Source organism: Eutrigla gurnardus (assembly GCF_963514095.1).
Source record: "Eutrigla gurnardus genome assembly, chromosome: 10".
Lineage (NCBI taxonomy): Eukaryota > Metazoa > Chordata > Actinopteri > Perciformes > Triglidae > Eutrigla > Eutrigla gurnardus.
Window position 1 is genome coordinate 14,026,615 of NC_139924.1, and position 144,179 is coordinate 14,170,793.

The window sequence follows — 144,179 nt, forward strand, 5'->3', positions numbered from 1 at the left end:
ACTGACGGGTCTGGTGCTAAATGATGTGTTTACGTGACACTCGGTAAATCTGAGAACATGTTCACTGGTGTTACCCGTGAATTAATCCGACCTCACAAACGCACCAAATAGGTAGATTTATCAGAAACGAGCGATTCAGAATGCGGCGCGTGGGCGTGTCCTAGGTCACATGACTCGCTCGGGTCGACGTAAATATCGTCGCCGGTGAGAATGAGTCGTGCTGATCTCGTTTACAACCGAGTCACAAACACAGTCGCCGCAAACAAACACCGAGAATAAATGTCGGAACACGCTGAACATTTTCCACGAAGAAGAAAATGTTTTTACGGTCCGGTCACGTGCTCCACAGCAGCTCGACGACTTCCGGTCGTATCGAGTGGAGAACAGCCCCCTGCAGGATTCAACCCTGAACTGATCGTTCATCCGGGAAACTACGGACCGGACAAGATATTCAGAAGATTACAAAACTCACGTGTAGAGAAAATCCTGCAAACTGAAAGTAAAGAGTTGTTCTTGTCTTCTTCACTGATCGTTTAGTTTTTTTCAATTGTTTACATGCAATTTTTAAAACCGGGGTTTTTTTTTTCAAAATATAATCACAATTATCCAAACACCAAACTCAATTTGCACAATTCCTAGATTGTTTGCAAAATGACACACTTCAGTCAAAACATACACACTTCAGTCAAAACATATACACATATGTGTGAAAATGCTATTAGTTTTCATTTAACCAACACAGTCCTCAATGATCAGACACTATTGCAGCCAGTTTCACACTGCTGTGATAAATAAAAAACAACTAATTTTAGGAAATAGCATGTGCTAGATTTTTGGCCAGACATTGTTATGTAAGGGATAATTTAGATGTCAAAAAAATAGTGAAAACCCACAACATTCTTCATGATTAGTTTGAGATATAGGGAGAATGTTCACAAATAGGCCTACTATAAACGTACCAAGCACTGCACAACACTGATGCTGCAGACTGAATATTTCAAGTATTTATTTTATCTACCTCTTCCTCTATCTCCTTCTTCTCCTCTTCCTCTACCTAGGCCTCCTCCTCTACCTCCTTCTCCTCTTCCTCTACCGCCTTCATCTCCTCTTTGAGCTCCCCCTCTCATTCTCACTCTTCTTCTTCTAGCTCCTTCCATTTTTGTTGAAGACAGGTGAACTCACCGGCTGCCTTTTATAGCACACCTGAGTGCTGCATTTTCAAATAAGCACATGTGTGCTTCCACACTTGGTGGATGTGATTATCCAATTTGTTCATTAGTGTGGTCATTGGCAATCCGGGGCTTTGTAATGACAAGGAAGTAACCTCACAATCCTTATCTGTGTCTAAGGTGTGAAAATGTGTGTAGCGTTTTACAAATCCCTGTGTGTAATGTTTTGCAAAAAGGGTGAAGCAGACATTGTGTGTAATGTTGTGCAAATCTGTGGAGGTGTTTTGCTCCTTGGAGTAGAATTTCGCAAATTGTGTGGACATTTTTATTTTAGTGTGTAAACAATCGTAAAACGCCTTTTAACGAAAACCCGCTTGGATCTCACCTTCATTAGAAGGAGATCCGCATCCAATGAAGAGCAGAATAATATATGTGATGCTACTTAGTGGTCTGTGTTCTTACAGCCACATCATAGACATGTATGATGTTAACACGTTACACTTTCCTACTACAGGATATTCAATATAGTGCAATGTAATAATAATACAGGTGATACTCGAAAAATTAGAATATTGTGCAAAAGTTAATTTATTTCAGTAAGTCAACTTAAAAGGTCAAACTAATACATTATGTAGACTCATTACATGCAAAGTGAGATATTCCAAGCCTTTATTTGTTATAATTTTGAAGATTATGTCTTACAGTTTATGAAAACCCCAAATTCAAAATCTCAGAAAATTAGAACAATTGTGAAAAGGTTCCATATTGTAGGTTCAAAGTGTCACATTCTAATCAGCTAATTAATCCAAAACACCTGAAAAGAGTTCCTGAGCCTTTAAATGGTCTCTCAGTCTGCTTCAGTAGAATACACAATCATGGGGAAGACTGCTGACTTGACAGTTGTGCAGAAAACCATCATTGACACTCTCTACTAGGAGGGAAAGCATCAGGAGGTAATTGCAAAAGAAGTTGGATGTTTGCAAAGTGCTATATCAAAGCACATTAATAAAAAGTTAAGTGGAAGGGCAAAATGTGAAAGAAAAAGGTGCACAAGCAGCAGGTGGTCCAAAGTCCTCTTTTTGGATGAGAGCAACTTTTGCATCTCATTTGGAAGAATGGAGAGGCACAGAATGCAAGATGCTTGAGGTCCAGTGTGAAGTTTCCACAGTCTGTGTTGATTTGGGGAGCCATGTCATCTGCTGGTGTTGGTCCACTGTGCTTTATTAAGACCAGAGTCAACGCAGCCGTCTACCAGGACATTTAAGAGCACTTCATGCTTTCTTCAGCGGACAATCTTTTTGGGGATGCTGACTTCATTTTCCAGCAGGACTTGGCACCTGCCCACACTGCAAAAACTACCAAAACCAGGTTAAATGACCATGGGATTACTGTCCTTGATTGGCCAGCAAACCCGCCTGACCTGAACCCCATAGAGAACCTATGGGGCATTGCCAAGAGAAAGATGAGAGACATGAGACGGAACAATGCCAAAGAGTTGAAGGCCGCTATTGAAGCATCCTGGTCATCCATAACACCTCAGCAGTGCCACAGGCTGATAGCATCCATGCCTCACCGCGTTAAGGCAGTAATTCATGCAAAAGGGGCCCAAACCAAGTACTGAGTACATATGCATGATTATACAATTCATAGGGCTAACATTTCTTCATTTAAAATCCTTTTTTTTATTGATTTCATGTAATATTCTAATTTTCTGAGATTTTGAATTTGGGGTTTTCATAAACTGTAAACCATAATCTTCAAAATTATAACAAATAAAGGCCTGGAATGAGTCTACATAATGTATTAGTTTGACCTTTTAAGTTAAACAACTGAAACAAATTAACTTTTACACGATATCATTTTTTTAGTTTCACCTGTAATGATGATCATGATGATAATAATAATGATATTATTCCACATCATGCCGTGTTGTTGCTCTTCTATTTCCCTATGTTTTCTTACAATCGCTAGAAAAAACAACTACTCCTATTATCAAAGAATGTTCAGCACTTATTATGTTTATTTGGTTAGTCTTCAACAAAAGATCAGGGGAGAGCGCGAACGCAGTCCCCCACTACCACAAATTATGCAGTCGAGATTCCCACATTTGGGGAATTCGCAGAGTTACAGCTCAGCCGGAGTGCAATGGCTAAGCCTCGCCCTGGGTGAACCACCTTCTTGATCATGGTATCTCCCCTGCCAGGTAAGTATGAGTTGTACACGTCCGAGACCGCGCAGTGATTCACCGACAGACCCCGCTGACTGACGGTGCCGACAATAGACACGCTACAAGATCGACCATACGCGGGACCACCGGGGCTCCGAGGAGACACACGAGTATAACACAGAACTAACACGTCTGTAATAAACCCGACACCAAGTTCAAACAACACGAAGAGTATTCACTTAAATCAAAAGTAGTTTGATCCAAATTTGAATTTCAGAGGAAAAATATAAAATAACTTGGGTTTTCTCATATTACAACAACTTCCGGTTTCTTTGTTTACTGCTGACGCTTAGGACACACTGCCACCTAGGGGTCTGGAAGGTCAACAACGCTGTTGATTATATATAGGAAATCATTTTGAGAGGGATGAGTTGATATTCTTGTTCAGCTAATTTTTTGTTCTATTGTTTCAGTATTCATCATGTTTGAATATCTTGTACATTTTATATATATAGTGAGAAAGAAGACATTTTCGTGTCCATTTGAAAATGAGATGACAGGTTTGACATGAAAGGAAAGATGTTCAAAAAATAGAAATGTCCCATTTTTGTCATTTTATTTTCAATTAAAAGTTTCACAAATCAGAGACTGTGTTTTTATTAATCTTCAGGGTCTGTACATTAATCCAGTCCAGATTTGAGAGGTCTAAGCACAGTGTTTTTTTTTATTTATCTGGACCTGGTCTAATGAAGTCTTGGTATAAAACAAAAACGGCGAAATCTCACCTTTAGCATTTTCACAGATAAAATAAAAGTTTCACTGATACAATAGTAGGTGTCAGGCAAAGCTGATGTCTTACCTTAAATGTCTAAAAGTTTTCACATCAAGAAGTGTCACAAAAAACAGTCAGTCAGTGGACAAACAGTCCACTGCACAATAAATTAATTTCCCCGTAACTTTCCCCTTAAGTGCCGAATCGGAGGCTGGCGAATCGGAAGCCAAGACACATTTAAGTCCAGAAAAACACGTATACTAGCTACAGGTTAGTTTAGCAATTAGCTTGATTATGGTTGTACTAGAGATATTACTGTTGCACTTTCTTCCAACACATTTACTTATTGTAAGTTGCTTGGGATAAAAGTGTCTGCTAAATGCCCTAAATGTAAATGTGTGTGTCTGTCTGTGTGACATTTGTTGACTGTGATGCTCTTCCGTAACTTATATTTGTTAACTGTGAACAATAACGTGAAGCACGTTTGGACACTACTTTGTTATTTTTGAACACCAGTAGGGGGCGCACCGGTCCTGGAGGTACTGCAAAACCAGGTCGATGCACCGAGCTATTCCATCTCCCTATTCCAAAAATCAATTCAATATATGGTCCCCGGGTAGGGGACGTGTCAGATATTAAACTAGTAAGAACTGAGTTTTCTTTCGAGATTTATTTATTGACACATTTTTCTTTCACACATTATTTCTCACGTCTTCAAGACATGTCATTTGTTTTTTTTAAAAAAAAGGATCAGACATGTTAAAAGAAGGTGTTATAATTATAAAAGTCTGTGTGTGAATTAGTGTAAATGAGAGATCCGCATCCGATGTAGACCAGAATAATATATGTGATGGTACTTACTGGTCTGATATTACAGCCACATCATAGATGTATGATTTAAACACCTCACATCGTCCTGCTGCAGGATATACTAGATGTACAATATGGTGCAATAATAATAACTGTAGTCATAATAATAACCGTCATAATAACACAGATTATTCCATGTTAGACCGTGTTGATGCTGTTGCATTTCCATCAGAATTTCTACGTTCCGCCTATAGGAATACCACACGAGTTATATGCATAGACATAACACCTGTTAATTATCATTCAACATTTGATCAGGGGAGAGCGCGAACGCAGTCCCCCACTACCACAAATTATGCAGTCGAGATTCCCACATTTGGGGAATTCGCAGAGTTACAGCTCAGCCGGAGTGCAATGGATAAGCCTCGCCCTGGGTGAACCACCTTTTTGATCATGGTATCTCCCCTGCCAGGTAAGTATGAGTTGTACACGTCCGAGACCGCGCACTGATTCACCGACAGACCCCGCTGACTGACGGTGCCGACAATAGAGACGCTACAAGATCGACCATACGCGGGACCACCGGGGCTCCGAGGAGACACACGAGTATAACACAGAACTAACACGTCTGTAATAAAACCCGACACCAAATTCAAACGACACGAAGAGTATTCACTTAAATCAAAAGTAGTTTGATCCCAATTTGAATTTAAGAGGAAAAATATAAAATAACTTCGGTTTTCTCATATTACAACAACTTCCGGTTTCTTTATGTACTGCTGACGCTTAGGACACACTGCCACCTAGTGGTCTGGAAGGTCAACAACGCTGGTTGATTATATATATATATATATTATATATTCCACTTTAAGTGGAAGCCAACTTCAGTCTCATAGCAGCAGTACCAAGACACATTTAAGTCCAGAAAAACACGTATACTAGCTACAGGTTAGTTTAGCAATTAGCTTGATTATGGTTGTACTAGAGATATTACTGTTGCACTTTCTTCCAACACATTTACTTATTGTAAGTTGCTTGGGATAAAAGTGTCTGCTAAATGCCCTAAATGTAAATGTGTGTGTCTGTCTGTGTGACATTTGTTGACTGTGATGCTCTTCCGTAACTTATATTTGTTAATTGTGAACAATAACGTGAAGCACGTTTGGACACTACTTTGTTATTTTTGAACACCAGTAGGGGGCGCACCGGTCCTGGAGGTACTGCAATACCAGGTCGATGCACCGAGCTATTCCATCTCCCTATTCCAAAAATCAATTCAATATATGGTCCCCGGGTAGGGGACGTGTCAGATATTAAACTAGTAAGAACTGAGTTTTCTTTCGAGATTTATTTATTGACACATTTTTCTTTCACACATTATTTCTCACGTCTTTAAGCCATGTCATTTGTTTTTTTTTTAAAAAGGATCAGACATGTTAAAAGAAGGTGTTATAATTATAAAAGTCTGTGTGTGAATTAGTGTAAATGAGAGATCCGCATCCGATGTAGACCAGAATAATATATGTGATGGTACTTACTGGTCTGATATTACAGCCACATCATAGATGTATGATTTAAACACCTCACATCGTCCTGCTGCAGGATATACTAGATGTACGATATGGTGCAATAATAATAACTGTAGTCATAATAATAACCATCATAATAACACAGCGTATTCCATGTTAGACCGAGTTGATGCTGTTGCATTTCCGATCAGAATTTCTACTGTAACATTAACGTTCCGCCTATAGGAATACCATACGAGTTAGATACATAGACAGACCACCTGATAATTATCTTTAAACATGAAATCAGGGGAGAGCGCGAACGCAGTCCCCCACTACCACAAATTATGCAGTCGAGATTCCCACATTTGGGGAATTCGCAGAGTTACAGCTCAGCCGGAGTGCAAAGGCTAAGCCTCGCCCTGGGTGAACCACCTTCTTGATCATGGTATCTCCCCTGCCAGGTAAGTATGCGTTGTACACGTCCGAGACCGCGGACTGATTCACCGACAGACCCCGCTGACTGACGGTGCCGACAATAGACTCATCGCCAAAACCACACACTAGAAGGGCTCTGAGGAGCTACAGCACCTTCATACAAAACAACATTTTTCAAAATGAGCCTGAAAAAGATGATTAACATTTAACTTTAGTAATAACTGTTTTATTTCCCGTCATGCAATGCGGTGGATCCGTATCAAAGGTCAACCCCAGATCGCTAGTTGTACCTATTTAACTCCAGCAAATGAGCCACAGCTCATCACTGAATTAAACAATACATCCTACTGTAGCTTGAGTTGTTTGATCAGCATTTGAAATTCAGGGGACATATTAAAATCACACGTTTTCTCACATTACAACAACTTCCGGTTTCTTTGTTTCCTGCTAGTGGGGATCTGGGCTACTGCCATCTAGTGGTCTGATACGTGAACAACGCTGGTTGTTTACAGTTTTTCTCAATTGCTAAAACACTTAACCCTATTGTCTGAACCAAATGCTCCGTTGCCTGAACCCACTGATTGAATCAGTCACTCTTTTGGCAAAACCATAAGCACTTTTCACCTGTTTAGACACAACTTGCCAACACATTTTCATTGTGATGCACCTGTGTTGCATAATGGTGAGCACAGGTGGCAAAAGTCAAACACAAGTAAAGCACAGGGCCCTGTACTACGAAGCGAGTTCAACGTACCCAGGGTATCTTTCAGAGTTACAGTTTTTCCTGATTGTTTACACACATTTTCTGAATGCATGCCTCATACTCTCAGAACTCTACACACAAATCAAAAAACACACACACAATGGGCAAAACCCCTCAATTCTCCTGCAAAATGAAACTTTACATTCAAAACAATGTTATTTCTTCTCAAAATGGTATTTTGTTTTCAAATGACACACACAAACCATCATATGAATAGACATTTATAAGAACCAGTTGAACACTGATGAGCTCAATGTAAAACACGATGAACACTTCTTCTCCATTTACCATAATGACTTTTTTTGTGCAGTGTTAGACTCACTACAGACAGTACATACATAAATGTGTTGTAAAATATTTTAGAATATTGTTATTATATATTTTATTTTTCCCACAAGAATACTGCAATGTATACAGTGTTCATCCCAACCAACACAAAGTTGCATATACAGTGGTCTACATACAAAACCAGAAGAATTTACTGTATACAGTTACAAAAAAACAACAACTATCCCACATCCTCTCTTCTGTTTCGGTCTGGCCACAGCACCTCATCCACATCACAGGCAATGCAAGCGATGGCCGAGCAGCGGGAGAAATATCGCCTAGCATGGCAAATCCATGCTAGGCTCCTCCTCGTACTCTCACTCCTCTGGCTCTGCCTCTGTTGCCAATGTTGGCATCCATTGCTCCAAAACAGAAGAGCTCACCTGTTGCCCTTTTATGCTAATGCTCTGATTGCAAATTGTAAAACTGTGTTGCAGGTGTTTGGCCATGTGGTGAGTCAGTGTGCATGGTGGGGAAATTAACTTTAAAATTTTGAATGGTAATGTGTTCCTTGTGAAAACAAGAGATTTTCTTCAAGAAAATTGTGCCAAATGCAGAGAATTGTGTGTAGTGTTTTGAAAAAAGTGTGTTTTAAAACTGCAATTTGAGTGTAAAGCAGGAATTGTGCTTGCAGTTTAGCAGAGTTAGTTCAGGGTGTTGGTGCATGAGTTACATGTTGTGGTCATTGTGTCTCAAGTACCAGTATTTGTGTGTAAACAATTAAGAAAAACTGTAAGATTTCCTGGCAGATTTCCTGACAGACAAAAGTCACATGTCAGTAGAATGACAGTTTATCTTTTTCCATTATATTGGTGATCAAATAGAAAGAGAAAATTATGTCAATAACAGGGTTTAAAGTTTGTCTCATCTTCTCCATGTGACTATCCTGGATTCTCTCATTAAATCCTACAACATTTAAAGAAGGGCTCAAGAAAAACATTTGCTTATGTTTTGTTCATGTGTACTTTTTGGATTTATAGGCTGAGGCTCATTATAGCTGCACATTGTTGCATATCATTAACTGCAGTTTTAAACAAAACATGTGGTATTAGGAAAGGCTGCACATGGAAACAACAATAGAAGATTTGTGAGTTAACTAGGCAGCTAATGTGGAGTGGTCACTTATAGATCAGCTTGCTGCAGAATGAGGTTCATATGGCTGGTTTGTGGAAACTTCTAAACGTGTTTTGAAATGTTCAGTTGTGAGAAGGATACAGGCAGGATCATCCACAAAAGACTTTCTGATTTTATCGGTCAATCTCTCCACCCAAATTCTGAAGCAAGCAGGCAGCAAACAGTGGCAGAGAATCCAACCATCAACTTCTGTTTTAGAAGCAGAAATCTGTTGGGTGCTAAAAAAATGACCCTTTCCAATTTTTCTTTTACTTCTTATTCAGATCCAGCTTCACTGTTTAGTCAGATGTTTCCCAATGTTACTTTGGGATTATTGATACAGCGACGTCACGGGCAGCAAAAGCAGTGCGGGGGAGACTCTCCGACAGCGAGCGGTGTGATCGGCTGCTGCCACGGCGATGGAGAGCTAAAAGGGGTTTCCGTGGCTATCGCCATCTCGTGGTGCATCCACAAATTCATGACCTTCCTGACCCGATGGAGAGATGGAAATATGGGAATGGAGATTAAAGCACGATCATCATCGACAATCCATCTCAGCTTCTAGGCTTTCACCAAACAAATGTTTTAGTCCCTTACTTTGAATAGTGTGTATGTTTTTTTTTATGGTCCGAGAAGCAGATTTTTTCTTTTTGTCTAACTGTCAAAATAAAAAGGGGAGAAAGTGGCCTAAAACGGACACTAAATGACAATTTCAACTTTAAATCCAAGTTACAGTATGACATTGTTGAAATTGGAGTCATGTTCTCTTCAAAACGAAAAGGAGGTGTTTATTTTGCACTGTCTTCATGGGAGAATGTACTTTTTCTGAGATTTCCAATTACATTTCAAGACAAAGGGGAATACCACTCAATATGTCACAGCACGGTCTTGGGTGTTAAGCTCTCTGGTACAGTTTATTTAAGAACAGTTCTCTGTCTTTTAATTATCCATATAAGTTGTTTTAATGCTACATTTATGTATTTTTCCAACAAAAATGGTACACGCTCATTGCTCAATGTTTAACATATTTTTCCAAAATGTCTGTAATAGCACATCACTGGGAGTTTGGGGGCTTTAGTATGAACAATTTTTCCTAGACTGTCTTTTTTTCCAATGTTTGGATGTCTCAACCTGGACTCAAACATGCCTGTTTGGGAATCTCAGGTAAAAATCATCTCATGCATCACTTGATTGTCTGTAGGGATGGGAATCGAGAACCGGTTCCTATAGAGAACCGGTTCCGTGTGTTTCAATTCCATGGAATCGTTTGGCAGTTTATCTAACGATTCTCTTATCAATTCCAACCAGTACGAATGACGTCACGTAACTTACGCATGTTACGCACGCTCGATTCAGCAAGTACGACTGCAGTTACGCTGGTTTCGCACGTGCGTTGCAGTCGGGCCTCTTTTGACCTCATTGTGAGTTAAGGTTGTGAGTTCTTATTAAACAAACTTGATGCCAATCAAAATGTTTGTTCTTTTTCCCCAAATTAGAATCGATAAGAGAATCGATAAAGAATCGAATCGATAAGCAATATCGATAATGCAATCGGAATCGTAAAAATCTTATCAATTCCCATCCCTAATTGTCTGTGTTTAAATCTAGCATTTAGAGCCTCTTGCACTACCGGTATATATGTATTGTAACATATCGTCACACTGTGGAAAGATGTCCTCCTTACATTATTGTATGTTTAAGAACTTTTATGCCATTTTTTCATAGCGGTGTATCATTTCTTAACACGTTGATTTTTGAAAATTATGCTGGTCATGCTGGTGGTTGAGAGGTGATGGCCGTTTACTAGTTCACTTGTAGGATTGTCTGTTGTTTTAGAAATACATATTACTGGTGAGTAGGATGAGGTCTGATTACTGTATGTGGGGTAAAGACTGATAGTTTTATAATGCAGCAGCAAGAGGAAGCAGATTGATTGGCTATCAATCCTAAACTTCACACAGTATACACTGATCAGTAAATGCTTCTTTCTCTCCCACTTTCAGAGTTGTCAGCATTTTAAAACTGAAAGTCGAGGCCAGAACTTCATTTATGATTAACAAACCAACAAAGTAGAATAGCACCGATATCCATGTTAATACAGGAAATGCAATTCGAAGTAAACGTAGAGAAAAACAACGTCCTTTTGCTCAAATAACACGAAACGGGCAACACAATGTTCTGGACATGCAGTTGAGATAAGTTTATATTGAACACCAGTAGGGGGTGCACCGTTCCTGGAGATACTGCAATACCAGGTCGATGCGTGGAGTGGACGGAGCAAGCCCCTATTCCATCTCCCTATTCCAAAAATCAATTTAATATATGGTCCCCGGGTAGGGGACGTATCAGATATTAAACTGATAAGAACAGATACTACACTTGATCTTAGCCAAAAGGCCGAGAAGCGATACCCACAAATGGTCGGAGGTAGAGACCTGATCTGCCGCACAGTCCCTCTCACTGACGGTTCTGGTGCTAAATGATGTGTTTACGTGACACTCGGTAAACCTGAGAACATGTTCACTGGTGTTACCCGTGAATTAATCCGACCTCACAAACGCACTAAATAGGTAGATTTATCAGAAACGAGCGATTCGCAATGCGGCGCGTGGGCGCGTCATTGGTCACGTGACTCGCTCGGGTCGACGTAAATATCGTCGCTGGTGAGAATGAGTCGTGCTGATCTCGTTTACTACCAAGTCACAAACACAGTCGCCGCAAACAAGCACCGAGAATAAATGTCGGAACACGTTGAACATTTTTCACGAAGAAGAAAGTGTTTTTACGGTCCGGTCACGTGCCCCACAGCAGCTCAACGACTTCCGGTCGTATCGAGTGGAGAACAGCCCCCTGCAGGATTCAACCCTGAACTGATCGTTCATCCGGGAAACTACGGACCGGACAAGATATTCAGAAGATTACAAAACACACGTGTAGAGAAAATCCTGCAAACTGAAAGTAAAGAGTTGTTCTTGTCTTCTTTACTGGTCGTTTACTCCCGTCTTCTTAATGAAAACCCGCTTGGATCTCACCTTCATTAGAAGGAGATCCGCATCCAATGAAGAGCAGAATAATATATGTGATGCTACTTAGTGGTCTGTGTTCTTACAGCCACATCATAGACATGTATGATGTTAACACGTCACACTGTCCTACTACAGGATATTCAATATAGTGCAATGTAATAATAATACAGGTGATACTTGAAAAATTAGAATATTGTGCAAAAGTTCATTTATTTCAGTAATTCAACTTAAAAGGTCAAACTAATACATTATGTAGACTCATTACATGCAAAGTGAGATATTCCAAGCCTTTATTTGTTATAATTTGAAGATTATGGCTTACAGTTTATGAAAACCCCAAATTCAAAATCTCAGAAAATTCAAATATTACATGGGATTTTAAATAAAGAAATGTTGGCCCTATGAAAAGTATAATCATGCATATGTACTCAGTACTTGGTTTGGGCCCCTTTTGCATGAATTACTGCCTTAATGTGGAAGAATGGAGAGGCACAGATGCTTGAAGTCCAGTGTGAAGTTTCCACAGTCTGTGTGGATTTGGGGAGCCATGTCATCTGCTGGTGTTGGTCCACTGTGCTTTAATAAGACCAGGGTCAACGCAGCCGTCCAACAGGAAATTTTAGAGCACTTCATGCTTTCTTCAGCGGACAATCTTTTTGGGGATGCTGACTTCATTTTCCAGCAGGACTTGGCACCTGCCCACACTGCCAAAACTACCAAAACCTGGTTCAATGACCATGGGATTACTGTCCTTGATGGACCAGCAAACTTGCCTGGCCTGAACCCCATAGAGAACCTATGGGGCATTGCCAAGAGAAAGATGAGAGACATGAGACCGAACAATGCCAAAGAGTTGAAGGCCGCTATTGAAGCATCCTGGTCATCCATAACACCTCAGCAGTGCCACAGGCTGATAGCATCCATGCCACACCGCATTAAGCGAGCGAGCAGGACATAACGTGTACCATTTCTACAAAACAGAGGAAGAGGGAGAAGAGGCCAAATACATCAGCAGATTCCTAATGACATTAGGGCTGCAGCTGTGGACCATGTTGTCAATCACTGCCTCACAATGGCTGAGGCTGGTCGGAGGGTGCAACCAAATGTTGGAAGAACCACTGTGAATTGAAGCTCTACCAAAAGAGTGTTTCTTATGTTTGTTCTAAATAAGTGACTGTAGTGTATTTTTCTTTTACCCAATGCTGTAGAATTGCAAAGAGCATATACAGTACACTCACTTACTCCCCTAACTACAGCAATGTGTAACTTTAGTGTAGTTTTCAAATGGCTGTACCAGTAGTGTATAGTGCTGTCTTGAGCATTTTCAGGTAGTGTCACTGAGTTCTGACCTTTTTTTGCATTGTAAAACACAGAAAATAAACTGTCATAATGAAAACATGACAAAGCCATTTGACTATCTTGTTCATAAACGATGGTGTAAGACTGCTCATTTGATGACACTGGCAGTTTCATTGACATGAATACTTGCTTTTGAGGAATGGACTATCCATTTTGAGCAGGTGACGTGCTTTTGCAGGTTATCCACTAGGTTTTGCAGTTTGCACTAATTATTTTGAGAAATGCACTCACTGCTGTGCAAATGTTAATAGTGATGTGAGAAAAGCACCAAAGCGACTGAGGAAAACTGTAAATTACTGAAACAAATTAAGTTTTGCACGATATTCTAATTTTTGGAGTTTCACCTGTAACGATGACAATAATAATAATATTCCACGTCATGCCGTATTGTTGGTCTTCTATTTCCCTATATTTTCCTACAATCGATGAAAGACTACTCCTTTTTAAAAAAGCATACGGTATTGATTGTTCAGCACGTATTGGGTATGCATGGTTATCATTTAACAATTAATCAGGGGAGAGCGCGAACGCAGTCCCCCACTACCAGAAATTATGCAGTCGAGATTCCCACATTTGGGGAATTCGCAGAGTTACAGCTCAGCCGGAGTGCAATGGCTAAGCCTCGCCCTGGGTGAACCACCTTCTTGATCATGGTATCTCCCCTGCCAGGTAAGTATGAGTTGTACACGTCCGAGACCGCGGAGTGATTCACCGACAGACCCCGCTGACTGACGGTGCCGACAATAGAGACGCTACAAGATCGACCATACGCGGGACCACCGGGGCTCCGAGGAGACACACGAGTATAACACCGAACTAACACGTCTGTAATAAACCCGACACCAAGTTCAAACGACTCGAAGAGTATTCACTTAAATCAAAAGTAGTTTGATCCAAATTTGAATTTCAGAGGAAAAATATAAAATAACTTGGGTTTTCTCATATTACAACAACTTCCGGTTTCTTTGTTTACTGCTTACGCTAAGGACACACTGCCACCTAGTGGTCTGGAAGGTGAACAACGCTGGTTGATTATATATATATCACTTTAAGTGGAAGCCAACTTCAGTCTCATAGCAGCAGTACCAAGACACATTTAAGTCCAGAAAAACACGTAACTTATATTTGTTAACTGTGAACAATAACGTGAAGCACGCTTGGACACTACTTTGTTATTTTTGAACACCAGTAGGGGGCGCACCGGTCCTGGAGGTACTGCAATACCAGGTCGATGCACCGAGCTATTCCATCTACCTATTCCAAAAATCAATTCAATATATGGTCCCCGGGTAGGGGACGTGTCAGATATTAAACTAGTAAGAACTGAGTTTTCTTTCGAGATTTATTTATCGACACATTTTTCTTTCACACATTATTTCTCACGTCTTAAAAACATGTCTTCACTTATTTTCATATGTAAAACAGGATATAAAATCAAGCTTAACACATTAAAAGCTATGCAGTGTATATAAACACAAATATATTTGTTTTTTTTTAAAAAGAAGCATCAGACATGTCAAAAGAAGGTGTTATAATTATAAAAGCCTGTGTGTGAATTAGTGTAAATGAGAGATCCGCATCCGATGTAGACCAGAATAATATATGTGATGGTACTTACTGGTCTGATATTACAGCCACATCATAGATGTATGATTTAAACACCTCACATCGTCCTGCTGCAGGATATACTAGATGTACAATATGGTGCAATAATAATAACTGTAGTCATAATAATAAGCATCATAATAACACAGTATATTCCATGTTAGACCGTGTTGATGCTGTTGCATTTCCGATCAGAATTTCAACTACAGCATCAACGTTGCGCCTATATGAATACCACACGAGTTAGATGCATAGACAGATCACCTCTTAATTATCATTTAACATGAAATCAGGGGAGAGCGCGAACGCAGTCCCCCACTACCAGAAATTATGCAGTCGAGATTCCCACATTTGGGGAATTCGCAGAGTTACAGCTCAGCCGGAGTGCAATGGCTAAGCCTCGCCCTGGGTGAACCACCTTCTTGATCATGGTATCTCCCCTGCCAGGTAAGTATGAGTTGTACACGTCCGAGACCGCGGGCTGATTCACCGACAGACCCCGCTTACTGACGGTGCCGACAATAGACTCATCACCAAAACCACACACTAGAAGGGCTCTGAGGAGCTACAGCACCTTCATACAAAACAACATTTTTCAAAATGAGCCTGAAAAAGATGATTAACATTTAACTTTAGTAATAACTGTTTCATTTCCCATCATGCAATGCGGTGGATCCATATCAAAAGTCAACCCCAGATCGCTAGTTGTACCTATTTAACTCCAGCAAATGAGTCACAGCTCATCACTGAGTTAAACAATATATCCTACTGTAGCTTAAGTTGTTTGATCAGCATTTTAAATTCAGGGGACATATTAAAATCACACGTTTTCTCACATTACAACAACTTCCGGTTTCCTTGTTTCCTGCTAGTGGGGATCTGGCTTACTGCCACCTAGTGGTCTGATACGTGAACAACGCTGGTTGTTTAAGATGTATCTGTGGGCTTTACAGTTTGTCAGAAATTATGCAGAATGGAATATTTAAAATACAATATTTCCACTTTTGGGGAATGAGTTAGTTGAGTGTGATGCTGAAGAGTTCTCCTTTAACGACAGGAGGAATAGCGCAGCGTCGTCATCATCTCCTCTTATAGGAGATGATCTGCTGCCAGTTCAAGAATAGCTCCCAGTCCGCTCGTTTTCTGCGTTTGCAGCCGACTAATATTCATCTGCTGTAAGTTACACACTTCTGCGGCTTCAGCAAGTCATCAGTTAATATTAAGCCTTACTAATATTCGATGCTTGCAGAGCGACAGAGGTTTAGTAGTTATTGATCCAGCTGAATCAGAATCCATTTATGGACAAACGATTACATAAACGCACACGTTGTGTGGGCCATCAGCATGTTTATTATGCTGTTTCTACATGTTTCATAGCACCAATGAACGAGAGGGAGAGAGCACTGAAGCATAATTTCCAAGCTATGTTTTAGGTTTCAAACATCAGGCCCACTTAAATGAGCTTCCGTCTATTTGGAAAAATGACTTCAAGGCCCCATAAGGGCATCCTGGGGATTGTGGTCCCAGACATGACAGGTGTTTCATGATGACCCTGCAAAAGGTCACGAGCTGAAACACGTTTGTATTAATAAAGTTAGTGTTCTGCAGATTTTGACCTTTTCAGACTGAGAGACTGACAAGTCCGAGACCGCTGAGTGAAAATAAATATAATATAAATGCCTTTACCTTTTTACTAAACCCACCTCACGCCGTTTTAAATGCAATGAACCAGTAAGATTTCAGTTACTGCAGGAGGGCCTTTACAGGTGTTTTTAAGCTGTGTTGGAACACTGTAACCATTGCTAGACATAATTAACCTACACATACATCTGTACATAAGATTCCTGAGTACAGCAGGGCATGAGGGAACATCAACTTGCACAAAGAGATGGCTAGCACTACTCCACTGGGCACTTTGAGTAGCAGCCTGAATCCATCATTATATGCCACATGGCGTTTATGAATGCTTTTACTCTTGTATCTCCCCCACAGATGGGCAGTGTACATCGGGGTACAAAAAGCTTTAAAAAGGGCTACTTTCACATAGGATGAACACATGCCAAATCTTCTTATAAGCATATTGGCTTGTGCATACACAAGATACTGTCTATAAATGTCATGGTCATCAGACAGATCATCGGTTATGTAATGTCCTAAATATTTAGTCTCATTGCGTATGTTGAGGACCGTGCTATGTTCCATTTCCCCCTTACAACTACTGCTTTCAAAATAATGTCGGATTCATAGCAACATCACACGAGAGATTTCATCGTTTCTCTTCATTGTGTTTCTCTTCTATTATCATTTAACATGTAATCAGGGGAGAGCGCGAACGCAGTCCCCCACTACCACAAATTATGCAGTCGAGATTCCCACATTTGGGGAATTCGCAGAGTTACAGCTCAGCCGGAGTGCAATGACTAAGCCTCGCCCTGGGTGAACCACCTTCTTGATCATGGTATCTCCCCTGCCAGGTAAGTATGAGTTGTACACGTCCGAGACCGCGGACTGATTCACCGACAGACCCCGCTGTCTGACGGTGCCGACAATAGACACGCTACAAGATCGACCATTCGCGGGACCACCGGGGCTCCGAGGAGACACACGAGTATAACACAGAACTAACACGTCTGTAATAAACCCGACACCAAGTTCAAACGACTCGAAGAGTATTCACTTAAATCAAAAGTAGTTTGATCCAAATTTGAATTTCAGAGGGAAAATATAAAATAACTTGGGTTTTACCATTATACAACAACTTCCGGTTTCTTTGTGTACTGCTGACGCTTAGGACACACTGCCACCTAGTGGTTTGGAAGGTCAACAACGCTGTTGATATATATCACATATGTAGTAGTGAGAAAGAAGACATTTTCATGTCCATTTGAAAATGAGATGGAGAGATGGGGTTTGACATGAAAGGAAAGATGTTCAAAAAATGGAAATGTCCCATTTTTGTCCTTTTATTTTAAATAAAGGTTTCACAAATCAGAGACTGTGTTTTTATGAATCTTCAGGGTCTGTACATTAATCCAGTCCTGTTTTAGAGGTCTAGGTACAGTGGTTTTGGATCTGGACCTGGTCTACATGCTGGAAAAACAGTATAATGTGCCTTTATTACATTTTCACAAATAGAATAACGGTTTCACAAATCAGAGACTGTGTTTTTATGAATCTTCAGGGTCTGTACATTAATCCAGTCCAGATTTGAGAGGTCTAAGCACAGTGGTTTTTTTTTATCTGGACCTGGTCTAATGAGGTCTTGGTATAAAACAAAAACGGCGAAATGTCACCTTTAGCATTTTCACAAATACAATAAAAGTTTCACTGATACAATAGTAGGTGTCAGGCAAAGCTGATGTCTTACCTTAAATGTCTAAAAGTTTTCACATCAAGAAGTGTCACAAAAAACAGTCAGTCAGTGGACAAACAGTCGCACTGCACAATAAGTTAATTTCCCCTTAACTTTCCCCTTAAGTGCCGAATTGGAGGCTGGCGAATCGGAAGCCAAGACACATTTAAGTCCAGAAAAACACGTATACTAGTTACAGGTTAGTTTAGCAATTAGCTTGATTATGGTTGTACTAGAGATATTACTGTTGCACTTTCTTCCAACACATTTACTTATTGTAAGTTGCTTGGGATAAAAGTGTCTGCTAAATGCCCTAAATGTAAATGTGTGTATCTGTCTGTGTGACATTTGTTGACTGTGATGCTCTTCCGTAACTTATATTTGTTAACTGTGAACAATAACGTGAAGCACGTTTGGACACTACTTTGTTATTTTTGAACACCAGTAGGGGGCGCACCGGTCCTGGAGGTACTGTAAAACCAGGTCGATGCACCGAGCTATTCCATCTCCCTATTCCAAAAATCAATTCAATATATGGTCCCCGGGCGTGTCAGATATTAAACTAGTAAGAACTGAGTTTTCTTTCGAGATTTATTTATTGACACATTTTTCTTTCACACATTATTTCTCACGTCTTTAAGACATGTCATTTGTTTTTTAAAAAAAGGATCAGACATGTTAAAAGAAGGTGTTATAATTATAAAAGCCTGTGTGTGAATTAGTGTAAATGAGAGATCCGCATCCGATGTAGACCAGAATAATATATGTGATGGTACTTAGTGGTCTGATATTACATCCACATCATAGATGTATGATTTAAACGCCTCACATCGTCCTGCTGCAGGATATACTAGATGTACAATATGGTGCAATAGTAATAACTGTAGTCATAATAATAACCGTCATAATAACACAGATTATTCCATGTTAGACCGTGTTGATGCTGTTGCATTTCCGATCAGAATTTCTACTGTAACATTAACGTTCCGCCTATAGGAATACCACACGAGTTAAATGCATAGACGGATCACCTGTTAATTATCTTTAAACATGAAATCAGGGGAGAGCGCGAACGCAGTCCCCCACTACCACAAATTATGCAGTCGAGATTCCCACATTTGGGGAATTCGCAGAGTTACAGCTCAGCCGGAGTGCAATGGCTAAGCCTCGCCCTGGGTGAACCACCTTCTTGATCATGGTATCTCCCCTGCCAGGTAAGTATGAGTTGTACACGTCCGAGACCGCGGACTGATTCACCGACAGACCCCGCTGACTGACGGTGCCGACAATAGACTCATCGCCAAAACCACACACTAGAAGGGCTCTGAGGAGCTACAGCACCTTCATACAAAACAACATTTTTCAAAATGAGCCCGAAAAAGATGATTAACATTTAACTTTAGTAATAACTGTTTCATTTCCCGTCATGCAATGCGGTGGATCCATATCAAAAGTCAACCCCAGATCGCTAGTTGTACCTATTTAACTCCAGCAAATGAGTCACAGCTCATCACTGAGTTAAACAATACATCCTACTGTAGCTTGAGTTGTTTGATCAGCATTTTAAATTCAGGGGAAATATTAAAATCACACGTTTTCTCACATTACAACCACTTCCGGTTTCTTTGTTTCCTGCTAGTGGGGATCTGGCCTACTGCCATCTAGTGGTCTGATATGTGAACAACGCTGGTTGTTTAACATGTATCTGTGGTTACAGTTTGTCAGAAATTATGCAGAATGGAATATTTAAAATAAAATGTTTTCACTTTTGGGGAATGAGTTAGTTGAGTGACCAGAAGAAGTCAGACCCGCTAGTCTGATGGTGGGAGTGTGATGCAGAAGAGTTTTCCTTTAACTACAGGAGGAATAGCGCTGCGTCATTATCTCCTCTTATAGTTTAAGGAGAAGGAGTAAACAACTCTCTCGTTGTTTTTAAGACGCCGAGGTTTGTTTCTGCGACGACATATCTGGACTGAGAGTCTCGCGTTGTTTGGAGGGAACCAGTCTGCTGCCAGTTCAAGAATAGCTCCCAGTCTGCTCCAGACCCGCATAACTGGCGGTGGATCGTTTTCTGCGTTTGCAGCTGACTAATATTCATCTGCTGTAAGTTACACACTTCTTAGGCTTCAGCAAGTAGTCAGTAAATATTAAGCCTTACTAATCCTCGATGCTTGCAGAGCGACAGAGGCTTATTTATACGCTGCAAGTTATTGATCCAGCTGAATCAGAATCCATTTATGGACAAACGATTACATAAACGCACACAACATCACACCATCAGGTAAACCCAACTTAAAAGGGTTACTTTAAATTAATTTATGGTAAGAACTGTGATCTGTTGATATTGTGTTGTGTGGGCCATCAGCATGTTTATTATGCTGTTAATTTCCAAGCTATGTTTTAGGTTTCAAACATCAGGCCCACTTAAATGGCCTTCCGTTTATTTGGAAAAATGACTTCAAGGCCCCATAAGGTCATCCTGGGGATTGTGGTCCCAGACATGACAGGTGTTTCATGATGACCCTGCAAAAGGTCACGAGCTGAAACACGTTTGTATTAATAAAGTTAGTGTTCTGCAGGTTTTGACCTATTCAGACTGAGAGACTGACAAGATGTGGCTCCGGAGATAGAGCAGGTTGTTCATTAACCATAAGCATAAGTGGGTAATTGAGTTGGGAAATATAAATGCCTTTACCTTTTTACCAGACCGATCTCACGCCGTTTTAAATGCAGTTAACCAGTAAGATTGCACGAGGGCCTTTACAGGTGTTTTCATGCTTTGTTGGAACACTGTTACCATGAGGAAGGACCTGTACACACACACAGTCATCATTTACCTCGGTGTCTTCCAGTAGGCAGCCTCACATGACATGTCCTCTCCAGAGATCGCCTCTCTCTCCTGGGGCTTCATGAAGGTGAAGGGATGCTCCTCCGGCTACAAGGACTGTAAGGTCTGGCCTGGAGGCAGCCGGGCCTGGGACTGGAGAGAGACCGGGACCGACGTGAGTCGAGTCATAACACCCGCTAAATACATACTGGACTCAATGTTGATTGCGATGGAGTATAAACAGACAGATGCTTCAGGAACGTCTTCTTGCCTTTGCCACCGCAGCATCGCCCGGGAGTACAACCTGCTGACCTGGAAGAGGTGCTGAATAAGGGAATAGACTTGCTGGTCATCGGCAGAGGCATGAATGAAGCTCTGCAGGTAAAAAAAAGCTATTAAAACCATTAATCAGTTTTAGGATTCAGGCTGCCAATTATGGGTACTGGAGTCACAGAAGTCATTACCGATGTTCCTTCTAATATGGAAAACCTTGTAGATGAAAATGGAGGCTGCAGAGCCCAACACACAATCACTGTATTAACATGAGTAAAAATATGCATGTGTGTCTTGTCATTGTGGTCTGTCAAACACATGGGACATGAATAAAAATGTGTCTTTGTGTGACTCTGTTTGTGCTACCAAAGGTTCCCTCCAACACGCTGGACTTTGTGAAGCAGAAAGGTGTCGACGTCAGAGTCTTGCAGACGGAGAAGGCTGTTGCTGAGTACAACAAACTGGCTGGGCAGGGTGCCAACGTGGGGGGAGTCTTCCATTCCACCTGTTGATGATTCAACCTTTGCCTTCCTGCGCCCACTGAGATGACCTGCACAACTTTCTGGCCTTGTATTAAAAAGCTGCCTAGCTTTTCAATTCTCAGCATAACTATATATAAAAAATGTTCGTGTCCAATTTGTTGTTATTCAAACGTTACTTTCTGATCAACATGAAGATGCGATACAAGTACATGTTACTTTAGAGGCTAATTTTGTGGAAATTAAAAGTACAATGTCCACTTTTCAGACTTATAAGACAGGTCATATGGGTGGTGTTGTTGCGAAAAGCATATGAATGTGTATATCATTACATCAATTTCTGTTTGTTTGCTACACAAAATAAAGATACTAAATTAATCACTTTCATCACATGGATTTGTTTTTATCGGACACAATTGTGAAATACAAAAATATTACCTATACAAATGACACACCACGAATAAAACGCGTACTTCCTACTACATAGATCATTTTTATGCTAGCTAAAACAGCTTTGAATGTAATGCCAAGCAGCTAGCATCCTTCTTCAAAATCAAGCAAGGGAAACTTTTGCATGTGAAAACTGAAAAGGGTTAATGTCTTTTGTTTGAGTCTGGTTAGCGTCGGGCAGGTTTGGGCATAATGTAGACTTTGACGGGCTTGCTAAACGGAATGGTTCCCTCCACGGCGGCCTCTGGCGACGGGAGGCTGTCAATGCTGTCGCTCCATCCCAGCTTGGAAGCTGAGGATGGCGAGGAGAGGGAGGTTGACGAAGAGCTGTAGGCCAGCAGGAGGCGCACCTCGATCTGAGAGGGCTCTGAGGGAGAGGAAGACAAAACAGTCAATAAAGGAATCAAAGTAAAACTGAATGCACTGATAGAAGAGAAAGTATAACATTTGGGGGGGGGCATCTCTCCCTGACAGATTTGTTAAATCTAGATACACAAGTTAACAATGGCGTTAACTTTAAACATGTATGTGATTGGGGGATGGACAAAGACACAGAAGCTGCAGGAACAGAGAGAATGAGTTGGATATATTGGAGCTCATGCAATCAAACATTTTCATATACACTCCTAACTTAAGATAACTGTATAAATGACCAGCATAAACAGAATGAAAGCCACCTGTGCATAAATGAGCATGCTTTCACGATAATTGTTAACGCGTCCTGATCCATACGCCCTACATTGGAGTCCTACGTTCGGAGTCCATAAAGGAAATTTGTATCATTTGTACGTTTGATGTGTATCGCTTAATCTCTCCCCTATTAAAACAAGACGTAGAACATGGATGGGAACATTTCAAACTGTCACTGAAACAGAAACAGCAGATGCGATGATCCTGACCTGTCCACGCGGTGTGTGAGAGGTAAACCTGTGTGATGAGTCTGTGCCTGTCAGGTCCAGGCTTTCTGAAGTCTCCAGGTTTCGGATGGATCACATGACTCTGGCCGTCTGGATACAGAACCTGCAGAGACGGGAGGCGTGTATGACGCACAGTTGAAGATAATTAGGCCAGTTTTCATATCCACAGCGAATGAGTGAGCAGCTAAAAAGGACATGTGGCTGTTAAGTAAAGGGCAGTCTCGTCATTAACTTTGCTGGACCACAGTTCAGGGTTTCCCACACACAGCTTTAACAAAGCTTAAATCTCTCCGGGGCCAAAGTAACAGTAAGCAGAATAACAAACATCCACACAAAAGGTCAAGTGCGAACCTGAGGTTAGTTATTTAGCTGTACACCAAACTGACCTGTACTTTCACAGTGTTCTGGGGATCATGGACGTGCTCCAGCGTTGCATCAATGCCTAGCGCCACCACCAGGCCGGTGGTGAATCTCAGCGGGTTGTCAGACTCCCCTGTGGGCTCTATAATGGTGGCTGTAGCCCGGTGGATCTGTAACCCAGCAAGGAAATGTTGATGACAACGACAAAGAAACTCACTGCTGTTGACTAGAAAGAGATAATTCAACAGATTCATGTGTAGAAATTCCTTCAGTGTACCTGTTCAGGCAGTCTGAGCTGCAGCAGGCCGCTCTGTCTCAGCGTTGTCTGGAGGATCTTCACCATCTCCACTGGTTTACAGGACGACAGCCGGGGCATCAGCTCCAAAAGTTTATCCACAAAACTGTCCTGCAGGTGGGGGAGCTCTGCTAGAAACAGCCTGGGGGATGCAGAGAATATGAATAAAGACACAGTGAGAGTGTTTTAGGAGTGAGAAAAACTCCTAAAACACGATATCTGCTCAAACTCTTTAATGTTTTTAAACCAAGCCTTAGAACTCTTCGCCACTGCCATTCATTGAATTACATTAGAGAATTAAAGAACTGGCTGTTTTGAGCTCAAGCAGTTTGAAACACAGACGGACACAAACATTGTGTTATATTCATTTGATTGATATACTCTGCTTGCATTAAAACATTATAATCATGCATTAAAGGGACACAAGTATTAGTTTATTACAATAGAAGTGTTTGCTTGCATTAAAAAGGTACACTCCTTTGTGAGTGAAGAACTACTGAGCGTGGGAAACAACAATGGGGGGACGGCAACAGTGGGAAACAATCTCAGTTCCCAGCAATATGTCATAAGGGCATGATGACCACAGGTCACTAGAGATACCAGTATTGGAAATTCCTCCGATACTGCTGAAGATGCTGGCATTGGTATTGGCGAGTACTGGAGCCCAGGCTCCGATCCGATACCACGTAATTGATTTGAAATAGGAATTTATTTACTGGTTAGCTCCGTCAGCTTTGACACAGTTCTTCTACGCCGCTCTTAAAACAGTTGCGCTGCTGTTTTAGAGGGGCGAAGAAGAATTGGTCACCTGACACCTGTTAAAAGGAGCTGATGTTAGCGCATCATGTTGACGGTTTTGCAGTACTTCACAGTGGATGTTCCCACCAGTAAGACGGCGACATGCAACATTATGCAAAGACTCAATTTCTCAATTGTTCAGACTTTGTGAACTGACACACTTTGTGAACTGAGCTCTGTAAGTTGTGCGATTTTGCGGTTTCTTAATTAAAGCTGATTTAGCCGTTCCTATCACTTCATTTTGAACATACACGACAACATATAGATCTTACCTCTGAAACGACTCAATGTCCTGCAAAAACTTCTCACAGCTGCTGATGAGAGGATCCAACCTGAGGAGAAAAAAATAAACACGTGGATACAAATGTGGTCCAGATGAAGTCTTAAATAAATACAGTGAATGTGTGTGTGTACTGACCCTTGCCTGGTGCGAGCTGTCAGGACAAGCTGCAGAGCTTTGGCCTGGAGGCGCACGTGATGTATCGTAGCTACCTGTCTGCTTTCCAAACCGCTGTACAGAAACTCTAGCTTGTAGGTTTCCTCTAAGATCTACAAACACAACCACAGACAAATTATCTCACAGGTGTGGTAACACAGGCGCGTGTGTGTGTGTGTGTGTGTGTGTGTGTGTGTGTGCTGACCTGTTGAGCTGCTGCTGTGGCCGTGACGTTTTGTTTGAGGCAGAGAGGGACAGCCATGTTCCACAACTTCTCCTTCAGAGCCTGAGGAAACGAGGTAAAGGTAAGTTTACTTTGAAACCACCAATCTGTTTCCTTAAAAGTGCTCATGTTATTTTTAACATAAGCCTTTTCAAACAAATATTAGTCAAAGTGTAATAGATGGAATCACACAAACACACACATGTGTACCTTCATGAGCAGCAGTTGGCAGCGCAGGTATGTAGCACAGAAATCAGCAGCTCCAGCGAGCTCCGTCTGCAGCTCGCCGAGCCGCTGCAGGTCTCTGACAGACGGACAGGAGGGGGAAAATACCATTTAAACAACAAGGGGAAATACCACCAAACATTATAGCACGTAATGTTATTGTGTTATTCACAATGTGTTGGATGAACAAACAAACAAAATACAAATCTGGAGCTGCTACAGAAAAAACATACAAAGAAGATGAATGAATTTCAGTAGGGCTTTCTCTGTGCTTGCCTATGTCACATTATATGTGTGTGCTTACCGTACGGTGAGGTTCAGCAGGTCCTGGGCTCCTGGAGCTTCCAGGTTCTGAATAGTGCTGACCCTGTTCAGACTCTGTTGTAGGAAGAGCTGAGCTGATTCTACAGAACCCGAACCACAACGCGAGTCCACCAAGTCCAGACCGTTGCCTGGCAACTAAAAGACAGGACAACAGTTACAGCAGACACCGAGAATGTTACGTTGATTGACGGTCATGAAAATGGTGTGTGTGTGTGTGTGTGTGTGTGTGTGACCAAGAATACAAAATATACTATTCAGACAAAAGAGTCCCGTTTCCTCTGCAGAAACTGGGATGTGTCTCGTCACAAGCTGTGAATGGCTCAACTAATCTATTATCAAATGAGTTGCTGTTTGTTATATATGACCGTCGGTTTAAAGTGTCACCTTGTATTTTAGAAAACTGTGATTAGTATTCTTTACTATTTTCAGATTTTATGGAACAAACGAATAATCAATTCATCAGCAAAAATAATAAACAGCAGAAGAATTGTTAACTGTAGCCAGAAAATGCATTAAATGACCAGATTTAGCCCGTGATGTTGGAACCTTCTGTTGCTGTTATGCTGAAACAGAATGTGATGGATCCATGTTGACATGGACGCTGCAGCAGGAGGATTCTGAAAGCTAGTATTTTCAGTTCTCACTCTTAGTGGCGGGACAAGGTGTGACAGACTGTCTCTCAGGTAGGCGTAGTGTCTGAAGGTGTGGTCGGAGAACAACGGTGGCATGGTGGGACACGACTTTGCAGCGTTGAACACCAACACCAGCACTGCAATGTCTGAGATCAAGAACCAGAGTCAAGAAGAAAAAGTTCACAGGCCTCAAAGGGAATGATCCATTTTCTACAGAAAACATTATTTAGTTTTGTTTTCTGCACATTAAGATTTCCTGGCAGATTTCCTGACAGACAAAAGTCACATGTCACTAGAATGACAGTTTATCTTTTTCCATTCTCTTGGTGATAAAATAGAGAGATAAAATTATCTCAATAACAGGGTTTAAAGTTTGTCTCATCTTCTCCATGTGACTATCCTGAATTCCTTTTCCCCACTCTGACATCTTTCTCTCACTAAATCCTACAAAATTTAAAGAAGGGGTCAAGAAAAACATTTGCTTAATGGCAATATTTTTTTTCTCCCAAAATAGAGCCCCTCATTAACTGCAGTTTTAAACAAAACATGTGGTATTAGGAAAGGCTGCACATGGAAACAACAATAGAAGATTTGTGAGTTAACTAGGCAGCTAATGTGGAGTGGTCACTTATAGATCAGCTTGCTGCAGAACGAGGTTGATCTGGCTGGTTTGTGGAAACTTCTAAACGTGTTTTGAAATGTTCAGGTGTGAGAAGGATACAGGCTGGATCATCCATGTCGGGCTCTGGTGTGTCGAAGTATGGGTGTGTGCTGAGCAGTTCAGGAACCAACGGCAACACCAGCGTTGGGTGACGGGAACCAAGGAACTTCAGACACCTGAGGAAAAATAAAAAATAAAACATTTAAAAACACAATCCGCCATCAGGTCATCATTCGATTTTCACTAACCAATCACGAGAGACCAATATATCTGCCCTGAATCTATCTTTCTATCTATCTAGTAATTTTAGGTCAACAGGTGATGTGTTGCCATGACAACATAATTTCTGCTGGTGTGAGAGTGAAGCGGAACGTGATAAAAGATAAAGTCAAAAAACAGAGCAAGCTATGTTGTGTTGTTGGGATAATTATCTCATATACACTGCTCAAAAAATGAAGGAAACATTTAAATCACAAATCAGATCTTGATGAACGAATTATTCATAAAAAAACATCACTGTTCAACCCATTCATGGCTGGTTTCAAAGTCACACTGAAAGACGCCTCTGTGATGTCACACCTCGGAGCCACAGCCGCAGTGGATCCTGGTGTATTTAGGCTTCTTCAAATGATATAACCTCATATAAAGTTTGTTGTTGTGAAATGACTGAAAATTTAAATTTGTGCTGCTAATGCCCACCCCTAATCAACTTGTTTTTGTGATTTATTTACAGTGCCATATCTTCCCATAAAGTGAAGCCAAAGATTCACACCCCTAATAAGAATAATACACTTACTTCCACACAGAGTTGCGGTCGGAGGGATACTTGCTGAGGTTCTTCAGCAGCTCCAGCAGAGCCAGCTGGATGCACTCTTTAGTGGAGACGTTGGTGTAACAAATTAATTCATGGAGAGCTTCTCTGATGTCACGAGACGAGTCCTGTAGACCAACAGTGACATCATCAATGTGTGTACAACAGGCTTGAATAACGAGTGCTGTGTAAGAGACAACACCTAGTTCAACACGTAGAGATGGATTGTTTGACCGGTGTGTGGGTTTACCTCCAACACAGCCAGCACAGTGTCCAGCTGGTCCTCTCGGAGTGTTATATTGGTAGAGATTTCTCTCAGCACGTGGATGGACTGCAGCCTCACTTCCTCAATCTCGTCATTGAACATGTCAACCAGGAAGTCCAGGCACTTTTCGGCGAAGCTGGGCGATGACCGAGCCAGCTGGCACAATGCCTCCACCGCTGCAATACGGACCTCTGAAGTAATATTAAAGGGCATAGAAAAGCATTAAATATGTAAAGCAGCACAGTAAAAACAACTAAACTAATAATGAGTAGAAGGCTGATACTAAAACGTGGAACGAATCATGACAACATACCATGTGATTAAAAACACGTTTTGGATGTAACAGATTCACTGGGAATATTCACTCGATACGACAACAAAAATAAGTAATATGGTCTCAGATAAATCCATCTTGTGCTACTTATCTGACTATAAAACAACCCATCACTACTATATATCAAAACACATCATCAGCACATCCTTGGGGCAGAGTGGGCTAAACATGTATCCCATGGGCTTTGTTTAAATCTGGGTTGAAATTCTTTGCTGACAAACACAGACAGGCACCATGTTTCCCGTACCGAACATCTCATCCTCCAGGCCGTGAACGAAGGCTCCGCACGCCCCCGAGGCGATGAGGTAGACAGTGTTTCTGTCCAGCTTCTCCTTGGGGGCGTCGTCGGCCCACTTCCTGCCAGAGGAGAACTCTCCAGAAGTAAAGAGCTCCTTGGCCCGTTCATGGGCTGTACGCTTCCTCTGGACACAGAAAAAGGAAAGTGAGTGGAGGTGTGCGGATTAACATTATTCAAATTTCTTATTTTGCTCACAGATTATCAATTAATCATATCTTGTGAACAAACCGCCATTACTCACCCTAAGATCTGACATGAGCTTCTTATCCAAAGTTTGCTCCAGAAAGTGAGGACTGACCTGCAGCATTGAACCCTGATACACAAGAAAAGATTTAACAAGTTTCACTTCTGAATGTTGCATTTATGTCTCAATCAAAAATCCATTTCCAGCATAAAAGAACATAACATGACTGGCTTGATCAGTTAAAGTGATGTTTTTCCCCATTCAGTAATACGTTTAATGATATGAAGCAAGAAGAATGTCGTCAGTTCTCTCATGTGCTGCAGCAGCGATGGATTAAAGCATTCATTTAGCTGTTGAAGCCTTCATTAATGTGAGAGTGAGGGATCCTCGACCCTCCGCTCACAATGAATGCCCGAAGACATTTCATCGTTTGTTAGAGATTCTGCTGTCTGTTTTATAATGTCCAGCAGTGCACAAGCATACAATAGCAACATGCTAAGTAAGGACTGGATATGCATTGGGTTGACAAGGAAGTAAAATACAATGAACACACCACGATGGGAAAAACATCTTATAACTGATCTGACATCGCATCAATAAATGGTTCATTTGTAGTTTGTTAAACAAATGTATTTTTCTAAGAACAAAATTGATTGAACATTAATTTCACACTTGAAATGTTACGGTGTCCGACCTAGTCAGATTCCTGTCAAATATCAGAACGTAACATTATTTTTTTTATGCCATCAAGCTATGGATGTGCTCACAGTTGGAGTCAGACGACCTCGATACCATAGCACCATTCCCTGATCACGACTGCCCTGACTACTGACTACAAATCATTTCACCAGGGCAAGATTTTCACACCCATCTCCGAGATGATATTCCTTCACAACAGTACAGGACGTGGAGACACATCATCCATCTACATACAGTATACAGTATATGGCCTGATCCCTCACCAGTGTTTTGGCAGCCTGCACCCGGACCATCCAGGAGCCATCGCTGACCATGTGACTTATCTTCCCAAATGCATCATCAACAAGTCTGATCTCCTCATTGGACGATGGGATGGGAACGATGCTGATTGGACAGAGAGAACAGGGAACTACGAGTCAGACAAGGCCGCTACACACTGGTGCAACCAATGAGTCAGAAATTTAAAAACGTAAATACAGAAAAAAAGTTTTTAATCGTTGTTGTTGTTGTTGTTGTTGGCTTCAGTGCTCAAATAACTATCTAACCAAATCAAGAGATCAGCAATCAACAATACCATCAAGACAATAAACTGCAGCATCATGGTAAATAGAATGTAATGTTACTCAAAGAAGCTTACAATTTCCTTTTTTTTCTTTCACTATACTTTTTTGAGTTTTTGCTTTTAAAGTCAAGAGCACTTGAGCAAAGACACTTATATATAAGTGGTCCCTAACACTGTAAAGCTTGTAATATCATTGATCCAGAGTGGAGCTACTTCTACAGCTGTCCTGACAGTCGGGCCCTCGGAATATCATTGTCTTCTCACCTTTCTGGGTACAGCTGGCTAAGCACCCAAACCATCTGCACCGCTGCAGAGCGGACCTGCTCATAATCATCTGACAGCAACCTGCAGGCCTGCAAACAAACATACACGTGTTACACATTTACAGCCACAACATCATCAAAAGTACTCTCAACCCCTTAACACCACTCACACATTCTCCCACAAAGATATCTGTCTAGCAATAGTACAACACCCACCACAAAACTCTACACAAAATATCTGCTTAGAGGGAGGTCTGTCTACTCCAAGGTTTCCATTGTGTTGTTAAGTTTCAGTAAAGATGAAGAGTGACGTTACCTGATCGTATATAAACTCATGAATCTTCATTCCTCTCTCATGCAGCTGCAACTGGAAATCAAAGAGACTGAATGAGCTGACATATAAAAATGATAACCATTGAAATTAGTGTGGTTCTGGTTACGTTATAGTAAGTGCCGGTGTTGGCAGTGTCTTACCATGGCTTTAATGGCTGCAGTCCGGACTCTCGGGTCCTGGTCTCCAAAGTAGTCGCTGATGATACTCTGGACATCCCTCACGCCTCCTGGAGCACCAAGTACAGCAAAATGACAAGACACAACAGAACCATTATAATACATCAAGTCACTCAGAGCACAATCATGACACAATCAAGAGGGGACACCAAAAAATTGTGTGTGAGTGGTAATCTGAGTTTGGACTGAAATGGCAAAAAGTCTTGTAAATTTCCATAAATCTTACATTTCCAATCAACTCTACTACAAAAATAAACATTAAGAGTGAAAGAAAAAATGAACACATGTTCTGGAAGTTTTTACTGTCTGATATTCCATGCATACCGGCCACTTTAATTCTTTCCACCATGTGTATGTTAGTAGATCAAAGTGATTATAAAGCCCCGATTTTTACAATCATTACACCAGCATACATCGTTTCTCTACAAGGAAAAGTGTTTGCCTCAAGGTGATTTGTAAGATTTCCCCTCTGGGAATCAAAGGCTTTTCTTATCTCATCCTCTCTAATGGAGATGGCCCCGAAAGCAAAAATCCCATGATTGAACACTGGTTATGTACATATTCTCACAATAGAAATTGGTGGGAGTAACCGATCATTAAAGGCAAAGTCAATAAATACAATGAAAACCCAAACTGTTACATGTTCTTATATACTCCAATTTAAGCTAGGACTGGGTCACTCAGTTGTTACAGATTTAATTATGACAATAATTGATGAGCGAGCGAGCAAGCACACACGCACGCACTCACTATTTGTGAATAAGGTTTATTGCACCTTGAACTAAGGAAAGTTACAGTTCAGTCATCCAAATATTCCGAGCGATGGCACAAACCTAATGATGTGCCCAGGCCCTCGTTGTCTTTGGTCAGTGGAGTGTCCACCATGCCAAGACACCCGAGGAGCTTCAGACATTTGTTCCTCACCCCGAAATACGTATCAGAGAGGTGCTGAGAGGGGAAAGAGAAAAAACACAGAAGAGATTTGTTGATTTGTGCAGAAGGTCTCCTTGAGTCTGTAAATCCATACAGAACACTGAATGGTGAGAACTGTGTACTAAATATGTCACCTTGCAGGCCATCTCTATGAGCCTCTGTCTGACTGTAGGATTCTCTGGTAGTTGTGTACCAATGACCAGCAGAGTGTCCAGAAGCTGGGCAAGAACCTGATGGGACTCTGCAGACACAGAGAGAAACAGAGAGGGAGAGCATTTTTTTTCTATTTAAATTAAAATTAAAATTATGGAAAAATATGTTTAATATCTTTAATTAGAAATCTAAAAAGGACAACGTTTTAAATCTTTTCAGGCACACTTTTCATAAATCCTGCCATAAATCCTGCCTAGAATCACTGAGGATCTAATGTATGTGGATGCATCTTACTCTCATTGTTGAGTGTGTTAATAGTGTCGTCAACGATGCAGTCAGGGCTGAAGCCCTGTGTTTTGGACAGCAGACCCAGCAGCGAGGCGATCTTCAACCTGACAGAGTTATCCGTCTCCTGGGAGAAGAAACCAGCAGAAGTAGCATCAGATGGGTTTTGTCTGTGCAACTCATCTTCAACTGAACCAAGTGAACATAAGATGCAGTGAATTATGCGTACAGCTACAGACTGTTTTGTTGGAGAGTAGAAGAGCTATTGTATTACTACTTTGCAGAGGTTATCTTTATATTTATAAAGCTTTCAATAAGTGATGGATTATTCATGCATGCCTGGTTTTGACCCAGAGCCCTTTACCTTGTAGTAGTGCTCCAACAGGATCCTGATCACACCCTCCACGCTCTCCACCTCCACAGGCTTGCGTGCAAAATGCAGCAGGTACTGCAGGGCATCGGTGGAGTTGGTGGCCTTACAGAGGTCGATGTGCAGAGCTGCCGACTTACTGGGTTTTGATAGACGCAGCTTCTTAGCCGGGGCTTCTTCATGGGGAATCTAGCAGCATAAAACAAAATTATTTCTAATCTCTCCTCATGGTGTGTAATCTGTTCAGTCTTCAACAGTGATACTCTAGTCTTAGCTTGTTTTTAATGCAAGAGTACGTTCACAGTGTTGTATTAATACGGTACTTACTTACTAGGTTACCTAGTCTAGGTACATTCACTTCATTTTCCACCACTGAATCAGAAAACAACACCCGGCTCTCACTTTTATAGGCTTATAAGTGTGAAATGCGTCTGTCATTAGAGACTGACTAACTTGCATTGAAGTTATAAGCCACATACATTGTTTTTTTGACTAGTGTAATATATAAGTGACTAGTGTTCAACGTGAAAGTGAGCAAACAACTGATTAATGTTCAAACTTGAGGTTATTAGCTCACTGGAGTTGAGGCTAATTTAGTCACATGAGCGACGTTCACCTAATGTTATCCCAACTGAGACGTAGAACTGTCAACACATAATTATTAATCTCACATATAATATAATAACATATATTCAGTGTGTGTAATTATCACAGACGACCTGCGTTGCGTTGTTGCTATGAGCGGCAGGCGGTTGTTGGGTTAACGTTAGTTAGCCATTTAGCATTAGCTAACAGAGTAGTTAGCTTTCAAGCTAACAACCGTCAACATTCACGAAGGTGAATGCTGACGGTTGTTATGAGTTCACAGTGAGCTACGATAAACGGATTCATGCGCTCACCTGTACTGTTTTGGAAAATTCCTCATAAACTCGCTTTTTCAGGTGTGCTGCCATGTTTAGGTAACGATGGTTAGCCAAGTTGTGTATTCAGGAACATGCATTTGTCCCTTTACACTTTCCGTAGCTATGGTAAGTAAAGCTAAACGCGTTTGATAAATTACGCATGCTGAAACCAAGCAGAAGCAGCTGTAATATAATAGGTGTGATCTATCGTTGACTATAAAGCGGTATTTAGGAAAGGTTACATGTATCCTCTTTCTGCATAAAATAAAGACTGTACTTATTGTACAGTGAATTGCTCTATTTAGTTATTTGCGGCAAATATACACAGGGTGACTGCAGCAATAATAACCCTTTCAATGTACAAATGGGCATTTCAGCATTGTTTTATTCACGATCGATAAATATAATAAAATAAATAAATATGAACCTATCCTTTGAATACAGATATATAGCCCTCATGTGAATCACAGTCCATTTTTATATTTGCATGTATCTACATACATGAGTTTCATAAGCCTGTGTGTAAATTGACTTTTAGGATTTTGTAAATTTTTCACTTTTTAATCAATAGTTTTCCATTATTTTCTAGTTTTTAATATTTATTAAATTGGTTTACCCAATTACTCTACTATTTATGCACTTTACAATGGTAAAAGCAGCTTGCTTGGTGGCTTTGCAACAAAGAAAATACAATTAATATAATTCATTATTTAATTGGTGGCTGATTTTTTTCCAATCAACTTTTTATCAACTAATTATTTCAGCTCTAGTTACTTATTAATGTCATGGATTAAGAACTTAATCTTGAAAAACAGATTGTAAAGGTTCACTAAAGGCATTGTTTTAGAGAATATACAGAAACTTCTGTAATTTGAAAGCTACCATATTTATTGATAAAGTTCACGGGTTATACAAGTCATCTGAATTAATACGTTCATAATACCATTGCTTTCTAAACGCAACCAAACCCTTAACCCCAATGGAAAGGTGAAAACATTCTCCATTAGGAGAAGCATGTGACATGTCAGACTCTGAGCTGAACAACCATCCACAGCTGCCCAATGCAAAGCTCCCTAACTGCAGCAGCTACTTTGCTCCAAAGCACTTCAGCAGGATATACTGTAGCAGAGAAGAGTGATTATCCTAACATTTGGCTTAATCTATTACAGACCAGCGTATCAACGAGATCCCAATGTTCATTTGATAAAGAATTCTGGTCATTACTTTGGATGAGTTGGCTTGATATTCAGAAGGTATCATATTAAAAATGCATTTTAATCAATACACAGAGGAGGGGAACCTGTTCACTGACAAAAATGTTACATAGAAAAATAAGTGAGAATTGTTCACAGTTGAGAAAGATCTACAAACTTGAGGTGTGCAGCCTGCCATCCAGTTTTTTTTTGTGATATTTCCACTTCAGCTTCTGTGGTTACCAGGTTACCAGTACCCAGTTCCTTTGTTACGTAAATACTGCAGTCATTTATGACTCATTTATGTAGGCCTAGATGTAAAAATCTGAATTGTAACAACACATCTGTAACACATCTGTAACACATTAAGAGTTTGAGCTTGAAGATGTTGCTATGGAAGAGAACAAGTCATTTAATTTCCAGCAGCTCGATGCCAGCTGCAGATGTTTTGGCCCTCTTTTTGTCTCCTCTTATTGTGAAGACTCCCACTATGAGCACCATGACTGGTAGAGCCACACAGAGCACGATGTGGCTGATGGGCAGCACGACTGGACAGGTGGCAGAAGGAATCGCATTCTGGTCAGTGGGAGGATTTTGGAACAAAAAGGTCGACGTGAAGTCCAGAAACGCTACTTTGCTGTTTTCTGAGGTGTTCACCTGACACCGCCACTTCCTGTTGTTGTCTTCCCTCTTGAGTTCTGTAACCAGAGTAATGTTGCAGCGGCTGTCGACAATCTGCTTGAACCTACGCAGAAGGGGAAAACTATTTATCAACATGTCAATGAGACACACTAAAATCAAAATAACATTTCTGTAATCATATCTTTGATACTTTTGGTTTGTGCAACAATTCATTTCCAATTGTATCTGTATATATTTCATTATTATTAATATAATTATGGTTATTATTGTTGTTGTAAATATTTACTTCATTTATATCTCTTATCCATGATGTTTATTAGTTTGGGTTAATACAATAAATTTTTAAATTTTCCTCAGAAATGTAACATACAAAACAGTGGATCGGTAACAGTGAGTGTTAACAGAAAAGTGAAAACCTGGTGTCTTTGGACAGCACAGTACCATCCTCAGCCGTCCAGCTGAGGTCAAATATGTTGGAAGAGTAAGACCTGCAGCTCCCAGAATCATAGTAAGTGAAGAGGATGCAGCTCAGGCTGAGGTTTCCTCCGGGCTGCATGTCAGTAATGGTGGAGAATGAAGTGATGGTGAGGACAGAGAGGTAAACGGCAGTGATGGGCTCTCCATGCTTCAGGCAGACGTAGGAGCCAACATCGTCCACGATGAGGTGACGGAGGATGAGAGAGCAGTTGGGTGTGATGGACATGCGGCTGGACTTGACAGAGTCCACCCTCACCTGCCCCCTGTTGATCTCTTCGCTGTACTGCACCCAGCCGTCTTTGTAGAAGGTCCAGGAGATTAAGGAGCAGTTTAGGGAAACTGGGCTCAGACACGTCAAAAGAGCATCACTTCCAAGGCTTCTGTACACAAACTCTGCATTCTTCTTGCACCTCACATCTGGAGACACAAAAGTCATGCAAACTCATTTTTATTTTTGTAATTTAAAATAATTCCCATCATTTAACGGAAATGTTTGAATGGTCAGACGTGGAGGCTATAAAAGAAGATCACCAACCTTATAACCTTGTATATATGTATAAAATACAACAAGATTATGAAATATATATAAACTTAGTTCCTCTTATCACATGTTTCAGATCAGTTGTAAGCAGCTCCACCAAGTAAAATGATCCAATACATTTAAAAAAGGCAAATATTTTCTCTTTCATTAATCAACTTAATCGTATCTTGAATATATATAAAGAAAAATTGCGCTTTGATGCATTAATCATATCAATCAGTCAAAGGAGTCATTTTTCTGCACCAGAACATTTATCTGATTCTAGACACTTATCTGAATTAAAGGTCTGTTGGTACTTCTAGGAAATTATCTGAGTACTTCTTCCATCCCTGACTAAATCAGATCCAACTGAAAATAAAATTAACATAAAGCATACCTGTTAGAAGCAGACAGGTGAGCAACAGAACTCTCATCAGGTTTAATCTGTCCATCGTGTCGGAGGCTTCAGCTCTAAACGAGCTCTGTGGGAGACGTCTGCCGAAGACAGTCTCCATTTCCTGTTACACATAGCTGAACTGGACACACACACATCAGCCGTCAACGTTACTGTCATGAGGGACACTAACATTGTACATAAATAATAAAATCATCACATCGCTGTCACATTTTTAAGTGTGAAAGTTCACTTTTGTACTTGTACAAAATAGTCTGAGCTCCACTTACCAGCTTGCTCCAGATGTTTCAACATCTGAAGCATTCTAGTCAATATAAATTATAAACAGATAATTTAAATTAGCCAGTCTTATAAATTATTACAAAAGTGTTTTGTCACTTTATTTTTGTGTTTAATAACTGCATAAATGGGAGCCCTGGTGATTCATATTATATAAAGGTATATATTTACATACATACATATATATGTATATTCATATCATCCCGTGACCCTGAATACAGGATAAGCGGTAGACAATGGATGGATGGATATTCATATCATATAACCACAAACTGCAACAGGTTGGACCTTTATTAAATGTAATTTTCCATCCTCTCTCCGACATAATTTGCTGGAAAAAAATAAACTGCATAATTATGAGAAGAAAAAACCCACCAATGTTAGATTGAATACAAGAAAATGCCACATTGCATAAATAAAGAAAGATAAAGGATGTGGCTATGTATATTCTTGTAACATGACTCAACTTGCAGGTTTTGTCCAACGGGGGTTTTGAGAGGAAGTGTAATTTTGACACCTTGTGGTGAAAACAACTGAAGGTCACATGCACAATCATATCTCCTGTCCGTATCTGCCTGTTTCATTTTACTATACATTTAAAAAAAAATAATCATGAATGTTTATATTACATTTTCAAAACAAAACCGACCAATAGCTGCTCAGATATTTCAGTCTAAGTCACTGTGGTGGACCAAGATTGTCACCAAATACTCAAGGCTAAAAATATTCACACAAAATATATGAAAATCATACACAACTGCAAACTAAATGCAACATAATGAATATTATTCAGATTAATTTAAAGGCACCGTTTTCTGTCACATCAACTTGATGTTTTATTGCTGAAAGTGATCAGAGTGCCTTGGGGTGCCACGTAAACACAACGGCCAGAAACCTTTATTACACGTCCTCTCTTAACCTCTTTAACTGTCCGGAAAGGTAAAACACCCTAAAAATCATAAAACATTTTTTTAAAAACCCTTGAAAATGAATCTGGTTTTCAGTTTCAGTGTCCCGGGATGCATGAAATGCAGCTCCAGAGACTTTCACTCTGTCAAAATAACATTTCAGGAATGTTTTTTTAGAATTAGAAAATAGTTCAGGTTGAGTGAAAAAAAGATTGTAAGTTGATCTTTAAATGTCAGCTTATTCTTACATTTATCAACAGACATTTAGCTGACTCGTCCAAACACTAAACGAGCAGACAGGAAGACACAGGACACTGGCTGGCGCTTGTACCCTTTTTTACGGTTGCTTTCACTCTCGGATCACACAGGAAGTGGTCTGACATGGGGGGTTGATGCTCAGTTTTTGTGGTATTGTACTTCACCTCACTTATTTAAGAACTATACAGATTAAATATCAAATATATATGTAGTTAGAATTAACTCTACATTATAACTTTATATTCATATTCACACATGCATAATGATGATCCAATAATAAAAATAGCATTAGCATTATGAATAAGTCTGATACTTTATGTACATTTTGTTGCCAATAATTCAGTAATTTTATTTAATTAAATTAAGTTAATATATATATATAATATATATTAACTGTTCTTTCACCACTGCACAAATGTAGAATGCATTGCAGGGCCATTGATTTTATACCATTGTATTGTCCAGGTGTCATTGTCAATATGGGAATTTTCCTGAACTGTTACTTTTCCAATTTGTTTGTAAAAAAGACGTTTTTTTGTAACTGTGCTGTTATTGTTTATTGAAATTTAGCAGCAGATTTCCTTGACATTACACAGGATATGAAACAACATTCATATTTATAAGCACTTTCATTTAATCATAAGACAAATGTCTTTATCGTCAGAAAGTAAGGATATAAAAGCATTTTTGTGGGTCCATCACCGTTCTTAAACCACAGTACCTTTGAAAGTCATTACAATTATTTACTGACCCCTTGTGTCCAAAATCAGGCATCACTTTTTCACATAAGTGCATAAACTTTAAGTATTTCAGAACTACGTGGAGCAGCTTGGTCTTCAAAAATGCTGCCTGTACTTTTTTACATTTTTTCTTTAGAAAGGAATAAAACCAGCGGTCTCATCACCACCAGGTGAATATGAGTTTGTGGAAGTAGTTGTAGCTCCTGGACAGGAAGCTCTTCTCCATGATGTGAGGCTGGATGCTCACCCTGTAGCCCTGACTCTCAATGTCCATCTGTACACAGTCCAGCAGGTCTTTGGCAGACAGGGTGGCCTTCCAGGGCCCGAACGTCACCACAGACTCCTTATCTGCCTCCAGGCTGTTGATGGCGTTGTCATAGAAACTCAAGTCCTCCTCTGTCCGCAGTACGCAGATCATGATGGTGGATTGACGGGCGGCGATGGCCTCAGCTCTGGCAATACGAATCAGAACCTGGAAGAAAAGTGAGATCGCTGCCTTTGTCAACAGCCAAGTAGATGACTTGAGTATTACAGGACAAACAGCTCACAAGTGAAGAGCGGCATCTAAAACTGGAGTCAGCTGATTTGCCTTGAATTGGGAAGAGCCACTGGAACCATACTGCAACTGCAATTTAGTTTTTTTCAGCAATTCAATTGTGTGCTGTGCTTATTAACTGCTGCTGAAACAACTTAACCACTCAGATCTTGTGATGCTACAAACGTTTATAATAATGGCAACAACTGGGAATGACATCAGTAGAGAAACAAACACCCATCAAAACCATGTTTGATGTTATCTTTGGTCAGGGCAAAATATAACATCAAACATGAACACTATGTCTGACTGAATAATAGAGTCAAACATAATGCTAATTCAGAGCGATTATCAGACTAGTACATAAACCTCATCAGCTGTTTCAAAGGCTTCAAGCAGAGCTGTGACATCAGGGCTGTGATATATTATACAGCATATCGTTTGAGGCTGATTACTGACTAACTGACTTGAAGTTACATGCGAATAGTTTGTAATTACTTTGGTCATGAGTAAACAGGAGAGGTTGTTATGATTCCTTAGTCACTCATTAGAGAAGAAGAAGAGTGTGCCACCTGTAGACCGAGTATAGCTGACCTCGATGTTTTCTTTGTAGTGTGGGACTCTGGAGAGGAACTGCTGCCTTCCCACCAGCTCTCCAAACAGCTGAGGAGTCTCCTCCAAGCGTTTGATCAGGGGGTTGATGTTGTAGAACACTGCCTCCCTGTGAACCTACACACACACACACACACACACACACACACACACACAGGTTCATACCGGGATAGTTGATGTCTGTTTCAGTGACAGGAGGAGGTCTGTTTGTAAAGCAGCAGGTGAGGACTGATTACTTCCTGGATGTTCTCTGTGGGCAGCCAATCCGATCGCAGGAACTCAAGGATGGCTCCGAAGTGTGAGCCATCGCGGTCGATGAAGTAGCGTCCCTGTGCATCGGTGCGTAGTTTGGACTGTCTGCTGAACAGCTCGGCCAGCTTGGAGTCGGGGTGTTTCCTGAGCGTGCTCAGAGAGGTGCTGAACAGCTGACCCCCGACGCTCAACTGCACAACAGGAGAGTGCTGAGGGGAAAGACGATTCATTCATGTTAACTTCATGCAACCGAATAGAGCTTGAGCTCTGCTACTCTGGAGAGCATTTTAAGTTGTAACGGTTTAACGTGTCCAAAATCGCCACCAAAGGACGCAAAAGGCATTTTGATTAATGTCATAAGGCCATATTCACATTTTAGGAACCTGAACCAATTATGTATTTTTTGCTTCAAAATGACTTAAATGATTAATCAATTCTGAAAATAGACTAAATGATGAAGCGTCTCAGCTTGAAACACCAAAATATATAGTGAAGGAAGTGAAGACATGCTGGCAAGTCTTTGTTATACATCACTCTGGAATTAATAGTTTGGCTTCGATAAAGATGCGGATCAAACTGAAAACTGATGTGCATGTAAACATGTGATTGTCATCATCAAGTAGAGCACTGATACTGTAATTACATGACAGTGAAAACACACACACACACACACACACACACACACACACACACACACACACACACACACACACACACATACTGTGTGTTCAGTGACTAAAGCAGGGCGTCAGTGTGAGTCGACTACACATCGATCTGCCCGGGTTGATAAGACCACATGCTGCCTGCCTGTCTGTCTGTCTCTCTGTCTCTCTGTCTGTCTGCCTGTCTGTGAGCATGTCTGTTGTTCCTGAAACACCTGGAGGCAGCAGGACTAAATCCTTCATGTTCAACTCCAAACACACAGACAGATCAAGCGTTTTGTACATTTTCATATGGTTGAAAACTTTATACACTTTTAAAAGTGGGAAATAAATAAATGAATACTTGAAGCTGAGTGAGAGAAAAATGTAAAGTGTAAACCATAAACTACACATAGAATACACCAGCCTTATAATGTACCAGCACTGATTCTGAGTGTTCAATCTATTGGATCAATGAGATGTACAGGAAAAGTACTCACAAATTAAACAACTTCATTTAACTTGTACAAAACAAGCCGTCGCAGCACCACAATGACACTTCATAAACGTATACGTCATCACAGCTTTATATCAACATTACTGACCTCTTTAAATCAGTTGGTTTTATTAATGGTTTAATTAATTAACCAAAAGTACATCTAGGGTAGAGACACTTGAGACTGGAATAATTACTTCTATTCGACTACCATTCAGAAGGAGGTTATTGTACTCCACTACATTTATTGTATATTACTTGTAGTGGACTGGAAGTCATGCTTTCCCAGCAGGTAACATACCTGTTTACTTCTGTCTCGGCCGATTAACTCGGGAGTTTCCTCCAGGTGGGATTTGAACTTTCTGAGGGACAGACTAACGCCTCACACCTGAATACTACGAGGAAATAATGTCGTGGAAGTATCCGCAGAGAACAACTGGGCTCATTCTGCAGGCGGAAGGAAACGTTACTTATCGTCAGTGCTGTCTAACCATCCACCTGTTCAGTTTTAAACCAGGTAAACTCAGCTTAGCTCTCACTGACGCCCTAAATATCTAAATAGCTAACAAAATACAGGAAGCCGTTTCTTACTGGATTCGCGGGTAAAGACTGTTTTTCGGAGGATTTGTAGTCCGGCAGACTCATCTTGGCTTGTTCAGGTGGCAGCTGGGAACTTTCTTTTAGTTTGACACCACTCACCAGGAGACAGGGGGCGTGGCCTAACCCGGACCTGATGCTTTAGTCCTGAGAAGATGAGTCACTCCCTAGTAGAATCTTTGACCGTTTCCATACCCTTCTCTTGAATTACGTTTAATTACACTAATTGGACAATGTGAACGCAAAAACACGCCCGTACAGACAGATGTGTCTCAGCTTTAATCCTCATGTTTTTATCATTCCCTGTGACCGTTGGGTTCATGTTTTTTTATGGTAATAATAATTCTGCATAACGGAATGACCAAGCTGTATATAGTGGTCTGTTCACGTACGGACTATATTTCTGGTACCAGGGAATGGAGCAGAGTGAGACATCGCACTGCATCCTGTCACCGAGTGAACTGCCATTTGACTGTCAACGCAAATTATACTGAAGGCTGAATCTTTTACCCAGCGTTAACTGAATGTAATAAAACATAAGTTTATGCTATAAAACTTCATCCAAAATCGTGTTAAATAAATAATAAAAAAAAAAAATAGAAGACAACTGTAGCATATTGGATGACACACTCTGGTCACCACTGAACATGGACTCATAAGAAAAACAAGTCGGACCAGTTGAGGTGATACAAGGTACTCGTGTGTTAAAGATCGTAAACAGGCATGTTCCCCACAAAAAAAGCTCAAAATCTCTTCAGAATTGAATATTCAACTCAACAGTACAGCCAAATAAACATCTTCTTGGCTTACTTTGAGATATGATGAGTGCTTTTTCTGCCTGAGGATAAGATTTTATTTCTAATGTTTTCTAATTTCAGTTACCAGGGCATTGATTCGAATGTTTCAGAAACTGACCTCTTAATTCTCTATATTTACAAGACGTTGTGAACACTGCAACCAAATGACCACAACACTTTAACTGTATTTTCCAGATTTTATTTTTTTTTGTACACAAAAAAACAGGGCTTGCTTCCATCTGGTGGAACTCTTGAAAACCTGCAACAGACAAAAAGCAACCACAATTAAAACCACTTAGTCACACAGATAATTTGATCCTGCACACCAGAACAGGGTTATTACTTTTCTTTGTGACAAGACCAATAAATCATTGTAGCTAAAGAAAAAAAATGCTACAAATTTTTGTTTGCTCACGTCAAACCATTTTGGGGCCTACAAAGTTGTGATTCATCGTGACATTGAACGGTTTCCTGTATATTCAGTTTTGGATTTAATTTCAATCTTAAACTGATTTTACATCCATGGAATAAACACATCATACGACTTCTAGGTTTAAAGCAATCTTGCTTTAATCCATTATCGCTAAAGGCAATACTACGTATTTTAAGAAAAAAGAAAGAAAGAATAAAGACACTATATGTATTATTTGCACTTCAGCTTCTATTGAAGCAGGTCCACTTTTCAGTCACTTTTCCTCAACTATTTTACAACAGGGAACTGTTTGTGTTTTGCGTCGACCCTTCTCAGACAAATGCCTCGATGTCTTCAAACAAAAGGACTGCCAGTTCTGAGGAACCGGAACAGAACCACAGAACGTGAATCTGCACCAGTAACCCCCAGAACAAGACAATCCAGTTCCGACTCGTCATCGTTTCTTCACTGAAGGGACAACTGCTGACACTATAATGTATCTTTATTTCCTGATAGCAGTTATTGCATAACTATTCTGAAATCACACATTAAAAAGATCAAGTTCATGTCCATCATGCCAAAGACAGCTGTGGTGACTGATTTAATTTTTATTTATTTATTTATTATTATTATTTTTTTAATAGGACAAACCAACTTCTCATGGTATTAAGCCACTATCACAATACTGCTCTAGCGATACCAAACACTGCCTGCTGGTACTGGGACCCTGCCACCTCTTACCCTCTTATGCAGTGGGTACCGGTGTTCCCTGGGGCATGGCGGGTGCCTCTGGCTTGGCCCCCTTCTGCTCAGAAACGGGTGTGGTGGGCAGCTGCTCCTCCTTGGGCTCCACAATGCTGACGTGGTCAGGCAGGGGCTTCTTGGGGCCAATCTTGCCGCTGGGGTCCCAGGGCAGCATGATCTTGACCTTGATACCGAGCACACCTGAGGATGGCCATGAAGCACAAAACATGCATCAGCACCAACAAAAACCAAAGCTATGATGTATGAGGAAACAATTCCCCCCCCCCAGGTAATTTGGTTTGCTTCCAGTAGCAATAAATCATAGTGGCACTGGCCACCTACCTATTAGCAAATACTGTTCCAGTATAATTTACCTTCATCCATTCTTAATTGAAGTCAGGTTCCTTTCATTCACAAATCACTACATTACATTAAGCAGGTAACGTGTTTTGCTTCAACCCTTCTCAGACAAATGCCTCGATGTCTTCAAACAAAAGGACTGCCAGTTCTGAGGAACCGGAGCAGAACCACAGAACGTGAATCTGCACCAGTAACCCCCAGAACCACCGAGTCCTGTTCCGACTCGTCATCGTTTCTTCACTGAAGGCCACTATCAAAAATATTTCCAATAAGACTTGAGGACTTCCCAAAAGTCAAACACTAAAGTAAATAAGCATCTCTTTAAAGTTACTGTGCCGCTACTTACCCTGTCTGAGCAAGACGTGGCGGACTGCTGTATCGACGTAGTAGTTGACAGGGTCTCCACTGTGGATCATCAGACCATCCACAAACTTCATGGACTTGGCCCTCTGACCCCTCAGTTTACCGGACACCACAACTTCACAGCCCTTAGCGCCGCTCTCCATGATGAACCTCAGAACACCATAGCAAGCCCTGAAAGAGGGGAGGGGTAAGGATGTTAGGATACAGCCATTTATCAAGAATTATAGGCAGTGATGCCCCGTTTTGGTGAGTAAAGAATCCAAAAGTATATATGTACAGCACTGATTGAACACGACAGTTTAAGGATGTAATATGTAGTCACATTTTCGGTTACCGTTTGTGGTCGATTCATGGCGTTTGACTTGGGAATGATAAAGGGCTGCAGACCCTGCCTATTGGCAATTCAAGTATTTCAAGTATAGCTTGTGAAAGCAAGTATTACATTTTAAGCTTCGGTTCCAGTATAATTTACCTTCATCTATTCTAAAATGAAGTCAGGTTCCTTTCATTCACGTATCACTACATTTCAAATCAGCAGGTAACGTGTTTTGCTCCAATCCTTCTCAGACAAATGCCTCGATGTCTTCAAACAAAAGGACTCACAGTTCTGAGGAACTGGAGCAGAACCACAGAACGTGAATCTGCACCAGTAACCCCCAGAACCACTGAGGCCCGTTCCGACTCGTCATCGTTTCTTCACTGAAGGCAAGGTGAACCAACGCTTCACCCCGAGAGCAAACAAGACAGATGCCAATTCTCATAGTAAAATCTATTTGAAATCTATGTCACCGCTGCAGAAATATGTCATACTCGCCACTTCTGATGAGCAATTCTGTTTTTTCTTACTCCTTAGCCACACTGCTTACAGCATGTGTGGATCACTGAACCCGACTTTAAATTTATTTTATTGCAGCGCTCATGTAAACGGATTAGAGGAGCCACACAAGCTTTATGAGCAGCACGGCTCGGCTACGTCTCTTCTAGAGATAAGGTCTCATCTATTTTATCTGTGTGCAGTTCACAGCAAAAACAAAGCACTCTGGCATCGTTCTGTCGACAGAACCGCTTTAGGCTTTTATTTTGAAACATTTGCAGGACAGTGTTGTGGAAAATTAAGCAAATTAAAGTTGCTCCATACATTAATAGTGAACTGACTTAATTGTGAATTATTTACAAATGAACACAAGCTTCTTAACTCTTCTGTCTAAAAATATATATAAATTGAATTTATAATGAAATTAAAAGTCCTTAACTTACAACATCGTTTATCACTATTCAGGTTAATGTATTAAATTAATTACATTTCCCACCTCAAATCATCCAGTCCAAAACATTCCAGGAATAAAGCAGGAAATTACTCCGACTCTTTAATCAAACTGCTTCACATTGCTTTCATCAACAACCTCCTTGAGAAACGTGTCATTTTTGTACAGTTCTGCTTACCTACGCACAGCCAGGCCTCCTAGCAGCTTGTAGCGCAGAGACTCTGCCTGGGCGATGGCACACAGACCACGGGTGGCAACCTTCTCAGCATACAACTAACAGAGAGGGGGGACAGTTCAACAGTCAATGGAATGTAGTGGTTACGGCCAAAACGGCTCCTCTATGGGTAGCAATGCTTTTATTACCATTTATCAACTTAAAAAGGCAGATGCAGGAGTTTGTATATTTTCTAGAATACACATGTACAAAAACCTTACTCCTACTACAACCCAAAACAATCTCTTTGGAAACACATTTCACTCTTGATGCTTTGACCCTTCTCAGACAAATGCCTCAGTATCTTCATGTGAAAAGGACTCCCTGATCTGAGGAACTTTAGCAGGACCACAGAACATGGAACTGAATCAGTAACCTGCAGAACCGGAGCCCTACTCTGTCTCGTCATCGTATCTTCACTGAAGGGCTGGCAATCAAGATTTTGAAACGCTTGCACCTGTATTAATATTATAAAACGGTATGCATCTTCATTTTAAACTGTGGTAACAAACTTAATTTTAGATGAGTTGGGTTGTACAGTTATCAGCTTTGGTCTGAATACAGTTTAGTGCACGCTGAATATTTTTGTTAAAGACCAGATCACGTCTGAGCAACCCTTGCCGTGTTAGGTATTTAACATGAAATCACTTTTACATGTTTTTGCCTTTGCTGATGGGGGCATTTTGGAAGGATTCAATTACAAATAATTGTGATGCATTTATTCCTGTATTAAAACACAATTAACCTTTAATTAATATAGTCCAGTGAGCACCTCACATAATTCACCCAGGTTTCCTCACCTCCACGCTGCCCTCGGGGAACCCAAACCTCTTCTGGACCACAGCGGTCAGCTCTCTGATACGACGACCCTTTTCTCCCAGAACATTCTGGGTTCTAAAGAGAATCAAACACACTTAGGATTACACTTTATTCCTGTGCAAAAAAAAGTCAGTTATATAAAGCATCAAATGAAAAATTCAGTCATGTTCAAAGTTCTGTTTTGTCAGTGCTGAATATCATGACCAAGCCATGACGTGGTACGGTCTTTTCGTTTAATAAAAATGCATTACAGTCTAATTTACAGGATACGTTTGTCTGAAAAATAATTTGTACAATTTACACTCAGTCTGTGTGGAATTACAAAACCTAGTTTTTACAAAACCCTTTTATGTAAAAACATGACAAGTGTGTCCAAGAATCCAAGAACAACATTTACTGATGAAAGTTTGAGATTGATTCTTATACTTTAAAATATTTACATACTTTAAAATGTAGTCAGGTTCTCTTCATTAACTTTATCACTGCATTACATTCAACAGGTAATCTATGTGCATGCTGCTTCAACCCCTGATGTCTTCAAACAAAAAGGACGTTCTGTTCAATCCTGTGGATGAATTTTTGATTTAATTTCAATCTCAAACTGATTTTACATCCATGGTATAAACACATCCTACGACTTCTAGCTCAACCCTTCTCAGACAAATGCCTCGATGTCTTCAACCAAAAGGACTGCCAGTTCTGAGGAACCGGAACAGAACCACAGAACGTGAATCTGCACCAGTAACCCCCAGAACCAGACTGAGTCCAGTTCCGACTCGTCATCGTTTCTTCACTGAAGGGACAACTACTGAGACACTGAACCAACACTTGAGTGCAAATGAAAGGGTGCTGGACTGGACTCTCACCTTGTGGCCAGGATGATGATCTCAGTCCTGGTTGGGGTCACACGCACCTCCACACCGGAGTACCCATCCTCAGCAAGCTCGCGAGTCAGGAACTCGTTCAGCTCGGCCTTGAAGATACCGTCTGAGACGAACTAGGGAGAGAGGTCAGGGTTAGCCATGACAAACCTGACCGTTACACACAGAGTTACAGAGGTGTGCAACTGATTACTTCATTAAAGCAAACTCAACAAATACGCTGCTTCTACCCCCATTGATTAGTTTTAAAATGAGATCCAGACCACAGAACTGGGCTGTGAAACGTCAGCTGTATAGTTTACACATGTTTAACTACCAACAATACTGAAGCAGCATGTCTAGTCACTACCGTCGGCGGTTTGCAGCGTTTTAAAATTAACTTATATTTAAATCAAACGTTACCTATTAACATTACGCGTGATCTTTTTCTGAGGTAACGTTAGCCACATAGCGGTCCCCGTTCATTAGACGCTGACGCGAAGTGACGATTAGCCACATTGAGAGACTTTCACCGGCAGCGAGCAGGGACTTTACACGGGGTTTGTAGTTTAGCTGCTTTTAACGCAACCCGGCGGAGTTTTAAACGGGTACGGGGCGCCCATGCGCCGGTAGTAACTGGTCCCCGGCAGACAGCGCCATGCTAGCTAGCCAAATGAGGAGGACGCGGCGCAGCCAGCATCTAGACCAATCCTCTCCAGACCGGAGGTGTACGAGCTCGACTAACTCCAGGCTGGACGTGAACCGGGTGTATCCTCAACATTACGACCCCATTTGTATGTAAACTGTCGGTCTGTGTGAGAAAAACGCCGATAAGCAGTGCTAACCTTCCTCTTCTTGGAGATTTGCACCGCCATCTTCCGAAAGGCCGTAGACAGGAAAGGACCCGCAGAGGACGCGGAAATGGATTTATACCAAAATGATTCACTTCCGTTGACGCCATGCTCAGGGTGCCACTGGGACTTGTAGTTCTTTAAAGGCTGACCTTTGATGAAAAGAAGAAAGTCGCCATGCTCGGTGAATACCGTACCTCCCATGGGTAATGATGGCAGGTGCGTGTGTGTGTGAAATATCAAATAAATTTAACAACTCATCACAGTTATTGATGGTGATGATTATTGGCTATTAGTACAAACTTTGCATTAAAATGTACTTAAAAGAAGAGTTATGTATTTTTATATTATTGCATTTTAATTATTTTTTCATTCAATTCAATTACATTTTTCTTTCTTTATATTTTATTTTTTTGTAAAATGTATAAGAATAAATAATAAATGTACAAGATAGGGATGTTCTATCTCCACTTTATAATTAATCTTCTTTAAAATGTATGCCTATCTAGTTAACAGATGTAGTCAGTGGTCAGGGGACTTTACATGTCACTGGTTCATGGTCCCAATAGGGGACAAATTAAGCTTATTAGACTGACAGTCTAATGCAGTGAAAAGAAATAGCCATAGTGGACCTGGGAAGGAAATTACACATTGAAATTTTCCGTCTTTGAAGTTCAATATTGCAGCCTTTCTCCCAACATGCTTTGCAATCAGTGTTGATTTCCTCCACGCTCATATTACAACGGCATTCCCCTGCCCCCTCAGATCTTCAACAAGGAAGGTAACAACACTGTGCAGACCTGCACATGACGAGTGGGAACAGAGGAATACGAGATGTAGTGGACTCTTAAAGGACTTTATTTTTTTTTATGCAAGATTATGAAACGTTCTTCCTCCTCTTGGGTCAAAGGTTGGAACTATTTTCTGAATTCTACTGTGGACCAAACTAACCACTTCTAAACAAAACAATAACATTTAATTCATCCCTATATGCCTGACTGGTTCCACGTTACTATGGCATGCTGCATACCGCCTCGGTAAACAGATACAGCCGTTCTGCACTCAGCAGAGGAGGAGACGCAGAGGCTCAAGATAAAGCAGCAGTGTTTGTCGACCTGAACGGTTTGCACATCCTGCATGCTGCTATTGGCTTTGGGTTACATCCTGCATGGGGCCTGAAGGCAAAATAATAAAAAACAGGCAGAGGGCAGGTGCTCCTACAGTACGATCTGGTCTGCAAGTATTCGTGTTTGATGCATTGTAACATTTGATGTTTTGTTCAATACGTACCTTAAAAAAAGGTAATTTTTATACTCCTTGATTGCTGGTCCTCAATTTCACCACTTTATCCCACATCTGAAATGATGAAGGAACATATTTCTACATTTAAATGTAAATTCCGCATTAACCACCTTAAACAAGTCATAACATTTCAGGTAATGGAAATCTAGGATATTAGCAAACATTCCACGTAAGCATTTCTCCAATGATTCACTGTATTTATTATTTTGATTTAATTAACATGTTATATATTGTTAGTTTAATCTGGAATAGTCTGACTCCCAATATGCATTATTGCAAAGTTTTGATTCTGCACATCTCCACTTTTTAACTGCTCATCCTTCTTCCCCTCCTCCGCTTTATTCCCAGGATGGACTAACACCTACCATTTTAGTGTTGAAATGCCTCCAGCTGATGAGCTGACCCTCTCTGTGCGGTTGAAGCAGTGCCTGAACAACTATGCCATTAATACTCTCTTTTTCATTTTAATCACATCACTTGGTTTCCTTGATGACCAGTTGTAGTTTTGGCCTCACAAAAAGGAGGTTCCAGTGGAGGAGTGAAATGGGGATGCACACGGAGAGGAGGAGCAGGCAGCTGATGAGGAGGAGGAAGTTGAAGGAGGAGGTAGCAGAAGGAGTGACTGCAGATGATGAAGCCACAGAAGGAGAAACAGCAGGGGACGAGGCCCCCGCAGAGGAGAAGGAAGCAGTGGAAGAAACAGACGAGGTCAAAGAAGACACAGTAATTGCTACTCAACAATAATCCAACCTCCCTTAGTTTTGCTTCCCCCTCTGCCCCTTGAATGTACTGAAATGAATCACCCCCACCCTTCCCCTCATTCCTGGAATGCTGTTTCTCCTTCCCTCACCGTCTCTTTAATGTCCTTTTCTTCCATATTAAGGGTTTGCCTCCTTTAAAGTGGCTTGTCGTCCTCATACTGCATCTCCTCGTCAAGTCTCTTTCAGTATTTACCACAAATTCCTCTTTCCTGTTGTATTTCTGCATCTTTTTCTGGGTTTTGTTGATGACATTATTCCCACTTCCCTTCGTCCATATCCAGTCACTTTTAACTGTCCTGGTCATGGTGTGTCCTAAGTGTGTCCTTGTCGGGGTCAGTAAGCCTGATGAGTGGTTGCCGTTTCAGCGTGGATATCTGGTATGTTTTGTGTGGGGATGAGCTCAGTCTGACATCTCTAATACTATCGTATCTCTTCTGATAGCAGGCCCACGCAGAGGAGAGGTCTATCAAAAGTCTCCCAACACACTGATGTCTGTTTGCCAGTGATGTGATGTGAAACTACAATAATGATAACTAAATACTAACTAACTGTCTACTAAAAGACAAATTCATTTGTTTTAATTCTCACCTGAAAACCGGATCAATAACAATGTGAAAAAAAGCTGCTGTTTGACATTTCAAAGTAGAAGTAAGGCCCATTTTAAGAGACTAAAAACATTTTCTCATACCCTTTTTAAAATTAGAATTATTTCACAGTTACAGAAGATGAACTAATGTGGTAACAAAAAATGTGAGTCAATAAACGGACCACGTGAATTACGTTTTATGTTGATCTTCTTTCCTTCTTTGTGATATTCGCGTACTAAACACCACATGCTTTCATCTTCATAGGAAGAAAAACAAGAAGTATATTTGCTTTTGCTTGGTGTGAATCATATTGGGATTTCATGCATGATCTAATTGCATACAAAGATTTCATGTGCAGGTATCAGGGATAATTTCTACCATCTCCGTCCTCGGCAGTTGTGTCGTGTCTTGCAGGCCAGTGCACATTGTGGGAATTTGACTCAGCTCTGACTTTCACTGATGAGCATTACTTCAAGATGGCAGCTGACCACGCAATATTTGTTTTTAGTTCAGTGTTGCATTAAAGAACATCGGCTCAGGCATCTTTCTGCCATGGCTTCTTACACTGTTTTGTTTTGATGCCTTGAGAACAGGTGGAAAGTTTTGTTGGGGTGTGTGCAACTCTGCCTGTGTGCACACAAGCATGACTTTAGACACATTTGGTTATGTTGCATGAAGAAGGGACAATCTGACCTGACAGGGGGACATGTCTTACTACTGAGTCCTACCTTTTGTTTCTTTTTGCCAAGAGCAAAGTGGATGTGACTAGTTCCAAAGAGGACAGATGAGAGGGAGCGCCTCTCGTCAACACTAGGAGAAAAAAAAACAACAACAAAAAAACAACAACAGAAGAAGATTTAAGTTATGTCCGATGATTCACTCGGTTGTGAGCTGCTGCCAAATTTGCTTCCAGGTTGTGTAGATCTTTCTTGTTTAATAGTGTTTGGTACTTACTATCTTTATTTGTATGACAGAATCAAGTGATTGTGGCTTCGAATTATAGAAAATAATGTCAACTCCCTCAGTGAGTTTGCTTCGAGAAAGCAATCATCGGCTGAGTGATTACACATAAACAAAACATAAAGAGATCATCTGATATGCTGCAGCACACTCTTAAGCTCCAGTCTGGACTCACTGACTTAGGATATACAGAATATACAGGATATACAGAATATACAGAACTCTGTGGGTCGTTAGATCCCTTCTTCATCTTTCTGTCGCCCCTCGTTGCCACCAAGAAGAAGAAACAACACAGGCAGTATTCTAGCAAAGAGTGTCGGCTGTGTTTGACGTGCCTACAGAAATCATATTTCGCTCTCATTAAGAGAGTGGATCCATGTGGGACACAAATACATGACAATCTTCAGACTTCAATAATTCAGACAAAGAAATCACTGATTATATTGGAATTAAGAGTCTTGGTGGAGAGTAATATGAAACAGAACGGTTGTTTTTAAAAGAGGAAAGCTTTTAGCTTTTTTTATGCCATCTGTCAGGAATCATCGTTGGTTTTATTGTGTAACAAATTAAGCAAATCCAGCTGTAATCTTTTTTTCTTAAATCCACTAAGCTTAAAAACCCCTCCTGCCCCTTAGATCTGAGCCAGGTCTCTGAGAACAGAGGGCTCTAACAACAAGCCATAGACTGCACCGATTTGTACTGAATTATTTGATTTTTTGGAAAATATAAGATGCTGTAATTCTACAGAAAGAAATTCAAAACACACATATTTAATACATTCTTGAGGATTTCCTACCTCAATAATCTTTCATTGTTTTCCTTGTAAGTATTTGTTATTTATACATGATCATTTCTTTTAACAGGAGGAAGAAGCTGAGTTGTTAAAGCCAGGGGAAGTCTCTCTCCAGGTAAAACACACTCTTTCTCCACTGCTTTTGCTTTACCACTGGAGGGCAGTAAAACATTTTGTGAAATGGTAGCAAACATTACAAATAAGTCCTCTTAGAGTTTCTAATACCGCATTTATGTAACCAGATTAATTAAACTGTGTTTTGATTTTGCGTGACTCTTTGACCCAGCTATTAGATAAAATAACTTTAAATAAGAACAGACAATGACTCAAACTTCTGTAATGTTCCTGCCTTTACACGTAAGATGCATAAAAACGCTGATACGCTCCTCGCAGCACCTTGATGTTTGCATGTAGTTGTCTTTAGTTTTCTGTTGACCTGCACTTTGAGATGTTCAGTCAGAGGAAACTAAATAATGCAGCAGCATATTTACAAGGGACTGCCACTACTGGCCCCGTCTGCAAACAGCTTCAGTGAGCACACAGTATGCCTGGGGATCATCTGGAGCCATAACAATAACATCCCACAATTCTATTCTTTGTTGTTCCTCTGAGGCGGTGGCAATGATGATGATGATAATAATAGTAATCCTAATCTTCAAAGCCTGTCTTGTAGTCCTTCTCTGCATGTCAGGCTTCTATGACCCCACTGAGTTAAGAGCCACAGAAGAAGCTTTGAAGGAAAGGCAGTGCTCATCTCCCTCCTCCCATAGCTGTCTCCAACCCCTGCGAGCCCCTGTCATGCCTGGTTAGAGGAAGCTGCTAAGTGAGCTTCAGATGTGCCTCTGGAGGAGCGGCATGTTGGGTGGCAGTGACATGGTGGAGGTGGTGGTTGTCTCAGCTACCACAGATTGTCTACTGGGAAATGTGTGACCTCGTTTTTTTGTTTGTTTCCTGTTCGCCTTGTGTTTCAGCCTGAAGGAGCCCCCCTTTATGTTTCTCCCTGACCCTTGATGCTTGACCCCCCCTCCGTATCTCTCCAAGGCCACATTGGACCCCACTGGAAACTGTCGGTCATGTGCTTGAAGGCACAATCCAAACTGAAAAGCCCTAACCCACATTTGCCTTTGACTGCAATGTTGAATTAATTTTTATATTTTGAGTTTAGTGACATACTGTAATGAAAATGTGCAGAATAACCTCATGGTGTCAGTTGGTTTTTAATGAGTAGCTCTTGTAAAATGCAGAACAGTCATATTGATGAATTCAAACATATTTCTACATGTTTTTATATGTTTTACTTTGAGTAATTCTACACTCAACAAAAATATAAACGCAACACTTTTGTTTTTGCTCCCATTTTTCATGAGATGGACTTAAAGATCTAAAATTCATTCCAGATACACAATATTACAATTTCTCTCAAACATTGTTCACAAATCTGTCTAAATGTGTGATAGTGAGCACTTCTGCTTTGCTGAGATAATCCATCCCACCTCACAGGTGTGCCACATCAAGATGCTGATCTGACATCATGATTAGTGCACAGGTGTACCTTATACTGCCCACACTAAAAGGCCACTCTGAAATGTGCAGTTTTGTCTCACAGCAAAATGCCACAGATGCCACAAGCATTGAGGGAGCGTGCAATTGGCATGCTGACAGCAGGAATGTCAACCAGATCTGTTGCTCGTGCATTGAATGTTCATTTCTCCACCATAAGCTGTCTCCAAAGGCGTTTCAGAGAATATGGCAGTACATCCAACCGGCCTCACAACCGCAGACCACGTGTAACCACACCAGCCCAGGACCTCCACATCCAGCAGGTTCACCTCCAAGATCGTCTGAGACCAGCCACTCAGACAGCTGCTGAAACAATTGGTTTGCATAACCAAACAATTTCTGCACAAACTGTCAGAAACCGTCTCAGGGAAGCTCAACTGCATGCCCGTCATCCTCATCGGGGTCTTGACCTGACTCCAGCTCGTCGCCGTAACAGACTTGAGTGGGCAAATGCTCACATTCGATGGCGTCTGGCACGTTGGAGAGGTGTTCTCTTCACGGATGAATCTCGGTTTACATTGTTCAGGGCAGATGGCAGACAGCGTGTGTGGCGTCGTGTGGGTGAGCGCTTTGCTGATGTCAATGTTGTGGATCGAGTGGCCCATGGTGGTGGTGGGGTTATGGTATGGGCAGGCATCTGTTATGGACGAAGAACACAGGTGCATTTTATTGATGGCATTTTGAATGCACAGAGATACCGTGATGAGATCCTGAGGCCCATTGTTGTGCCATACATCCATGAACATCACCTCATGTTTCAGCAAGATAATGCACGGCCCCATGTTGCAAGGATCTGTACACAATTCTTGGAAGCTGAAAATGTCCCAGTTCTTGCATGGCCAGCATACTCACCGGACATGTCACCCATTGAGCATGTTTGGGATGTGCTTGACCGGCGTATACGACAGCGTGTACCAGTTCCCACTAATATCCAGCAACTTCGCACAGCCATTGAAGAGGAGTGGACCAACATTCCACAGGCCACAATTGACAATCTGATAAACTCTATGCGAAGAAGATGTGTTGCACTGCATGAGGCAAATGGTGGTCACACCAGATACTGACTGGTCCCCAGACCCCCAATAAAGCAAAAAAATGCACATTTCAGGGTGGCCTTTTATTGTGGACAGTCTAAGGCACACCTGTGCACTAATCATGATGTCAGATCAGCATCTTGATGTGGCACACCTGTGAGGTGGGATGGATTATCTCAGCAAAGCAGAAGTGCTCACTATCACACATTTAGACTGATTTGTGAACAATGTTTGAGAGAAATGGTAATATTGTGTATCTGGAATGAATTTTAGATCTTTAAGTCCATCTCATGAAAAATGGGAGCAAAAACAAAAGTGTTGCGTTTATATTTTTGTTGAGTGTAGTTTTCTAACACAAGGAGGCAGTGACCTTTTCAAAAGATATTACCTGTGGTCTACGTCAGATTGAGGTTCCTGCTCACTCTTTAGTGTGTTCTGCTCTTTCATCGCCGGCTTTACCAGTGTCAACAAAAACAAAAGAATGCACAAACTGCAAAACTGCAAACTACTCCACCACCACCACCAATTACTTCTGCCAATACTGCTGTCAAATCAATGCACTTTGTTGAATGAAGAGTGAAACACGTGACTAAGACTTTGGTGCAATGGAAAAGGCAATAAAGTAGACTGGTAAAAAAAAAAGAAACCTCAGTGGTTCCAGTTTTGGTTTATTTTTAACTCTTTGTCAGCGCAGTGGGTCATTGTGCAGAGGAACAGCACCGGGGCAAACAGGAATAAAAGAAGAAGAGAAAAAGGGGTGGAGGGAGCCTCCGATGCTATAGAAATATATTTTAGCATTGTAAGTACTTAACAATACCATGTTAGTGTTAACAGGCTAAATAGACCTCTACAATAGGCCGTCCTCTACAGGTCCACTGCCATACAGTTACCAAGAGTAAGAAAACATTTACTCTACAATACTTTAAATAGTCATTGAACAAAATGGAAAAAACACAATATAATGACTCAACCAAAAATTCTCAGTCTACAGAAATGCTAGCAGCACGGAGAGGCTGTACCTAAACAGCTGCATGCTTACATGCTGATGTGTAGATAATGTTCACCATGTCCACCATCTCAGCATGTTAGCATGCTAACATTTTCTAATTAGCAATGGTGGCTAAAGTTTCAGATTGATTGATGGATGCAATTATCGGTTGCAACTGGTTATTGGGACTAGCTTATGTAAGTACAAGTCATATTTTGTTTTACAGGGAGAATGATTTGATATAAAATATCAAATATATTTTTTTATAAACATCTTTGCGCATATTGTTATATCACATCGTCGGAGTCCATCCACCCACGGCCTGACAGCTACCTTAAGATGCCGATCAGCAGCAGAATACGCTGAGCTTTTTCAAACCGGGAATTAATACAAGTATATATTATAGAATATTATATTCTTTTTAAGATTAAATTGTGTTAACATGTTGTAGTAGAAACCAAAAATGCAACCTGAAAAAGAGCAAGATGTGTCTCCTTTAACATTCTCATTCAATACTATCTTTTGCCATTTAACATAGTTGATAGGAATTTGCTTTGGTGAGCTCAGACAGTAACACTACACTCACTGAGACTTTAAAGAAGTGGTTAAACATGAAGAACAACAACAACCTTAATGCACTAAAGAATACTTGAAATATACTACTACTTCAACCAAATATACAGTACACTATACCTTTATATTGTTGATGGGCGTGTGTAGGGTAAATTTACATTTTGATCCGATTCTTTGCAATTTCTTGGCAATCCAATGGATGTTTAGACATTTCACTAAAACCCCAAATGATGTTGGTAGAGGCAATACAGTCATTAGGATTCATCCTCTGGGGATCATGAATGTTGAAATATTTCAATCTGGATCAAACTGGTGGGCAAACCAACAGACAGACGGACTGCCATCCAGCATCACAGAGCTAGTGTGGCTGTAAGTTAAATAGTCCTTCTGAGGAACCATTCATCTGCCATGCTTATGGATACGTCATCCAGTGTGTCCAGATCTGTTCATAAGAAGAGGGCAGAGGTCTACTTATGGCACCCTGGGATCTGGGGACTAACGAGGGGCATTGTTTGCCGTCAGAGTCACTCTATATTTACATCTGTGTGTAGCACGGGGCAAAGTTCCCATGAGGTTGGTAATATTTAACAGGCGGTTTGGGGTGACATGACTGAGCACCAAGAATGAGGAAGGTGCAGCATCGCTGACATGCATCCACCGTGCACGACAATCTCCGCTGATCCACAGAGACACCGGACTGAGGTGAGTCAGACAAACACACGATGTTTATGGTCCTTTATTGTCCACTTAACTTGGACATCATTCAGGAGATGCTGCTTCGTGCAATGCGTGGAAAAAAATGGTTGAGAGACAGGTGCTGCAAGTTATTTACATACAAGATGTCAGAGATTGTACAAGGCAACTTGGTACTCTGACCTGAATTAAATTCAACTGTTGCACTTGACCAAAATTCAGTTTGTGGTAAAACGATCAGAAAGTTCCTTCCATGAAGTAACTTTATGGTCCTATCAAGGCAATTTACTTATTTCTATTATCTTTTCTGTCAGAAATAACGTACTGGATGCCCTAAAACGTTCCCCAGCTAAGAATCATCGGAAATGATTGTTTCTGGTCCTGCAAAGTCTATCCAAATTTACCCAAAATATCATGGTTGCCTGTCTTCAAATGTCAAAACCTGTGAAAGTGACAAAAAAAGAATGTTATTTAAGTCATTCATTTCTCTTTTTATCACTTTGGGAGCATCTCAAATCAGGTTTTACTCTCTCAACCTGATCTTGAGGTCATTCATGCTTTTATGTCACCTCGGTAACAATGCACTATAATTCACTGCATTCAGGGTTAAACCAACAAACTATCTCACGCTCTCAGCTAGTACAACATGCAGCTGCTCGGCTTTTAACACTGCACTTTGATGAATGCACAAGGCAATGAATTAATACAAAAAGAATGAAGGGTTTTCTTGCATTTACAGAAGATGTAGGATATGGATTATGTTTTATAAATTAGTTTTTTTTGTAAGACTGTACTTAAGCACAGCAGTGCTTTGAGCGAAATGCTAACATCAACATGCTAATATGCTCACATTGACAACGCTAACATGCTAATTTTAAGCAGGTAGTTTTTTTTTTTTTTTTTTTACCATGCTAACATTTTTCAATTAGCACTAAACAACACAAAGTACAGCCAAGGCAGATGGGAACGTACCATTTATCCTCTTGGCAACATGGACATGCGTACCAAATGTCATGGTCATTCCCGTCTGAACCAAAGTAGTGGAGCCTCGTTGCAACCATGGCTGAAGGTTTGAGATTATGATCAACTGGGCTCCTCTGCAGGCAATAATTAAATTCTTTGTGTTTCATGTCCATTCAGCATTGAACCATGGATTGACCGGATCTACAGATTAAACATGGACATCTTATATCTGCTCATGCTTCTACTTTCATTCGGGATTCAAGGTGAGAGTTCAGTTCAGCTCAAAACAAACAAAGCGGCTTGTTCGATTGGCGATACGTCACAGAGGCCAGTGTATGCTTGTACTACAATCAGGCCTCAGTGTGCTGCCAGATTGATAAAAAATGCCCCTTTAAGATCACAAACCTAGTCAAACTGTGCATATTTTTAAATATATATCCAAAAGACATGACAAAAAAAATCTTTGTATTTTATGTAAAAATGCAATACTCTTTCCCTTCCGTTTAGCTTCCTGTAAAACAAAATATGACGTGTGATCATGAGAGCTAGTACCAACAGTTTCAACCAATAATATCATGACATCCATCCTTCAATCAATCTGAAACTGAAAGTCTGCCCACTTTTTAGCCATCCAAAAGAAATAGCCATATATAGGCTGGCCTCAATATTTCTCGGCCCTCATTTCCCAAACAGATGCATAATTTATGATGAAGCATACTGGCTATGGAAGGTAACCACATAAGTTATACCCCGAGTACTGTGGTGTAAACATTTCATATTTCACGGTTGGCCAATAACATAAATTCCTTTCCTCCTTCATTTGTCAGCGATAGAAAGCCACAAAGATACGCTGGAATTCAACTGGGGACGTGTGCAGTGATGTGTCTCTGTGTTTGTCTGAGTGATGTTGTTTATGGAGGAACTGAAGAGAACAGTGCACAGTGGGCTGTGAACATTTTTTTCTATTTTAGCCACAATCATGTAATCCTTGTGGCTTTATCAAACCCTACAGGTTACTGCTACATATTTAGTGTACGACGTGAGAGTGTTATTGATCTTCTCATCTAACTCTCAACAAGAAAGGAAATAAGCGCGTGTGTTTTATGTCGGCTTCTCTTTGGACTCGTAGAAGTCGCAGCTCAGATGAAGCTGTCACCTAAAACACTAACCGTCCTGCGGGGAGAGGAGGCCCGTTTTACCTGCAGTACCTTCAACTCCCAGTGGACCGTCATGGTGTGGCTGCTGAACGGTACGACGGTTCTCACCATCTCCAAGGAGTTTGGCGTCCTGCCCTCCATCAACCCTAATGTGACAGCCGTGAAGAGCTCCGTCTCACGGGGAGATGGCTGGGAGTTTATCCTGAAGCACACAGAGAGGCACAACCAGGGACAAGTGACCTGTGACCTCCAGGGCCTTGAGAGGAAAACAGCAAGCCTGTTTGTACAAGGTCTGTATGTGTGAATGTGCATGAGATAGAATAAGAGTGGCCGCTGTGTGCATGTTTCTGTAAATATGTATATCTGTGTATGCATGTATCTGTGTATGCGTATGCATGTATCTGTGAATATATGTGTATGTATCTGTGTATGTCTATCTATCTATCTATCTATCTATCTATCTATCTATCTATCTATCTATCTATCTATCTATCTATATGCATGTATCTGTATATATAGCTCATGATAGAAGCAAGGAACTATTTATTTTGGCTGCAGAGATTTTCAAAGGCTTTTTGTGCAGCCAGCTCCTCTCAGGGCTACTCACTTTTTTGCAAAGAAATGTAACATACATGCACGCACGCGCAAGAAATGAAGCAGATGGCAAGTCTGAATTGCAGCTATTGCAGTGTGAGAGAGTGCAGAAACCCTGTATGTAACGTTGACGAGGCAAAAAGCAGCGTGTAAAAACAAAAAGAGGTAAATGAAGGTACTAAGCAAAAGGTATATAGCTGCTTCTATCCTGCCCACCCACACATTGTCGTCTCTACTCACAAAAAAAATAAAGAACACAGAGTCAGAGCTCAAAATTGTTGTATTTTGCCTCAGCTTTCAAGGTGCTCATCCTAATTAAGTGCCTTTTGTTTTAATTAGCTTGAAGCGGGGATTCAAGAATGAAAGTTTTGTGCAAATGCAGCTGAACATGGTACAGTGTCCTTGAATGCTCTGAAAGGCGCCTATAAATAAAATGTATTATTATTATTATTATTAATAACAACAAGCACCTGGGTGATCAATCACGGTGTTTATCAATTGTGGGAAATAATTTGGTCCTGCGTGGAGGAGTACAGTGGCCCAGGCATGTTTGATGGTCTCGGTGACATTGTTAAAGACAGTGTGGCTGGTGTCCGGGAGAGGAATTGATTGGCCCTCAGATTAGATAGATCAGATTAGATCAGGTGAATTAACGTATAGTTTTATGCAGATGCTGTGTGAAGACTGGGTGGCACATTTACCGCCAAGTTTAGAGTCAGGACTAAATAAGAATCAATAGGTCTCTGCAGGTCTGATGGTGTTGATATCTGAACCTGGAGAGCATTGAAGTGGGACTTCCCTCATAGTAATAACCAAGAAAAAAAAAGTCTAAAGCAAGTTCAACTTGTCTCAAAGCAATTTTTCTGAAGGGAGGCCAATCCAACTCATTTGTCAGAGAAGACAAATGTAATTTATATCTTTATTAAAAAAGCGTCAAAGTTTTGCACAACCCTTTAAGATTGCTTGATGAAAAGTGCATATTTGTAATAATTGACACATGCATTTCAGTGAAACGTGCTATTCACACAGCAACAGTTTTATGAGGTTGCATGCCTCAAACTAGATAACTTATTACACCAAAGCTTCAACACTTTGCTCGGACCTGTGCTCCTCTTGACCTCATCACTCATTTGCATCTACAGTACGAACAAACTCAACTGAGAACTCAGCCAAGGAAAACCTGCGTGGAAACATCTTCTGCAAAAAGCGTGAGGAAGCAAAACCAATGAACCATTGCCTCCAATATATTACGGAGAGAGCATCTATTGCTGCCAGTGCCACAAATCCCCACTGACATATGCTGCCATTAACAGTGGTGCATGGTGAACCAGGCCCTCCAGTCTGGATGCAGAATCACTGTGGCCTGACACAGCCTTTGAATTAATTGTGCATCCTGGCACGCCCGGTTAACAGTCAGCAACTCTGCCTGTGATTTGTGTACTGCACCGTCAAATATACTGTTGGCAAAGAGCCACACAACTCCACCGCGGGCTGTATGACTCTCTGCGCTATCATCCACACTCGTGCTTTAATGGTCCAATATGAAGATGATGTAAATATGACAACACACTCCTGCTTTCTCTCGCTGCTCCTTCTCTGCTTATTTCTCACACACAATGCACACACACTCGCACGCACACACACACACACTAAACACAAACACACACACACGCACCCCTCCCACTTGAGCAGATCAATAGAGTTGCATGGGATGTGGAGTACAAGCAGGGGCTGCAGTGAAAGCTAAAGCTGCAGAAAAGGACAGCTCTTCTATACAAATCAGACCCGAGTTAACACGCCTGTGATGCATAGTGCCTCCCTCATTGAAATAAATATACACCCACACATAGTATACATTGCTTTTCATGTAATGTATGCAAAATCCACATGCATGCAATTCTGCACACAGTCATACAAAAAAAACCCTGGAATTAGTGTTAGCCGAGGACTCCCCCACCTCACACAGCCTGCCACTGCAGAGTTTCCCTACCGCGATGAAAAAATCCTGTGAGACTTTATCTCAGGGATCGCTTGAATTGGAGCTTTGGGAGAGAGTGCTGATGTCATTAATTTCTCTATTCAGAAGTATCAATCAGCCATGATCGCCCAGAGCCCCTCATCAGTCAGTGCAAATGAGGCTGCTGGTTCCTCGCCAACCTTTATTCAATGGCGCAGAGATTCTCCTAGAGCAGCCAGAGTCCACTCAGAATTGGATGGTACAATGGTTATGACACCAAATCAGTCATCAAATAAGATCTCCTGCAGAAAAGGGATAGTCTGACTATAATGCGTGCAAATAAGCTGAGGATTTGAACTTAAATCAACACAGACAGTCATTTGCTTAGACAAAGCACGGAAGCTTCTGTAATTATCTTTCTGTCGGTAGCAATAGTCTGTTGCACCCACCGCCTTTCATTCTGCCAGACAATAGACTTCACATATCAGTTACCATATCTCTCAGGGCGTTAAGTGGCGTATTTGGCTGGCAGGGAAGGAGAAGAAGGGGAAAGCAGGAGAAGCACTTGTCAGGCAAATGAGACTTGTCTTTTGTAATTGAGCAGGCCAACTGGAGATCTTTGCATACAGATGCATGCATGAAACAACAGGCATTTTAACAGAACTTTATAGATTCCTAGCCGGTGGCAGTATTCATAAACTCATGCATTAACAGGAATATGCAGCAAGTACATAGCCATGCTTGCAGATGCATAACGTAAGAAAAGAAACTGTAGTTTGTAAATGTACTTTCTTCTGACTGCAGAAAAGGGTAGCGTGAATGTCGTTGGGGACCACGAGTTGGCTTTTAAGGGTCAGTCGGTCCTGTTTGAATGCCAAGCAGCAGGATGGTACCCTGGACCCACTTTGCAGTGGCTGGTCAATGGCAAAAAGGTAAGTATATACATCGTCATTGTCATTTTGAGAACTTAGCAAAGAATTATATTTGATAAAACGTAGATCAAGATACCCCGTTTTATCAGTTAACCCTAATACAGTACAATGCATTTGGTTTATAGCATTACAAGATGCATGGCTGAACTTTTAGTCAACATTTCACTAGTATCCCCGAAACCCCCCAGTACAGGCTGGGGGGGTTTAATAATGTAGTGTCTGTGCAGAGAAAGTTTTCTGCTGGGAGAAAGTCGCCCAAAGACCCAGACCGGTTAAACTGCCATGTTGAGATGTGCACTGCTTTTACAGGGGTCAAAATAAAGTATGAGGATTATCATGTCATTATATCTGGAAAGACATGCTGCTCAATGGAGCTTTCTATTGACTGAACAAATCAAAGATATAAGAGATAAAAAAAAATAAATGGATCCGTCATTTCCAAAGAGCTCAGCCTTTTAAAAGCTCTGCAATTTAAAAACAAACATGGCAGTTCTGTTTTGAGTGTTCACAGAATAAATACAACATCCTATTGAGTCAGATTAGAGCCATCGCAATTAGTCAACAGGATATACTAATTCTCTCTCTATCTGGGGATGGCATGGAGGTGAACCAGGGAGGATCCAACATCAGCAGTGAAGAGTCAGGGAAGAGCCTCTTCACTGTGAACAGCAACCTCAGCATAACGGCAGCGAAGAGCTCTCGTGTGGATTGTCTGGCCTCGGTGTCAGCCCTCGCCATACCAGTGAAGAGCAGCGTCCGGCTGACAGTGGGTGAGAGATTAACATTAAATAACAGAGATGCACAGTGAGAATCTCTCTTTGTTCCATCCTAGTTTAGTTATTTTCCCTCTACATTCCTTTTCTCTGTCTCTCTTTGTGTGTCTCGCTTTGTTGCCCCCCCTTTCTGTCCCTTCCCTTTGGGAAGCCTGCGAATCATCACTGAGCGTTATTATGGAAGAGACAAGTGGAGCAGAGAGGAGCTGCCAGATCAACACTGTGCCGAGTTTGCATCACAGAGCAAACCTCTCTGAGGCCCGAATACAAATACTGCATTATTATCTTCCTAATGTTCCATTTGTAATTGTAACACTTTCTTGAAATCCACTCAGAGCCGCTCCCCTCTGCAGACACCCTCACACATACTACTGCAAATTAAAACAGGACAATGAACACAGCTTTCTTTACACTATGTCTGCAAATCTGTAATTGAATCGCAAGGTAACAACACTGCTTCAGCATTTCTTTACCAAAACACTGATGTGACCTTCTCTCCTCAGTTGCAGAGGTAGTGCAGGAAGATGACTGCACAGTCCCTCTGGCAGTAACTGCCTCCCTCTCTGCACTCCTGCTGCCCCTCCTGCTCTGCATCTGCATCGTCCTCTGGTGCAGACAAAGGAGACAAGCAAGTATGCACTTTTTCTCTTCCTTGAATCGCTCTAGGTGAAAAGAAAACGTCACCTTCCTACACTTTTCCAGTCCAGAAAGTGCGATTAAAGTATAATGAAGAAGATGGGCGGTTACACACGGTGACTCGGCACTGCCCCATGCTGGCCTTCACCAAGGACACAATATATATTTTCTGACAAAGGCAGAACATTGGTCGTCAGCACAAAGCTTTCCGTCTCAGGAAACAGCAGCAGCACAAAGGTTGGAGAAGTATGTGTACCGTGTGACTGCAGGGTTGGAGGTTTGAAAAACCGGGAGAAATCACACAGGGCCGATGAATGACTATTGGTCCTCTCCCTGAACAAGTGAACAGTCGGCCTGATGAAGGCCAGTGAGATGTGCAGACGACCTTGTGCACGCTATCAGACTGTGTGCTAAAGGACAGCAGCTGTTTGTACACTGGCAGATAGTGAACCTTGGGGAACGCGAGGCCCTGACTCACACCTGGATCCTGCAGATGAGTCATTCATTTTGGACACAGCAAATGCCAAATGCTCTGCCTGTGGTATTGACTTAACCATTAGGCAAGGTAGGCAACTGCCTGAGGCTTATGTAGGCCTCAGGCAGGTATATAAAGTATATAGGAGGATTTAATGTGTAGTTATTTTGCTGGCATAAACATTGTTAATATCAAGACACACATCTAGTCGGCCGAGGAGATACCGTCCTACTCACGGAAAAATAGAAAAAAAAACATAAAGTCATGGCTTACTCATGGTCACACTGGTGAAATACACTCTGGTCTGATTCTGCCTCTGCTTCCAGTTGGCCATCCTCTTCTGGAAAGTGTAATCCGGTTGTAACGTACATATATCCAGCATCCATGGAACACTAGTTATCCAGGTGCCCCCGCTGTGTGCTTGTTTATACAAAGGTTATTATTACTGAATGTGTCACATGCCCAAATTGCACCAAATTCGACTTGGCACTCCCTTGGATCCCCACCAATACACCTGCAAAAGTGTGACACGAACCTACATACATACATACAGACAGACACACACACACACACACACACACACACACTCACACACTCACATACACACTACAGATCCTCCCTGAAGGGGCACTTGCAATGGAGAGATATTTTGTGGCCATATTACAGAGAATAATAAAAGCAGAATTATAGAGAAACATTGCTTGGATATGAAAGAAATGATCAGAGAAGTAATGCTGTAACCTTTACACAGAAGCCTATAACTGGTGCTTATAATAACTAAAATTATTAATGTTAGACATGTTTAATGTTTATATTAATGTACTGTCAGACTATCTGCTTTTAGGCTTGGCATCAAGGGCACCAGCGGCCTTTAAGTTGAAAGGTGACTAAGGCAAAACCAAATTGCATGGCTCAGGAAAAGCCCATTACGGTAATAAGGGCTTAAAACCACCACACAGTTTTATTTCCACTCTTTTACAGCTCTTAAGCCGACACAGAATATTTCTGATGGGGCTGGACTACTTGTCAGCTCTCCACACAGAACGAGGTTGATGCAAGCTGTAGGAAGTAAAGTGGTGTGATGTTGTAAAACAGTGTGGCCAGGAAAGAGGGATGTTGCAGAGCTGTTTCAGGAGTGACATCTCCTAGGGGGATCGTTGTTTTATGGCACAAGGTGGCAGAGGAGCCCTGTTTGTGCGCGATAACAAAAAGTGGCCCTAAGTCACTCATTTAGAATTCAGTATAATCCCTGTGACTGATGCTGGACTATTGCAAATCACAGCTATGGTTTAGCAATAAGGGATTATTAGGAAGCAGGTGTGACCTTTTTCCTCAGGCACCTGATTCTGTACCTGAAACGTGTGATACCTTCGCTATCGTCCTTACAGCTTTAATACTCCCAAGTTAAATAACTTCGTGAGGAGTCGACATGTTAGAGGATGTGGCATGCTTCCAAGCCACTAAACTCTTCTTTCAGTCATGCAGCTCTATGGGGAGTATGCTTTGTAATTTTCTTGGGAAATAGAAGGGATCTAATATAGTCACCCTCAAAGACTTCTGGCCAGCATGACAGCAACATCATGACAATGGTAATTCCTCTCCCTGTAAAAGGAGCAGTTTATGTGTCTCCTGAGGCAAGCGCCATCTGCAGCTTTTTTATATTGTTGTGTTCTCTCCGTGGCCAGGAGGACCTGGCAAAGACAACCATGAAGCAGTGTTTGAAAACTCATTAACACTCAGCTCCAGCTTTCACTGTTGAAATACAAACTGACTGGAGGCTATGATATTAGTGCAGAGCCCAAAACTAATAAACGCTGGGACATTTACAACTTTCAGACTGCTGCTGGTGCAGTGAGCAAGCACAATGGTTCTTTGGTCAATGCAGTGAGAATAATAAAGTTGGCAGCTGACGGCTCATAATAATTTTGTAAACTTAATGCCTCGTTTTCTTTCAGAACGGAGCCCACAGGAGGCAATAAGGTAAGATTTAAGAGCTCTTTCTGGAGACACCCTTTGCTGTATGAGGCTATTTCCAAACAATGAAAACTTGTATTTAGTTTTTTCACTTTTCAAACCAACAAAAAAAAAAAAAACAACTCTTAAGATCAACTGTGGAGTCCGAAGTGACTGACATGAGGAGAAAGAAGCTGCCAATAATCTGTGAAGGAGTCCTGGTTACATTGAGCTTCATTTATGCTTTGCATAAGCGAATATGAATACTCAGCAGTCTCGGTTAATACGTACAACTTGTTTCTGAGAATGAATGGGCTTTTATTGTTCCTCATTATGAAATAAAATTGAAGACATGAATTTGAAATGACATGCATTAAATAGTCATTACATTTCGTAACAACTTAATTTAGATTCAAATTGTTGTTTAAGCTCGTTTAAGAGGCAGATACATTATGCATTATAGTTGTCAGCATTTTACCATGGAGCTGAAACATGTTTCTCATTGAGCAAGTGTTGGGTTGGATAAAATGCACTGAAAAATGATGATGTTTATTCATATGCTGCTTATCTGTCAAAGCACGGTATGATGAAAACAATGCAGAGGCCCCGGATATACTGCAGCTTTGTGAGAAAAGAAAAACAGCGTCTTTCAGGTAACGTTTTGGGGTTTTTCCCTCATTGGAACATTCATTTGGGCATTTGCAGGTTTGACCAATCGGTGAGCAGGAGAAGCCCGGTTGCTGAGGCGACAGCAGGGAAGGTTAACCTGGGATATTCTAGTGAAGGCCCCACAGGTGAGAGAGTGGTTAAGTGTTAACTTCAGCTACAGCGGTTTCATCACAATAACGCTGTTGACTGCAGAACATCTGTAGAGATATGAACGTTTATTCTGACTGTGATAAATCAATAACTGTACTAACTGCACAGGTAGGTAGGATTATTACAAACACTGAATGATCACAATATTTCTGTTTAATAAGGTTATTGTTTTTACTTGATGAGGTGCTGAAGTTTTGCCCTTTACAAATGTTTCATCCTAATATGTCAAATGAACAGTTTCAAAAATCTCTGGTAGGTGTGATCAATAATTTAATATAGCATCAGTTACTTTAAATGAACCTTTTCAGTATGTTTGCATGTTTTTGCAGCTTAATTACAAATTATATACACTTTATATTTTTGCAAAACCGATCAGATAAAGCCACTATATGCATTCTTTTAAGTTAAATTATGATTTCTAGGTAAAGAAGTTGCATTGCAGATTGATTTGCCAAAGTAATAATGTTACAATAAGTAATGCAGATGTGATGTTCACTGTGATGGATTACATAAACTAAATTCTGTGGCCGGTCAGAGGGACTGCAAGGTCAGATCAGGCTCAACTGCTGTTTTTCACCCTGCAGATGCAGTTTACAATGAGTATATGGAAACTCATAGACAGGAGGACAGCTTTCACAAGGTAAGATAGAGAAAGTGGAGGGCAGAGAGAGAGAGAGAGACAGAGAGATATCGACTGTAGCTGAACAATGCAATCATTCAGTCTGCAGCTGGAGTTTCTGCCACATCCTCCCATGTTGATGTCAGACAGAGATGTGGAATAACATGCCTTCTGGCGTGGCTCCACAAAAGGCCATCAGCACTATTTTTAGCTTACAGGGCATCGTGGTTTATCATCTAAATCATCCCCAAAGACTGGGTCGTGACCCACAGGTGGGAAGCAGATTTTATTAGGGTCACCAAATAAATGAGCAGAAAGTAATATAGTGGAATGTTACATATCTGCACTAAACACTGATCTGAGAAACGTATCCATCCACCTTGGTAGCAGAGTGGTTACAGCGTACGCCATTAAATTACAACATTGTGGTTTCCATTCTTGTTTTGGAGCCTTTGCTGCATGTGGCACCCCCCACCCCCACCTCTGTCCTCTGTCCAATAAATTATCTGAGATGATTGTAGCCTGTCAATGTTGATGAGATAATTGTGCCTCACGGGGCTTTCTCAGACTTTCCTGTAATCGACAAATAGATTGTAATATTGATTCTGGATAAGACACCGATATTGACATTTCGTGTAATATCCTGGTATCTAATAATGAACGGAGGAAGGACAAGTGTTCCCTTCTGGACTGGGCCTCTTTTATGTCTGATACAGAGCGGCTCTGACTTGAGGTCACAAGTTCACATCCGATTCACTGTCTTTGAAGTAATGAGTCTGGTAATAGGATTAACTTATCTGGATTTACTAAAGGTGGAAGACATTTCGAAGCCTTTTCAAAGCAATAGTTGTCTTGCAATCGTCCTTAGAACGGTCTGCGGTGATTGTACGCCGTATTGTTTGGCAAGTACGATATAAATAAAAGCCCTCCAGTGTCACTGCTGTACTTGTGTATAGGAGAAAGGTTTCAGGACAGGAATCTGCTGCAGAAAATGACCTGGTTTATTCTCGTCACTAAATCTAAAATTGATGTTGTGCTCCCAGGTCCCTGATGTCGTGTGCTCCAGCAGTCCGTCTCTACACAATGAAAACCCAGCCCAGGTGTGTCTAGAGCAGAGCTCCAAGAATGTCAGGAGAATTACCACAGTTTAAGTATGTGTATTAGGATATTTGATATAAGAAGTATGCACACTGTTGTACAGTATAGTATTTACAGGTGGGCCCCTTGCCAGTGTTTGTATATTATGATATTTCACATTTTTATAAAGCTATAATCTAATGTTATGTAAACTTAAGCTAAATGTGTACAGCACAGTTATTTAAAAAAAAATTCAAAACTGTTACACAATTCTCCATAGATTCTATTTACATTTTATTGGCTTATATCTGTAGAGTTGTAGCAGTTCATAGTAATTTGGACCAAAACTACAGTATATATCACAGTTAATGATATAGAAATTACTACAAATAGAAGGAATTGACCAAAACGACAAAAATAAGTTCCAAGTTGTGATAAACCAGAATTATTCTTTAACGTGTTATTTAGACAGTGTGTTGCTACTGACTGGTTGATGTGACTTCCTTCAGTGTTTGCTGATAACTTCATGACACTGCCCGTTACCTGTAGCTGTGTGTCTGAATGGGAACTAAATCACTTGACCCAACCCCCAAAACATCTCACATCACTTTCATCATAAAGAATATCATCGCCTGCTACGTTAATGTAAACCTGTTTTCAGGAGAGCTATAATCGTAGATATGCCTCTATTTCTATTTAATATTAGGTAGCATCACAAACTCAAGTTATTTCTAAGTTGTGGAAAGAAAAGGGTTCTAAAATATGGTATGAATGGGAAAGGTTAGTGTGTAAATTAACACTTACGACTGGTGTAATGAGAAGGATGTGGTGGTGAGGCTTTCTCCAGTAATGCATGAATAACAGATTCATCTCCGTGTGAAGTGGGTGAAATGACATTTGCATTTTATAATATTAAAGCATGGAGGAGAGTTGATGGAGGTATATGAATCTGCCAGACACTAATATGATATATATATATATATATATATATATATATATATATATATATATATGTGTGTGTGTGTGTGTGAGCGCTCGTTGCTGGTGTCTGGTGCCATGCATTCATTAAACTATTCATGATGTGGGGTTATTATGAGTGTTTGATAATGTCATAATATCTGAAAAATAAAACCTTTTCTGGATGATGCTGTGACTCTTTTAGCATTTTTCTGTCATTTGTCACCTCCCACAACTGCACAGGCTGAAACAAATGACAGATTACGCAATCAGCAGGTTGTGTTTTGTTGAATGGGAAATGCTCTTTCATTTCACTGAAAGCAAATGCAAATTCTGATTGGACATTTTAACTTTAAATTTGATTTATCTCTGCCAGTAACCTTTATAAACAGAATATGACTCCAAGCTTATAAGAGAATGGCATGACGGCTAAATCTCTAAACGCTCCTGAAAGCAAATACAATAATTTGTAGTGGACTCAATTGTAAAGTTGTATATAATAATGAATCAAGTATAAAGGAGAAATTGTCAAACCCCCCTCAACAGGGAGGTCAGATGTTGTAAATAAATCAGGGCAGCAAAAAATGCACTGGCCCCCAAAGGGTCATGAGTGTGTAAAATGAATAAGAGGTTATTTATTCCAATAAAATGCACTGTGATTCCTATTTGTCCACTTGGACAAAACGAAAAAAGTGGACACAGAGTGTTGTGTTTTCTATTTCCTCAGTTAAATGGGAAGCCAGTGTGATTATTGTTTTCACAGCACCTTTTTAAGGCTTAAGGTATATAAAAGTTTGCACCACTATCAAACTCACCACAGAGAAAGATACAAGAACTTGCAAGGACATCTGCAACAACTAAGAAAATTCATGAATTGTTGGCAGGTCTGAGGAAACCGCAGTGTGTTTTTAGTCTTAGTGAATCAGCACTAAACACTACAGCTGACACTGATGGGAATGTCATTAGTTTTGCAGGTATTCAGTGATAATTCAAAGTATTTGACAAATTGGAATTCATCCTGCGTGAATGTCTCTATCAAATAGTAAAATATTTTACTCCAAACCACAGATGTGAACCTCGTGGTCGGCCAAAGGAAGAAGTGTACATGATTGCGCCGCAATTATCCAAGTTGTTGAGATTGTTCATTCTGGACCAAAGCGGTGGATTGATAGATGCCATTGAAACCTCCACACTGGCGCCACCGTTCCCAGGGACTTAACACTGAATACTTACCCCAGCACTCTGTAAATGGGAAGCTGTTTTGTTGTGACATTGTGTTGAAGTCAGGTCTATCTTGGCTTTCGGGTGAAAGAAATAGATTTATAGGAACTGAATGGAAGGCGTACAGAGCACACACAAAAAGTTGACATTTTGCAGAAATCTTCCCTTGAACTGTCAGCTATGTGGTGACAGCATGCACACTTGCATTATTGAAAAATAGCACGCTGACATGGTTTCCTGCCATCCACTATCGCCAGATGGCCGACACAGATCTTCACTTTGGAAATCACATCTCGCCAGCGAATGTGAGGAAAGTGTTTGTCCTCTCTCTCTCTCTCCCGCTACGCTTTCATCGCGGCTGCCTTCTGTTTTCTCACTAAAACGCCTGGCATTGAGGCGGCGGGCTATTAAATAAATTAGGTTTCCTCCAGTGGGCCTGACGAAGACAGGCGCCATACGAGAGGCCTATTACATGACCTGCTTTAGTGTTTTGTTTTCCGGCTCAACCTTCCCCTTCCCTGGGGCTTCCATCGGGCACGCCACGGTGTCAGTTACGCTCCACTTATATCATTTGGTGGCGTCTAAAGCTCAGCGTGCGAGCCAGAGCCGGCCTGCGTCCAACTTTTCAACAGTGAGGGCGTTAACAAGCTCCCTCACTCGCACCTTAAGTAACATAATCATAACTCTACCCATCTTCTGGAGTCATGCCATCCAGCCACCGTCTACTCTGCTCCTCCTGCCCGTCACACGCCGAACTCCTCCTCGTGTCATCGTGTGACGCCATAGCTACACTGCTCATGCACCACTCTGCGTCCCAGACTCTTACGTCAACATACAAACTTCTTCGGGTCTGCAAGGAACCAGCTGTCAGTACAGCAGTATCGCCTGCCTCTCTGCATGCATCACAGACAATCACAGAGTGGAACACAACCATCAGGGACGAGGAGAGAGGAGTCTGCTGCCTGGGTGCAGCACCCTCCCCAGCACCCTCAACAGTTTTCTGTTGGCAATTAGCAAGAAGCCACTACACTCTCTTTTGGAGTATGGATGAATAAATGGAAACTTTGGCTAATGGCCCTCTGGAGTACAGCATGACGTCTCCAGTGGCTTGTTATATACTGCTTTCCACTTCCTGTTCGTTAGGGTCCATTAGCAGTCCAGTCACTGAACTGCTAGCAAGAGAAGAGCAGAGAAGGGACATTTAAACAAACTAAAACAAATAAGTATGGCCTCCTGTTTGTGTTCCAGTCTTTGTGAGGCAAAGGCTATAAATATATATGTATGTTATAGTACACACCAATGCCATGCCAGAGGACCAAACATGTAATACATCCGTACCTTGTCTGTTGCTCAGAGCTCTTAAGTTCCAATTGAAGACAGTAATGTTTAAAATGACTCGCGAAAAAAGCAGTTTTTAAAATAAGTTTTGAAAACTGCTGGGATCTGTTATTATTAGCAAACATAACTCAAACTGGAATAAATGGTGCATTTGTTAGGGGCTTTTTTCTGCTGAGGATTGTTACACATTTGTTGTGCCAGTAAGTATTTACAGCAGCCGGATGGTGTATGACTGTAATCCCTTTAACTGGGTCTATGTCAGACAATACTTGTTAGTGAAATCAAGCCATTATTAGTTTTGGTCTTTTCATGAGTTTTATTTACAGCAAAACAATTGAGAATAACACCAAACCAAATAAGCACTCATCACCTGAACCTTTAAAGCTGTGTTCACACCAAACCTGAGTTACTTGCGTGGCCTTTGAAAACACAAGGTCATGATGGCTTCACAGTTCCTCCTCCAACATGAATTTGATTATTGTTCAAAGAGCATCATCAGCCGAATACATACACATAAATGTACAACAGACCCTAGTGACACATAAAAGCCCAGCTGCGTTGATTGACTAGAAATAAACGGGTCCTCTTGGCACTGGTCAGGACAAATTAAGAGGTCTGTGCAAACACTGGTGGAGCACCACTGATGAATAACTGAACACGTCCTCTCATTATTGCAAGCTGATGCTTTCAAGAGCATCGTTCCACAGGGCTGCAACAAAGTTAAAGGCCTTCCAAAGTAACTCTGTGCCACCGTATGATGTGTCAAGGGTCATTAGTGGCAATTGAGGCTAAAATCCTTGACATTACCTCATTAGCATAGGGTTCTCTTTATTAGCCGTTTAATGCAACTCAGCAAGGTATCTTGCAGGCTAATAACCAGAGTGCAGTGGTCAGTATTTAAAAGAAAGAAAATAATAGAGTTGCTTGTGGTTTGTGTCAGCAGTGACATTGGGATGCAGCCTGGCTGATTGGAGAGATCCATCTGCCTCAGAGGTATTCCAAATCACATCCAGTCCCTCCACCTCAACTCTCGAGTGTGACTCATTGTGTCAGATCTCATTCAGCCTTTCATATTTGCCACAAAAAATCAAAAAGAAATCTTGTGTTGTAGTTTGATTAGCCATGAAGGGCTATATATATATATATATATATACACACACACACACATACGTCTCGATTCCTGTTTCAGGTCACATTAATTCAAATGTTTTTTTTAAAGAATTATTATAATTTTTAATCATTTATATTTGGTGCAACCTGAGCAGGTTGACAGTGTGTCTCAACAGTTTCAAGTGCGGAGGTATTTGCTCTCCAGAGTGTAACTATGTTGGTGTTTGTCACTATGTAAAAATGTTTGCCCTCAGTTATTGAATTGAATATTTATGTTTTGAAATAAACCTGAGAACTTCTGACCTTCTATTTTGACTCTGTTATTTTCTATATCAGCACAGCTTAGAGTGCATTATTCCACAATTCGTAGAGACAGTTACCACAGGTCAAACCGGTGTTACATCCATTTTAACCCTCGGTTGAGTCGATTACTGGGGTAACAACACAACCTGCAGTCTGACATACCTGATTTGGAACAATGGTTAAACTGTTGACTGTTTGAAGTGTGCTAAATAAATTATGTTTCAAGGTGGCAAGGTGACCAGATACCAGTCCTGCTCATACTCCTAATGGACCCGGAGTCCTTGAATGTCTCCCAAAGGGACCGGGACTGGTGAAACTCTTCTGGCACTTTTTTTTTCACGTGTCCCGGCCTGCCCATCTGTCATGGCCGGGCTCAGATGGCAACAGCGCTGGCAGTGTGTGGGGGGGGAGCAGTTCAGCACGTCAGCGCTTCTGCAGTCCACATCCCCTGATGGCGCTGTCCTGATAATTGATATCCAGCTGTCTTTGAACGGGCCCCCAAAAAGACTTATGCACCAACTCTCGCAGTAGAAAGCACTTTGTGTAAAAATCCAGTACTGACTCGTTGCTCAATCTGACAACCTGTACAGTTTGCTGGTAAAGCAATTCCCAAAGAAACATAGAGGCTTCTTCTCTGCCGGGTTCAGGGAATCCCTCGCACAATCAGCCAACTTATGGAAACTGCTAAATATGATAATACCTTTAATTATACAGAGATAAAAACAGTTGGAAACGGCTTTTTACTCATCCTGGCTTGCAGCATTCCTCGGAGCATTAAGACTAAATTGAAGAGCTTCTTAAATATTCAAAGGACTTCTTCCACAGGGCCATTAGATATATCTTCCTTCTTATATCAAGACATCTAAAACGTTTCTCTCTCTATCTACCCATCCATCTTTGTTGTGCGAGGTAGTTTCGATTGCTTGCAGGATCTTGGGAAGGGTGGGGGAAGATGAAGAATATTTTACTACTCTGTATGAGAGAAATTCACCTCAGGCTCAGGGAGGGAAGCCGCCCACACATCATCTGCCTTACACCTCAAAATAGTAGAAGGAGGAAAAAAATCAATGGTGTCTTGCAGACACACAAACACACGCAGAATGTAAAGGCAGATTTTTTCTTTTTGTAGAAAATATATACATTTAGGAATACTCCCTGTAATAATAACAGTTCCTTCACAGTACGAGGACGGAGCTGAAGTTTGTTGCATAAATCGGTTATACGTTTGGCTCCTGAACTGCTGTGTCAGCTGGAAAAGTGCAAGTGGAGAATGTTGTTGGTCCTGTAAGAGGCTTTCAGTTCATCACAACATGCTTGTACAGCTTAGTCCACTGCAGGATTTTATCAAAAGGCACAGCTGTCATTTTTTGGTGATCCACTTGTATGCCCTCTGACTGGACACCATGTCCTAATATGCAAAATGCTAAAATGTTTCCACGACCCAAAGATAACTTTAAACCTTTTCTAAAAAAAATTATAGACTTGAGTGCCTATAGTGCTTTGCAGGAAGTCCTGTTAGGACCCTACAGTCTTTTACTGTGTGAGAAATATGAGTTAGAGATATAAGTTAATTTGAATAGCAATTTGAATTTGTCAAATTTGTTTCAACCATTCTAGGATACTCATGCAAGTCTTGTTTTTATAACAAAGACGTGTAAAAATACACCTTAGATTTGGACTGTCATTATCAGATCACACTGACCACAGTGCCAGATGACAAAACTCTAATTTAAATATATATATTCTTTCTTTTTATATAAATTAAGGCAAAATGTTTCTTTTCCTCCTTTCTTCTCTGCATTTATGTATTCTTGTTTTTGCTTAAGTGTTCAAATCGTGCATCGACTGCCATGTCCTCTGGGCTATTAGGAAGCAATTGAGCAGTTGCCTCTATTTTACTGAAACACACCAATCAATGGCAGCAACATGACAAATGTATTCACTGCATAACTGATGGCAGTTTGGAATATTGCAGTGGCAGCCCAATTTGTTTGAAGTCAGCTCATTTTTCACTCTAACAGCTTTTGACAGCCTCTTGCACTTGTTTGACTTAAATCGGGGAAGCCTTTGCATGAAGGCAAGCTCCATTTTTTCCATTTAGAAACTGTTTTCATTGGATATTGTATTTTAGGTTTATGCACTCAATGTGGGGTACCAGTTTTAGTCCTTTTCCATTATTTGTATACCATAAAGCTTTGTGAAAAGCTTGTGAAACAATGTTGCCAGTTAATTTACTAAAATGACACTTATTTTCATTGTCAGTTAATCTGCGTTGAGCATCCAAATTCAACACGTGACGCATATACGTTATAGTGCCCTAACAAATTCCCATGACATATTTTGAAAAAGTTGCATCTATGGCATGTTCACAACTTCCTGCCCACAATGCACTACAAAGTAATGTACTGTGTACTAAAGTACTGTGTTTATTATATAGGCAGTCGTTAATGAGTGAAAGATGATTATTATGTTATGACTGATTAAAGAGTCACAGAAGAAACAAACATATTTGCTAAAAAAAAGAAAGAAAGGAGGGGATTACCCATAGAGAATGAGTGCAGTATGACTGAACTCAGTTATTAACACACGACACACACTCAATTTTCCTGCATTAGTCCAGAGAATAAAGATTCTCTTTCAGTCTCCCCGTGGATTGTGTTCCAGTCTTTCACCCAGAGCTGCTAAATTTGGAAAACAAATCCAATGTTCAGAGATCTATTCTGCTAAAGAGCCATGCCGTCTTCACCTATATTTGTGCTTTTAGTATTTTGCCCCGAAACCCACTTCTAAGCATTCTGTGCAAGACTTTGAAGACAGTAGCCCTTATTAATGCTACCTTACCACTCAGGCAGTGATGTATTTTGGGTCTCTTTGCACTAATTGCATCTTTGCTGCAGAAGAAACATCCTTGTTGTTTATATTTGGTTTTTACAACCAGTTAAAATCCATTTAACAGAACAGTTTCTAATAGGTAGGTTTAATTTTACTGAGTGTTAGAAATGTCTCCGCGTGTCCTTAGAGGATCTGTTTGGGTCTTCTGCTTTCCTCCGGAGCAGTCGGGTGAATGAAGAATGATTAACAGGTTTCCAAGCATATGGTTATTGATAGGCCATCAGTAATGTACCCTCATGCTCTGCCAGAGCCTTTTGTGCTCCTGTTCGGGGTCTTTTGCTTCGTTCAGCAATTTCATGTCTCATAAAATACAGCTTGAAGTAATCTTCAGAACCAGTTTCCAATAATGTCATTGGGAAGCTGGAGGAAACCAAGGTCTCCTGGCTGTGTAGTAATTAAGCAGTGACTCATCATGGCTGCTGAGCTGACTGGTTCCCACTCTGCTCTTTGGCTAAAAAACATCGTTATTCAGTTAATGAGCGAATCGAAAGCTTCTCCGTCTTTCCCAGCAGAGCTGAGGACAGTGTGAGGCAACGTTATTGCACACCTTTTTTTCTGTGCATGCTTGATTTTCCACTCTATCAGTTGGAGGAAATTAAAGTCAACAGAGAGTCATCCAAGAATTTATCCAAGGAGCACTGAGCTAGTCGACTGTTTTTCCTGTCCGCTCAAGCAGCATAAGAGCTGCACTAAATCAAACAGAGTGTTTGTTTACCTCCAAATAAAACTGTCTCATGTGTCACCATATTTTCTGAAATAACCTGACATTTTCAGAAGCACAGCTTTTAGTTTTTATTACGGAACTATTCTAATCTACAGACTATCTCCCTGTTGTCTGGTTGGACTGATTTTAGAGAGCTGCTGTTTTCTGTGCAGCACAACAAGGTGATAACAACACTGTAGCATAATGGAACAGCTGGTTTTAACAGCTTCATAAATGTGGTCCTGGTAAAAGGCCTTTCAACGTTCCAGGCAGGGCTCCAAAAATAATTTTGGAGAGACTGACATTGTTATAGCACTATATTGTGACACAAATATCGTTGATATTTTCATTACAATCTTGTCAAGGATGATGCCATAAATATGAAACGAACCCTCAAGGTTCCCTTGTCTCTTCCAAGAACCACCAACCTCTTCTTCCGTCTCATTCTCTGACTACTACTCAACTACAATGGTATGACGAGAGCCAGGTTTATGTGGTTGTTCATTCTTAATTGTGTATTTGTGGCACAAACACAGTACATTCTGCAGATCTAGTCATACTATTAATCATCTTGATCAGAATGCCAGTGAAGATGGATAGAATAATCGTCAAATTAATTAATATGTTGGGGAACTCTTAAAAACAACAAATATTGACCGAAGCCTGCTTTGAGAAAAACTAGAAACTTTTTAAATTGTGAATCATAATAACTCCAATGAAAATGGTTTAAGTGATACATAAATAGAGATTTCTAGAACAATCTTCTTGGTACAGATACATAGTGCTGTTAGAAAAAACAGTAACCAAAAGGACTGAAACACAAACAAAACACTGAACAAATGCTAACCAATTATGATAAGACATTCAACATCATAGAACAATTTACTAAAGGAAAGTCGTTATCAAAGGAATATTTTGACATTTTGATAAATTGTTGTCATGATAGGCAAAGCTCCATGCGATTCTCATATAGACTTTTTGATGAAATGACAATGCAAATGCCCATTATTTGCTATTGATATACATGATGAGAAGGATTGGTTTATGATGGATTCAATTACTATCAACTCCCTGATATGAATAAAAAGCAGTCATGCCAATATTCCCAGGCCGATGCAGCTATGTGCAGGTGCTGACAGTGCACATCGGGTTGGCCCCAATGCGCCTGTAATGCAGTTGGTATTGATCGGCAGCACAGACGAGGCAAGACAAATTGAATCCAAACCTCGCTAGGATGCCGAAAATGCTAAATTCACTGTGAGGACATAAGGTTGGTGGATTTCCCGTTCAGTCACCGTCTCTCTCGGTCAGGCAGACATTCAACTGGCGCCTGACATGAGGACAGCCTATCAGCCCTTTCCTCTGACTGGCAACAGGCCTAGTAATTAGGCACTAACAACCGCAGTGTGCAGCGCTGAGACATGGAATGAACTGTCTGTGCTCTGCTGGAGATCCCACTGGGCACGGCAGCTGGAGAATTCATGTGTGGCGGATGAGGAAAGGTGTAGGCCTATGTGTGTAGAAGGGAGCAAGACGAGCGTGTGTGCACATGCTGAATGCGCATGAATGAGCGCTCATCCTTTTTATACTCACATGACTTCGGCTGAGCATCCACACTGTAGGGTCAGATAAGAATAGACTTTCCTATTTCTCTTAAACTGGCAACAAACATGTTTGTGCTTTAAAGACGTATCAATGTATTGAAGCCAGGCTTACAATAGATTGATGGAAACCCTGTCAAAGTATGCCAGAGAGACACACAGCTGACAACAAGTGGCCGGATGTGTTTCAAGATTCTGTTTCATTTTTCTTAATTCTGTGTTTTACCACATAAGCACATTTCGTCTTTAGAAATAGTGTCTAATCATCATCTACTCTAAGCACTTCTTTTTCGTTAAATCAAAGAAAGTGATAAAACATTGCATCCTTCGTTCAACATAAAAGGATTCGTGGCTGTGTCTGTGTGGGTGTGGAGGAGCTGAGTCACACATTTGGTGAAGCGCAGATACAGAGAGCACAGGAGAGAAGCAGCGCGCCTGGGAATGAAACCTTGTGATAGTCCAGGTTTTACAGCCGATTCCTCTTTTATCATTAAATTCTGCGACTATGTCCATGTTTTCACATCTCAGAAATCATAGAGCCCTAGAAGTTCCCAGCCAGGAAATAATCAGACACACAACCCTCTTTACTTCTTCACACTTTGTGTATGGATCACACAAAGTGTGATAGCCAGGCTAGTTGTTTCCTGCCGTTTTCAGTCTTTATGCTAAGCTAAGCTAACAGGCTGCTGCTTGTAGCTTCATATTTACTGAACATGCATGAGAGAGGTATCAATCTTCTCATTTAATGGTAAAAATAACTCTTTCTCACCTTGAAAACATCAGGACACCCTTTGGTCCCCGATGTCTTCCAGCATCCATCTAGTGTAACTGTGTTTTTTATACACACAGTATGCATCTCATTAGCGCTACCCTACTTTGTCTTCAGTGAGCTGTGTGTATGGAGGCTGATTGGCTCTGTGGCTTTCGGCACCCAGCAGCTAGCACTTATTATAAAAATGGCTTGGCACACTCTGATGATAGCGGCGTTCCACCACACATGCAGGGAGCCGGCCTCAGCAGACGACGCTTCGCTGAGGAAGTGAGCATCACAGGAACGGACAGTGACGAGGAAGATGACAGCAGTGTGGAGCCCTGTAGAGGAGCGGATTATGAACCAAGGAAAGAGGAAAACAGGGGGGTGTGGAAGCAGGGATACAATAGCTGTAGATCATGAAGGAGAGGATCCCAGGCAGGCGTTGCTGTCAGGCGCTCTCTGCATGAGATTTCATTATGCAGCTGTCTCTGGCTCTCAAGAGGTGGCAGTGCTCACAGGATTAGATTAAGTTGCCAACCACAGTCATGGAAACAAGAAGAATGTCCCTCACACACACGCACACACACACACACACACACACACGCACTAACACACGCACACACTAACACACACAAATCAGTGATAGTTGGCAACATTTAGAGTAATGTGTAGTAAAGCTTGGATGTACAGAGGAGGCAGCTGGGAGCGTGAAAGGTCAACCTTCTGTCTGCATGTGGAAATGCCCTTGAGCAAGACAATGAGCTCCATGTTGCTCCCGATGGGCAGACCGCTGCCACTACGCTGTATGCATATGTGTGTGTGAACAAAGACAAATTGTGACGTCCAGTAAGGTAGAAAGGTGCTAAATACACGCAGCTCATTCAAATCCATCCTTCAGTTACTGTAAAATAAAATTGCAGGTTTGAAATTCCACTGTTGCATCCATCCACCTTTTATTTAAGCTAAAAGCACACGAAGCACAATCCTTGAGAGATAATGCATAGTTGAATGCTTTGACTGCTCTGTATTTAATTATAAGTGTGATGCATGTAAGCCGTATAAATCGCTCTTTGCTATTCTAGCAGAAGCGGCACAATTTTAACATTGCACTCACACCCCAGCATCCCTGACCAGAATTACAAGAGCTTTCCTTGGAATGGGTCGGCCGCTGGTTGTACTTTAATCAAACATGTGGAGCTGTGTGAGCGATTCGATGGCTCCAGGCTTACAAACAGAGCAACCTGATACAAGAGCAATGAGGCTGCCTCTCTTCTGTACCTTCTAGCTCTGCAGCGGCCCCCTGGCCCATGGACCAACTAACACAAGCTCATCAATCCAGTCCAAAATACATCAGTTCTGAAAACCAATGATGATTGGAAGCTGTATGTAGAGGTGGAAACTGGACTGTTGAGTGATGACAACAAAGAACTTCTAACACAATATCCATTGCGGTTCACCATGAAGTCTCTAATCTCTTTATGAGAAAATATACTGCAGAGCAAAAGTTAAATGAACAGAACCTGGAAATGGGATCACGACTTTGACTGTCTGCAATCTATTGTTATATATTTAAAAAAAAAAACTGTTTTGCCTAACAGGGTTAAGGGAAGGAAATGATGGCAAATAGATTATGGTTACCGTACTCGTTCAGCTCCTTTCTGCAGCTCTCATCATCATATTCATTATTCCACTTCTATCTTAGTTTGACCGAGGTCTGCATATGCCCCTTTGCACAATACTCCCATTTTTCACAGCCTGGCTCTAGTTCTCATATTCACTTTCTTCTGCCCCTCTTTTTTTTGAATAATCTAATGCTCAGTATCTTCTTCTCATCACCAGCCGTCTTAGTCTACCTGGACTTCTTTTCACTCAAAGGCACCTTTGATCCTCTCGCCTTCTCTGATCTGGTTGTTCTCCTTCTGAGTGCACAGACCTTCCTATAGGGAGCTGGTCTATCTCTCACTATGCTCTCTTCTTTTGGCTGTCCTTCTTAATGTTTTTAGTCATTATAGCATGGAGTTAAAAGGCTGTCGGTACTGAAGGTGTTTACAAGATTCCTTTCCTTTATTTATTCATCATTTAATTAACGGTACAAATTAAAGCCTTGTTACACCAGGCTGGAAATGGGCGAGCATCTCCTTCTCTCTGGCTTCCACCAACACTTACAATACTGGAAAAGGAAGATGTGCTGCCAAGAACGTCCAGTACATATAGAGCCAATGTGGAGGGATACTATTTATCATTGCCAGTCAAAGCAATCGGTATTATCTGTGTGTAATTGAAAGCCACGGGCATTTTCTTCTTCGTGGGATACATATCTAGGGTCAGGTTAACTGAGGCAGCAGTTTGCAATTGCAGCTCAGCTCGCTTCTCTGAAATAACATAATGATAAAGATAAATCACTCCCGTCCACAGAAACAATCATATTGTATGGTACACTGCGTGAAGACACATAGCGTTGTATAATCTCGCAGGGTGGAAGTGTACGTGTGGATGGTTTGTAGTGTGTCCTCGATTGTTGCATCATATATCTGTCCCTTGCAGCGATGGTGAATTATACCGCACTCAGCCCCGTTGTTCAAACTGTGTGTATGTGGAACTTTGTAAGCCGTCACCGCGTCTGCACCAGTGTCACAGAGACAAATGCTCATATCTGATCATGCTATTGCAGTTCACGTTGTTGGTGCTGTATATGTAATATGTCTTGTGTTGTGCTTTGACAGATAATGTGGTATATTCAAATCCCATGAAAAGACCAAAACAACGTTTTAGTCAGCTTCCCACTTTCCGATTAACCATCGGTGGCGCTCGTCCCCCAAACTCACTGAAGCCTTTAAAAAAATAGGTCACATATTTAATTCTCTAAAAAGGTTCAAAACTGTCCTCAAACGGAGTTCAATGTGGAATTGAGAATATATATGCATTGCCTCCCCACGGCTCAACGAAGCGGCGGCTGAACCGGCGGCTCGCATGCTAATGGTGCTAACAACACGAACAGTACAAACAATGGCCACAGAGCCGACTGAGCTACCAGTGTCACCCTGAAGGAGAGAGAGCATGGGTGCTACGCATCAGCAACAGTGAGTAACTGCATGACAGCAGTGTGAGCCAATGGGGCGCCCTCACGTGCACAAAAGGTGTATGTGGGTTGGCCAGCAATATAAACAAAGCACATAGAAATTCAGATCACAACACGCACACACACACACACACACACACACACACACACACACACACACACACACACACACACACACACACACAGGGAAAGCGACTTCATTCTTTGGTCACGTAGACATTACTCCACTATATCTTTACATAGCAAATGTTGTTTCGCTGCTATATTAATGCTCTGAATGTTGAATAGAAAACACGAATGTGGGCTTTAAGCAAACTCAAACAAGATGAAATTAATTGGGGACTATTATACAGCTGCATATTATTTGGTGCTTTAGGGAGCAGTAGGGCGGTGTATGTGGGATTGCCTTAAAATAAAATAAACTACATTAACCACACTCGTTAATGAAAGACCCCCCAGTGCAGGGTTGCTTTTTGTTTTTCATTGTTGATACATTAGTGAACATTTTGAAAAAGTAGCTTGTAGAATTATGGTCATGGTAAACATGATGATGATCTAAATATACTTGTATTATTCTGGATTCAACTGGGTCAGTAAATCCATAATTGTATTTTTATTCATACTGCCCCGCGAGAAGAAGGGCACAGAGGTCACGCTTTGTTCCTGTGCCAACCTGTTGGGCTGTACTTGGCTCCTTATGGCAGCTTTGTGGAGGAGATATGGAAGACTAATATTGAACACACACCAGGTTTGGTAACTTTAATGTTTTGGCTGAAAGACAAAACACTTTCAGGCTCTGTCTCACTCTCCCATCTCGCTTTATTATGCTAAAGTGGAAAACTGATCACAAAACAAGGCCAGAAACCGTAAAAACATATTCTCTAGCAGTTCAAATCAGATCTATTGTTTTGTAGACTTGTTTTTCTAGATGGAAGACATTGGGTTGATTCATAATCATCAAAAGAAATACAAGGATCTTTATTATCAGCAGCATCACTGTTGTGTTACATTCAAATTATGAGGGTTCAAATTTTTGGGACCCCCCCTTTAAAACGAGATGGTACATCTCAAAGGGTTTATGGCTCTATCATTTTTTTTTAACAAATAAAAATAAAAAGCTGTTTTGGCTCCAGGCATTCGCTCAGCACAAGAGAGCGGAAGCAATATCAGACCATATTACATCACATATGGCGCCTGGCAAACTATGGATATTTTTATAGAGACATTTAAAATGACAGACAGCATGGGCTCATGCTTCCAAATAAAACAGCTATATAATTTCAATCTTGGAGGAATCTATGCAAACGTCTCCAAAAGGCCTTGTTAACATATATTTGCATAAATGTGTGCAACACATCAACACGCACACATGGAAGATGCTGTGCAACTCTCTGAGGGAGGAGAATCTACAACACAAGCTGCACAACAAAGCAGGATAGAGGTGTTTCATGAGAATAATTCATGAGTCAAAATCCTGATGGAAATATAACAAAGGGGCATGAAGAACCTACACAGTGGAATATACAAGATGCAGAAAGAGAAGATCTCATACTGCAGACTGATCTCATGAAGTAGCGTATGTATGACACGCCAACTCGTATGCCACTATGGCGTGTTATCACTACAAACAATCGCCTTTTCGCGTGTTTATCAACGCCGAACCCTTACCCTAACCCTAACCCTAAAGGGCGCTGACAAACACGCGGATGTGTTGGGTTGTTTCGCTAGAGGGCGCTGACAAACATGTGTTGGGTCATTTTGCTCAAAACGTACACATACACGCGGATAGCTCGAATTACGTATAGATAACACGCCACAGGCAGTGGCGTGTATATTTACGAAAAGTCATGATGCCACGTTGCATACTGATAACATGCACCTTGAAAGAAAAACACACAAAAAGTAGACATTTTGCTAAAGCGTAATTTTCAAGTTCAACATTTACCGCTATAGAGACGGCAATGGAAGAGTCCACTAAGCCCTGAGCATCCGACATGAGTGAAAGACACGGTTATCGATCGTGGATGCAGAGCCAGTTTAGATTACGGTCCTCTCATCAGGGATTGTTTTATTCAGCCATCGTAGGACACATACACTGATGACACCTTTGTAAACACTGCAAGCACACATTCCCACTACATGCCCCTTGTATCCACTACACAAGCCTTTGTTCGTCTGAATACAACATCACGTCTTGCCTTCAGGTGCTGTTCACCGGATTTGCAACCAGCTGTTGTCTCTATAGCTGGATGACAACGTGCCCGATCGTAAATTTTTCACTGCTGTCTAGCCCGCGGGCAAAACCTGATGTGTTCTTTTTCATCTCAACTCCCATCAGTTTGCCTTTCAGATGCTGTTGTTTGACAATTTAACATGTGGTTATGTTACCAATATTGTCTCAAGATGGAACTGGTTTAATGATTCTCAAGCTACACCTTTATGAAGGTGGTAAGGACTCCAAACAATGACTCATGTTTTCAGGACTCAACGTGATCTGGCCTCGGCCCTCAGTACTGCAATAATAATAATACATTTTATTTTAATGCACTTTTCATTGTTAAAAACAATCTCGAGGTACTGTAGGTGTCCTGGACACTGTGAAGGGTGATATTAGCACAGCTGCACTTCAGGTGTCACATAGTGTGCTGTGCTCCACTAACTTTCTGAGCTTTCATGAAAACCTCAGCGGCGTCTACAGAATAACACAACTTCCTTCCCTCCAACTACCTTAAGCAGAAGAATATGAGGACTATTTTGCAGAACAAGGACCCCAAAGCCATTTTTCAGTGCAAATCCTCTCCAGCTTGTCAGGCGCGTTGACAGTTGCAGAGACACACAGGTCAGGTCGGAGCAGCGGAGACGTTAGGCTTCATTTGTAATTGGGTTTCTCTTCTCCCATCCATCATGACTCCTTTGGGACTTCCAGTGGCGGCCCATAAGGAAGCTGAACAGCCTTCATGTTGCATCCACATCAGAGCTCTGTGAATATTGGTGCCGCTTCTCTTTGTCTGAAACTATTTCCATTTAGATGTGCAGAAACCAGATAGAGGTTCCTCTGGATTCTGGATTAAAATTCGTTTCTTGCTATTTGCTCAATTGGCCTGTATTGAATTTTACAAATTGATGTATGGATTTAGGACAAACGAAAATGACCTAACTCAATTTGTTAAATTGATATTGAAGGGGGTGGAAAGAGCTAGATGCAGTTAGATTGATGCAAAAATGATTTTACATGCCTGATGGAAATAAGCACCATTATTTCTGAAAAAAAAAAAACCCCACTATCTTTCAAATAAGAAATGTAATAAAGTTAAAACGCAAACCGTGGCCTCTGATGCAATACATTAAACATAATGTAGGATAATGAAATATCCCAGAGAAAATCTAATTAGCTTAATACACCTCAGTAAACCTTTGAAAAGAATAAATCCTACAGTAATTGTGAGGGGGAGCCCGCACATTTCATAAAATAAAAGAACTATAAAATGTAATGTTGGGACATTATATAAAAATTATAGTGGGTTAAAAGGAGCACATTATGTTACAGTAAAGCACCACTGGTCAATCCCTGTTTTTGAAAGGTATAAGGCAGAGCATCATTTTATTTTAAGAGCGTTTGATATGAAGCTCACATACTAGTGGGTGTTCTCAGGTGGGAGTCACAATGGCACATTTAGTGAAATAACCATTTCTATTGATGACATGATGACTGGTGCATGAAATGCCTCCCAACACTCCCATCTGTGTTCATCAACAGGAGAGGGGAGCTCCGTGTGGCTGATTCTGATGAAAAGGGCTTACACAGCGTATGAATATTTGAAGGAGTTGGGTGGTGACTTGGGAGACACATTTGCCCACGGCATTCCTATTGGTTTATCGGTGACGTGATGACACGGAGGAGTTTGGCTTAACACTTTATAAAGCTCCGCCGTGCGCGGCGAGCCACTCTTTTTTTAAAGACCACCGCTGAAACTTCTCACTCCGCCAATTCGCGTACTGGAAGCAGCCGAGAAACCTCCACATCCCCGTCACCATGAGCGAGGTAGGACCGTGTTTAGAATCAAGGGAACGTCGGGATTCACCCAATTTATCCAATTTACGCACGACGCGCTCCTGCGCGGAGGGAAATGTCTGTTTTATGAGATATTTAACAACCAGACGAGCTGCTGCTGGCGATGTATTTCTGTTAACTGATGATATTTCTAATCCGACATTTACTCTCGCGGTTTACCGTTACTGTTGTATAATTCATTACAGTATTAGATGCTGCAGCTGCTCCGCCAGTCTAGGGAACCCCGCGGCTCATCGACGCGCGCTGGGCTGCGGCCACCAAAAGCGACGCGATAGTGGATTTACGACGCATAATGTTGTTTTTTATTTTAATGAGACACTTGTTTCGTGTTCAGGATTTAATTTATCGTGGTTTGACAACAACTACGCGGCGAGAATTGAGCGCAAAGTGAACGGAAGCATCAACAGAAGTGAACCGTTTTACTCTGTCAGTCGAAAAAACAGCAGAAGTGTCGCAGGATTTACATGTCGGATGTGCCAATGGATCTGATCTTTAATCTATTTCTATATGTGTGTCGCTCCGAGTCACTTGCTGCTGCAGCGGCTGTGATGATGACGACAAAGATCCTGGTTTTGTTGCACGTTAAAAAGATAATTACGATCTCACGTTATGTCGATCTAACTTTTCGAAACAGCGTCTATTTTCTGCGTTTTCCGCATCTGTCAAAAAGCGTTTAGAGAGTTTTTTGACCACTGGAAGCCACAGTAGAGCCACAAACATCCAAAATATCAATACACAAGCTCGTCCACCTCGTCGCTCAAAGCGCTGTGTGACAGTGAAGACTATAAAGAAGTGCAGATGAGGGACAGATTGAGGCAGCGATCCCCGAGCAGTTTGGGATCAGGGGACATACTGCAGCCTGTTCAGGGTCAGCTGGATCCTGGAGATCGGTGGTCTTCTTTCTGATGTGCGATGTGCTGCAAACTGGACCACCGACATCCTGAACTCCACATGGACCCGATCGGGATAGTTAAAAATAAACATGATCCGGCAGTGAGGAAGATGTTGTGATCGTCTCATTCACACGAAGAAGAAAAAAGAGGGAGCTTCGATCCTGCTAACTGCTGGATGACTCCACATCACCGCACATCATGAAGAAGACCACCGATCTCCACCGGCCACCTGTTGCTCTTTTTCACCTTTCAAGAATGAGGCGATCACACAATCTCCCTCACTGATGGATGACTTTCGCATTTCCACAACTAGTATATTTATGAATATATATATATATTTAAAAAGACACTGGACTCAGTGTGCAAGGTTTCTGTGCGTAACAAATTTTAACGGATGAAAAATAATAAAAAATAATTTAGTCATTTTTGATGGATGGGTGGGTAGATGTGGGTGGGCCCAGTGTCGTTATGTGTGGGCCGAGGCCCACGCCGGCTCAGTCTCATATAGTGTGTAGGGATACGGTTAACCTGCATGACTGTAGGCTTCATTGTGGCAGTGCAGGTGGATATACACATCAACGGCTATATAGGAAATGTGCATGTTATAAAATGGCAGTAGAGGGTGTATATTTCAAAATAACATGACTAATATGAATTCCCCCAAAAAATATCATGTATCAAAGAGCGGATGCTTTGATCTTTTCTCAATCAATTTTTTTTAGCTTGACAATTAAGTGACACTGTCATTAGACTTATTTGTACCCGAGTGACACCTGTTGTTTGAAATATACGGGACCTGTCAGACGTTAAACGCAAACTAAAATTTAGTTCACATCCGGTCTCAATTATTAATGTACTAGTATGAATGAAAATAATACCCAATCACACTTGCTGCAAGTTCTGTTTCTCATTAAGAAATACATAAATAACTCCCAATGAGCTTCACTGCTGCAGCTCGTTGTGACACCTGAAAAGAATCCTGCTTCAACTTGATCAAACAAGCAGTTTATAGTGTATTCTGCTGCACTGTAGGGTGCAGTTAAATGCAGTTGCAGTCGTATACGTATATTTGCGTATGTATATCCTTACAAGGAAATTTGTGTGCATGTGTTGAAGTTTGAAATAAACAGGTGTAAATGCATGCACATAGGATGAGCTGGAATTCTGAGATGTAAAGATTAATTTGGCTACGCAGAGTGTGTAACGGCAGCAGTAAAAGTCCTCACACCTTGCACTTTAAACTCCGAGGTGCCCAGCTGAAAATGTCCAAACGCCTTCCAGTGAAGACGGCAGCGTTATGCGGGTTGAATCCTGCAGTCTGATGTGAATGCAGCCTGTCATTCCCTTACATGGATCAGCGAAGACGCCGCCGTGCTTCCCTGTGAGCCGTTTATAACAAGTCATTCGCCAGCTTCTTCAATAAAAGATGAATCTGGGGCGCACACAACAGGAGTCATAACAGCTGTTAAATAATTGCATCCCTCACTGGTGGCAAAATCACCTGACCTTTTTATTTGGTAATAATGTGCAAAGTAAGGATAAGCTGCCGTCTTCCGTTGATAAATACATGCAACATTTTAAGGAATGGGAAAAGGTAGCGGGGGGGATGGAAATTATCTTTTTTTATGTTGTGTCGAGTACCGTGCAGAGTAGAGTTGTATTTAGTCACCAAACTTGAGGTGAAGCCAGTTACTGAAGCCGAGCAGCTCAGCATGTTCTGGATGGACGAGTCTGGCATTGGTCAGCACTGCAGCGCTCCCTCCCTCCCTCCCTCATCCCCACCACAATCTCTGCCCTTGTTCTCTCCACCACCCCCGTTCTCACCCCTTATCTACACAAACCTGCTGAGAACAAGTACAATACTCCCAGGTAATACTGTTACACAGTTTTACCCCTGCAGCTTAGATTTTTACCTTTTGCTCTTTCTCTCTCTGTCTCTTGGCAAACGCACCAAAGCTTTAAAAATCCAATGGAACAATAAAAGTCCCAAAGCTCCTGTGTGTTCATGTCGAGTAGGGACGGACAAGCGAGACTTCAGATGGTGGAATATGGCATATTACAGAGCAAAATTTTGATATTAGGTAACGTGAAGCAGACTCTGCAAAATTAAATAAAACTTCACCAACCCTTCCATGATAGGCCCTTTCTCAGCAGACTGTTTGCATTCACACATGAGGCTTGTTTGTGATAAACAGAATCGATCATCGGCGATCATCGCACAATGTGTTTGTCTTTTAGACGTCCGGGCTGATACCGACTTGCTGACATTGTGCACACATAGACCATGAAAAGCTCACAAGATTGAGGCAGACACAATTATTAGAGCCAGGCGCCGCAATTGCTCTCCACGGACTGCAAGACGCAGGGCATGATGGGAAACACCTAGCTGTCACCTGATCAAAAACTCCACGTTTAGTAAAAAAATCCTAATTTTGTGTGGAAATCAAATATATAAGGCTCGATTGTAAACTGAGTCATGATATGTAATGAAGGTTTAATCTGTTAACCAACATATCTTGTGTGGTTGATAATAATAATAATAAAGGTTGGGTGTATACTGTGCTGTATTACAGTGACATGTCAAAATATCTGCTGTTAAAAAGGCCCATTGCGCTCAGAAAAAAAAAATCTATTTCAATAAAATCCAAAGCAAAACTTAAAAGAAACATCAACCTTTTACAACAAGCCAATATTCTGTTCAAAGCACTAACGTTGACTGCAGAGACAGCAGGATCGCATTTTCAAGATAACAAGGAGACGTCCACCAATCAGTGGACGTTTTCAGTTGTCTGTAGGTGTTCAGTGTGTTTCTAAAGGTTAGGTAACACTAAGTGCACATTTCATCAAACAGTTTCCCAGGATACTTGAACTCATGTGGAGCCGCAGGTATTTTTGGAATACAACTCATGACGACTCATAACTAAAGGCGTCTTTCGGGCCAAAATTAGCTGGTTTCTGCAACTTCCCGTGGGCATTAGCTTTTCTGTCGCTGTCAATTCAGCTCCGTCATTGTTGGTCAGTGCCAGAAGAAGTAGTTCCAACTTTGAAGACAGTGTTTAAATTAAGTCAAAGATATTCTTAGACCTTTTTGATCTTACCTTGACAACTCCCATCCATATTCTGCTCTGTGCTAATTAACATCAAAGTTATGTACTGCTGTCACCTAATGCACCAACACAGATGTGCTGAGTGTGTTTAGAAAGAAAGTTGTATGCATGTTTATTTGAGAACTGATAGAAGTTTTTTTTCCCCCACCATTAATTTTTTATTGACCTGCATCATTTTTTAACAAGTTTTCCCACGTGGAAATGGACAGAAATGCTAATTAGCTTGATTAAAATATTTGCATAAAGTTAGCCTTGATCATCTGCCAGATAATTACTACAAGTAACTTTTTCTTTGGAGATGTTTAATGATAATTAAAAAAAAATGCCTTTGGTTATGTCAGTGACTGCAACGAGAGATCATACAGATTTCCAGCTACTCTGAAATAGCCCTGCCTTACTTTGAAATTGAACAGCCCATGGACAGGAAACATAAATTTGACAGAAAAAGCTGTTAATCTACTTTAAGCGGAAGATTGAAAATTCTCCAAGTACTTAGACTGAAATAACCCTGACCAGTGATGCAGCTACGATGTCATCCGTCAGTAGTCAGCACAAAGCAGGCAACTCTTAACAGCTTCTTAAGACCTTCGCTTACCTATAGAAGCGAGCCGATTGTACAGCACTGCACTACATAGTTAGTGGAGAGGCATCAGTTCCTCAATGGTCAACATTAAATCACTCTTTAGGTTTGTTGTTCTTCATCAAATTCTTTTCTAATCGCACAATAACAAATACAATGAGGTGCTTTGAGGCAATAGCTCTTCATCCCCCAGGAGTTTTCTTTACTGCTGCGCTGACAGCTTCACACATCGTCACCCTCCCAGTTCTCAGATCGGACTGTTTTATTCTACTCAACACTAAGCTTTGTGTAGGAGTCGGACTTGGATGTAGACTGTGTGTATAAGCCTGCCATTGGCCACCTATTCCAGCCATCATCCTCCTCCCCTTCTGCTAGCAATTTTGTGCTTAGCACTGCCTCAGACAATGTGTTTGGTTTAAAGAAAAAAAAAATTTTGCCCACTATAGCAGAATGATTATGTGTAGAGCTACACGAGGTAGGAGCTGCATCAGGAGTTGTAGTAAATCCAGCGCCTTAATGCCTCCAGACAAAATTGGATGCCTTCTCTACTGCAGTTGGATACATCATGTTTAATAAAGCAGTGGCAGTAACAGCATCCGATTTCATTTGACCACAAGGTCATTATCTGGGGTAGATGTGAGGATCTACTTTAGATATTGTTTTCCCATCTCTTTCAGTGCTCAATCCTTGAAATGTACGCATGTGTCCGAGGTTGGAAATCAGTGTGTATTTTGCAAAAGCCAAACGATAAATCTGTCCTAGTCCCTCCAGATTGGTGAACCTACAATGGGAAGTGGTCTGTCCCTACATTCAGATGAAATATTAAGCAGCTTTAGGGCTATGATTAGGGGACTTCTTTGGATTGTGTAGATCTGCTGTATTGTGGCCTACAATGTTGTGGGCCAGATTCACATGAGCTGTTCAACGGGCAGATGGACCTCACTTGAAGAGATTTTCATCCTAATGGTACACATGGTTAAATTGGCTTAGCTTTGTAAATGGACTAAAACTTGCAGAAATAAATAATCGCCTAGTTGTGACTTATTGCTGTCAGTCTGTCACTGCTGTTAGAACAGATTGTGTGCACTGGAATGAAAGTATTTTGATGGCATTATGCCTCATCAGAATTTTTTGGTCCAATAAGTAGTTTTAATGTGATGGACAGTTTCATCTGCTTTGATGGTGCACTACTTTGGTCCAGAGTAAAATATCTCAACAACTATGGACTACTGTGAGACATTGTATAGACATTCGTGGTGCCAAGAGGATGAATCTTATTGACTTTGGTGATCCCCTGATATTTTCTTTAGCGCTCATGAGGTTGACATATGTTGGGGGTGGGGGGTTTAAGTGAAATGCCTCAACAACTATTATTAGATAAATTGCAGGGCCTTAGTGACTCACTTATCTTCATCGGGTTGTAAATTAGTGATGTGATCAACACTTTAGTTTGTAGCCAAATGCCTGCAAAGCTAATAGCAATCCCATCATCAACTGTACTTTGTATCGAGCGTTAATTAGCAAATGTTAGCATGCTAACTCAATAAACTATGACAGTGACCATAATAAACATTACACTGCAGGTGCCAGCATTCACCTAACTTGGAGGCTTTTTATAGTAGTTAACTTGAGGGCTGCAAAATATTGGAACAAAAATTAAAAAGATGTTTGTTTTGTACATATTTAAGTTAAATGCATTGATATGTTGATGCATCTTTAGTTAAACATTATAATGATTCAATTATTTCCCTTGTAAAACAATCACATCTCATACTATTAGCCCATTTATTACCTTAAAGTTGTGGTTTCGCTTCTGAGTCTATTCAACAAACTCTCCAACCAACCCTATTTTTATTAGCAGCAAAAAAAAATCTATGAATGGCAATTTACAGCAGCATCATAAATCACTTGGATTGGTGCTGAACGCATGGTGAAACCCTCACACACAGCGTGGTTAAGTGACTGGGATGAAAATGCATATGTGGCTGTTGTCTGATTATAATGCAGCCATAATTTCACAAGCCGTGTACACAAGGCTGACAGGCTCCTGTTCCTCAGTTTCACAGATTGCAATGTAAAGTGAATCAATTAAATAAATTGACATCTGAAGTGCATTGGAAGGTGTTTATTGAGCTCTTTTCATCCTCTGGTTTGACGGATTTTGTCGAGCAGTAATATTGAACATTTGCATTCAAATTGTAACACAACAGATATAAGAATGTGTTAATGTATGACAATAGGCACCATCACTGTCAAACACAAAACACATCTTGTCATCGTTGCGTGCATCTCAGTCATGGAAATCAAACATTTCAGCAATGTCAGCAACAGTGCACCATATGTGCACGTTTCAGTCATTTACCCTATGAGTGCAGTAGATGGGGAACGGCTGAATTAGCAGATCGACATTACTGCTGCACGCGGCAAATTTCCTCCCCGAAAATCATTACAGCATCACACTGAAACAGATTCAAGGCTGAAAATAACTCTTCAGGGACTGCAGGCCAATGTATTGAGGGAGGAGGTTATGAAACTGGTCTGTAACGGTAGGGTTCCCCTAGTTTAGGCGCATAAATGTACCACCTATTTTATTCCCTCAGTCATCACCATCGAGTGTGCGTTTGAGCATTGTAACATCAATTAAAAAGGAGTAAATATGCGTCCCCTCCCATCAAATTCCTCAGGCTCTAAATTAGACTGGGTTCTTGTTCATTTGCTTTGGTTAATTAGGATTTACAAATGGGACGGATTAGATCTTGTCAAATTAGTGGTTAAGATATCATGGCATGAGCTGGGATATGTTTTTTTTCCTTTCTTTTTTTTAAGTTATTTTTTAAATGCTTAAATATCTTGTAAAACACCAATTGACAAATTTGCTATTTTTTGCAACTGTTTACCAGATCAAGCTCAAATTACCTCACAGCATTTTGCAAAAAGGAAACTCGATAAAATAGCTTACAGTAGCTTAGGCTCAACAACAATTCATTGCCATTCCCAAATCGATTTAAATATTACACTGAAAAATGTCACACATCCCTATCGCTGCAGGTCTGTTGCGAAGTATCAGCAGGTGAGTATTTCTGCTGTTTTATTCGTCACCCCCCTGGTGCGTAAAGGCCTTTAGCTGTTTTCTTTTGATGTTAAACAACACATAGTGTAAGTGTTATGTTGCTCCTGGTTAATACGCTTCTATATTCTCCGTTTTCCACTTGCTCCAACTGACTTTGTTCTTCAGCAGGGCTGTTGTGCCAAATCAGCAATTACCTCTGACTACACGAGCATTTTGAAACGTTCCCGCTGGCAGATTTTGTTGCGTTATGTGCCATGTCTTCACTCAGTCAGTGATTATTATGGGCTGCGGCTCACAGAAGGGGAAGTAGCTGGTGGATTACACTGATTTGTACGACTCCCATCTTCATTTTAAGTAGGTTGTGTGCACACTTTTATCATCTGTAATATGAAAAAAAAGTTTTTAAATAAAGATTTAAACTTTATCACCAGCTTATTGAAAATACTTTACAGAACTACAGAATTGATTTTAATGTGAGTATGTTTCTCTCAGAAGGTCGGGGTCTTTACTTTTATATATGACCAGTTACAGAGAAGGTTGGGCCAGTTGCATCAGCTTTCTGCAGCACTGTGCTGGTGAGGGTTTTATTGATGGTATTTTGTACCCTTCCCATTATGGACTAAATGGAGCCTAACTGCTGCGCTAATTTCTAAAGCAGTTCCTGTGGAGACGAAGACCTATTTGGATGTTCCACTTCGAGACAAAACGGCAATGTGACGGAGATATCTAGCAGTTGGCACTGAGGTGAAACAGATTTACTTGACAAGCGGACATAACTCGTGAGATGACAGCGAACGTCTGTCATCTCAACACTTGATTAATTTGGGACTGACCTGGCTCCGAGTGCCCAGTATAGATCGACATGCTGTTGTTTATACCCCTGCATAAAGAAAAACTCTTCTGGGTATGCTCGTGATCAAAACAAAGAGAGAAATCTTGAAAGGCCAAAGCAGTTTCATTGCTAGTTCTTAATGAATTTCAACTTTTTGGACAGATGTTATGGCTCAGAGTGGGTATCAGCCAAGTCATCTTCCTTTATGAGTCCAGCTCCCTCGTGTCTGTTCAGGTCTGTTCTATCAGCACATTTCTGTCACAAACCCCGCTCGTCTGAGTCGGCACACGCCGGAGGCCAACACATGCCCTCTGCAGATGTCACTGGAAATTCACTGCAGCTTCTGAGGAATTGTTTCATAAGAAGCATATTTAAATATTTAAAGAGGAGGCATTTAAATGAACATCGTGTTGGATGATTAGTAGTTCCAAAGAAAGGAACATTTGGAGCCGTCAGTCTGATGATTTCCTGCAGCTTTGGAGTGAATCCCTGATGTTCTGCTCATAATCCTGAGCTGCTGGTTTCAACACCAGCAACGCGTTTGTCACTGCCCTACGCTTGAAGAACAGAAAGAAGAAAAAGAGGCAGTTTGTTCTTTCTGCTTGAATTGTCTGTGTCCTACTTCAGCTTTTTTTAAATTCTTAATGACCATTGAATGTGGCAGGGAACTCTCGACCTCTGCAAGCTGCAATGTCTTAAAATAACCCCAGGAACGAATGAACAGTATTATTAAATTATTTCCCCCCCAATTCCCCACCCTTCATTTTCCTCCACCAGTCTATGTTGGTGGAAATGACTACATCTGCACGTTTTTTAAGAACTCACTCGGCACAGAAAAAGGAGCGAAACTACGAGTTGATTCACAATATTGTTACATCAGACGTCATCTCTTCCCTGGAAAGTTGTCCAATGAGATGTTTCGACTCAACGGCGTCTGGTGGGACAGCACAAGCAGGGACAGATTTGTCATTCCCCATAATTAGGGTCTTAATTTTAACACCTTGCTCCTTTCAGTTCATTTGCAAAGCTACTCTCCTGCTGCTTGGCCCACAAAAACCGACTGAAGCGTTATTTGGGTCGCCTGGTTAAGTATAGTGAAGGCTCTCTGTATTACATGCCCCCCCCCGCAGAGCTGATGGACGCTCTCGGCTCTGGATCGGAGCAACAGAGTCACCCACCAACAAGCTGGTCTTCCTCTAAGCAAGAAAACTATCTCAAAGCTCCAAAGGGTCAGTGTTGCTGATGCCAAAACATCGACCATCGCATTATGCCATCCGTGCCTATGAATCAGCTACAGATGAACAAACTAAGACGCTTTCGGGATACACAATATTGATTTTCTCATTCTGATCTGCAACGAACCACGAGATACTTCGATATCCCACGAACCAAGTTGAGCCAAGGAAACGGTCATCTGACATCAGGCTGTCTTGCATCAGATTTTTTGATAAGAAAGGAAATAAGTTTCCCCAAAATATCAGACCTATTCCTTTAAATGGCCTGAAAGCTGGACGTCTGCCGACCTCACTTCTGTACATTCCCGAACCGATTGGGAACTTGCTGTGAAAACAAGTGTTTGTACCTCAACTCATTGGGGTGATTGTTTTTTGATTATGATTTAATTGAAAAACAGATTCTTGCGCTCACCACATGATTAAACGTGTTCCCGGGAGAAGCACAACCACCCACTGCACAGCTTGTGTAAATCAGCTGGCTGATTGAACCCAAACCCCGGCTGATCACAGGGAACTCCCTCATCTATTTACTGGCCTGCTGGTTAGCTCGTTGCTCCTTTCATCACTGCAGCATGTTCTGTGGCGGCGTGCTTTACAATCCCAAAAGTGAGGAAACCAATCCCCAGAGATTGGCGACACCCACACTAATGAAAGAAACGCGGAAAAATGTAATCTCGCCAATTTCAAGGCTCATTAAGTTGTGTAACAGACGGGAGTATAAAGAAATAATTTTAAGAGGAGCCGTTATGCGTTTCTTCCCCCCCTCCCCTCAGTGCTCTACTCAGTGGAAATTGCTGTGAATCAGAGTATTTTTAGCTGAAAACAAATGTTTAGTTTTATTCTAGAGCTTGTTTGTAGTTTTGTGATTTCAGGCTTTTCTGGGGCATGAAGGCATTAGCACTTTTTGGCCTGGTGTCGACTGCAGTATGTGAGCCAAGAGTTTTACTGCAGCAAAAATCCCCCCCCCCCCCCCAACAACATTAGGTTTTAAAAAAAAAAGGAAAGAAGTTTGTGAGTCGGTTTGATCACAGCTTTTCTGGGGACGGCTTCTTGGTTGCATGACAGCTGGCCTTCTTTCTTTCTCATAATTTTACCAAAAGCCTCTCAGCCTGAACCTCAGAGGAATACGAAGGAAGCAAGTCAACTCGATGCACGTTTTAACCGCTGACAGGCACATGCATCGTGTGGAGGTGGCTTGACAATTGCTGCAGAACAGTGGAGGAGCTGAAACTGCGTTGCGACAATACTGTTAACATGAAAAAAAATAAGAAATTTGTATCATCTTCAACGTCAGGGTCTGACAACGGTTCAACTCGGGAGTCCCGGCTACCAGAGAGGAAATGGGAAGTGTGCAGCTGAGTTTCTGTGCGTTGTGGTTCACCCGGCGAGACTGTTCCAAGGTGCAGCGTCGCCAGTCAGTCAAACAGCTGTTTATGACAAGCAAATCAGCTGTTCTTCCTCTCCTCCCCTCTTACTTACTTTATTTCCCCCCAAGGCTCAGCTGACGTGTAGATGGTAAAAGATACCAACCAGCTCATCTCGACATCCTTAACATTCCTACGCTCAGCAAGGCGGGTTAACTGGTGCCCTTGTGTTGAAATATGGCTTCATTTCTGCAAAACACACAGTGGGTGTATTCCCTGCATAGACCATGGAAATGGGAGAGCATTTTAGGGTAATAAGTGTTATCAAATGATTTAATGAGGAAAAATCCAACTTCACGAATGGTGTTGTAAGTAAATAACATCCCATGTTCTCACTGCCAGAGGCTGCAGAGCTGGATTTCGACATAAATACAAATCTGGGATGGGAGATACATTTCAACCTGAATTCATTCTATTATGCTTTTCTTTATGTTCTAATTACTGTGGTCAAACCACTGTCTGTTTTTTCAGAGAAAAACTATCCCAGGGAAAGTCAGTAATTATGTTTCGTGATAATTACTGCCCTCTGTGCTGCCCTGCAACAGTAACAGCCCTCTTCCTCTTCATTTTTACCCAGACGTGTACTGGCTGCCCAACAAAGGAAAGAAAATCCCCAAAATCTGCAGCAGGGAGTTATTGACCCAGCACTGATTTGGCAGTGTTTCAGTATGCCCTGTAGCCTTTATGACAGTATGGTTTATGTAACTGCCAATGGAGCTCATACAGATGAGTGGTCTGTAGCACACAGACAAAAAGCACTAGTAGTAAAGAGCACACACAGACACACTCCCACTGCCTGCACGGTGAAGATGAGCAGGCCGATTTCAGAAGAGCTGAAGAGGCAGGAGTGGAGGGAGGTTAGGGATCGAAGGGAAACTACTTCTGTGCTGCTTTCAACAGAGCATCATCCTCCATACGCTGAGCAGACACACACACCCTCTCAATGATATAAAACATGTCTTTGCCCCGCATCTCCCTCCATATCACATTGGGCTCTGCTGCTCTCTATTAATTAGTGCAATCAATTTCAGCCTCTAAGCGATTTAAGCATATATGTCAAAATGTTGAACTATTCCTTTACAGCAAAGTTTTTCTTTCTCAAAGCACAAACAATTTGAGTCAATAAATTGTCTTGGAGATTCGATGCATACCAAAAACTTAAATTTAAAAAATACGTATTATAATATGAATTATTAAAAATATGATATATAATAAATATGTCCATTTGTAAAGTGGAGAAGCAGCATATGGCTCCTTCTTCGTATGGGTCTGCTCCAATAAGGCCCATGATTTGAAAGTGCAGGCTTGATTTTTAAGCTTGAATACACACACAGTTTACTCAATGTCATTTTCACTCATATTTAGCACACAAACCCAAAACGCTTGCCTCCGGAATCCTATTCTACAGGACGGATAAAGGAATGTGGCTCGGAGAGAAGAAAATAAAGGCTCGCTCTCAGCAGAATGAAAGGATGTGGATGTTGTTAAGGATCCTCTGTGAAAACCTCCACACACACACACACACACACACACACGCACACACACACACACTCATCTCCATCCCCCCATGAATGTGCCTAATCAGAGATAAAACATATTTACATTTCTCTGACTTGCGATGTGTTTACAGTCTATGCACTTCTGTTATTCTGCTTCACTCAACCTATGTTTGTGGCCGTGTATTCTTGTCTGTATGTATTTTTTAATTGAAAGCCTGAAGGCACAGATTCTGATGCAGCCTCTATAGAGGTTGCAGCAGAATGCAGTAGCTGTGCTGTTTGTGTGTGTGGTTCACCTAAAGGCAGAAAGGCAAAAAAGAAACACGAAAACCCTGATTACTGACCCCCCCGAGTAATCGCACTCATCAGAGCTGCGGTTATTGCAGTTCACATTTGGCTCGGCCCCAGAGCTGCTCAGCCATAATGCTTCCTCCTCTCACCGCTGCCCCCGGGAGTGTTAGTTCCTCATCACCTCTGCACTGAGCTGAGCTCTTGCCATAAACAAAATGACCCCGAGTCATCACTTGTATTTAAGCCAAGGTAAACCCTGCTGAGCCTGATCTGGGTATAACATCTTGATTATCATGGCATCAGCGCCCACATTGACGTTGTTAGAGAGACTCAATGGTTTCTCATAGTGCCGTCATGTTAAAACTCTACAAAACATGACAAGCATCGCTTTCATGGAAACATTTCAGTAGAAGAACAAATTATTCCTTAACACATTGAATCATTAATGCCGATGACTAAATCAATAATGTTAGCTTTTTACATTTGAGTTTCCCACGTTGGTCATTATAGCCAATGTGTTCCTTCCAAGTTAAATGCAGACAGACAGAACTCGGAAGGTCCTAACGCTCTGAACTTTAGAAATAGTGCTTTAATAGGCCAATATTTTATTTGATTATAATTAGTCAATCAACAGATCATCCCTAGTTCGTACTTTGAAACTGTGAAAGTCTTGTGTATTTAAACTGAAACCCTGCAGGTATTTTTAGTGGGGATTTTTCTACAAAACAAGCAATATGATAATCATTTATTTTGGGCATTAGTAGACAGTGAAGAGCACTACTTTCTGACATTTTATATGATACGGTTGATGAGGATGAAGCAACAGATCTGAGTCACATATTCATAAAAAAAAAAGGAAATCTTCATATAGGCCTGTGGGATTGTTTAAAGGATGCAACCGTCAATATAACAGTTGCAGCTGGTCTGCGTTTAATACAATATTAATCTTGTTTCAACAGTGCTGAAATGTTCCGTCAACATTGTATTTCCAAAAGCAAAAATAGGTAACACAGCCAGATGAGCTTGAGGGTGGTTTTGTTTGCGGAGTGCTGAAGCGGTGCGGGTGGACCAACTGGTTTCCTCTGCCTCGCTCAGCTACATTTGCGTGTTGTGCGGCTGCAGCTACAGCAGCTACGCCGGCACCAGTTAATTTCACGGCCATTACGAGAAGCTGATGGAGAGACTCAGCACTTCTCTTTGAACTGGGATTAGTAGCCGGAAAGAACAAAACTGTGCTCTTATCTGGCTGTGATATTTATTTGCAGTTACAGGGGGGGGTGGGGGGCAGACATCACACAAGTCATTTAACTTTCATTTTGTTCTCCTCAGACAGACAAATGAAAAGAGAAACCGGGCATCATTCTGATAAGCTCGACGGGTAAACTGTAGCGCTCGTCTCAAGCACACATCAAGTTTGGCATTTCTTTTAAACAAAATTCAGAATTTCATCAAAGACCATCTCCAAATTAGCCATTTCTTCCCGAAAGGCACGGGTGTGTTGTGCTCTGAGCTTGCAAGGATGCTTGAAATCCCCCTCCTCACCCACCCCTCTTCCTAGCATCAAAGCAAAGCACACGCCGTTTGAAATTCATTGAAAGCATTGGATTAATAATGCAGAGAGAGAGAGAGAAGCTCAGAAAAGAGGACACATAGCACGATCCCTTCTCGGCTCCTGAGCTATTAAAGCATAGAAACCTTTCTGACATGACCAAACGGGGAAACCTTTCAACGAGGGAGGGAATAGCTGTGAAAGTAGCTGGAGCTAAAGCTCCCAGGAGGCAGCCAGAGACGCGCTTCCTAAATGAAACCATTTCCTTTGCCGTTTCGTTACCGTGCCAATTCCCCAGCGCTTTCCCTCCAAATTCCTTCAAGATGGAATAACAATATCAATCCATATGAAATGCTCCATTGAAATACAAGCAGTTTTCTGTCACGTATTTTACAAAATGCTTTCCAAAAAAACAAAAAACAAAATAAAGCTTTAAGACAATAAAAATATGAACACAAGGTCTCCATTCCAGCCAGAGTAGAAGATATATACAAAAGGTATGTATGATTATTTGAAACATTCCTGCTACAGTCTTGCTCCTTCTCCAGTCAGAGTCAGAGTTGCTTCTGGTCATTTATCTTCCCAGTGCCAACGTTCAGATAAGTACGTGTTAACTGCAGAGTATTGATCCTGCTCTCCTCTCTCCATTCCTTCTTCACTGCAGAAGAAAAAAAAATCCCATCATCACAGCTCCCACCTAGGCAGTGCATACAAAAACGCAGGGAGACTGCCTCCTAATACCTGTAATAATTTCACACCAGAGATTATTTTTCCTCTGCACAAATCACAGCCAGGTTTAAACTGACATGTGCTGATTGTATGGGGACTCTTAAGCCTTCAACCTCCTCTACCATTGTGTTTCAGACAGAAATCATAAATATGACAGTTTCAGTCGGGGGAGCATATCCCCCACGGCGTCCAACACTGAATGTTTTTGTGAGTTGTGTTTGCAGTGACGGAGTTGAGATTTGGAGGTTTTTGCTCTCCTTCTCTCCACTAAATCCCACCTGCTCTTTGGTCATGGCCGTGAAGATAAATGGGCCACCGAGGCAGTCCAGAATACCAGCCCGGGGACATCAATTATAACAGGGAGAGCTAATGCTGAATTAATTAGCAATGGTCTCATATGGAGAGGCAGCAAACAAAAGGATCATCTGATGTTATCAAGTTTCCGGCTGCATTATTACTGAACACTGGGGTGAATGGCCATGGTCCATGTCTTTCAACATGAGAGCAAAAGTGTAATTCCCAAAATACCTAATATGAAGTGTTATTTTTCCATTATCTTTCTGAACAACTGCAGTTGTTTTGTAAGAGAGCCCTTTATAGCCATGCTCCTTGTTAGAAAGTCCACATTCATAGAATCACGGACGATGATACTTGATACACACTGAACTGAAAACAAACGGCATAAAAATGCAGTTTTGCAGCAAAACATGCGTCCCCGGTGCCTTCTCAATACTGTGTGATTAATAAAATGCTGTAACATCCCTTTCATCCTAACTTCCTTTCCTCAATCCATCTTTTGTTACACTTCCTCTGGCTCCTTATCATTCCCTGTGATATTCTCTCTCTCTCTCTCAGCGCATGTTTTAAGCAGGATGATAATGTGGTTCTAAGAATAGCTATCCCTAATCTGCTCATTGTGATGGAGTGTCACTCCTGTACTCCTAACTAACACTGCTTTACCCTTTTCACGCTGCTAATGCTGTCAGCTCCTGTCTGAACCCAGCAGACCTCTGGTAGAAGTAGATTCTATTTCAACATTCATTATAGACTTTTACTCGTGCCAACTTTTCAAACTTGAAATTTAATTACATAAAAAAAAAAAAAAAACGCATGGATGACCAATTATTTAGATTTTCATCATCAATTTAACATTCCTGTCAGGAGAGTGAGACGTGGTAATCTCATTATGAGGTGAAACTCTTTCCTTGTATTAACTGTTTTTTAACTAGTTTTTATTTGTACAAATGTACAGCGTAATTTCAGAATAAATGGGGCACATTGACACAGCTACTCTCAGGATATCAGTGCCTATTTGCAGTTTAATATGAGGAAAGCAAATGTGTTTATAATCAGAACCCAGAGTGGGAAATAAATGGCTGTAGGATAATGAAAGTCGATTGATTTAGATAAATGTTGCTGCATTAGTATGCAAGAGCATACTGGCTGTTAGATTGGCTGTGTGTGTGGTGTGGCTATATACCGTTACGCAACATCATGCTATGTGGAGGAGATGTTTCTTTTTGTTTCTACGGTGGTTGGTTTTCTCATGTACGTCCATCAGTCTGCCACGTTTTTACTCTTCTATATCTCGTGATGTGGAGTGAATTTAAATGAGACTGAATATGATTTTTATCACATGGCCAAGAAGAGCCAACACTGTATAATCTTATATTAATTCTCACAGTTCCGTAATGTGAGTGTTTTTTCCCCGTATCTCTTTAAAATTTCCATTTTTGAATGAAACCCTTAATATATGCCAAATGAAGGAATAGCAATGGGTATATTGACGCACGAGTTACATCGTTTCATATATAGTATATAAGTATATATAGTATAAGTATTCATTAATAAAGGCTGTGTAAAATGATTTAATCGAGTTTACACTCACATTATACCACTGCCTGAGGATGTATTCAATGACTTATCTTATCCTGAAAATCCTCTTGTTTAGTTTAAAGCCACGATGATGCATTTAACAACTTGATGAACTCTGTGATTTTGGACCATTTCCACTTTTGTCACTCTGCAAAATAAACACCATAAAATATAAATAAAGTGGGAACTAGGTCATATCCTTGGTTTCATTTTTCTGACCTCTGTAGTGTCACTGTGCCAAGCTGTAGTAAAGAGCAACACTTCTGGCAGCATTTCACTGCTCGTCATACTGTCTATTGTCTTTAGGCCTTTTTACTGTCACAGGGTCCCTCCGGACAAACTGATTGGGTCATGAAAGCGGACCCCGGTGGCTAATACAGTCCAAAGAGGAGGCTTTAGAGAGCATGCTAGCATTCTAGGGGGCAGCTTAGCCCCGAGTAGATGTCAGAACAATCAGGAGGACAAGGCTTAATTAGCAAAGTTCATTTGGATGTGATGACAGGATTGTGGGAAATCGTCTGGTCGTTAAAAAAAAAAAAGAAGTACTGGAAAGAGAAATTCATATATTTTCTGTTTTGATGCTTTTGTGTTGCAGAGACAAGGATCCGGAGCAGCTGCTGGCAACAACAAGACAACTGGCGCACAAGGTAAAAAACAAAACAAAAAAAACTAGAGATTATGAAATTCATTAAGGCATTCACTTTTACTTGCATCCGTATTAGGTTGAGGACAAATATAACCAGCCCCTAAATGAAGTTTTGAAACTTTCGCACCATTTTTCAAAAATCAAACCAACATGCTAGGGGAGACAAAAAGAGAGACAGAATAACTGAAGGTAAGTGGGCTAGAGTTTACAGTACGTGTGAGCTCATGTATGCAAGATGAGCTTTAAACGTGCAACATGACAGTAACGGGGTCTGAAGGACAGCTGCCAACAACATCTACAAACACACCTCAAGGCTTTCCTTCTGATCTCATCATGATCCGCCAAGAGTTCAAGGTGCCATGTTTTTAGAAGTTTCTGACGTTTTCTTTTTTATGGCAGAGATTCATCTCTGCTCATTGCTCTAAGCTTTGACATCCTGACTCAGCTGGGCAAAATAAGACAGACACCAGGAGCCAAAACAGTGATGAACACCATCTCCTGTAAATCCAAATCTCTGGCGATTGCCTCACTGAGCAGAGAGAGCCTGTCTGTATCCGTTCTGTCCTGGGGGAAATTAAGATCAGCTCCGTGCACCGAGTGTATTGCAAATCATGTTTATTGTTGAGCTTGCTGTCATTAAAACCTATCACAGTGAAGCAAATAAAGGCTTCAACAAGAAAACTAATATCTTCCCTGCTTCCACCTCCTCTAAATCACGGTGATGTGTTACCCTGACTCAGCACCACTTCTCAGTTTGACATGGAAGCAAGAAGAATGAGCCATTTTGATTTATAAAATAGTGTGCTCTTTGATTTATTCAACAATGTATCAAGAATTGATTTATGCCAAGAGGACAACTGGTCAGGAGAGAAGCGCTGGCATTAAATTCAATCTTCTTTTTAATTGATATAGAAATACTGATGTAAAAAGATCGTTTTGTAATTAACAAAGCAATTACTTGAACTATGAGGGTCAGTTCAACTGGCCTCACTTCATACAAACATCTGTCCCAAGGGAATACAACATATAGCTTTACTAATGCATTCAATTATATTATCTTGTTTTATTCTTATGTTTTTCCTTAAACAGTGCCTCTCAAAGAATAAGAGATAACTGAGATGTCGGTCAGTAAGCTGCCTGGAAAGCGTGTTCACACCATTCATGATTGAAGGAAGCTTCCAGCCAAACTCATGCAGCCACTGAGTTGGTTGAGTTGAAAACACTGAGCTGCAGAGACTAATTGTTTACTGCCGGTAGGATTCAGGTCCACCTTTCTATTCATTTAATAAAAAAGAGTGAAGGAAAGTACACAGCCTGCAATACACACACACACACAATGCTCTCCTTTGTTGTCTGACCTTGACAATTCATTTGATGCCTGTAAAACTACTTTCCCAGCACGTTGGAAGTGTGCCTCACACAAGCCCCTTTTACGCTGCCGTTTCGTTGTGGGAGTATCACTCCTTTTTTCCGCCCCGTCGTCAGTGTAAACAGTAACCCAGACGGAAACGGGTGACAGAATGTTACGCCTCTGAGGCCCCATCCACACGGAAACGTTTTTTGTGTGAAAACGCAGAAGTCTTGTGCGTTTCGGCCGACCGTCCACACGGATCCAGCGTTTTCGCTGCCTGAAAACGCACTTTTTGAAACCAGCTTTTAGGGTGTAAAAGAAAAAAAACGGCACCTCTCCGTTTCATGTTCGTTTCCGAGTAGAATCTCATTGAACACGTCACATGGGCAGCGCCGTTCTCGCCGGCCATGTGACGTCACTCTCGTTCCTCAAAGCCGGGATGCGTTGTAAACGGAAAACCGTTACAGCGTTACGCCGCAAAGCAAAGTTCTTTATAAACGGTGCAATGCCAGCATCTTTTTAACTCTCCTTTCCGTGATTACGGTGGATTCGTCTGTGTAAAAGGCCTGTAGAGAGAGATTGGGAGAGGGGGAGTGCTCTGAGGGTGGGCGAGGAGGGAGTAAGCCTGCTATTGACTCTCGCCCACTCTGCATACCCCCAGCACAAAAGTCTTTAGAGACAACCCCTCACAGGCTCAAGGACAGCCACACAGATGTATTCATATTCCCAGGAAATAATTTTGAACTGGGTACAAGAACATGCAACTGCAATGCACCTCTGTGATGCAGCAAAGGCTGCTTCCCTGAAATAATAAGAGAGAAGCTGGAGGATGGAAGCGTTTGCTGTAAAGATAACGGCTGGAGATTGAACCATTTATCAAGTGGACACAATTGAAACAATCGTTTTTTTCTGCTTTGCTGCACTGTGGTGTTTACTTCCAGACACAAAATACAAACTGTACTGGAGATATTAAAATAATGTAAGTGATTGAACAGCAAAGCAACGGCTTTGTTTAACATGTTAAATTCTTCTATGTATGAAATTATGGGATTCTCATTTCTGATTAATTGAAGTTTAATAAGCAGCTTTCATGGTGTAGCTGATTGAGGTGGATTAATGTTACTACTAGTGTACATTCTTGTATAACTTGTGCTTGTGGAGCGCTTATATCCATTATATCGTGTACTCACTGTTTCATATATATTTATACTGAAAAAAAAATAACTGACAATCACAGGTTGCCTAAAGATGTATTCACTAAAGAGGGGAAAAAAACGTTGAGGGAAAAATAAGTTTACACCAAAATGAATAGCAGCGAACCAAGAAAATAACAGATCTACTGACTTTCACAAAATCAAACTATATTGTAAGCACACAGAGGAACTGTATCAGTGTCCCTGTGTCCCTTGTGTCCCTATTGTGTGATTATAAATTACGTTAAATACCCAAAAGCAAATGCCAAAAAACACAAAATGAATTATTTTACTTTCACATATGAATACCAGCTGGCAACCCGAAGGGGTTTCAACTTAAATAAACCATCCCACTGTTTCACATAAACAAAGAAATAAATACATAAACAGTTCAGTACTCACAATAGCAGCGTTCAAGTCGGCGTCAGTCCTGACGTTGCAACGTGAAGCGTGCAGATGGCGAACCGAAGGGGGGGTCGGGGGTCCTTTCAACGGCATTTCAAGTCTTCTTACTCCCGCGTTCAGGGGCGCTAGCAGGTTTTACCCCGGTCACCTAGCTGGGCTAGCTAACAGGAAAGTTAGCCACACAGTATTAGCTACTACGTCGACAAATACGTGACTGTGTTACTCACAATAAACACACACGCACGTCTTGACCAGTCTTCCACCTCCACACACTCGTTTAGTTAGTGTTTGCTCGTTTACACGGCGTCCTAACTGTAACTCTATTTGAACTGTGACGTCTCCTTTTCCGCGTCCTCTTCCTGCGCGCTCCGCTAGACGGCGCTGCCGCTCCCTCCCTCTCTTTGCTCAACCATCCGCAAATCGAAGCTCCGCCCCTACAGCCAATCACAAAACAGGAAAAAGTGACGCGGCGCATTAACAACCAATTACACAGAAGACAAATAAACATCACATGAACACCATACGCAAACAATTTAAAGTAAGAGGATGGATTTATATGGAATCCAATGTGTTAATTCTAACCAAGATACATTTACTCTGAACAACACAGTTTTTCTGAGCAAACAAATATCCAGCTTGTTAATAAATTGCCCTAGGGCTACGTGGGGTAAACCAAAACCCTTGTTACAGGCATCTAACCAAAAAATGTAATATATATATATGTATTCAAATTCAAAGTATTTTGTGACCGTCTGTTTTATGATGCAGTGCTAATATATTCATTTTGCACCACAACTAATGGATTTGTCTCAATTGCACCGCTCTCTCTAATCTTGTCATTTCCAGTCCACTATATAGGCTACACTTTTCCTCACTAAACATATATAGTATATAGTTCTCTATATTTTGGACACAGCCAATCATTTTGAGACGGCAGAAACCAGAATTGCAAAAATGCTAATGCTAAAGACTCATTAGCACTTGGCACTTGGCTTACTATATTAGCAACGGGCCTGTATGTTTGTGCCGTGTTGGTCTTTATGAGAACAAAATGAAAATACTCAAGGAATGGCCTCTGATTCAAACCCCCTCACATACTCAGTCCTAAATGTTGTCCTCTGTAACATTGGCTGACCCGGTTGGAGTCCAGATGTCTGTGTATGTGGGCCATATGCTCCATATGTTCACTGACCTCATGAGTCCAGGCAAAACACAGACTGTCCCCGACATTGCAGCAGCTGGGACAGCTGGACGGGCTTACTACAGCTTTACATCATACTGTACAAACAAGCCACACTGCCAAGAGAAGGAAAGGAGAGCAGTCGGTTATCTTTCGGTCTAACGTACATGTGAGGCTTGCAGAGTATTGTTATAGAAAATGTGGAAACTGCTACACCAACATCACCCCTCCGCCCCCTCGTTTCCAACAGGCACAGGAGTAATTTCAAATTGACTCACCTTACATCAAAGTCATCCTTTTATAATTTGCTCGCAGCAAGCTCTCAAAAGCGAAGATGACCCATTTTCTACACATGTTTTAATTAGGTTTACTGTACTTCATTATAGACATAATTAATTTATCTTATTCTGTCACATATTATTACTAAATGCACACTCTATGGCTGTTTCAGAAGCTGGAACCACACATTTCCTCTGCATGTCTTTGAACATCCCACTTTTTTTTTTTAAATGTGAGACCACATCAAAGTAATTTACAAAGAGTTCCTCGCCAAAGCAAAATAAAAGTAGACACACAGTGAAAAATCCCAGTCCACAGTAGCAATCAATACAGAGCCAGCCCTTCCTGTGTATTTGTTTATTGATTGCTCTGGTCTCTCTCACGCTTTGCTGCCCCTCTGGTGTTTCAAGGCCTGAGGGGTCGCTAATATTTTCCTTTCACTTTCACACTGACTTTTAAACACTGGCAGGCAAAGTACACACACACACACACACACACTCAAATGCTCTTCAGTATCCACATCTTTCACCGATGAATGGTGGATGCTTAATTTTTTACATGTTGTGGCAATATGGCTTTATTTGCTTTTCAGACGTAAACAGGAAAAAGCTCAAATAAAATAAAAAGCCACGTTTCTTAACACTGGTGAGGAATAAACTTAGTTTTGTAACCTGTGAGTTCAAAAAACAGATTGCAATATGAACTGGATTGCTATATTCCTGAATTCAAATAAATAAATCAGGCAACCCAAACTTCTCAAAGATTATCAAAGCCTCGCTTGGATGGTGTAATTTAAAGCGCCAATGCAGCAGAAGACAAAGTAATATGTGCAATTTAAATAATCCTTTTTAACTCAAAACAACTGGGGCTGCAACTAATAATTCATTATCATATTTATATATCATAATAACAGTTTCATGAATTATCTTTTTTTTTTCAACTATACGTTTTCTTTTTAGTTTAAATGATGGCTCAAATGTCAACATTCCCATCAACATTTTGTAGGATAAACCCAAGGATACTCAGTTAGTCAGTAATTGAAATGTTGCTCAAACCTGTGACCTAAAGTGAATAATGCTGTTGCTAAGGGAACATAGGCATCACTGTACATTTGCACCATAGCAAGGGACATTTTAGTAACAAATACGTCGAGCTGTGGAGAACACTTTAATACTGAGTCTTACTTCACTTTGCACACTCTCTCTTTCTTGTCTCAAGGTCTTAAAGGTCCTTCTTTAATGCCTCTCGTCCTCCGCTTCCACAAATCCCTCTCATGGCTCAACTGGTTTTAAGCAATGAAATCAATAAGACCTTCCAGCTCTCACTGGGCTTCAGGGCAGCTTTTAGGGAAGACATTTTGAAAGACAGCCAACCAGGGATGGTCTTATCATGTCACTTATGAACCCATTCCATTTGAACTATAGATAAAAGTTGGCAACATGCAGGAAAGTCATGTCTGAAGGAAGTAAATCTAGCGAGGAGCAAACCTGGAGGCGCGTATATTTCTATTTCAGCGGTTTCCAAACACAAACATAAATACATTTCCCTCCTCCCTGCTCAAAGCACAGTCAAGATGATCCGGACTGGCACGCCGACAGCAGATATAACACTCCCATTAGATGAAGACAGGGACACTGTGAGTGCTGCCAGAGGTAATAGGTTTGTAATCCGTTCGGGGAGGAGAATCGGGGAGGAGACGAATCCCCAATTTGAGGAGAATGATCCGTCATTGTCACAGTCAGCCGAAACCGGCTGTCTTGTAAAAAAAGGATGAAAATCTGCCCTCAGGACTCAAAGTCTTTCATCTTTAGATGAATGAATCGTCTGAAATATTCAACTGGGCTTGATCAGTTTGTGTGATTACGAAAACATTTACAGCAAAATACCCAACTGGGAACTAAACTGCTTTGCTGCTGCTTTCCTGCCAGGTGAGCTCGTTGGCTGATGGCAGAGTTATTGTACGTGGATTGGAAATGCAATTAGTATTTTCTCTCCTGCCCGTGAAGGCAGCGCCGGATCTCAGCCCACGTGAGCCTCCGCTCTGCCCTCTGACAAGCCAGAACATCTTTTAAAAATGTCACCAGCTTGTATCACAAAGATTACGACCGTGTCTCGTGTTGACATGGCGGATGGAACAGCTCAATGGCTTACGCTGTAGGGAAGAAAGCAGCAGGAATTACAGTGTTGGGGAAAAAAAAATTCAATATCAATTAATGAAGGATTCGAAGCTCGGCTTGACACAGCAGTTAGTGTTTCCTCCTCGAACGGCAAGAGAGCGGCACTCAAGCTCAGCCCCAAGGGAACCAAGGATTAGCTGCTCAGTCAATACACCAGTCGCCTCAATGCTTTTCTGCTCCTCTCTTCCTCTCTCTCTCTCTCTCTCTCTCTCTCTCTCCCCCATCTCTCTCTCCCCCATATCTCTCTCTCTCCCTCTCTCTCTCTCTCTCTCTCTCTCCCATCTCTCTCTCCCCCATATCTCTCTCTCTCCCATCTCTCTCTCCCCCATCTCTCTCTCTCCCATCTCTCTCTCCCCCATAGCTCTCTCTCCCATCTCTCTCTCTCCCATCTCCCTCTCTCCCATCTCCCTCTCTCCCATCTCTCTCTCCCATCTCTCTCTCTCCCATCTCCTTCTCTCCCATCTCTCTCTCTCTCTCTCCCATCTCTCTCTCTCCCATCTCTCTCTCCCCCATATCTCTCTCTCTCCCATCTCTCTCTCCCAACTCTCTCTCTCCCATCTCTCTCTCCCCATCTCTCTCTCCCCATATCTCTCTCTCTCCCATCTCTCTCTCCCATCTCTCTCTCCCCATCTCTCTCCCCATTTCTCTCTCTCCCATCTCTCTCTCCCCCCATATCTCTCTCTCTCCCCCCATCTCTCTCTCTCTCCCATCTCTCCCCATCTCTCTCCTCCCCCATCTCTCTCTCCCCCATCTCTCTCTCTCCCATCTCTCTCCCCCATCTCTCTCTCCCATCTCTCTCCCCCATCTCTCTCTCTCTCCCATCTCTCCCCATCTCTCTCTCTCCCATCTCTCTCTCCCATCTCTTTCTCTCTCTCTCCCATCTCTCTCCCCCATCTCTCTCTCCCCCATCTCTCTCTCTCCCATCTCTCTCCCCCATCTCTCTCTCCCATCTCTCTCCCCCCATCTCTCTCCTCCCCCATCTCTCTCCCCCATCTCTCTCTCCCATCTCTCTCTCTCCCATCTTTCTCTCTCTCCCATCTCTCTCTCCCCCATCTCTCTCCCCCATCTCTCTCTCCCATCTCTCTCTCTCCCCCACATCTCTCTCTCCCATCTCTCTCCTCCCCCATCTCTCTCTCCCATCTCTCTCCCCCATCTCTCTCTCTCTCTCTCTCTCTCTCTCTCTCTCTCTCTCTCTCTCTCTCTCTCTCTCTCTCTCTCCTGCAGTCTGTCTTGTGTGTTTATCTACAGAAGGCTCTGCTGATCAAACCCAAGCAGGTCAATCCTTTGCAGGAGTGTTGGAAAATAAATTGAATTGCTCTCACGCTGAGAGAAACAATTACTCTGAAAAATAAAAAGGTTAAAACAACTAGCTGGTGATTAAGTTTCATCCCAGTGTGAGAATCAAGGAGTGATAATTGATAGAATCTTAAAATAACACAATTTAGTTGTCATCATCCTGTATATTGCAAAAGCACAGCAAGGATCACAATATTTGCTGGTCCAGAGACATATTTTTATGTACACATATTAGCGTAAGGCTAGTACAAGCTAACATTCACCCAATGTCCTGAATGTTTCATTGGTCTACAGCTCTGTTGCTCACCTTTCAGCAGCATGCTCCTGTGCTACGACATCACTTATTTTTTCAACTGATTGATGAATTTTGTTAAATCACAATTTAATCACAGTTGAAGTAGAAAGGTAAAACATGGATTTAGGTAATTCCGTGGGTAAATACTATTTTTTAATAGGTTCTGTATCCTTCCATGTTTTTATCTGGCTTTTTTTAGGGACACTGAAAGATTCGGTCCACACACTTGCTTGCTGAGATTACAGTCATGTCCTCCTCGTCAGTGTTGGCTGACCTCCAGAGGGGATTAAGAACTGGAGATCAACTCATGCTTTGTGCTTTGACCAGGGCGACAACTGTTCAGGCTGCTCCACGATTATAATGAGGCTCTAGGAACATCACAGTCATTATTGCATTAATGTTACTACTCTATTTACACACAGGCAGAACAGCCTTTTTACACCCATGGCCTTTGAGCTAGCCAACCATCACCAAATAAAGTAGAATATTCAACTTGGCTGCGTGTGAATGGCCAAATAGCTGCCTTGGGACTATTCTCACCTCTGTGCTCGTTATTTAGTGTCACTATTATGAAAGCTCAATGTCCATCACTTCAGCCTTTGGATGGATCCAAAGATTGACATGCCTGCTGTGCCTTGTTAGAGCTGCTTAACTGTGATTGGACAATGCTTTCCGAGGGAGGGGGCTTGATCACGTGATCACGTCTGTGTAGACTACACTGCTGGGAGTCACACTCGTCATCTCCTTTCCCTTCCAGATGCGTCCAAGACGGACGTCCCAGAGGACTTCGACATCGACATGGAAAACCCAGAGACCGAGAAGGCGGCTGTCGCCATTCAGTCGCAGTTCAGGAAGTTCCAGAAGAAGAAGCACACTGATAAGTCCTAGTGAGCACCACGTAACGCTGCCACCGTGTGTGGAGGTCGCAGGTGGACGGGATGGCACAGTGATGATGGTGTGACATTTGCATGTGAACAAATTCATACCTGTTGGAACTCCAGGGGGTTGTGATGGGGTTGGGGAGGGGCGAGAGAGAAGGCAATAGCCTGTTTATCATATGACATGTCTGTGAATTTTCATTATCCTATGATTATTATTATGATCATTTGTTATTTGACTTCTGTATCAATAAACAACTAAACGAAAGGACTTAGAAAAGACTTAGTAAGGGAATTTGGTTTCTGTCTTGTCCCACGTATCATGAAGTCTAGCTGGTGTCTGTGTTAGAGTATTCTTTTGTACTTATCCCAGCCTCAATACTTATACATCCCTTTCTGCTCGGCTTAGGATAACGTTTCCCCCCGAAAAACACCTGTGTATGTGCGAGTAGATGGAGCAAATTGCTCGTGTTAGAATGGAGGTTGTTTTGAGGAAACTTATTCTGGAGCTTTCCATCCTGAACAGAATATTTCACCCAGAAGCATTTTTCTTACCCGCATGGTTCTATCAAGGTGTGTATCAGTGTACATTGAATAAATAAAGAATCTGTGTGGAACCGTCTGCGTCAATGCCAACATTTGTCAAACATCTCCAGCTACATCAAGGAGCTGCTGCAGTCTGTGTGATATATATAATATATATTATGTGTCATGATAGGACTGGGACTTGTGTTTTTTTTTTATGACAAACTATAAATAGAAACCTCTCCAGAATGAGCCTGGCTGAATCTATTCCCTTCTCAGCTTGATGACCTTCTCCATGTAGAGCCATGCCAACTGATTGACTGATTCCCACTGAGCCGCTCTCTGCTTAAAGCATTTTAAAACGACCACCCGGCAACAACATACATCTGCATCAATACTGTATGTTTTAGTACAGGATTACAGGGAGATATTTCATTATGGAGTAGAGAATGATGCAGATTTGAGTATTTGATAGAAGATGGGTTAAATATAACATTTGAGAGAGAACTGGCAATTGATTCTTGTCTTCGTTGCCCAGCTTCTCTCTCTTCTTTTTTTACCTTCCTTCTGCTCTCTGTAAATAACTGGATGGCCGTCACAAACAAGCCTTCCTCCTTTAAAGGTTTATCACAGTACAGCAGACAGCTTCCATCATTATACCCCTCATTAGTCTCGCTCGTTAGGAGAGATGAGAAAGCACACAAACACTACTACATATATGTATGTGCTGAAGCCTGAAGGTATAGTCCAGAATTTCAAAAGAACGGCATGGCCTAATAGACATGATGCACATTACAGCCTCACAGAGCCACAAGCATGGCTGTAGATTCTTGCTGTAGCAGGATGAACACAGCACTTTTAAATCCCATTTATACCTGCAGGTTTTAGTTTGAGGCTTTTCAATCATGCCTGCTGCGATAATAAGGGACTTTGCATTCAAAGTTGAACCGCGGTTGAACCTTTCTAATAACGGAAATCACTCTTAACAAGAATTCTGTTCCAGGACTATAAACGTTATCTAGGAAAAAAGTGGTTTCACGCTATATGAGAGGAATTAAACTGTCAAAGGTTAAGAAAGGCTGAACAGCTTTTCCTACAATCCGGATGGTGACAGCGAACACGGTTGTGTTGCTGAACTGCACTGTATCGAGGTCAGCGATGGCCTTCGCACCCCAGGGTATTGATTCTCACAGCAGATCAGCTTTGTAAGCCTGGGAGGATTAAACTGCCACGACAAATTCACTCGACTCCTTGATATCCACAGCCAGAAGGTTTACAGTGCAAAACAGTCACATGATGATAACATCTGTAGCATTATTATCTTGTCTATATATATATATATATAGACAAGATAAAAAAAGACTAGCAGAGCCTCGGGAGCACTTTCATTCTCGGTGGACTTTTGGATTACTTGGCAGGAGGTTTTTTTTGTTTTATATATATATATATTTTCCTGCTAACAAATCAACACAAAGGCGGCTTCCTCAACAGCGACAGCACAGTGACCTTTAGGTTTCCAGTGAAGGTCGTTATCTCATGGAAATAAAAGACTCACGCTGCTGCTTGTTTGTTTGCCTGCATGTTTTATTTTCCACCGAGACGCCTAAAAAAAAAAAGCCTCCTGCCAAGTAATCCAAAAGTCCAGCGAGAATGAAAGTGTTCCCGAGGCTCTGCTAGTCTTTTCCTTTGTGTTTGTGTGTGGTAATAGAATTTGAACCAACATATTAACATATGGAGATGTTCTTTTGATCCTGCACAACAACATCATGTCTCCTGTTCTCCCCCCTGTGTGCTGCTCCCAGCTGATGTGGAGAAACGGATTGGGAGATCGACAGTCATCACCTCTGGGTGCTCACTCCCTCCTCAGAGTGTGACTGAATGGTGTACGTCTCTCACCTAGATATCAGAGATAGATTACAGCACCACGGCCTCCAGAGTTGAACTATAGTTTCAGAGGCACCTTACCTCGTGCTTCGGACACAACAGAACAGCACTCATTCATGCAGTCGCAGTAAATACAGCAGGAGAGATCAACCATTCTGGGGATAATTTATGTTGATAAATGCACTGAAAGTGTGTCATGGTGGAAATTCACGCATGCACTGAGAATGAGATTGGGAAATGCACCGCATGCTATCTGTTCGTAGAAGTAGATGCAGACAGCAGGAGGCATCTTAGCCCCTCAGAGTCAGTAATGGGAAGGTATGGAGATTTGTTTTGTTTGTTTGTTTTGCTTATGTCTGGACAGCTAGAGAAATCAATTTCACACTGCAAGGATATAAATAATTATTAATCATCCACGATCTTATGAAAACTGACATTTTCGTGATTGGTTCACACACACCGCTGCCTACGTCCACTCTTGCATGTATTTGAACAAATTTCCTTATGAAATCGAAACAAATCTGCTCATATTATTTCTCTTCCTGCACACAAGTGGAAACCGAGCATCTTGTGCATTATTCTTGCGTGATTTGATTTGTTTGACGTTGCACACTCACGGCCCTGCAGAGGGGGAGATGGATGATTCTGCTGGGTTTGATCATTAAATTTACATTAGTCATTAGTGACCCGTCACGCTAACAGTAACATGAATCTGATGTAATCAGCGAGCGAGGGAGCCTGCGAGCGCGGTGTGAGGAATCTCAGTGTCAAAGATTACAGCCTACTGTGTTTTCAAATGACTGATGTTTCCACTGGGCTCAGACAAAACACCTCATCATACGCAAAGTGTAAAAGCTTTAAACCCATTTGAGTTCATCAGCGCCGATAAGAGCACACCGCTCCTCTCTTTGTTGGCTACATAAAGTGTGTTGCCTCTTGATTTCTTTGCATAATTTGCACAATAAAAGCTTTGCTTCCATTAAATGTCATGAAGCGAGTAGACAGGAAACAGAATGTTGATGGATTAAATCAAAACTTAATTCTCACAGCTCAGAAGAAAAATCCTTCCAGTCTAGAAGCTGATTAACTTCATGTTTGCATCCTTGTTGTCAGACACAGACGGTTGCCTGAGGAGTTGGTTTTAATATTTTTATGAAGCACACCTTTGTGCTGTTGTTCTCGCCCCTGCTCAGCCATCACACATCTAAAGCCATTCATCAGGTAACAGGAGTTTGACATAACTTCTTTTATGTACGCTGTAAAAACACGCTTTATTTTACACGTTTCCCTTCTGAATGAACATCGCTTCAATGTGAAAAATGGAATTAAGACTGAAAGTAAAATGAAGCGGGATAAGAAACCATATCTCTCTGACGTTCAGTTACTACACTACACACACATACACACACACATACACACACACACAACAAAACACTTCATGAAAGAGCGGAGTGATAGCAGCATGTATCGTGACCAATTATGTTTGTTTTTTTACTATTTTAAAATCTAATGCTTAAACAGAGGTGGTCAATGAGTAAGATATTGGATAGGCAAGACTTGACCAATCAGATTCCATTTAGTAAATTCTTAGTTGGGGACATAATCCAACACTTAGTTTTGGTTTAACTCTGAAACAAATGTCTGATATTATTTATTTACTACCAGACGTCGTGTATCTAGTCTGAACTTCTCGTAAAGAGGCTGAGGTGGTTTTCTGCTCGTTTTCCCCAAATATGTTCTTAGCCAAGCAACTGTCAGTGTTGACATCAGTCTCAAACATATAAACCATCCTATACACTGAAACAAATGCAAAACTGACAAATGCCCTTCGAGTGATTATTGTGATTCTTAGCATATTGCTTTATAGAACTGGATATTCAGTTGTATGGCGCCTAAAGCAATGTTCAGTTCATAGCAAATGATTTACGTATCATGATTACAGCCCAGTTAATGTAGTGAGTAATAATCATCCTCCAAATGGCTCATGGTATTTTCACCTTGCAACTCTAACGTTGAGAAGCAGCCGATGACCAACGAGCGGATGACGTTTGGTTTCCGGTGCCTTTAAGCGTAGATACACGGATGACAGTTGCTGCAGCTGTAGCCGCTCCAGCACGTAATAATGAGTCACAAGCATCAAGGTTTCTACTCCTCTGGCTCATGCTGGAAGGAGGATTTCATTTCAGATTAAAAAAAAATCGTGATCAGACTTACTTTCTGATTCTGAGGGTTTAAGGAAGATATGGAAACAGTATGACCATAAATATTCATGATGTCACGTGAGGGGCAAAAGATTCGTTAGCATTTAGTAAAGCAATCACCTTTAAAAACGAACGAAAAGCTATTCAAAAAACGTCTTCTATGTCTATCTTTATGTCTTCAAACTAAAACAATGTGATTGTCCTCTCCTTCTGCCATCTCGCTCTCTCGGTGCAATACAATATATTTTATCTTCAAATTACAACGATGTCCTAGAAACCCACCAACAGTGCTGCTCCGCTGACCTTGTCGTTGTGAATCAACCCCAGAAACCAGGAGCTATTATTATCTTGTTTTCTGCCTCATTAATGAGACCTCACCTTCACATCTGCAAACCCCTCTTCAGTCGGCCGTCTGCTTCAAGGTGCATTAGAACCTTCGTCCCTCTCTCCTCTCAACAGCATCGTGTGTTTTTACAGAGATGCTAAACTCATGGAGATGTAAACGCTCAATAATGATTTAATGGCTGTTGAGGTTCTGATTGTAAGTCCTCGTAAAGCACTGAGTTAATGACTATATGATGCTTAAATATGATAGTGGTTTATAATAAATAAAAAAAAATATTAAAATAAAATATAAATAAAATAAAAATATATTAAAATCTTTGTGTCAAGCCAATTCTCTACTTAATTTGCCGTGCCGTTGTATTTGCCATAGTGTTATTCCTTGGATCCTGTACTGTGTTCAACCCAGTTTGGTGGTTTTGAAGTCATATTTTGGGGAGTGTCCTCCATTCCATTCCAATTACTGGATGTGTGCATGTAAATAACTGTTAAATATGCAAATAGGCATATTGTTTGTTTTCATGAACGACAGAGGTGTGCAGCACTTTAAATGTTGCTCTCCCAAGGAATTGTGGGTCGGTGTGGTCTTCTTTCCTTTGGTAAGAGAAGATCAGTATCCGATGCTAGGAGTTCGAAATTAAATATTGGAGCTCCTTTCCTTTGCATTTAGAGAATCCGAATGGCTCTTATCACGGCGGCCACTTGTTTATTTCCGGGTCACTTCTTCAGTTCGGAACCTTCCTAAGAGAAAAAGACTATTCGACCGCAGCCCGAGGCACCTGAAACGAGAGGAGAGGTTCAAACGGAGAATCGGGAATTACAAAATAAAACAGGAAATGAAAACACAGGAACACAATAAACCAAAAATAATATAAAAACAAAGTTTAAGACATGACAGTTTTCATATACTCCATGTCATTATGTACTGCATTGCTCCTGTATTTAAATAGATAAGAAAAAGTACACGTGTTAACTTACTGAAGACACTGAATCAAGCAGATGAGGAGAGGAGGAGTGACGGCACAATCATGATCACTGAGCAACGTGCTTCTCTTGCATGCCGTCATTGTTAAATGATGAAATATTAGGAAATACTCTGAAAGGATTATTTCATTTGGCAGTGTTGGAGTCTGGCTGAAAAGTCCCGGTCTGGTACGGGCAGGTCACCCACTAAGTCCCTCTGTTGGCAGCTCCAGCTCCAATCAGATCTGGTATGAGGGCAGTAGCTGGAAGCTTAAGGACATTACAATGAATACAGCAGCTCCCATGGGATTCAAACCCCCATGCGTGGTTGTATTAGCGGCCTGGTCCACACACAGCTTTATAAAAGATCAAAAGCCGACTACAATGCATCCAACAGTCACCGATTATCTATGACCAATTACAAGCATGACTAACAGCCCCTATAGACATCGACCTCTCTCAGCGAGACCCTCCATCATTTAATTGCGTTCATTAACACGGGACACATAAAGACGGCGTAGGGGTCCAAGCACATCTGTCCTTCAGACATCAATATTGTATTTAAGATCTATTCTGTTACCTCAATTTCATGATGAAAAGTCACTGTTTGATTACTTTGACCTGCATTGTGTATTAACAGGATGTAACCCGAATGGCAGAGTTGACTAAATCAATCTCAAAATAATCAAGTGATGCGAAAAAACTCCTCATCTTCACTTTAAATCAGAATAATGAGCACATTTTTAATTGGTCGATCACTGATTGTGCTGTTTATCATCCGTGTATCGTCTGTGAATCACACGTAATCGAGCTCAGAAAAGGGAGGTTACTTTATCTTAACTGATATGGAGGGGAAGCTTTAATGAAAACAGAAATGGCTGCAGCTATCGCAACAAGTGTATGCCGTCCTTGTTAATGACCCTGTTTCCTTGACCCCCGATCTCAAATGAAAGTTCTGCAACAGCCTTGCTCCAAAGTAGGTGTGGTGGTAAGCGGTTAGCTGCAGTGAACACGTCAGTTTTTCCTGTCTGACAAAAGAGAAACTCAGGGGAAACAATCCTCCCGTCAGGAACAAAGAGCTCCTCAAAGTCCTTCACCGAGGACAAAGACAGACACGCTCCTGGATCGATAGAGCGTCCGAGACAGGAGGAGGGAGATGGAGGTCAGAACAGAAAAGCAAGGAAAGACAAAGACAAGGGAGCGTTGTGTGAACACAGGGGGAAAGTCCTTCCGTTTCTTGCTCTCTAAATTACCCCCGCTGTCTCCCATCAACTCTTCAGGCACCTCATTATGAAGCCCCTTTGGGAGGATGCTGGTCTATTCCTAACCGGTTCCTGCACACCGACGCTGCACGTCACGCCATGATATCCTCGATGGAGAGTGAAAAAGAAACGGATTTATTTAAGGTGGAAACAGCGATTTGATTTGAGAAATATACTGTATCTATATATTAATCAGCAAATGCTAACACCAGAACCTACAGTAGGTTTTGCAACAGAGAGTGCATAAAAACATAATGATAAATAGATGAAATAGATGGCTAAGCTATAGGAAATAATTTGCCTGGGTACAAATTTTGAGAAAAAGGTTAAATAGATGAAACTAAAATCAATGACAACTGGTTAAATAGACGGCTAAAAGTAAATGGTGAAATAGTTAGAATGATCTAATGTTTTGTCGGTCTACATCAGAACGGGGATTTGGAACACACAGCTGATTTCAAACAGTCAACTCCGCCCACATTCACATGTTTTACTTTTAATTGGCCAAAATATACTATTGATATCTACAGAAAAACCTATTTTCAAAATGGTTAAAAAAACATAGAAAATATCATTTTTTTGATTGGGTAGGCCTGTGGATAAATAGCTGAAAGTAAACCAGTTTAAATAGATAAGTAACTAGTTAAAAGGAATTAATCAACGGGTGAAATTGTTTTTTAAAATCAATAGATGAATGGTTGAAATATTCTGCCTTTCCAAGAGGTAACTTAAATAAAGCTAAATACAAACATGAGACAGTTCATTTGTAAGAAAAAGAAACTCTTAGAATAAGAATATTTACTTTTAAAAAGGCTAATCAATAGGGTTGGAACATCCGTTTTGATTATGATGGGGGTTGTCGTTGAAGGGGCAGCCGAGTTCATCCATCATACTCCTACATCGGGTAAATCAGGGGTCGGGGACTAATCTCATTAGATTTGAAACCTGGTCTAAGTTTCCCAGCGACTGTGGCTGAGATCAGTGGGAGGTGTGATAACGCCCTGCAGCCAGGAGCATGTCACACACTCACACTCACTCCTGCTGCTCCCTAATGCATGAACTGCACAATCATAAAGTCCTCACAGCTCCCTCAGCCCAGTGAGGGAGTGCACACACATAAAACCAGAGACTGCAGTTATTGTAATTCACTCGGTACGTTTTTATCTCCTGTGTGACCGTTTTCTTGGAATGATTTATAGGAGCCGCATGAAGTTTTCCTGGTGCATCAGCAGGCTCGCTATCCAAACATGACACGCCCCATCTAATGTTTTACATGTTCTGCCCGGCAACCGGTGCTTCGTTGTTAATCGGTGGCCATGATTTCCCTAAAGGTTAGCGTGGTGCATTGTGTATTTATTTGCACATCTAACGGCCTCATCCACATTCTTTGGAGCTGCAGGGATCAGTGTCACCGTGTACACCTGGTCTGGGTTCCCATGTCAGCGCTGGCATGAATAATTCACTGCGTTCAGGGCGGCAGACACACCGGAGCAGACAGCCGGGTTACCCTTGATGTCTCTCTCCAGGTTGTCACAAGGAGTTTTTGGTGCTGAACCGTCGCTTTCCCCGGCTCCAAGACCTCGAGCTCACTCCCTGGAAGCAGCAACATGGACTCAATCAGTGACTGCACAGTGCCATCTGTTGATCAGAAACCAAGACACATCAATACAAACCTGTTTCAGTGCCTGTTTAAGGATGGAATAATAATGTATGTGCGCTTGAGCTCCGTTTGTGTGGCAGGTTGATAGAAATGTAAGTTTAGCATTTCATCACTGAAGTAATTCAATTCTTCAACATAGACGAGTCATCTGAAAAGCTTATTACTGAATCCACCTCACGCCAAGTCTGCCTTTATAAAAAAAACCCAGTGTTAAAATGTATCAACAGCATTCAACATAAAGTAAATGCAAACAGAAGTAGATCTGTGTCTCTATACGACACATATTCTCCTAAAAAATATATCAGTGCAGAAAAGGTAGAGAAATCAGGACTTTTAGACCCTGTAGCTGTAACACTGGATGCTACACTTCCCATGATGCAACTCAATGACTCATCTAACTGAGGCTTTCTGGTGTTAATATTTACAGGGGGTTACAAGCCTAGCGAGAATAAAACCCTGAAATTTCCGCATTCCAACAACATATTTGCCGTGTAATCGGTCACGAATGACATCGGCGTACGACATTTGAGATGCTTGAATCATGAGTGTTGCTTGGCGACCTCACTGAGGTTAAAGAATATCATGTTTGAAATGTATCGGACTACTATAGTAGCGTCTCTTTTAGTGATTTGACCCTTTGTTTGACATCCTTCAGACAAGAAGGTCAATAATGTTAGTAGAGAGTATTGTGGATTTCACATGACCTTAGTTTGGTTGTTCCTCTGATCTATGAGTGTAGAGAAGAGTGTGTTAAACTTGCCAATACAAAAAGAATAAAGTGAAATGGTTAAGTATTTAACTTATTACTTTATTGTGAAGTACTGGCTCGTTTAACCTCTCTGGCTGAATAATCTCAGAAGGGAAATTATTACCCATTCATACTCCCCATAAAAGCTGTGAATCTGAGGACACAAGCCAAAACCGCTGGGTATCACTGACTTCTTCTTATTAACTATATGGTGGTTTTCAGCAAGAATCCTGGTGAAAAATTGAACAGTCAATCATGAGACTTAGATTTAAGGATGGTCCATTTCCAATCTTTCTGTAAATGAAGGGTTTGGAAAGTCTAAGAAGAACGGGTGATGAAGAGGAGCAAAAGGAGAGGAATGAAGAGAGAAACAGGAAGAGAAACGGATGTTCGGCTTCACCAACGCGAATCAAAGTCAGATGTGTGCAAACATGACTAAGGACTTTATTAACCAAATCATTTCCCCCATAATATCCACAAATAAAAGTGATCTCTTTATATATATTCACATTGTATAATTTCATAGTGTGACAAAAATTCTCTTTTTTTTTTTTGGATATCCAGCCATTCCTATTAATTGTCATTTGATCAGTCGCCATGCAGTCGTCAGAAAGGTTGAAAAACGTTACGATTGGTCAGCATTGGCGGTCATGTCCGGCATCACTCTTCTTCTCCTCTATTGGCTCTTCGTAGTGCTAAAAACCCCGTCAGTTACCCAATCACAGATTTCATCACACTGCGACAATAAAATCAAATAAATTAAGAAAGCAATGTTCTCCTGCAGAGTCCTCTAGAGTCCTCCTCCTCCTCCCTTTCCCTTCTTGTTTTTTTTATTTTTTTTTTAAGATATTTTCTATTTTTATATAATAATAATAGTAATAATAATAATGACTATAATTGTCCTTGATATAAATTCAATAGTATTTTTTTCTCTTTCTCAAATTTTAAATAAATCATTTTGGCAATCATATGTTTTCACTTTAGAATAAAAGAATACTCAAGTAGAAAATAAAAACTGTGAGAGAAAATTCATCAGAAGAGGAGCGGGGCGTGAGAGATTGAAAAGTGTGAAAGCAACAGAGAAGAGCGAGAGAGGAAAGAAAGAAAAGAGTGAAAGAAAGAAAGACAGACTCAAAGAAAAGCATCCACTTCAGACGCATGTCGGAAACGGCTCTATATACAACAGTTCCTGTTGTGGTAAACTGTCCATTCTGTGCCTGTGGTCTGTCCCTTGTCTTTCCTCCTCCAGTGTGTCTGCAGCAGTCCGGTGTGTGTCCCAGTGTTATACCAGAGTGTAAGACTTGGCATAGGGGTTGTTGCTCTGTTTCAGGTGTCCTCTGGAGTCCAGCAGTGACTCCTGGGAAGTGCTGATCTTGGCCGCCTGTGCTTGGGCGAGGTCTCCCGAGGAGGGGACCTCCGCCCGGACCTCACCCCGGGCCTCGCCCCTCTCCCGGACATCCCTGTGGGGAAGGGTGGAGGCAGTCCCCGGCTGCCACTGCTGCACCTCCCTGGGCGATGGCACTTCCATGGGGGTGGGCTCCATGGGAGGTGGCCTCTTCAGGGTACGGCTCCTCTGGGGTTCCAAGCAGGTCTGGCCCATGGCTCCTCCTCCTACTCCTCTTGTCTCCCCTGTAGCACCAGCACTGACTCCGCTTGCTCCTCCTCCTCCCCCACCTCCTCCTCCTCCTCCACTGCTGCTGCTGCCACTGCTGCTGCTGACCCCTCCACCCCGAGCTGGCAGTGGCACGCCACGGTTCAACAGGAAGTCCATACGGAGGTAAGGCGGCAGGTGGACCAGCTCTCCTCCTGGGAGGGAACACGACACAAACACGGGATAATTAAGGTTCAGTCTCAGTTTGTCTCCATTCACAGTGATATTCATGTTGGATTCATGACGTGTTGTTGGACAGTAAGGCAAACACTTCAAAGCAGAGCAGTTAGCTACTAAATACACCAGGATGTTCACCAGCTGGTCACTAGCTGTGCTTACATAGTGGCAGGTCGCTTACACTTTATGTTTAAAATAGCTGGAAACCCTGATCAAAGTAGTGGCAGTCAAACAATTTAGTAAAGACTTGGGTCGTAAATCCAAAACAAGGATTGACAGTGCTTCATGAGGGGAACTGCAACCGCAAAGGGCCATCATCTGGGTTTGTCAATAGAAGCCAGGTATTACATGTGTTACTTGATACAATATTCATATTGTATACAAAATGTTGTTTATTGCCAACTGCATGTAAATAATGACATTACTATTTGTCGTTTTTCTCGTTTCTGTCTGATGAACATGTTAATACTAATTTGAAACATTTAAATGTGTCATTATATATCTATATTATCATACATTTAAAAAACAAAACAATGAGGATGTATATGTTTTAAATGCTATGAGACAAAAACAATACAGAATGTGTGCGAACAGAATATGCCAGCTCCAGTTAGTTCCATGCTGATATACACCAGAGAGTCTCTGGGATCCCCAATGTGTACACTATGTGCTCCTCAACTTCCCCACAGACTCCATTTCTCTCTGTTTAAATGAACTGCAAAGAGAGTTGAAATCCATATTTAACTCACACCGTCACATTAGCTCACCTCGGCCCCTACTGCAATAACCATGTGGGCAGAACCCTGTGAATCTTTTTGATTTAATAGTTGCTATCAGGAAAAACGTGCAGAACATAATGTAACAGGGAACTGGATTTTACAATGTTATCATGGCTATCATTGTCAGGGACGGATGCAATGATTCATTTATTGGTTATCATTCCTCACTGTAAAGAAGCTGAATGATGGACATAATATTATAATATATAATAATATGTAGAAGTAGTCTATAGGTGTAGTATATTATAGTTATATAGGTGTAGTATATTATAGTTCTATAGGCGTAGTATATTATAGTTATATAGGTGTAGTATATTATAGTTATATTGTTATATAGGTGTAGTATATTATAGTTATATAGTTATATAGGTGTAGTATATTATAGTTATATAGGTGTAGTATATTATAGTTATATAGTTATATAGGTGTAGTATATTATAGTTATATAGGTGTAGTATATTATAGTTATATAGGCATATAGGTGTAGTATATTATAGTTATATAGGCGTAGTATATTATAGTTATATAGTTATATAGGTGTAGTATATCATAGTTATATAGTTATATAGGTGTAGTATATTATAGTTACATAGTTATATAGGTGTAGTATATTATAGTTATATAGTTATATAGGTGTAGTATATTATAGTTATATAGGTGTAGTATATTATAGTTATATAGTTATATAGGTGTAGTATATTATAGTTATATAGGCGTTCTATATTATAGTTATATAGTTATATAGGTGTAGTATATTATAGTTATATAGGCGTTCTATATTATAGTTATATAGTTATATAGGTGTAGTATATCATAGTTATATAGTTATATAGGTGTAGTATATTATAGTTACATAGTTATATAGGTGTAGTATATTATAGTTATATAGGTGTAGTATATTATAGTTCTAAAGTTTTATAGGCGTAGTATATTATAGTTTTATAGGCGTAGTGTATTATAGTTATATAGGTGTAGTATATTATAGTTATATAGGTGTAGTATATTATAGTTATATAGTTATATAGGTGTAGTATATTATAGTTATATAGGTGTAGTATATTATAGTTATATAGTTATATAGGTGTAGTATATTATAGTTACATAGTTATATAGGTGTAGTATATTATAGTTATAAAGTTATATAGGTGTAGTATATTATAGTTATATAGGCGTAGTATATTATAGTTATATTGTTATATAGGTGTAGTATATTATAGTTACATAGTTATATAGGTGTAGTATATTATAGTTACATAGTTATATAGGTGTAGTATATTATAGTTCTAAAGTTAGGTGTAGTATATTATAGTTACATAGTTACCGTATATAGGTGTAGTATATTATAGTTATAAAGTTATATAGGTGTAGTATATTATAGTTATAAAGTTATATAGGTGTAGTATATTATAGTTATATAGGCGTAGTATATACTATAGTGATAGGCGTAGTATATTATAGTTATATAGGTTTATTGGCGTAGTACATACTATAGTGATAGGCGTAGTATATTATAGTTATATAGGCGTAGTATAATATTATAGTATGTTATAGTTATAGCCTTAGTATATTATACTACTATATCACCTCATTGCTGCAAGTTTGAGAGACACTTTGGTTTAGTGGGTTTACGGTACCTCCACTGCTGCTTTATCCGTTTTACTGATTGGATTCCATGTTTAAAGGAACAAAGTAGCCTGGAGACGAGTCATCCTGTCCGTATTGAGTTATTTTCACATTCATGTTCCAGGGGACCCGAGATCAACAAGCGACTACAGATTTGCCTGTAAAATCCCTTTTCAACACGTGCCCTCTCTCTCCCACACGTGCCGATGGCTCACATGCACAAGGCCCAAACGTGCACGAGTATATATGTACGCGCATAAACACCCCCCCTCGTCGGCACTGCCAGCACAGACCAGGCCGTCTGCAGATTCATTCCAACATGTGACCTTGGAGAATGGATTTCTGGGGTTCACAGGGAGAATGAATAATTTACTGTCTTTTATAATAAGCCCTATTAGTGCCAGGAAAGATGATGAATGGCTGGGATTGTTAATTGAATTAAATATAGATTTAAGCGTTTCTGTGGGAGCTCATTAGAAATGTAGCTTGAAAATGCATCAGCCAGTAAACTGCAGATTGTCCAGTAATAGCCGATCATCTGTGTGAGTGTGTGTTGCATCTTCAGCTCAGTCCATACTATTGGCGAGGGGTGATGCATTCCTATATTTTGTGTGTGTGTGTCATTCAGGTACACATACTTACAGGCCTTTCATAAGGAGGCTGCTGTAGCCCCGTAATCACCAGCACTTCTGTAAAAGTTTATGAGCAAAGTGCCGAGGAGTCGGCAGTAATGGGACACAGGACCAATGGCTTTGCTCTTATGAGGCAGGAAGAGGAAGAGCGCTAATAAATAAACCGTCACTCTGATAATAACAGGCTTGTCAGGTGAAACACGATGAGTCAGAGGGAGGGGGATGAATGAGAAGCTGCCTTTGACCTTTCTGATAGAAGGTGAGGTCAGTGCAGGTGAGTCAGATGTAATGGAGACAGTGATGAGGTTGAAGCTGGGTCATTCACCAGCTGTCAATCAAACTGCAGCGCCGGATTCCAATAGATTCATTCTTTCATACACTTAATATCAACATACTTGTGCTGTTCGGCCCCTTGGCTGCAATTAAGGCTAATCTTAAAACTGCACTCAATATCTTCCTATGAATCCTACAATTCCATATTGGCTTATATGGGCTAATATACCCGTTTCCACATAGTTTTGGCAATTTAGTGTCGCCATGGTATAATTGTTCAACAAGAACCTTTTCATATGCATGAACAAATTTGTACAATTAGGATTAACATTGGTCAGAGCAGCTTTTTACAACAGCTTATATGGTTTAAGTCCGTGGGATCCTGTGATTAATATAATATGTGTAAATCCAACTGGCCCTGACGGTATCTGTGTACTTTTTAATTGTCAGAGTTGCTGTAGGCATCTCAGGAAACCATATTGCTGTGATTTCACAGTTGACTGTAGAGTCAGCTGAAATACATTTGAGAGAGCTAAAAAAAAAAGAAGCAGAAAATGCTAATACTCTAATGAAAACATATAATACATATTTAGGCCATGACACAAGAAATGTCCTTCGTTCCTGCTTAAACCAAACTTTCTATAGGTGTGCATTATTACTTTTTCTGTGCGATGTCTCCCCCCAAAGTAACCGAGTGAGTCTAGCACTCTGCTGTGCCACCACGGCCTAAGAGTCTGGTGTTACAATGAACTCCACTGTTTAAGTGGTGTTTTGTACCGAGTGACAATAGCTTCAGATAAGGTTGACAGAAGGCCTTTAGTTGCCCTCTCCCCCCGGTGCACTGGTGACACCAGTCTGCTCTCCTGCGCACAAACGTTCAAAACATAATGAGGCTTGAAACCCAAGAAGCAGATCTGATGGCCTCAACCCTCGTCTGTGTCCACACACACACGCACACGCACACGCACACGCACACACACACACACACACACACACACACACACACACACACACACACACACCTACGTTCCTGGGACACCTCCAACGAGGCTCATTATCGACAGCCCAGACACACTGTAACATGACAGCAGATGGGACGATGGATGAGCTGTGTACATGTGTCTGTCTGTTTGGACGTCTGTGCTTCTGTGTGTGGTCGGCAGCTCGTTGGTATGTTCTGCCAGAGCTGGTAAACCGATCCGCAGCGCTCCCCGGAGGAGCAGAGGGTCATGTAAGGTAAGACTGGAACCTGAGAGGAGAGCGCGGGGCAGCAGGTCTCCTCAAACCGCAGACGGAATGAAAGACGTTGGAGACGGAGTAAAAAAATAACATCTCTTACAATCAAAAAAGTTTTCTTATAATAAAAGACCAGAATCTCATAATCCTTGATCTTGATGTGTGATGGGCTATCTCACCATGAGAAAATAAACAAGGAGCTACACCCACAGCAGGAAACAGCTGGATCACATTCAGAGACAGTCTTGTGTGCTGGATAAAGGTTTAATGCGACTACTCTGTATGCAGCACCAGTCTGACTCTGATCACATAAAAACAGAAGTTGGCCGTGGTGGCCATCAACAATGTTGTTTTCACAGTCAACACTCTAATAAAAAGTAATAACATCTAGTTTCCTACAAGCTGATAGTCTCATAGACTGCTAATGTATGACTCAAAAGAAGTGTTCAAAGACACGTTTTATAAATTCTTATCTTGTGTCCCTGTGTTTATAGTAATATATATATATATATATATATATATATATATATATATATATATATATATATATATATCCTCCACCTCCTCATTAGCAGCCCATTGCTCCTTCATTCATTTTCATATATGTATGAATTCATCCATTTTAAACTGATTTGCTGTAGAGTAATATGATGGACAGATGGGCCGCTCAATGATTGTCGGGGAAATAAAAGGTTGAATACGTATGTGTGGTAAAGCCCACTCCCTCACCAGGTCTGTGTGCCTTGGGGACGGCCATGGTCATGACCCGGCTGACATCCTGAGGTTTGGGCGGCGAGGCAGTGAAGCGGCAGATGCCCGACTCAGATGGCGTGCTGGAGGTCAGGCTGTCGGTGTAGTCGTTGGTCCCTGCCGTCATCTGCTCGGACGAGGTGTCAGAGATGAAGCACTCGGTGATGGTGAACTTGGCGTGGCGGAGCTGCTCCTCCATCTTGGCGTGTTCGTAGGCTCTGGCCAGCTCCTCGTAGGTGGAGGACGCGCTCTCCGTTGATACCATGCTGCTCCGTGCACGATCTGGTGAACACACGTCCCCATACACAAGTTCAGTTGTGAAGCACAAGACTTTTTAAGCTACAGGTGTCATTTTATTGTATTTATGTGTATATTATATGTTTTCATGTGGTTTAAAGTGATGGATAAAACAAGTATGGGAGAGAAAGTAGCCTCAGCCAAGAGAACGTCCCAAAGTCACACCTTCAAATGGAAATAACTCCCGCCAGTGTGTTCTGGATGCACAGAAGCCAACGTGGGATCGCCAGCACACATTGCCAGCAAAGCAACGTGACTTCTGTCACTCACACCCAACATTGGAACGTTTTTATAAGAAAGGCTGAGTCCATGTCGGTCCTGGACAGTGTGATGGTCACACCCAGGTCTACTCTACCTGTGTCCTGTGAGGGGCTGACACTGTAGCTGTCGCTCTCCTTGTCCACAGATCCGGTGGCGCGTGGCGTGGGGAGTCTCCAGTCAGTGGTCAGGGTGTGTGAGGAGCTGGTGGGGTGGGGCCGGTTCAGGGTCCACTGGCTGGCGTAGCGGCTCCGTGCCGCGGCAGGACCAGCTTTGGCAGTGCGTCTGGCAGTGGGATCTGGTGATCGTCGGTGAACAGAGTTAATAACAGCTGCTGTAATTCATGGAAATTTCAATAGAAGTCAAAAATAAACTCACACTTTTACAATTACTTTCTTGGTCTGGGATCTGAACTTGAACTGAACTAGATCTGGAAGCTTCTACTTCTAAATAGATAATAGTACTTAAATATATATATATATATGAACAGAAAACATGGGGTCTTGTTCACGAGTGAGGGAAGGATGGAACGCGAGATTGACAGGCGGATCGGTGCAGCGGCTGCAGTAATGCGGTCGCTGTATCGGTCCGTCGTGGTAAAGAGAGAGCTAAGCCGAAAGGCGAAGCTCTCGGTTTACCGGTCAATCTACGTTCCTACCCTCACCTATGGTCATGAACTTTGGGTCATGACCGAAAGAATAAGATCCCGGATACAAGCGGCCGAAATGAGCTTCCTCCGCAGGGTGGCGGGGCGCTCCCTTAGAGATAGGGTGAGGAGCTCCGTCACACGGGGGGAGCTCGGAGTAGAGCCGCTGCTCCTCCACATCGAGAGGAGCCAGTTGAGGTGGCTCGGGCATCTGCATCGGATGCCCCCTGGACGCCTCCCTCGGGAGGTGTTCCAGGCATGCCCCACCGGGAGGAGACCCCGAGGAAGACCCAGGACACGCTGGAGTGACTATGTCACCCGGCTGGCCTGGGAACGCCTTGGGGTCCTCCCGGAGGAGCTGGGGGAAGTGTCCGGGGAGAGGGAAGTCTGGGCGTCCCTGCTCAGGCAGCTGCCCCCGCGACCCGGTACCGGATAAGCGGAAGAAAATGGATGGATGGATGGATGAACAGAAAACATGGTTCCATTCATAAGCATACATTAGTGTGAGTTAATGTGTCCCTGGGATCGGATAGCTTTCCTTCAAACGAGGGTTAATTTTGAAATGTCTCTGTAAATAATAGAATGGAAATATGTGATCTGTCATCAGTGTACAGAATCAAATATTACATCTTTAGGGATGGCATCAAACAAACCTAATCTAAGCATCCCCAAGTTAAATCTGTTTCTGGATCATCCATACCGAGATGCTGCTAACATACAAACAGCTGTTTGGATGTGACTCATGATTTATAGCTGGAAACTCGGAGCATGCAGGGGGATGTGTGTCATTCCCGCCGTGCTCTGCTACAAACTTACAGCGAACGCCAAACATTACCATCCCGCAGCTCCCTGTAACGACATTATAATCCATCTTACGAGCTAACTGTCTCCATATAGACACATAAATAGTATCATATTCGGCCCGACCCAGACAGGCTGCTCCGCCGTGCGCCTCTGGGCCAAATCAAAGTGAGACCCTTTAGAAAAGGCCTGGATTGGATCTGTGCAGAGAAGAAAGGTGCTGGTAACTGTAGTAGGGCAGACAGTAATCCTATCAGCAGGGATGAAATGATGGAGATGTTTGGCCAACAGCAGAGAGGGAAGAAAAAAGTTCGAGTCAGCAAACTGGGTTCATGCCCCACTGACCGGGTTAAACGATCCAATCACACGTCTAATACGCTGGTGTGAAAGTGTGTGATACTGTTCCGTGCATTTTATATCCTTGTGCTGCGTTTCTATTACACTGAGTCGCATGAATCAGTCACACACCTCTGTTTCTGATGATATTTGGCAGATTCATATTTTGCGTTTCTGATTCTAGTAAAGTGTGTGACTTAACTGTACAATTTAAAAACTATTACTATTACAAAAGTGAATATTAGTAATGGTATTTGGCTTATTTTCTGTAGTGTCTACAAATAATAACTTCAGTGCACCATTAATGTGTGTGTGTGTCTTTATGTGCAGGTGTGCACTCAGGTCCGACTGGCCAGTTGGAGCGGGGCAGGGAGGGGAGGACTTGTCAAGAAGAGGCAGGGAGATCGCTACTCTCCATCTGTTCTGCTTCAGTGGAGCTCAAACAGCAGAAGCCCAGATGCCGCTCTGCAGCACGTCTTTGTAATCTCACTGCTGGACGGCGGCTCACATGCTGTATGAGTGTATATGTGGACGAGTCCACAGGTAAGCTAAGACAAGGTGGGTTGCATTTCTTTTAAAATGACATCCAGCTATGAGAATAAAACTAGTTTAGACTCCTGACTTCACAGTAACCACATACAAAGACATCCCAACATTGTATTATTGTTAGTAACACAGGACTAGTAATATTAGTAGTAAAGGAAATAAATATTGAGCACTGACGGTGGTGGGACTCACTGGTTCCGGGCCTGGCATCGGACACATCCACCAGTGGTCCAGTGGCCTGGGACAGGGACTGGTAGTGTACTGTGTGGGTCACTGTGGAGGATTTCTGCTTGTTTGTCTCTCCAAAGTCATTGTCTGTCAACAGGACGGTGGACCTGTCATCTAAAAGACAATAAGAGGGAAAGGGGGAGAAGCAGGAAGGAACAAGTATGTCAGACATAAGCATAATGAATACGGTGCCTGATAAGCACCAGGTCTCACTTCAAGTGTCTTACCGATGGTCTCCATGGTGTCCCTCTCCTCGATGAGGAGCTGGGCTCGGGGGATGTCGATGTGCATTCTTAATGTCTGCTGCTGCTTGTTCACTGTGTCTGGAGTCCTCGTGTTCTTACTGACGAGGTTAATGAGAAAAACGCATTACTTTTCAGTTGCGTGGTTCTGCAGATATGCTAATTAATTTCCATTTAAGTTGATAACGAGCTGCAAGAAGGCAATGTTAGATTTGTACTGATAGCTACTGTAACTCTGGGCTACGTTGTGATTAATGGTCACAGCTTAAAGGAAAACAGCTAGCATAAATTAAAATTAAGCGTACATACCTCATCAGCATTTCTGCCAGGCTTTTGGCATCTGTGAAGTCAGCAAACTGGTAGTTAATACCATAATAGTACTGGCCTAGTTGACAGGCTACAGATGAAAACACTATATGATCACAGACAATTCCACTTACAACAAAGGTAACAAAGGCTTCTTAACAAATTAACATGGAGGCATTTGTCCTGAAAATACAACTCATTCCTTTTCTTAATTATAAAAGCAAAGTTTAGCCTCAGTTTTGCTTCGACGCATCTGAAGTGGTTCAGATGCGATACAGGATTTTAATTAGGCTACCTGACATTCACAGACTGGATGTGTGTAGGCAGGGCCGGAGTGGGACTCATTTTCAGCCCTGGAGTTTCATACCTCAGACCGGCCCACTTTAGATCACGACCTATTATATTAAAATAATGTAATTATAACTTTACATGTTAAGCATACAATAGCGCACTGTTCTCTAAAGCCTTGTAATTCCGTGTATTTTCACACAGCCTTGTGGGCACAAGTGCCCATAGTTCGGCCGTGTTCAGCTGTCTGTTTCCCGGCTGGTTTGCGTGCAGCGTCTTGGCGTTTCGCGTTCGACGGAGAGTCCGCCTGTGTGGACTCTTGTGGACCTGGGCGGGCCGGTGTTTGACCGATGTCCGCGGGCTTTTCAGCCAGCTCTGAGGGTGATAGTCCCGACAGTTCGGCTGGGTTCTTGTGTCTATTTACCTGCGGGAATCCCCGCTACGCATACACGTGATACCCACTCCACTCAGTGCCATGACTGAACACCGGCACAAAAATAAATAAAAATAATAATTGAACACCGGCCCTCGCGGCCCAAAAGTCAGACCGGCCCACCGGGAATTGTCCCGGTCCTCCCGATTAGCCACTCCGGGCCTGTGTGTAGGTGTTTCAACATGTAAGTGTGCCGTATGCACATGTGTTTTTTTTATGTTGTGCATGTGACCTTAAACCAAACCTTAATTGGATCTTCCACCCACCTCTAAGTCTCTTGAGCCTCTGCTCCCTCCGTCTCCGCTTGAGCACCATGAGCATGATGAAGACTAGCACGGCTACCACCAGAACAGAGGTGATGGTCACCACCATCTTCAGACCTCCGCTGCCGGACATGTTGTCGGAGATGGGATCTCCTATTTTCAGCAAGGGAGGGATAGTACCTTGGAGAATAAAGACATACCGACATTTATGAGAGGCTTATTTTCATGTTCATATGTTTATGTGAAACATTTGTTCTACTTTATGCAACATCAAAAATAATATTAAAAACAACAATGGTGTGTTTGTTTCATGCAACACAGTCAACCATCATGGTAAAGAATGGTAAGGAATATGTACACATTTTCATAAAGAGAAGTCTGGCTAGTCTACATGTAGACTGATATGAGCCAGTCACACCCACCCCTGCTTTATTAGTCTCGTTATTTTGCTGTTCATGGGAATAGGATCACCAGTGGAAGTGACCACGTTCGTAGCAGAGAAGCCTGTGTCAGACTGGAGCTCGTGCATCAGGTTTGTAGGAGACTGGACCTGCTTCTATTCCCCCGGGCGGAGCCGAGCTATATACCGACTGTCAAACTGACACTAGCAAAACGCACATCCACTCAGATAACACATCTCAGCAAAACCCTTCAGAGGAAATTAATGAATAGTCTGGAGTATACCACGGATCTCTTCCCATCCTTCCTTACAGCGTATATTTCCATTGTGTATGACCCACAGAATCTGTAGCCCACGGCAACTAAAGCTACACCGTGACGGTCTGTGGAGGATCTGGAGACCGTCTCTCTCTTCTTACTCAGATGAGCCGTCTGAAAACCTGTCCATTCGCTTACAGGCTGACAAAACTGTCTTCATCACAGATACTATATATTTTAAAGAGTGGTACTTGCTGAAACACTGTTACCCTCAAGGGCAATAAAGGGTGCAACTCCGTTTCAACTGGTGTTGTAATCATTGAAAAGTCTTAAACTCTGTCTAATGCTGGAACACCTAAAGACGGATGAGATCTGATATCAAAGCAAACGAAAAGAAGAAGAAACAAGACTGCCTTCCAAACCTTCCTGTTCCATATCATTCCTATTAAGGGGAAACTAACTAGACCCATTTTGACAAATTTTGCAGTTTGGAAAGTCGCTTTATTATTATTTTTAAACTTTTTTTAAATTGCCACCGAGATGCTTCTTATACTTTGATTCCCTCCCGTTCCAATGATCCTCCCTATCAGTCTGTTCAATCCAAACTCACTTCCGTCAGCATTGAGAGTAGCGAAGGTGATCCTCTTTTCTGCTGAGCCAGCGCTGTTGGTGACCTTCATCTGCAGTTCGTACCAGGTCGCCTCCTGCAGGTCGTACAGGATGTAGCTCTTGGTCAGCGAGGTGCGCTGGGCAGTGGTCCAGGTGGCCGAGTCCACGGCCCGATACTCGAGTATGAAGGCGGTGATCGGACAGCCGCCGTTGTTCCAGCCAACCAGGTTGAGCCTCGCCCTGGTGGAGTTGATGCTGGTGAAGAGTTCATGGTCTTTGGCAAACTGCGGTTCTGAGGAGAAGAAGACGGAGAGAGGGCCAAGCTGTAACTTGAAAACGTCTCACAGTTTAAGAAACATCGGCCAACATGAAACCTTTCATAAAGAAAGTCATACATGTGCTGAGGAAGATGAGTTACAGAGGAGTACAGCCTCACTTTTCCCCTGAAATGTTGCCACTGTTTAGTGAGTTTTATGGGAGTTTTGGGTTATGAGTTTTTATGATCAATAAAAACAAAATCCTTTCATGTCATAAAATTTTAGTGGCTGAGAAAAAAAATAGTAGTTAAGAAAAAAATGCAGCATAGGTTTGGGAACATGACTCCCATGAATGAATAATCTTACACAACCTGATTATTGTCATCAAAGGGCTGCACGGAGATGGGAAATTGAAAACGTAGCAGACAAATTCAGTTCCCTACCTTTCCCGTGAGTCTTAGCTTCGATGATCTCACTGATGCGCCCTGGCCCCACTGCATTCTGGGCCGTCAGGGTGAATTTGTACCAGGTGCCACATTTCAGGTTCTCCAGACGGTACGAGCGCTCGCTGGGGCTGATGGGGAAACTGCCCCACTGCTCACTGTTGTCCTCTGAGTACTGCAGGATGTAACCTGTAAACAATACAGAAACATGTACATTAATGCACACATAAATACATAATATGTCTTGTTGTGTTACCTTTGTAGAAATGTGAATGCACTTACATATGAGGGTACCTTTTAATTATGACATTAATTCTAACAATACTAAAGATCTATTCCACCCTGTGAGGCTGTAATTCACCAGGAGATAAAAGAAACATGAGAGACAACTTTTCTATTCTTAGAGTCACCAGAGGAAAGTTTATTGTTCCCTATGTTTCATTTCCCTGAAAAGTACTGATATCTTCTTTTGTAAACTATTTCTTATTTGGGTTATTCTATTCTATCGTATCTATTGCATTTATTGTCTATGTAGGTACAAAATAATTTCCCTGCATTGTGAATGATTGTGTATGTGACAAATCACCCTGATATGATTTAATCAAACATTTTCATCCGCTATAAACGGTCATTTTAAATCTCATATACAGCTCGTCATGTCAGCTTTCTTCAGCCTAACGCTTAAATATACTTTAGGAGGATGTACAGTCAAATTTTTTAAGTAATATTAGTGAAGCTAATGCAAAAATGCCTTAAACTTGCATTCTCTCTGATGGCCATCGAGAATGACCGAGATAATTACCTCGTTAACTCAGATAGCAAATGTTTTTTCCTCAAGTGAATACATTATGCTTCTATAGAAAAAAGCAAATAATCACATATATATCATAACATTAGTCAAGGTGACAACACGTAACTTGCATGCAAACACAAGTCTGACTGTCATAAAATTGTAGCTAAACTAACATATGGAAATCAAAGCCAATCATTTAAAGCTGCTTACATAAACACAGTCATTAGTTGTAATGGAATTAAATGAGTGTTAAACATGTGTAACGTGTTGACTTGTAGGTGGCACTAAAAATAATAAGTCAGAGATCATTAAGTCATTGAGTTGTAATAGTTGGCTGTCTAAAAATAGACAACGGTGAGCTCAGGTATGTGTGTGTTGGTGATGGATGATGCTGTGTGCAGGGAAGCAAAAACAAATATAACACAGGAGGCACCATGGACAGCTTGTACAGTGACTGCAGCTCCAAAGACAGGAGCAGATGATTAGGAGCAAAGATGAATCACCACAAATTGCCTCACAGTGATTGGGCTTTCTTTAAGATGGAGCACTTTAATCTTTCACATAAACAGACCTAATCTCCCCGCTGCTTTTTAATCTACCTTTTAGGACTCAAGTATTCAGGCCTGACCCCCAGATAATGAGAAACAGGAATGTTAGACCAGAGGAAAGGAGGAGCTGACGCTGGTTATCAAAAGGTGATGAAGGCAGGTGATTCTTTTTAGCACATTTCTGTACATCAGAGTGTGTGTATGTGTTCGTGTGCAAGTGTGTCGCTCTCACCTCTGATGGAGCTCCCTCCGTTGTCTCCAGGTATCCATGACAATGTTATGGATGTGGTGGTCGTCTTGGTAACTGTGAGGCGTGGCTGGTCAGGAGGGACTGAGGACAAACAAAGTTTAAGTTATGTTTAGTATTCCTATTAAACTGCTTCATGACTTTCAGAGCCTAATATTTAACGAGCAACTCGTGCGTTGTGTTGATTCAGCGATATCTGGTTTTCGTTTTTGGAAACTTTGTCTCATCCAGAGAAAGTCCCAAATGGGGTTGTGAGCCTGTCAAACGGCCTGAAGGGAATGCACAGCAGACCATATGGGCAGGTCGATTCTTACTTTAATCTAGTTACAATCATATATTTTTCTGAAAATATAATGACTTCTCAGACACGTTGTGTTATGTTTTGAAAGTACATGAGCTGGATTATTGCTGAAACACCAATGAGCAATTAAAGTCCAGGAGTTTATGAAATGAATTAATGTATCATTGAGGTGAATAGTTGCATTTAAAGAGGTTTCGTCCCCAGAAAGACCAGTAATTGAGGGATAACTAGAATAACTGACATAATTAAATGAGAGAAGTTGATCTACCGGAGAATACATACTTGAAAACAATGTTGCATGCATGAGAGCCTTCCTGCATTATATTCCATTATATTTGTTATCTGGTGCTTGCCTTTTAAGTCATTTACACCATAAATTGAGGCGGGAAATTCACCAGAATGCAGGAAATGAAGTTTGATGCTTCACATTTCCTCCAGGAGGACCCCAGGACCCCCACTTACTGTCTACCCCCCAACAAAGCCCATGCTCTTTCCAAGCCGACGTCTGTAAAACTGGCTGTGTGGTTATAGAAATGTGTCCCCGGTGCAACGTCATGGCTCTTTAGTGTGCGCTCTACAGCTACTTGCCTTGGACCTGCAGGTTGAGTGTGATCTCATCTGACCCCCAGTTGTTGCTGGCCACACAGCTGTAGTTCCCAGAATCCTCTGCTTTCACCGTGCGGATGATGAAGCTGCCGTTGCCATGGACACTACGCCGACCATCCACCAGGACGGGTGTAGGAGTACCATTGGTACTGGAGACAGAGGGACAGAGTATAGAATTGTTTAACTACAAGCGGACGTTTGAGAACGCTACACGTTTGTTTGTGAGCGCCTTACTTTCCCTTGAGCCACTTGATGGTCGGAGGAGGGTCTCCAACAGCCTTGCATGGTAAAACAATATCCTTCATCCAGGGAGTGGTCACTGTCCCATTGAAGGTCAGAATCCTGGCTGGGGCTAAAACACACAAAAAAAACGTTGTTGATGATCTAAATAAATTACACTTTTCATCAACAGGCTTACAAACCCCTTACTTTAAACTGATTTACACACATTCTTGTCTCTGTTGTCAGTTATCATCTTCATAACATTGCATCTTGACTTGTGAATTATGTATTTTGTACCTTACTGTAAAGCAATAGTATTATCACACATTTAACAACTGTATTAATATGTTTCACACAGAAGAAAATATATCAAGCATTAACATTTTGTCCTATTCAATAATGAAACATGTACTTATTATTAATGATGCTTTCATATGAATAATATAATATTATAGTTGGGCCAGCTTTATGAGGGTGGTGTACCTTTGGCCAGAGGCTCCACTGTGATTTTCTCGCTGTTGTTGCCGTGACCCGCGGCCGTCACAGCCACCACCCAGATGCTGTACTGTCTGTTTCGAGCCAGATTGGGGATCCTGTAGAAATACGCATCTGGAGACGCCTCAAACTCGCTCATCACCTGTAAAATGGAGAGAGAGGAGAGGTTCATGTATCATCGGGCAGCAACAGTTAACGTCCAGAGAAATCTTGCTTGCTTTCCATCACATACAGTCTGAGTCACAGCTTCATGCAGCAGCATTACACATTTAAACGTTCGCTGGACTGGCTATAATTAACTGAAAGGTGAATTAAATCACTGACAGTGCTTTGGTATACAAATGCTATTACCATCGGATGCAGGTTAGAGCAGAAAACGATGTATTTCCTGATGATGCCGTTTAGTTTGAGCGGAGGCAGCCAGGAGACAAACACCACGGAGCTGCTGGAGGCTGCAGCCTTAACCCCTGCTGGAGGACCAGGAACTGGGGAAGGAGAGGACAGTGTCGGGCTTAGAGGAGTCGAGATAAACAAATGTCTGTTTGACATTTCCCAGTAGCAACTCCACCATGAAAGTAAGAATTATGAAAATGATGACTCCAGTGAATCATACCATCCTCTTTAGTGCGGACGTAGATCTGTTCACTGCGGACACCATCTCCAGCGTTGGTGAAGGCTAAGACCTGGATGCTGTAGTTGGTGTACTTCTCCAAGCCGTCCAGTTCCAAAGACGGCTGATTGGTGGTCACGTTCCTGATTTCTCCCAGTTCTGACACAGGAGACGAGAGACATTGATCAGCCTGGGTACGAACAATGGGTCAACACTACAGTGGTGTGGTGCAGCTTAGTCTGCTTATCGTGAAGACTATTATCAACAACAGTCAAATCAGCATTCAGGTATCCAAATATGAGTTACCTGCAATGAAAGCTAAAATTTAACTCCAGCCTTTTTGGAGAATAAATTGAATGAATGTACAGATATAACGGAAGCAGTCTTCTGTATAATTAAATATTATAACCAACAAAAACTAAAAAACTAAACAAAACCAAACAGGTATTGATGGATTTTACTTTTCATTACTGCTTTGAGTCCTCTCTCCTCTCCTCTACTCTCTTGCTGTCACTCAGTGCTGAGGCAATAGGCCTCACTGAGTTATTGCATTGTAAATTATTGATGGAGACCAGAAAGACTGCAGGGTTTGATAGCTGCCGGGTATAAAATCAAGAGAAAACAGCCCAGGATTGTATTTTCACTGTTGTTCAGCATCAGAATAAATTTCATGTTTGTCAATTAAAATGTAGATCTAAATGTATCCTGTAAGAGGAAACATATTGATGGAAATTAAAACTTGATGATAGCATATACAGTAGATGGAATGAATGTTGGTCATTTATCAGTAAATACCTGTTTATCTAAATTTAGATTCAAGATTTTGAAAAATTATGTGAAGGAAACACGAGAATTATCCAAGTTGCACCACCCCACCAAATCTCAACAGCAGGTAACAGCTTAGCAACAACACCACAGCTCCCCCTGGTGGAGGAACAAGCAACAGCAATAATGACAAATGAGGTGGTGCATGGACTTAGATGGCAGGTAACCTGCATTGATTGTTTGGGTATGTTGATGTTAATACCTCCGTCAGGCAGGTTGGCCCAGTAGATGACTCTGTATCCCTGCAGGTTGCCATTGAGAGCCTCTCTGGGCAAAGGCATCCAAGACAGAGAGATGACCTCTGGGGACTTCGCCACGGCCAGGACGTTTTCAGGAGGCCGAGATGGCACTAGCAGAGAGACAAGGGGGGAAACAGGAAGGCTTGATGGAGGCTTATAATAATAATAATAATACATAGGTTTTATATAGCGCTTTTCTAGGTACCCAAAGACCCTTATGGGCTGGTAATACTGTTTGTGCAGGTACCCTCATGTAGGCAATTCACAAACGATTAGATAAATACATAGTTGGACTACAATGAAACAGCACTCAAATTTCTTGTCTTGAGAGAACTAAATCTCACAATAACCAAAGAAGACATGTTTTATGTTTATTGAGAGTAGCGGTGTTTGATGTTCAAAACAAAAACATAAACAATCAACAAGGAGGATCTTTGCATTTTGTGAAATCAGCCTACATGTCCTCTTTAATCAGAGACTTTGATAGAATAGTGCTGAATATCAAATATCTGTCTGTCTGATTACATTTTACAGATGTCCACTAGAGGGAAGCCTTTTCACAAGAATATGTGAGAGCTTTGTTAAGATCCCTCTAAAAGGCTGATGTAGCAACACCCCCACCCCCACCACCTCCTTACCATCCTCCAGGGTTTTGGTGACAACTTGCTGTGAGGACGGCCCGGTGCCGGCCCGGTTAGCAGCCTGCACCACCACACTGTACTGAGTGAACTTCTTCAGGTTGTCCAGCACGATGCTCTCTGTGGTGTCTCCCGTGGTGTCCAGACTGATGATGATGAACTGGTGGCTCCCACCAGGGCTGTACTCCCTG

At 41.5% G+C, this 144,179-nt stretch overlaps 7 protein-coding genes and 1 long non-coding RNA gene across 15 annotated transcripts in view; 3 read left to right on the plus strand and 5 right to left on the minus strand.

Moving 5' to 3' along the window:
- Nucleotides 1-20,117: 20,117 nt before the first annotated feature.
- Nucleotides 20,118-22,270, plus strand: aamdc (adipogenesis associated, Mth938 domain containing). 2 transcript variants are annotated; one of them, XM_084018707.1, is made up of 4 exons: nt 20,118-20,512; nt 21,262-21,411; nt 21,522-21,617; nt 21,881-22,270. In XM_084018707.1, exons 2-4 carry the CDS (start codon nt 21,280-21,282, stop codon nt 22,019-22,021), a joined length of 369 nt encoding a protein of 122 aa, XP_083874833.1. In that variant the 5' UTR covers nt 20,118-20,512; nt 21,262-21,279; the 3' UTR covers nt 22,022-22,270. The 2 variants fall into 2 exon arrangements, with proteins under 2 accessions (XP_083874833.1, XP_083874834.1); XM_084018708.1 differs by lacking the exon at nt 20,118-20,512 and having other exon boundaries at nt 21,243-21,411.
- Nucleotides 22,271-22,370: 100 nt separating this feature from the next.
- On the minus strand, nt 22,371-33,999 carry ints4 (integrator complex subunit 4). Its single transcript, XM_084018704.1, has 24 exons — nt 33,876-33,999; nt 32,971-33,165; nt 32,616-32,733; nt 32,303-32,409; nt 32,069-32,183; nt 31,200-31,285; nt 31,042-31,092; nt 30,727-30,815; nt 30,164-30,284; nt 29,259-29,330; nt 28,967-29,141; nt 28,371-28,576; nt 28,106-28,248; nt 27,370-27,485; nt 26,661-26,794; nt 25,997-26,151; nt 25,678-25,771; nt 25,450-25,530; nt 25,227-25,357; nt 25,081-25,140; nt 23,993-24,152; nt 23,742-23,885; nt 23,338-23,458; nt 22,371-22,805 (listed from the first exon to the last, which is right to left on the minus strand). Exons 1-24 carry the CDS (start codon nt 33,927-33,929, stop codon nt 22,606-22,608), a joined length of 2,928 nt encoding a protein of 975 aa, XP_083874830.1. The 5' UTR covers nt 33,930-33,999; the 3' UTR covers nt 22,371-22,605.
- A 752-nt stretch (nt 34,000-34,751) lies between these two features.
- LOC311019863 (uncharacterized protein) lies at nt 34,752-37,210 on the minus strand. Its single transcript, XM_084019477.1, has 3 exons — nt 37,108-37,210; nt 36,130-36,607; nt 34,752-35,816 (listed from the first exon to the last, which is right to left on the minus strand). The coding sequence occupies exons 1-3, from the start codon at nt 37,160-37,162 to the stop codon at nt 35,480-35,482; spliced, it is 870 nt and encodes a 289-aa protein (XP_083875603.1). The 5' UTR covers nt 37,163-37,210; the 3' UTR covers nt 34,752-35,479.
- A 1,890-nt stretch (nt 37,211-39,100) lies between these two features.
- On the minus strand, nt 39,101-42,552 carry kctd14 (potassium channel tetramerization domain containing 14). The gene is made up of 4 exons (XM_084019254.1): nt 42,438-42,552; nt 40,694-40,918; nt 40,440-40,574; nt 39,101-39,782 (listed from the first exon to the last, which is right to left on the minus strand). Exons 1-4 carry the CDS (start codon nt 42,489-42,491, stop codon nt 39,471-39,473), a joined length of 726 nt encoding a protein of 241 aa, XP_083875380.1. The 5' UTR covers nt 42,492-42,552; the 3' UTR covers nt 39,101-39,470.
- An 871-nt stretch (nt 42,553-43,423) lies between these two features.
- On the minus strand, nt 43,424-49,208 carry rps3 (ribosomal protein S3). Of its 2 annotated transcripts, none has more exons than XM_084019409.1 (7): nt 49,123-49,208; nt 48,284-48,414; nt 47,399-47,492; nt 46,563-46,657; nt 45,103-45,290; nt 44,394-44,597; nt 43,424-43,499 (listed from the first exon to the last, which is right to left on the minus strand). In XM_084019409.1, the coding sequence occupies exons 1-6, from the start codon at nt 49,150-49,152 to the stop codon at nt 44,398-44,400; spliced, it is 738 nt and encodes a 245-aa protein (XP_083875535.1). In that variant the 5' UTR covers nt 49,153-49,208; the 3' UTR covers nt 43,424-43,499; nt 44,394-44,397. The 2 variants fall into 2 exon arrangements, with proteins under 2 accessions (XP_083875535.1, XP_083875534.1); XM_084019408.1 differs by having other exon boundaries at nt 43,424-43,490; nt 44,387-44,597.
- Nucleotides 48,351-51,929, plus strand: LOC311019812. Of its 2 annotated transcripts, none has more exons than XR_014597837.1 (3): nt 48,351-48,475; nt 50,952-51,138; nt 51,633-51,929. It is a non-coding gene; the product is annotated as an uncharacterized lncRNA (long non-coding RNA). The 2 variants fall into 2 exon arrangements; XR_014597838.1 differs by lacking the exon at nt 48,351-48,475 and adding an exon at nt 50,021-50,038.
- A 6,339-nt stretch (nt 51,930-58,268) lies between these two features.
- igsf5b (immunoglobulin superfamily, member 5b) lies at nt 58,269-70,523 on the plus strand. 2 transcript variants are annotated; one of them, XM_084019121.1, is made up of 10 exons: nt 58,269-58,388; nt 59,520-59,605; nt 60,472-60,789; nt 63,855-63,982; nt 64,587-64,752; nt 65,259-65,387; nt 67,822-67,846; nt 68,525-68,613; nt 69,223-69,278; nt 70,301-70,523. In XM_084019121.1, exons 2-10 carry the CDS (start codon nt 59,557-59,559, stop codon nt 70,406-70,408), a joined length of 1,068 nt encoding a protein of 355 aa, XP_083875247.1. In that variant the 5' UTR covers nt 58,269-58,388; nt 59,520-59,556; the 3' UTR covers nt 70,409-70,523. The 2 variants fall into 2 exon arrangements, with proteins under 2 accessions (XP_083875247.1, XP_083875248.1); XM_084019122.1 differs by lacking the exon at nt 69,223-69,278 and having other exon boundaries at nt 70,301-70,429.
- A 54,632-nt stretch (nt 70,524-125,155) lies between these two features.
- Nucleotides 125,156-144,179, minus strand: part of LOC311020060 (cell adhesion molecule DSCAM-like) — a 103,275-nt gene continuing 84,251 nt past the window's right edge. The window contains exons 17-33 of one of the 4 annotated variants that reach the window (XM_084019855.1): nt 143,989-144,179; nt 143,314-143,460; nt 142,290-142,445; nt 142,022-142,161; nt 141,665-141,818; nt 141,194-141,311; nt 140,942-141,108; nt 140,038-140,136; nt 138,465-138,653; nt 137,766-138,056; nt 136,502-136,678; nt 135,518-135,548; nt 135,194-135,309; nt 134,916-135,080; nt 132,507-132,707; nt 131,834-132,136; nt 125,156-126,539 (exon numbers count right to left, since the gene is read on the minus strand). The exon at nt 143,989-144,179 is cut by the window's right edge and continues 53 nt beyond it. In XM_084019855.1, coding sequence (XP_083875981.1) covers nt 126,016-126,539; nt 131,834-132,136; nt 132,507-132,707; nt 134,916-135,080; nt 135,194-135,309; nt 135,518-135,548; nt 136,502-136,678; nt 137,766-138,056; nt 138,465-138,653; nt 140,038-140,136; nt 140,942-141,108; nt 141,194-141,311; nt 141,665-141,818; nt 142,022-142,161; nt 142,290-142,445; nt 143,314-143,460; nt 143,989-144,179 — 3,169 coding nt within the window. In that variant the 3' untranslated portion in view covers nt 125,156-126,015. The remainder of the gene's footprint in view (nt 126,540-131,833; nt 132,137-132,506; nt 132,708-134,915; nt 135,081-135,193; nt 135,310-135,517; nt 135,549-136,501; nt 136,679-137,765; nt 138,057-138,464; nt 138,654-140,037; nt 140,137-140,941; nt 141,109-141,193; nt 141,312-141,664; nt 141,819-142,021; nt 142,162-142,289; nt 142,446-143,313; nt 143,461-143,988) is intronic. The other 3 variants (XM_084019857.1, XM_084019856.1, XM_084019858.1) reach the window with 3 other exon arrangements.

Bases quoted from the DNA above. Each gene is read 5' to 3' on its own strand.
- ints4 (XM_084018704.1), bottom strand. From the start codon at position 33,929: ATGGCAGCACACCTGAAAAAGCGAGTTTATGAGGAATTTTCCAAAACA. The intron at 28,249-28,370 runs GTAAACCCACAC...GTTGGTCTACAG, and splicing joins CTGTGCTGGCTGTGTTGGAG to GACTCGTCTCGTGACATCAG. The intron at 26,152-26,660 runs GTGAGAACTGAA...CCTGTCTTTTAG, and splicing joins ACCTTGTCCCGCCACTAAGA to TTGCCAGGCAACGGTCTGGA.
- LOC311019863 (XM_084019477.1), bottom strand. From the start codon at position 37,162: ATGGACAGATTAAACCTGATGAGAGTTCTGTTGCTCACCTGTCTGCTT. The intron at 36,608-37,107 runs GTATGCTTTATG...TTGTGTCTCCAG, and splicing joins CACCTGTCTGCTTCTAACAG to ATGTGAGGTGCAAGAAGAAT. The intron at 35,817-36,129 runs GTTTTCACTTTT...CCTTCTGCGTAG, and splicing joins GTGCTGTCCAAAGACACCAG to GTTCAAGCAGATTGTCGACA.
- aamdc (XM_084018707.1), top strand. From the start codon at position 21,280: ATGTCCTCTCCAGAGATCGCCTCTCTCTCCTGGGGCTTCATGAAGGTG. The intron at 21,412-21,521 runs GTGAGTCGAGTC...TTGCCACCGCAG, and splicing joins GGAGAGAGACCGGGACCGAC to CATCGCCCGGGAGTACAACC. The intron at 21,618-21,880 runs GTAAAAAAAAGC...GTGCTACCAAAG, and splicing joins GCATGAATGAAGCTCTGCAG to GTTCCCTCCAACACGCTGGA.
- kctd14 (XM_084019254.1), bottom strand. From the start codon at position 42,491: ATGAGTCTGCCGGACTACAAATCCTCCGAAAAACAGTCTTTACCCGCG. The intron at 40,575-40,693 runs GTAATCAGTCCT...GTGTGTGTGTAG, and splicing joins CCACAGAGAACATCCAGGAA to GTTCACAGGGAGGCAGTGTT. The intron at 39,783-40,439 runs GTCAGCTATACT...CTTTTCTTCCAG, and splicing joins ACTACAAAGAAAACATCGAG to GTTCTGATTCGTATTGCCAG.
- igsf5b (XM_084019121.1), top strand. From the start codon at position 59,557: ATGGACATCTTATATCTGCTCATGCTTCTACTTTCATTCGGGATTCAA. The intron at 64,753-65,258 runs GTGAGAGATTAA...TTCTCTCCTCAG, and splicing joins CAGCGTCCGGCTGACAGTGG to TTGCAGAGGTAGTGCAGGAA. The intron at 67,847-68,524 runs GTAAGATTTAAG...GGGCATTTGCAG, and splicing joins AGCCCACAGGAGGCAATAAG to GTTTGACCAATCGGTGAGCA.
- rps3 (XM_084019409.1), bottom strand. From the start codon at position 49,152: ATGGCGGTGCAAATCTCCAAGAAGAGGAAG. The intron at 45,291-46,562 runs GTAAGCAGAACT...CCCCTCTTTCAG, and splicing joins GGAGGCCTGGCTGTGCGTAG to GGCTTGCTATGGTGTTCTGA. The intron at 44,598-45,102 runs GTAAGTAGCGGC...GGCCATCCTCAG, and splicing joins CCACGTCTTGCTCAGACAGG to GTGTGCTCGGTATCAAGGTC.